At 34.4% G+C, this 144,179-nt stretch overlaps 7 protein-coding genes and 2 long non-coding RNA genes across 23 annotated transcripts; 3 read left to right on the top strand and 6 right to left on the bottom strand.

Annotated features, from left to right (window-relative positions):
- Nucleotides 1-8,752: 8,752 nt before the first annotated feature.
- LOC134261207 (uncharacterized) lies at nucleotides 8,753-12,340 on the bottom strand. Its single transcript, XR_009990765.1, has 3 exons — nucleotides 11,905-12,340; nucleotides 9,182-9,247; nucleotides 8,753-8,951 (listed from the first exon to the last, which is right to left on the bottom strand). It is a non-coding gene; the product is annotated as an uncharacterized LOC134261207 (long non-coding RNA).
- A 7,493-nt stretch (nucleotides 12,341-19,833) lies between these two features.
- Nucleotides 19,834-20,727, bottom strand: LOC134261210 (cerebellin-2-like). The gene is made up of 3 exons (XM_062743657.1): nucleotides 20,720-20,727; nucleotides 20,463-20,620; nucleotides 19,834-20,225 (listed from the first exon to the last, which is right to left on the bottom strand). The coding sequence occupies exons 1-3, from the start codon at nucleotides 20,725-20,727 to the stop codon at nucleotides 19,834-19,836; spliced, it is 558 nt and encodes a 185-aa protein (XP_062599641.1).
- Nucleotides 20,728-33,232: 12,505 nt separating this feature from the next.
- On the top strand, nucleotides 33,233-33,946 carry LOC134261205 (cerebellin-2-like). The gene is made up of 2 exons (XM_062743654.1): nucleotides 33,233-33,336; nucleotides 33,555-33,946. The coding sequence occupies exons 1-2, from the start codon at nucleotides 33,234-33,236 to the stop codon at nucleotides 33,944-33,946; spliced, it is 495 nt and encodes a 164-aa protein (XP_062599638.1). The 5' UTR covers nucleotide 33,233.
- Nucleotides 33,947-38,262: 4,316 nt separating this feature from the next.
- Nucleotides 38,263-39,897, bottom strand: LOC134261208 (E3 ubiquitin-protein ligase TRIM71-like). The gene has a single exon (XM_062743656.1). The coding sequence runs from the start codon at nucleotides 39,895-39,897 to the stop codon at nucleotides 38,263-38,265; it is 1,635 nt and encodes a 544-aa protein (XP_062599640.1).
- Nucleotides 39,898-41,331: 1,434 nt separating this feature from the next.
- Nucleotides 41,332-42,330, bottom strand: LOC134261204 (uncharacterized). Its single transcript, XR_009990764.1, has 2 exons — nucleotides 41,810-42,330; nucleotides 41,332-41,655 (listed from the first exon to the last, which is right to left on the bottom strand). It is a non-coding gene; the product is annotated as an uncharacterized LOC134261204 (long non-coding RNA).
- A 4,837-nt stretch (nucleotides 42,331-47,167) lies between these two features.
- On the bottom strand, nucleotides 47,168-52,008 carry LOC134261203 (sorbitol dehydrogenase-like). Its single transcript, XM_062743653.1, has 9 exons — nucleotides 51,918-52,008; nucleotides 51,722-51,780; nucleotides 49,675-49,708; nucleotides 49,198-49,362; nucleotides 48,857-49,016; nucleotides 48,558-48,742; nucleotides 48,219-48,397; nucleotides 47,848-47,969; nucleotides 47,168-47,433 (listed from the first exon to the last, which is right to left on the bottom strand). The coding sequence occupies exons 2-9, from the start codon at nucleotides 51,773-51,775 to the stop codon at nucleotides 47,283-47,285; spliced, it is 1,050 nt and encodes a 349-aa protein (XP_062599637.1). The 5' UTR covers nucleotides 51,776-51,780; nucleotides 51,918-52,008; the 3' UTR covers nucleotides 47,168-47,282.
- Nucleotides 52,009-53,328: 1,320 nt separating this feature from the next.
- LOC134261213 (SWI/SNF-related matrix-associated actin-dependent regulator of chromatin subfamily A containing DEAD/H box 1B-like) lies at nucleotides 53,329-67,308 on the top strand. The gene is made up of 22 exons (XM_062743673.1): nucleotides 53,329-53,382; nucleotides 53,737-54,042; nucleotides 55,062-55,224; nucleotides 56,682-56,860; nucleotides 57,134-57,345; nucleotides 57,576-57,669; nucleotides 57,943-58,013; nucleotides 58,117-58,269; nucleotides 59,259-59,485; nucleotides 59,633-59,723; nucleotides 59,942-60,041; nucleotides 60,248-60,386; nucleotides 61,051-61,186; nucleotides 61,929-62,066; nucleotides 62,183-62,284; nucleotides 62,795-63,040; nucleotides 63,352-63,453; nucleotides 63,718-63,813; nucleotides 64,257-64,375; nucleotides 64,519-64,701; nucleotides 65,161-65,267; nucleotides 65,484-67,308. The coding sequence occupies exons 2-22, from the start codon at nucleotides 53,745-53,747 to the stop codon at nucleotides 65,549-65,551; spliced, it is 3,024 nt and encodes a 1,007-aa protein (XP_062599657.1). The 5' UTR covers nucleotides 53,329-53,382; nucleotides 53,737-53,744; the 3' UTR covers nucleotides 65,552-67,308.
- A 5,301-nt stretch (nucleotides 67,309-72,609) lies between these two features.
- On the top strand, nucleotides 72,610-75,747 carry LOC134261202 (snaclec echicetin subunit beta-like). Of its 2 annotated transcripts, none has more exons than XM_062743652.1 (5): nucleotides 72,610-72,723; nucleotides 73,323-73,420; nucleotides 73,893-73,977; nucleotides 74,331-74,562; nucleotides 75,622-75,747. In XM_062743652.1, exons 1-5 carry the CDS (start codon nucleotides 72,684-72,686, stop codon nucleotides 75,644-75,646), a joined length of 480 nt encoding a protein of 159 aa, XP_062599636.1. In that variant the 5' UTR covers nucleotides 72,610-72,683; the 3' UTR covers nucleotides 75,647-75,747. The 2 variants fall into 2 exon arrangements, with proteins under 2 accessions (XP_062599636.1, XP_062599635.1); XM_062743651.1 differs by lacking the exon at nucleotides 75,622-75,747 and adding an exon at nucleotides 74,703-74,834.
- Nucleotides 75,748-81,753: 6,006 nt separating this feature from the next.
- On the bottom strand, nucleotides 81,754-123,584 carry LOC134261211 (CUGBP Elav-like family member 2). Of its 14 annotated transcripts, none has more exons than XM_062743667.1 (20): nucleotides 123,494-123,584; nucleotides 120,927-121,028; nucleotides 112,080-112,252; nucleotides 108,800-108,882; nucleotides 104,798-104,846; nucleotides 103,498-103,626; nucleotides 103,129-103,208; nucleotides 102,632-102,769; nucleotides 99,940-99,997; nucleotides 99,025-99,111; nucleotides 96,925-97,026; nucleotides 93,819-93,887; nucleotides 93,074-93,160; nucleotides 92,320-92,346; nucleotides 90,863-91,045; nucleotides 88,839-88,931; nucleotides 88,185-88,271; nucleotides 86,128-86,271; nucleotides 85,557-85,698; nucleotides 81,754-82,861 (listed from the first exon to the last, which is right to left on the bottom strand). In XM_062743667.1, the coding sequence occupies exons 2-19, from the start codon at nucleotides 120,968-120,970 to the stop codon at nucleotides 85,571-85,573; spliced, it is 1,761 nt and encodes a 586-aa protein (XP_062599651.1). In that variant the 5' UTR covers nucleotides 120,971-121,028; nucleotides 123,494-123,584; the 3' UTR covers nucleotides 81,754-82,861; nucleotides 85,557-85,570. The 14 variants fall into 14 exon arrangements, with proteins under 14 accessions (XP_062599651.1, XP_062599652.1, XP_062599643.1 ...); XM_062743668.1 differs by lacking the exon at nucleotides 123,494-123,584 and adding an exon at nucleotides 121,359-121,378; XM_062743659.1 differs by lacking the exons at nucleotides 120,927-121,028; nucleotides 123,494-123,584 and adding an exon at nucleotides 115,826-116,277 and having other exon boundaries at nucleotides 93,074-93,157.
- Between the last annotated feature and the right edge of the window lie 20,595 nt (nucleotides 123,585-144,179).

Here is a 144,179-nt window from a genome sequence, read left to right as displayed (position 1 = left end):
TATATGGAACCATGTTGGAACGTTAATTGTGACATACGCGTGTCTTGCAATATTCTTGCACCAAAGTTGCACCTTTTGCGAATTGTTCTTGAACCAAAATCAAACGGTGTTTTGCATGATTCTTGTACGGTTAGCACAAAACAATTTAAGGCTTAGATAGAAGTCGCAGGTTTCCACGAAAAGGCATGCATAAAACAAAATATGCTCTAAAATCAAACGTTTTTAGGATAAATAATACAAACTTTTTTTCAGAAATCAGTAAAATTTTTCATAGATTAAGATAATTTAAATTGGTAACGTGAATAATGTTTACCAAGTATAGAGGGAGAATTTTATCATAACATTTTGTGCTAATATCTTAGCACCAAGGAAAACCTACGATTTTTTTTAATATTTCTTTAATATTATATTTTTTAATTCATGTCATTCCGAATCAAAATGCATAAAACAAAATGAGCTCTAAAATCAAAAATTTTTAGGATAAATAATACAAACAAAATTTTTTTCAGAAATCAGTAAAATTTTTCATAGATTAAGATAATTTAAATTGATAACGTGAATAATGTTTACCAAGTATAGTGGGAGAATTTTATCATAACATTTTGTGCTAATATCTTAGCACCAAGGAAAACCTACGATTTTTTTAAATATTTCTTTAATATTATATATTTTAATTCATGTCATTCCGAATCAAAATCAAACAAAAAATATATATCAATCCATGCATCATTTTTTGTGTGTTAAGTACTCTTAATAGGGTAGTGCCAAGTTTCAGAGCCTGAATAAAGGGTGTTTTTTTCAGTCTTCTTACCAAAGATCTTATCTTACCAAAGATAAAATATGTTTTTAGTAAGTTTCATTAGATCATTTTATGAAAAATTTCATTGTTGGTATACTATGGATATGATTTACTCTGTTATATATTAATCTGTGTCCTTAATGTATATACAAATATTAGAGTGAATTTATTGAATAAAATTTCAGGTCAGTTGAAAGATATTGGTTTTGTTGGATTTACAGTCTCTTTAAGAGCTGAGAACCTTCCACAGAGTGGCAGTATCATCCAAGTCTCGAGAATTATTACAAACTATTCCACTTCCTTCTCCGCTAGAGGGGAATTTGAGTGTAATAAAGAAGGTATTTACGCATTTTTCCTTCATTTAGTAACAAATTCTAAATCAAATGGCGCATGGATCAACAAAAATGACATTCCAATGACGTTAACCTGGCAGGAAGGACCCCAAGTATCAACAGTGATCTCTGGTACTACATCATTAGTCATTGATTTACGAGTCGGGGATAGGATAAGTATCAAGTCCTACAAAAACAGACTTTCTGTTAATGAAAATTCAGTTTGGTCTGGCTATCTCCTTTCTGAAAAAAAAGATGAGTACATAGCAATGCAATCTACAATGATGGACACCAATAATTCAAAATTCATTATCGCGAAAGAAATTATTACAAATATAGGAAACGCAAGTTACTCATTAGAAACGGGGGAATTTGATTGTCCAAAAACTGGATTTTACAAAATTGACATAAATACTGTAATAAAAACCGCGGATAACGGGGTAAAGGTATATCGAAATGGAGTGTATTACCCTAGTCTACATTCATGGCATTCTCAGAATGACCACAGTTCTTCTTCAGCTGGTGCGATTTTAAATCTCACACTTGGAGACAAAATAAAACTCAAGGTTTTTTCAAGTAATGAAATTAACATGAGCAGTTATTCAAATTTTGCTATCTATTTGATTAATCCTATGTTTAATGTAGATACTGGTTTCTCTTGTAGAATAAAAACTGTAGAAACATACATAACCTGTTCCGACCCGACTAAGGCTATAAACTCGTCGGGTTATTTTACGTGCGAAAAAGAAGGATATTATTACATAGCCGTCAATTTAATACTTGTATCCACAAATAACGGCATTCAAATTTATAAAAATAAAGAACCCTTGACATTTGCATGGATTGGTGCTAAATGGGGCAGATATTACACAACTTCAACGTCAGTAGTCATTCGCTTAGAAGTTGGTGACTACATTACTTTCAGACAAATGCGTGGAAGTCTGAGTATTGATCATGCATCTTTTATTTAAGAAATAAGGTATCATTTTTTGAGTTTTATTGAGATGTAAAACGGGTTGGTCACGTGATCAAATCCCATAAAGCCCGAAGGGCTTTATGGAAGATTTGATCATGTGTCAACCCGTTTTACATCTCAATAAAACTCAAAAAATGATACCTTATTACTTATATTTACATTTGTAACTTATTCATACTATAAATTTGTCTGATTGTTACTTTTAACGTGCGAAATGCGTTATTTTTCAAACCCAACGGCATGTATGTAATCCACTAAACGCGCGTCGACCCTTTATGACGTCACAAAAAAATTACGTCGAACGTTTATCCAAACGCACATCTATGACCTCTTGACCCCGTACCTGTATTTACACAGTTATAAAAACACTTGCTTTCAGTAGTGTTATGTAAAGGAAAACATTTGCAAATGTAAATATTGTACTTTATAAAACCTACCCATGACAATCAGGTTAATTTAACAAACATGCATTATTCTGTTTTTCTCTTAAAAGTAAATCTTGAAAAATAATACTTTATCTAAAAAATGAAAAAAAAGACATCACTTTTCGTCATCTTCATCTTTTACATGATACATGATATTTGTATTGGTGCTTAATGTGCTCACTGTAAATACAAACAGTCGTTTATAACCTGGAAAAAAAGATTGCAGTAAATCTAAGGTACTGTTAGTTAAAAATATAGCCTGGCATCAGAAATTCAATTGAATGCACATGTACAGGTGTTGATTTATGTAATCCTGACATTTTTCAAGTATATGTATATAGAGGATATCTATATTGTGTGATTTGATATTAGCTTTATCCATCGAGTTGAAATGGTGTATATTCGCGAGGCTTGCATCGCGAATATACACCATTTCAACGTGTTGGATAAAGCCAATATCAAATCACACAATTACGGATATTCTTTTTCATAGATGTTCTATTTATCTCATACGACCCATGTGAAAGTACATGAATGATTTCTTATTCAAATTGATGAAGTATAACTTGATGAGGTAGTACTGTTGATGTTGACATGCCTCGAAAGAAAGTAGATCGTGTTCAAAATTTAGAACTTTTGTTATCTGCGCCTTTTTAAGGCATTATGTGACAATTGCTAGAGCTTTACATCAAACGAACTTCTTACTGAAAGCTGTAAGGACCAAGGGATCGTAAATATCAACTCTTTTTACGGTAGCGGTACAAAACGTGCTAGACAAGGTTACTAATAGTTATACGTAGGACTAGATTCATTGTCCATGAAGTTACACAGGTCTACATTACTAGGTAGTATGGTGTCCGGATAGGACCAATTGTAAAAGCTCAATAGAGCGTTCAGAACAACACGCCATCACGCTAACACACAAGATGCTGTCACGCTAATACGCTGTCACGCTAACACGATTTCAAACAACACGCCGACGCGCTAACACACAACGCACTGTCATGCTAACACGAGTACGCACAACACACTGTCACGCTAACGCGATTTTAAGCAGCATGCCGTCGCGCTAACATACAACACGCCGTCGCGAGTTGTGAGTTAGCGCGTCAGCGTGTTGTGCAAACTCGTGTTAGCATTACAACGTGTGGTGTGTTAGCGCGACGGCGTGTTGTGCGAGCTTTCGTTCGCGGGACTGCGTGTTGTGCGTTAGCGCGACGGCGTGTTTTCTTCTGAACGCTATGTTGAGCTTTTGCAAATGGCCCTATCCGGACACCATAATGTAGGCATACATGTAAGTAGTATAATATAAGAAAGCATTGTTGAGGATGTTAAAGGAATCTTATAACAACAACTTAAGTGCTAGGATTTTCTCTCTCCGAATACAATTTATAGAAGGGGAGGGGGGAGTAACACCCGTCCTTAATGTTTCTTCGTCTTCAATACAGGTACCTTGATAAAATAAGACACTTTTTTTAAATATACGAGTCTTTTTCTTGCTTTTAACGACATTATTGTTTTTTATTATTCATTTAATAAGAGCAAGAAATTTCACAAATGAAGGTTTCAATAAAATAAAAATTTGAAGAGAGGGATCGTGTCAAAACCGGAAGTGCTGTTAAGAAAGCATCTATCCGTGGATAAAGCATAAGGTTATCTCATGGGTAGTATCCCCCACACGTATGAGATAAATATATATTAATATACATTAATTTCATCCATGATTGAATGAAAAAGAGCATATATACATTTAGAGATGCTGATTCATTTATCTGATCTTGTTTATGATAATTACTAAATTACTTAGAATCTGTTTATTAGCAGATTTATATTCTGTTTGATATGTTTATTTCCATTCAATTTCGGAAAATTTCTCGTGTATTGTATATTGATTTTTTTTTATACTAAGACTCAACAACATTGAACTTACCCTTACCATAATATATGCGTTAATGAATTGATATTGTTTGTGAAAGAGAATCAAGCATAATTATAACCATTAATTCAATTGGGCTGTATTACTTGCATGTACTGAGATTCATGTCTTTGAAATTCATGTGATTCATTTTACAGGACAGAAATTATGAAAAATAAAATTATGTTACTGTTTTACTTTTCGTAAAGTTCAATTTATCAAAATTGTATAAATTAACTAACCCAAAAATTTTATTAAATCAAAACTTTAAGGATATTTTATTGAGAAATGATTAGCAGAGATCTACAGAGGAATTAAATAAGAAGCGGGGAAAAGGGGCATATGTACGGAAGCCCGTTGAGGCCATTTGAAAGAAAGATTTTTATTGCATTTAATCGCAATAATCATTGCGTTTAAACGCATAAGATTGCGATTAATCGCAATAATTATTGCGTTTAAACTTAAAGTACTTTGCGTTTTATCGCAAAAGATTGCGTTTAAACGCAATCTTTTGCGATTTAACGCAATAATTTTGCGATAATCGCAATACTTTTTGCGTTTAAACGCAATAATATTGCTATTAAACACAACATTTTTTTGCATTTAAACGCAATATTTTATTGCGTTTAAACGCATACAATAAGTATAAAAAACGTCAGTCAGTATTTCTCAATGATAAATTGTTGTTGCTGTATCGACCATAGATCTTACGAAATGATGACTTTAAACGAGACTGCTGATATTCTTCTTACGAAATACAATACGATACGTATTCCTAAAATTCAAAGGAGGAGGGGGAGGAGGAGGTGATGGTGAAAATAAGAGTTATGAAGATAGAGATGATGGTGAAAATGATAGTGAGGAAGATAGAGATGATGGTGGAAATGAAAGTAATGAAGATAGAGATGATGGTGGAAATGATAGTGAGGAAGATAGAGATGATGGTGGAAATGATAGTGAGGAAGATAGAGATGATGGTGGAAATGAAAGTGAGGAAGATAGAGATGATGGTGGAAATGATAGTGAGGAAGATAGAGATGATGGTGGAAATGAAAGTGAGGAAGATAGAGATGATGGTGGCAATGAAAGTGAGGAAGATAGAGATGATGGTGGAAATGATAGTGAGGAAGATAGAGATGATGGTGGAAATGATAGTGAGGAAGATAGAGATGATGGTGGAAATGAAAGTGAGGAAGATAGAGATGATGGTGGAAATGATAGTGAGGAAGATAGAGATGATGGTGGAAATGAAAGTGAGGAAGATAGAGATGATGGTGGAAATGAAAGTGAGGAAGATAGAGATGATGGTGGAAATGAAAGTGAGGAAGATAGAGATGATGGTGGAAATGATAGTGAGGAAGATAGAGATGATGGTGGAAATGATAATGAGGAAGATAGAGATGATGGTGGAAATGAAAGTGAGGAAGATAGAGATGATGGTGGAAATGATAGTGAGGAAGATAGAGATGATGGTGGAAATGATAGTGAGGAAGATAGAGATGATGGTGGAAATGAAAGTAATGAAGATAGAGATGATGGTGGAAATGAAAGTGAGGAAGATAGAGATGATGGTGGAAATGATAGTGAGGAAGATAGAGATGATGGTGGAAATGAAAGTGAGGAAGATAGAGATGATGGTGAAAATGAAAATGATGGAGATAGAGATGATAGTGGAAATGAAAGTGATGAAGATAGAGATGATGGTGGAAATGAGAGTAATGAAGATAGAGATGATGGTGGAAATGAAAGTAATGAAGATAAAAAAATGATGGTGGAAATGAAAGTGATTCAAATAATTGTTAGTTTTTAAAGTGAAAATGAAAGTAACTCGAAATATTTACTGGTAAGATTATATTGAACCGATTTTACAAGAATGTGCTACAGGATTAGGGTTAGTCAATATGAAGTTCTTGTACAGTTGGCACACAAAATCATGGATTTTCATTGTTGTTTAATTACGTCATCTCTCACAAATTGAAAACTTCTTAATATCAATTCTCTATAAAAATCAAAATTTTAAATAGGGTCGTGGACATGACATATCTCCGATTTAGCTGAAATTCACACCATTTACTACAATTGGTATGTCTTTAATAAATATGATGTTAAAGTCTAACTTTTCAATTTGGTTGCCATGGTAACAGGGATGTTATATTTAGAACCCTCTGATTAAGCAAATTTTGCTCCGTTTTAAATTAAATTTGTGCACATTCAATTAATTAGTAAAAATTCACATGAAAATTATATTATGTGAGCTCATATTACTTAAATCTGAGAAATTAATTTCATTCAAAGATATTTGAATGAAGATTAAGCGAATTTTCATTGCAGCATTAAGGTTGTTAGCAAATTGGCAATTTGCCAAATTTGTCTTTTTTAGTCATATTCAATGAAATTTTTCACCATTTTGACAACTGATATATTTGTAACCATGTATCATTAAATAAACTATATATTCTAAGGTTTTATGAGAATAAAAAAAATTAATGGGTAAATCAAAAACTTTCTAGTAATTATTGCATGAAAATTGGCAATTTGCCAAAATTGACTTTTTTAGTCATATTCAATGAAATTTTTCACCATTTTGAAAAATGATATATTTGTAACCATGTATCATTAAATAAACTATATATTCTAAGGTTTTATGAGAATAAAAAAAAATTATGGGTAAATCAAAAACTTTCTAGAAATTATTGCATGAAAATTGGCAATTTGCCAAAATTGACTTTTTTAGTCATATTCAATGAAATTTTTCACCATTTTGACAACTGATATATTTGTAACCATGTATCATTTAATAAACTATATATTCTAAGGTTTTGTGAGAATAAAAAAAATTAATAAATTAATGGGTAAATGTACAGCTTTCTAGAAATTATTGCATGAATGACCCCCCCCCCCCTCCATTAATCACAAATAACAGAGAAGATCATCTAACAACATGTTTTACCAAACTGAACAAATTGTTATGTAGTATGAATATATGTCAAGTATTTAAATTTCTTTTCAATAATTAAATAGAACTTCTGAAATTAACTCAGTGACAGGTAAATTAAAATGTTGCCATGGAAACAAATCAGCCTTCTAGTTAATTTAATGTAAATATGAAATAAAACAAGTGAGTTTCAAAAAATTCTTACAAATCTTTTAATGTCCAATCCTTTTGATTTATTCACTAAAATATGTTCAAAACAATTGTTTTATGGTTAATTTTTTAAAATGTATAATTTAAGTAAAAAGGCAAACTCATATTTAATAAATGATATGAAAGTATTTTATGAAAATATGAAAGTAGGTCAGACAATATTATGTCAAAACAAGTTGGCAAGACCATCTTGATTATAATGTTTGTTTGCCCTCTCCCAGCTCAGGGTAAAATTATTAAGTCACCTCGTTAGGTAGGTTGTAAAATCTTTTTCCCAGAAAATTTCATAATATTTGTTGACGAGATAAGATGGATAAAAAAAAAACCATCCTGTCTTGCAATGTAAAAAAAGTTTTGAATTTTAATTAGTCTGTTGGGGGAAGGCAGCCAAATTTGTTTAAATGACCTTATATGCTAAATATTGTGGAATTAATTTTTATTACCACATTGCTTATCAGCATATTCAGATGATCAGTTACATGTATACTATGTTCTTTTAATGGGTATAAATATTTTTAACCATTTGACCTTGACCTTAGACATTGACTGACTTAAAAAAACTTTAACCTTAACCACAACTTTTGAAGTTGGACTAGATTTTCATATTTCACAGGTGTTTTACTTGTGGCAAGACCTTTCTTGGGATACCTCGTGGGAGTCTTCATATAAGCTGCAATGTATGGAGGAATCAGTGTTTCACAATTAATCTTGTTCTCAGTTTTGTTAAAATGTATTCATATATATTCTAAACATACATAACATACTGTGTGAAGCCTGCCAATATAAAACTCTAAATTTGTGAGCCCATGTGGGGGTATATAATAAATCAGTATACCACCTCTCCTGCAGAGAGGGGATATAAAAAGGGAAGAAACTGCTTTGCATAAAACTGCTTTTATAGAAAAAAATAAACAAGACATAAATTGGAATGTATGCTTCACTTAAACAGTGACATTTTTTGAAAATACAAGAAATCAATTTAGAATACACATATTCTCTAAGGAAAACAGATGCCCTGCTTAAAAAAATTTTTGCTAAAATGTGTTCCTTCATATTCTCTCATTTGATGTAAGCTTGGTTTCCTTGAATTCACATTTCTTTATGTCCTTTTGTGTAAGTTTGAAAAGTAGCTCAGCCTTGCAGTATTGATTTGCTGTGGATTTTAGTAATGATCATTAGAAAACCCTCTCTATGTCCATCTTGCACCAGTGACAACTTTTACTGGATCCTCTTTTCTTTCTGTTATTTTTCCTACTTTGTAATATTCATGTAAAATTTACTTCCAGTCCACTGTGAAATTTTTTTTTTTTTGGGGGGGGGGGGGGGGGGTTGTATGTCCTCTGCTCTGGTCATCTCTATCTGTTCACATGAAAATAAAAAAAAATAACATTAATTTTTGGTCACTGTGGATAAAAATTCATTTAAAAATTGTTTCAAAAACTTAAAACTGGAATCTTAAAATTTTGCTATATATATAAAACATATACATTTTCAACCTATAAACATTATTATCTCCCTTTATGCATTGTTGTGGCAATCATGTCTTAAGTCACCATGAATCCATGCAACTTAATACACACTACATGTACCTGTGTGGTCTCCTTGCTAGAGGATCTGTAATCCTGAGAATCTTCATTAGGAAAATCTTGCAAGGGCTGCAATGATCAATTTAAAATTATTTTTTAATTTGAAAGTTTGGGTTAAAATCCTGAACATCATATATATATTACATGTACCTTATATTTACATGTTATCCTGAAAAATTTTCTGAATCAAGAGGAATGATTGATAAAGGAGTGGATGTAATGTTGTCATCAAGCATTTTTTTTTCAATTTACATATAAAGCTTTTCTGCAGTTTGGACAAATTGCCAGAGATATAGAGACTAAGAGTAGAAATGAATTTGACAACAATTAATTTCTAAAGTGGAAAATAAAATGTATTTATATAATCATAAATTAATTGTAATAAAAACATACATGTTTTATGGATACTAACGTAATGTGGTACAATTTATTTTGTTCTTTAATGCGACTATTTTTAATTTGTACAATATGTCCTTGACATGTTAAGTACACAGCATCAGACTGATCTCATCTGTACAGATCAATATTTTCAAACTAAAACTATTCATATTTAAAATGTGTGCAAGATTGATATGCCTGCAATATATAGCTGAAAAACAGTGATCAGTAAAATAAAATTATGAGACAGAAAGCTGCATCTTGGAAAGTACAAATGGAGTTGCCATATTCTCCCTTACCAAACTGATATGTTTGCTGCAGGCCTGCAGCAAGTCTGCTGCAAGCTTGCAGCAAACAAAATTGTTCGCAGGAAGAAAATTTTCTTCTTCGCAGATGATTGCCGCTAGCTGCGATCTTGCGGCAAACATTGCAGCAATTGCTGCAAGCTTGCAGCAAATTCGCAGGAACCCAACATGTTTGCAGGAACATTGCAAGAAACATACACGCCAATTTAATGTTCGCAGCAAGTTCGCAGGAAACATTTCATTATTCAAACGTTTGCAGGAAGTTCGCAAGAACAGTAAACAAGTCAAATCAGCCAATGAAACGCAGATTGTACTGGGTCAACATAAAACTGGCCATTTTGAAATGTTGGAATTGAAGTTGTACACGTTTCTGTATTTTGTTACGAATATACATCGTTTTGAATGATTAAAAGTGCCAAACTCTGGATGTAGGTGTTCATTCTATCCATGATATCTAATTGGTAAGAAATGATTTTGATTTATTTTGATATTTGTAAGAATATTTCGTAAAAGCACGTTTGAGTAATTGGTGTAAATGCTAGGTCAAACCTAAATCTGTTTCTTATGAATTTCTGTCCTCTTTTTGATATCATATGTATATACTTCTTAAAAGTATTAATGGACCCAAATCAGTTAAATGTTTTCATATTAATTAGTAAATGTGTAATCACTGAAATATTCATTAAAAATTATATGTAAAGTTCTTAAAGTTCTGTTCATATAAAAAGCTATCATGCACTTTAATTTTAAAAAGGTATGAAAACTTTGTCTAGGAACATAAGGAGAGCCTATCATAACTTCATAAAACTGCATTATTTCAGAAACATGTGGTGGATTTTCTCTAAACTTAACAGATTTAGGTCAGGACAAAGGCTTTCTGTGAACTTGCTGCTTGTACAAAGGAATGTGCCAAAACCATAAGGAAATTGTTTGCTGCAAGTTAGCAGCAATGTTTGCTGCAAGCTTGCAGCAATGTTTGCGGCAAGCTTGCAGCAATGTTTGCGGCAGGCTTGCAGCAATGTTTGCCGCAAGCTTGCAGCAAGGTTTCCTTATTTGGAAAATCCAATGTTTGCTGCAGACTTGCAGCAAACCTCATTTGCATGGTAAAATGTTTGCAGCAAGCTTGCTGCAGACTTGCCGCTAACTTGCTGCAAACACCAAGGCTTTGTATAGACTGTCATGCTTTCTTTGGCTACATTGCCGCAAGCTTGCAGCAATGTCTGCAGCAAGCTTGCAGCAATGTTTGCTGCAGACTTGCAGCAAATATTTGCAGGAAGGCAATATTTTCGGTAAGGGCTAACACCCCTGGATAGATTTCTTTTCCTACTTTACAATACATCACCTTGCAGAGCAAATAAATTCATTGTATCAAGGTCCCAAAAATGATTTCACAATAGTATGACAAAGTATATGTACTTAGATCTAGAACACTATTAGCATTTGTAAATCTGTGTGTCTGCATGTACTTTCATAATTTTACTTACACTTTTTTAATCAATTCTTTAAAATATTCTACAGTCCTGATATTGCTTAAAATTTCAAAAAATCTAACACACTATTCAGTTATCATTGTCAGAAGTCAAAGGTTTAATATTTCCGAGGTATGATTTCTACAAATCCTGTTTGTAAAAATAGATTGGACACAAGCATATTATAATTTGGAAAAATAAATTCATACAAACAATTTTCTTCAAATATACTGAATTTTATAGAAAATAAAATACCAGTACCCAAAACGGGCACATATATTGCACAGTAGTATTTGATTCAATGTCATGTACATGTAATATGTGCAACTGTGCATCCAAGTTTTCATGGTTTTGTTTGTTTTTATTGTCTTATATATCATTATACAGTCAGATACCTAATCCGAGATTCCTCTGACTCTAACCCCTGCTTTTATATTGTAACTTGTGCGCACAAGTCACAATATAAAAGCAGGGGTTAGAGTCAGAGGAATCTCGGATTATCAGTTACCATGCAGGTGCACACATGTAGGTACATGTGATACCTGAATAGAATTATGAATAAAAAAATACTTACACATTGTAATCGGGATCGGTCGGGGACTTCCACACCACTACATGTATCTCTCGATCTCTATTTCAAAGACATCTTGAAGGGAACAGCTAAAATCCTCTCGGCCTTCGCCCCCATACCACCCTGATTTCCTCATATTTTCTTTTCTACGAGTAGCTATACGTGAAATACTCATCATGTCCATCATGTCCAGATCAACTCTTTGGCTTTTCTTAAAGATTATCCCAACTTTGTCAACTGTTTTTCATCAAATTCTGAGTCTCTTGAGGTAGAATTTTCATGAACAAGATGTTTCAAAACAAGAAGAAAAACTGCAGATTTCATTGTCTGCCATCTTGTTTACAATTTACACATTTTGTATTCTTCAATGCCGAAGAGCTCCAACAAGGGAAATAACTCGGATAGAGAAAAAGCACATTTAGACCAACTTTATAGTGTAATAAAACGTTTATTTTTCATTTACCCATAAATGTTTTAAATGATATTTGCAAAATAACATTTCTTGAATCTAAATCTCCCTACTAGGAATTTTCACATCACTTGTCAAAGTCTTTAAATATTAAGTCTAACAAGGGAGGTAACGAGGACTAATTATTCATTTTTTGGGCATCAGAAAATTAGAAATTGTAAAATTTTTGTGACCTTGGCTATTTTTTACATAGTTTTGATTGTCATGAAGGATATAAAAAAATATGAACATAAACAGCTTTGTCTAGTAAATATTTTTTTTTATATTATTGATAAATAGCAAAATCCACTATAATTTACACCTTCTAGTCCCGTTTCCATGGCAACCGGATAAACTACCATGCTTTCTTTCATATAGTCAATCTTTTCATTCATTGAAGTTTCAGTAAGAAAAAAATTAGCTGAATCGAAGACATCGCATGGCCACGTCATTTTGATATTTACGTAGAATTGGTATTAATAATTTGCATAGCACATACAAGTAACTCGTTTGAAATGACGAAATTTGAAAACCTGCGTTAAAACCTTTATGTTTGTCTTGTTGACCATTGAAAAAATGCACAAGAAGCACCGGAAGGGTTGTAATAATGAAGGCAATTATTACTATCGACTTATTTTTGGGAAATATTGATATGACAAAGACGAAACCGGTCATGAAGGAATTTCAAGAAAAAAGTACACGAATATTATTACTAATAGTTACTTAATGTTTTTGTGACAGGGTACGGTATGATACCTGGTTAGTAAATTTCATACCTCAACGTATTATCTTTGGTTTATAAATTCCATTGCAAATTGGTGCACATGTTTTTGACGTCGCAATTAGCATTTAAAATACATGTGAGAAAAATAATTTGTATGATTTTTCTGCATGGAATATCTTTTTTTTTCAGGAAAATCACAGGGCAAGATTTGTATGGGAACCATAACTTGTTATACCCACACTTTCTAAAGAAAGTTCGGGTATATTATTGTTACTCATGTCCGTCCGTCCGTCTGACCGTCCGTCCGTCCGTCTGTCACACTTTTCTTCCCCGAACTCCTCCTAAATTTTACACAGTAGCCTAATTATCTTTTGGTAGATGGTTGGTATTTGTAGATGTGCAGTAAGGTTTCGAAATTTTGATTTTGCTTCGGGGGTCAAATGGGGGTCGAAAAATGATGTTTTTTATGCAAAAAGCCCCGTCTTTCCTGAACTCCTCCTACATTTTACTCAGTGGCCTAATCATCTTTGGGAGCTGGTTGGTGGTGTCATGTAGATGTGCAGTAAGGTTTCGGATTTTTTATTTTGCCCGGGGGGGTCCAATGGGGGTCGAAAATGACGTTTTTTTATGCAAACTGCTCCGTCTTCCCTGAACTCCTCCTACATTTAACATAGTAGCCTAATCATCTTTTGGGAGTTGGTTGGTGGTGTCATGTACACTGTAGATGTGCAGTAAGGTTTCGGAATTTAGATTTTGCCCCGGGGGGCCAAATGAGGGTCGTAAAATGATGTTTTTATGCAAAATGCCCCGTCTTCCCTGAACTCCTCCTACATTTTACTCAGTAGCCTAATCATCTTTTGGGAGATGGTTGGTGGTGTTATGTAGATGTGCAGTAAGGTTTCGGAATTTTGATTTGCCCCGGGGGTCAAATGGGGGTCGAAAAATGATGTTTTTTATGCAAAAATCCCCGTCTTCCCTGAACTCCTCCTATATTTTACTTAGCAGTCTAATCATCTTTTAGGAGAGTTAAATATTTTGAAAATTAGGTAAAACATCAACGTCAAGGGGTAAAAACATCATCGCATGCTGGGAAACATCTTGAATTCTTAATAGTAATTAATGTACATGTAAAGCAAATGCTACATTTTTGAAAAGTAGGTTAAGCTTCAAGGTCAAGGTCACAGAGTCAAAAGTCATGATTTATTTGGAAAGGTCTTATCACAGGTAATAATATACATGCATGTATCATATGAATGCCCTAACTTTTCTCTTTCAAAATGATGAATTAAAAACATATAATTTTTTGCAAGTAGGTCAAACTCCAAGGTCACGGGTAAAAAAAATCATGCCATTGTCACAGGTAAATACAAATACATATGTTTAATATGAATGCCTTGTCTCTTCTTATTCAATAGATATGACTGTGATGACCAAGGTTAAATTTATTGAGACAGATGGACAGACTGACATACAAATGTACATATTTCTATGTGAATTAGTTAAAATTGGCCTAGTGGTTCTAGAGAAGAAGTTAAAAATGTAAAATCTTTCCAGACAAACAGATGGACGGCAGACGTTATGTGATAAGGAAACAAGAAAAGCTCAAATGAGTATTTTGAAAGGGTTACCATGGTTACAGTATTTGAAAAAAATCTTTTTTTCATGCAATTTTTTGAGAAGCTGAAAATGTGTGACATATATCCATTGTTAAAAAATTGAACATTTCAGAAAACAGTATGATTGAAAATAGTTAATCAAGGTGTTTTGAGTAGCAAAATAAAACTAGTAAACTTTTATAGCTAATTCAACCACAGAACTTAGTCAATTTTAAGATGCACAACCTGTTCAACTCTTATATTAATTATTTTAAAAATATATCATCATTTCTGATTAATGAGAGAACAAGAGATATGACCAACATGTTCATGTCTTATATTTTCTTAGTAATTTGTTTGTTTATTGTGAAAACATCTCTCTCGGCAATGTTTCCCTCATATGGAGACACCACCACTTAAATATAATAAAGACAAGATGTGTTTGTGAAACACTGATGCCCCCGTATGGCAGCCTATGGTGAGGGTCGAAGTTTCTAAAATGTATGTCAAACTCAAAGGTCAAAGTCAAAGGGTTAAAATTGTTGGTATCAAAAAAAATGTCTTGTCACAAGGAACACACATGTGAAATAAGAAATCCCTAGTACTTCCTGTTCAAAAGTTATTTGCTAAGGTCAATTTTTTTTTTAAAGTGGGTCAAAATCTATGGTCAAGGTCAGACATATTTATACCTGTTGAAAGTTCACAATGATACACAATGTTAAGCATGAAATCTCCAGCACCTACTGATCAAAATTTAGGCCAAGTTTAAAGTTTGATATTTTTCTTGTAAAAATGGAAAAAATCCAAGGACAAGGTCAAGAGATCAAGAGGTCAAAATTGGTGGTACCCAAGTAAAAGGTCTTGTCACAAGGAATTAACCTATGAAATGTGGAAGCAATGTGTAGAGCCCATGCAACTTAAAACTTATGGGCAAGGTTAAAGTTTCTGCGGACAAACAGACAGACATAATATAAACACTAGAAACAAAATATGTATGTAGCCAAATGGAAAAAAATCTACTATTTTGGAGCCACAAGATCGATTGTAATTTCAGGGTTAGGGAGATTGGATCCCCATTTGGAATTTGTTTTGTTATTTGAAAAAGAATGTATACTGAAGCAAATAAAAAATGACTTTGGACATCCTCCCCCTTAGAAAACATTGACCCAACGACCCCACTATCATTGTTTTTATTTTGTTGATTTGTTTTCAGTTTGTTTTGTTTTTTGTTTTGTTTTTTTTTTTTTGCTTATCAGGATATTTTGGGCTGGATATTTTTTTACTGAGGTGTGAACCCCCTCCCACCTCACGAAAAAAATCTGGATCTACACCAGTAACTGAATGTCACATCGACAACGGGAGATAACTTCACAATGTGAAATTCGCCTACTGTGGCATGCGATGATCTTTGACCCTATTTGAACTTTAACCTAATCATTTGCATTTCGGTTTATTTTACTCCAATCTATACTTTAACTTGTACTTACCGACTGTCATAGGTCCTGTCAACTTCATGAAATATAATCCAATTAAAACACAAAATGAATTATTTCAATACACACCAAACTGTACCATGTGATATCCCATTCGGCAAACCCTGGCTGATTCAATCGCCTTATCAGATGAAGTGGGAATCGGCCTAGGTGTGTCGAGTGGTTCTTAATCTAAAAATATGATAATGGGTGACACAACCCAATGTGATGTAGAAATTTTCCAAAAGGTGTCTACATTTAAACATGTATAACAAAGTACAAGAACAATTTTAAATTAATTCAATAAAAAATGATGTTTTAACTTTTCCATCTAGCCTATTTAAAAAAAACGCACGTGCCGTGTGTTTGTGGTGTCGGGGGGGGGGGGGGTATTAGTAAATTTAATCAAAGTACTGAAAGTACTGGGAAGCGCTAAGCATGGTTCAACTAAATCCGCCTCCTGATCGCCTTGACTGTTACGTTAAATAACATCGAATGTCAGTTGTGTTACTACAACAAAGTCTTAAAAAATGCAAAAAAAAAAATAATAATAAAATAAAAAAAAATAACAAAGAGAATCTAATTTACTATCTCTGTGCAATTTTATTAAAGAAAGTGATTTACTTTTTAAACCTTTCTTTGTTGTCGCACCATAGGACAGTAACACTGTTACCCATCCGAAGAACAAGATTACCTGTGTTGAATTATGGATCCAGGTTTCTGCGATAAAATTGAATTTATATCAATGTTACAGTTCGAATTTTTTTTCTTCTGACTTATCTCATTTCAGATAATGTATATAGCTCTGCATTAGCTGGAAAGTTGTCAATTAACGATTTGTAATATGACTTATTTTGTTTAAACTGTTTTTAGTGTATTTTAATTTTTTCTCCACTTCATAAACATTTATAAAGTTATAATTCATATAAATAAGGTTTTACAAAATAAAAATTTCTAGCACAGGAGCTTGTAATATATACACACAAGCATTACAAGTTTCAGGGTATATAAACAACGAATAAAAATTGAACTTTTAAATTTTATTTTGAATATGCTACACTTGAATAACATGATAACAATATTTTTTTTCAATATTTCACATTTATTGTGATACCAATCCAACCTCGTGCAGCACGTTGCTATCATCATTGTATAACAAAAATCCCCGAAGCCTTTACTTCATTTTTTCAGATTACTTTGCTACATGTATATATCAATTTTGGGTATAAAGATATTGCATTTTTCTTTTTGTCATTTTGATGAAAAACCATTATTATCCTTCACACAGGTACTTGTGGACAAGACCACCCCTCCTCGATATTCACCCCCAGGGCTTGTTGGACATTTTTTTTTCACAAATTATATTTATTACACTTATTCATCATGTGTACAATATGAAAAGAGTTCTGTCCACAAGTCCATGTGACCCTTCATCTCTGACTCTCACACACGTGAATTATAGTTTATTTTACCGAAATTTGAAAAAAAAAAGTTTGGCCATTCTGTTTCTAGTGTTACATTTGAAGCCGATTTGTAAATATTTCTTTTTAAAATAAAATGTTAAATCAAATACTCTTCTACTTAGAAAAAAAAATATCAAATAAAAATTCGTTCGCATTTTTCTTGAACTCATTTTGGCGAAAATACATGTACTTTAAAATGCTTCAATTTCTTACTATCATGTAAAACAGACTGAAAAGAATGAAATAGCCACAACACCCAAGCGTTCAGTGAAAAGGATTTTTTGCATCAAAATATTTTGTTACAGATAAAAACTACAAAACAAGTATAGACTCTATATAAATGCGTTCAAGTTTGTGCTATTAATTTGATGCTGTGAATCATTATCATTGATAGCCCTCTGCGTAATGCAAACTTGTGTGATAATAAAAATCCTCGTTTGTATTTACATTCAATTTGTTTGAAATAAAGGCGTATGCAGAGGAGGGCGTGAAAAATTATGTGATGAAACTACAAAATGTAGATACAAACTAGATATCTAGCTATAGTTAAACAATTTTTTATGGAATTATACTTCTAAAAGATTTAATTCCACTTTGATTTCTTAATACTCATTGAAATCTTAATGAGATTTTTAAATACACGTGCGCATATATCTTTTTTCGGTACTTGTATCAATAAATGAACATGTATCAAATGGACATTTAGTTTTTCGAATTACCACTGCAGAAATAAGATTTGTGACATAATTAGTGTTTGCCAGTACTTATTTCAAAATACGCACCATATTGTTCAAAGATAAAAACGCCCAAGGATATCCACTTAACCATTAAAAATATATATATAATAATCACCTTTAGAAAGAATCATATTACACCACGGAGATAATTTAGGTCAACAATAGTAGCCCTTGCAAAGGCATTGCAGAACCCATTTGTTTACATAATTATGTTATTATTATTATTATTTATAGAGGGATCTTAGTGCTAAATGGATATTAAGTACAGATACGAAATTTGAACAAGAATAGCAGCCATGTAAAGAATATACATAATAAATATTCATGCTAAGTTTAAAATCCTACAATTCTACATAGATAACACTTTGCATCACGCGATATGCTGTATATACCGGTATACTAACTGAACGAACGTTTTTATCTAATCGTGAAATCTCACACATTCAATTTCTGCATGCTTTTTTCCATATATATCATAAATGAAATGATTGTATAATAGAATTCATTTTAACATCTCACGGGTAGACGATCTGTCCTTTCAAAACAACTAGGTATGTAGCATAATTATATTAACTAGTCGAGTAAGTTGACTAGCAACTATGGTATTGAATGCAGCCCTGATATATGCGGTCGGTAGAGGGCGTTGATAAAAAGATCGTGAAAATATCTGAGACACCCTATAAAGCACTTGCGCATGCGCGCTTAGCGCTTAAAAAGTTCCTATTATGAGCAAAATATTTATCAAAATCAAATTCTGTTTTTTCAGACTGGTAATGATTTAAGTATATAAAATACATATAAGAGGTTCTGAGTCATAAGTCATATATGGTCACAGGGTCTGAGAATTTCATACTCATTTTGACGAATACATGTTCAGCGTAAATTATAGAATAATTTTGACTTTTCCCTTGGAAAGCCCAAGCTGTAGGAGTGTTTATCTAGAGGCAAACACCTTAGTGCGGGTGTTACTGTCTCATGACAGCATCTAGTTCTTTCATTTTACAGACACGTGCCATATATCACCCGGGGAAAATGGCAGTGAGTTGATAAAATAAAAGCACTTTTTACAATCAAACTTCGATTTATATCATCTATTTAATTTTAATATTTTAAAAGTTTTTTACCTCACTTTTAGATATGTAATTATTGACAGAATGCCATCTGCAATGTTTAGAGATAATTTAGGAATTTTTGAGGATGGCTGAGAAAAGTAAATAATTGTCATCTGATGTTAAAAAAATAATTTTAGAAAATGAGAGATATAGATTTCTGATGCACTCAACATTTTCCAATTTAACAGTTTCAAATGGTTACGATGTTAAAAGGAGGGGAACGCAGAAAACAAAGCAGACGATTATGGATTCATTATTCTAGAGATAAAAGATCTTTAGTGGATTTTAATAATTTAAAACTCTTCTTAATGATTTGATCAACTGATTTAATCAGGACATTTCTCAAACTTCGATGTCTTTAATTGATTCCATGCTTTAGAGTTATAAGTAAATGCCAGAGAAGCTACACCAATGTCCACCATAAGCATATTTGCCATCGTTTGATCTGATCCATACTTTATCTCGTTTCTTCATTTTTATGTTGGCATTATTTGATGTCATAACATAGCCAGTGAGGCCTCTGCCATCCGCTTGGTTATAAGCAATGAGTTTACCGCCGTGTACAAGCTCACTGACAAAGTAAGTACTGCCCGCAGACATTATAGTCCAGCTAAAAGTATAGACACCATCCTCAGGGGCGGTAAACACGCCAGTCTTCTTATCATAACCATTTCCTTCATTCAAGGTTACCTTGTCAAATATCACTGTCTGTTGACTTCCCATGTTTTCCAACGTTTTGGTTAGTGACGCTTGAAAAGCAATTGATCTTTTCCCTGCAATTAAAATAAGAAATTTTCAATGTTAAATCCTATCATTCTCAAGTCGTATTTTATAACTCTTAGAGCCAGTCTATTTATTTATTTTTTCCTCAAATAGAACTTTGATAACAAAATAAGGAAAATGTCTACTTTGAAATTACTTTGGAATACTGTTCTTTAATCTGCATATGTATCACTGAAATTATTAAATAGTAATAAACCGACTTGAAAGTTTAAGATAAAGTTCTGTACCTTTAATGCCATCTTTACAGCTTAGGTTTTGATATCCAAGTCCAGTACAGATGGTCCGGTAGTTGTTGTATTTGGTAACGATCTGCTGTGGTGTCTCCTTAATGGAACCAAACACGGCAGTGACCAAGATCAGCAGCAGTACAAATCCATTGTGGAAACTAAGTTATATTATACATGATACATTATATCATATTATATTATATCATATTATAGAGCTTAAAAGAATCAAAAATATATATAGAAAAAAGCAAATATACCTTTTCATTTTCTCCGTTTTGTGTATGTCACAAATTGAAAAAAATATGAAAAATGAAGTATAATCGGGGGTATTAAAATATATGAAGCATGTAAATACCTATAGGTAATCACGACACAAGTATCAAATTTCAAAGAACAATCATGCAATACTGTAATTTAGGTGGTGAAAAAAATGACAAATTTTTACGCTTTGACACAAATCTAGAGGAATAAACATGCTTTATGTGCGCTTTATGTGCGCACAATTTCTAAAACGAGGTAAATTATTAACAAACATCTCGATGAAACAAGAACAACAATAGTCTCGTTAATAGTGATCATTTCGTAAGTTCTATGGTCGATACAATAATCTTGTCCGCAAATACAATATATAAATAAGTAAAATGCTGACTGACTTTTTTGTTGCTTATTCTTAGACCATTATATTTATACCGAAACGAATATTTCCGTTATTTACATGATCACGACCAGCAGCAAACGACGGGTGTGACCGGTTGGCAGGGAATGTTCACTCCTCCATGGCACCTGATCCCACCTCTGATGTCTAGAGGTTCATGTTTGCTCCACTCCTGATTTTTATTGTTTAAATGACTTTTGAGCTTGAAAACTGTTCGTTGTATCCATATATTTCATAAATGAAAAGAAGAAAATACTTGCTTCGCCTTCAACTCGACATTTAAATATCTCGACATATTGTCTATAACATTAGTTACTTCCATTCATATATGACGCCGCTAAATAACCCAAAGCGGTTGAAAAAAGATACTACATAGGCTTACACATCGTTTTCGTATTTGGAAATTTTCTAGAGAAAAATTCAATGGTTACCTTACATCATTTATTCAGTTTTAAGTCATTTCACAAGTTTGACAACCACCCTGTCAGAAAGTACAAACTATTTAAATTCAAATGCTGACTTTTACTCAAATGTTTAGGAAAAGTTATTCTTGAAGAGCATGCACTAAGTACGAACTGTTTCTAGTTTCTAAAACGAAGAAAGCCATTGAAAAGCAAGCTGATGTAACAAAAATTTCATTGAAAGTCACCATTTCGAAAGTTCTACAGGTCCGTATTTTCTCAGAATGCTCCCGAATAGTTTGGTTTACATTGACTTTACACCTTGAATACTGTTCGTAATCTCCATATTGTTTTTTGTTCGTTACAATGACCTTATGAATAAGAACCAAGACCAATCAGTCATTAAGTTGAGTGCTGACCCACGCTTTCAAGCAAAGCAAACATTATTTACACATTGAATTCTCTACAGATTTCTTTACTGGGGATGGACGTCGACTTCAAAAATTCAACCATTACTCGGCACTAAGGGCCATTGAGCAGTGCCAACACCTGACGTGATATGGGGTCTGGGTTTTAAGGTCTCATCCGAAGACCCACAACGAATTTCGAATACCTGCAGAATATTTCTCCTTCCTGTTTATGTTCTTTTTAACCCTACAATTATAATCCTACTGGACACGTTATTGCTGGTCACGTGAGTATAGTAAATAATGAAGACATTAACATTTATTCTAAAAGGGTCTAAATATAGGGAATCTTGATCTTTTAAATGGCGTCATAATTTCATAAAATTAATGGATTCTGTGTAAAATTACGCCAGGCAATGGGCAAAACATGAAAAAAAGAAGACATCGGTACGTTGTCAAAATAGATTAAATGTATCATATGTATGTTAAAATCTCACATTAAGCGATTGTGGGCAAAATGAAAACAAACTATTCTTCTGAGTTCAGTGATTCAGAAGTGAAAAAAAGAAGTATATTTATACGATCAGTGTGTACCACGTTGACATCAAAAAGATGCTTGAGTTTCTGATTGATAATATCTATGTTGTTATTGGAGATCATGTCTTTCAACAATATATTGGTATTCCCATGCATACCAATTACGCCCCGTTATAAGCAGACCTATTTTTGTATTCATATGTACAAAGTGAAAAGAAGAAAACACTTGCTGTGGCCTTCAACTCGACATTTAGATATATTGACGACGTATGTTCAATTAACAATGATAATTTCCATTCTTATGTCGATACGATATATCCTGGTGAACTTGAGGAGAATAAGAAACCATAGAGTTTGACACATCTGTTTCATACTTGGATATCACCTGCATACGGAGTTTATACATCTCAGCTGATTCGATATGCAAGAGCATGTTCTACGCATGAACAATTTCTAAAGCGAGGTAAGTTATTGACAAACAAGATGATGAAACAAGAATATAACAAATCTCGTTAAAAGTAGTCATTTCGTAAGTTCTTTGGTCGATAAAATGACCTTGTTAGCAAATACAGTTTATCATAAATGCTGACAAGAAGGATATGGAGATAACGAACAGTATTCAATCTCAAAGTCCATAAAACAATACAAAACAAAAGCAGAGCAAACACGGACCTCCGAAACATCAGAGGTGGGATCAGGTACATGGAGGAGTGAGCATGTCATGCTGACCGGTCACACCCGCTGTGTGCTCGTTGTCATGATCGTGAAATAACGGAAAAATCCGTCTTCAATCCAGTGTATAAATAATGGACTAACAATTGGTATGAACAACGTCAATCAGGATTTGACTCAATGATAAATTGTATTTGCTGACAAGGTCATTGTATCGACCATAGAACTTACGAAATGATGAATTCAGAGTACTTCTGTGTGCAATCAGAATCTGTTTTAACAAAATAATTTTGCAAATGACTAATGACGAGGTAAGTAAATTTACGAGTTCCATTTTTATTGGAAAAGCAGCTGTCAATGATATCAAAAAGCCTGAATTTTAATATATCGTGGGGAATGTTGTAATGTATAACGCTGAAAAGTTTTTAAGCTGTTGATTTTGGTAAAAATCTTGTGATTTCAAATTGTCTAAAAGTTCTATTGATTTTTTTTAGTATCCATATCTGATTCACACCACTTCTTGAATATATGGTAGCACAGTACTCTTGAAGTTTTTCCTTCACTACTGTCAGTATCTTAGTTAGGAGTAACGAAAGTGGCTTGGTTGAACATTTACTGGAACCCGCAATGTATCTTTGTTTATAAGGATTCTTATGAAGTTTCGGAATCCAATATATATAAGGTATAAGGTCATATTACAAACGTTTTTCATACAAATTGTTAATCCAGAATTTATACAATTTTTTGACGACGGATTTTCCCATTATTTCCCGATCATGACAAAGAGCACTTGGCGGGTGTTACCGATCGGCAGAGGAAGCTCTCTTCCACATGGTACCTTATCTCACCTCTGATGTTTTGAAGGCCCATGTTTGCTCTGCTCCTATTTTGTTTTGTTTATGAACTTTTGATATTGAATACTGTTGGTTATTTTTACATGTTTCATTATATTGGTCTAACAATTTCACAGTTGACGGGCCTGCCATAAGCATTGTTTGACTGCATCGCCACTCTGCTACCCCACAAGTTATTCTTCATCGTTCAATATCGGCAAAATGGAAATAACCGAAGTTTAGAGGTGCAAGAGTTGCCGCTACTAGTATTTGAAAGACAGAGACACAAGAAGAGTATACATTGTTATTTTTTGTTCAAATTTGGTATGCACTTTTTAAATGTTCCTTATTATTTTGTGTAGTATATATACTGGCTTTATCACTCTGAGGGTACCAAGTAGGCATTTGACAGCAAGATTTAACTATAACTAGTCTTAGTTCTTTGCAATGTCAAAATTGTAGGGTGCGGCCACAATTAGACAATTAGAGATCATGTTACACAGAAAGATACAGAAAAAAGTTAAAATATGAGGAAAAACAACAAGGACCTGATTTTCCCTAGTAGGACAAATATGCAAACATAGGTTGAGACACAATATGGAGAAGAAATTTAATATATAAAAAGAGAAGTAGATTCCATTAAACTATATTCAAATACAAAACTTGCTTAAATTGTGCTGATACGTTTTCAATAATAAAATAGGATGGGACTAATTTCTGGCGAAAATGAATTTAAATGAAATTTCCACAAAGAGAATAGTTTACAACTTCTCGGACATATGTGTTACTTTTATTTTGTGATCAGAAGGGTTAATCTCCTCAAACACTTGTCAAATAGGACAAAAAACACCAATTATGAAATAATGTTGGAAAAATCCCCATAGTATCCATAAAACACTGTAGCATTTCTGATCAAAGAGATTCTGCATGGAGTCCATCTGTTCACTGTTACAAAGGAATATATAGGAAGTATTATTTTAAAAAAATATCTTCTCGAGAGAATAAACGCTGATACAGATCCATCAATTTTCCCAATATTGGAGATAAGATCATTTGCTTCAAACTGCATCCTCTTGCTTCCCTTTCCTTTGGTCCCTTTGTTATTTTCAGAAACTCATTGACTTACTTAAACTTAAGCCATTTGTTGGCCACGTCCGATTTTAATTCATAAGTGAAACCATTTCGTGTGTACTTACAATATCTTTCAAGTTTATAATTGTGTATATAAATTAAAGCAATTGATGTTTTTAAACATACGAGGGTTGTCCGTAAAGTTCGTGGACAAGCTAAAAATGAAATAAAACTTGTGTTATTGATATTCATTATTAGCCTATTTCTAATCCTTTACTAAATGTGAATTGAAAAATGCAAAATTTAATTCAATTTCAAATGTATAATTTCAATTATGGCTTCATAATTAGACTTGGAATGGAGACTCGGAGCACCGCAAAATTTTAATTGAAAAATTAATTATCACTTTATAAATTTTATTTGTATTATATAAAATTCCGCAAAAATCTGGAAGAATTTTATATCATGAAGTTGACAGAAGTTAACTCGTCAAACCTGCAAAATTTGAACGTTCAAAGTTTCAAAATGGCTAAGCAATCAAAGTTAGACCATATTAAGACAGGATCGGAGTTTTTCAAAAAAAGGACATTTTCGCAATAGGTGGAGCAGTGAGCAGTGATAAAATGTTGCATAGACATCCGGAAAACACCTATCGAGACCGATATATTCTGTACACAGTCGGGAAACATATTCAAAGAAGCTGTTTATTAGTATTTAAGTGGCATATAGTGTTTTCGGACGGAAGGAACAGTTTACAGGATGACATGCTTGAAGGAAAACCATCATTCCGAGATTTCGGTGCTGTATAAAATAAATTTCGAAACGTGACTTTGCTGTATTCCCGTAAAAAATCGTCTTTACACGGACAGAGGTTGGATGATTGCAGAATATGAAGCAGGCATTGTTAAATGTTATTTTGCGCATGAAACCTGAACACTTTGTGCACATTTTTATGACCGTTTAAAGCGACAAGAGAAATGCATAGAGTAACACGGTGACTATGTTGAGAAAAGTTACATGTGCTCGTATTAAGCTTTTGACGTTGGGTAACGTCATATATTTTCTTTTTAATGCTCCGGGTATGAGTGTATGTCTTTCTTGTATCTAATAAAAATATAAATATTTGTGCTTTGTTTTTGTCAAAAAACTTCCATATTTATGAAATGAAACATGAATTTAATGAAAATAATAGTTGTATATATTTTATCAATGTTTGTCAGTAATCATTAATGTTGTCCACGAACTTTACGGACAACCCTCGTACAGCTGTTATCGTACTCCAGAATACCTGGAATTTGTTTTTAGTTTGTGATGTCCATTATTTTTCATGTGAAACTATTAATTAAGGTCTTCCAACGGAAGACCTTATTGTTTTCGTTCGGTTTCTTTTTCCCTATTATTAAGGTTCTCTGTTTCCAACGGAAGACCTTATTGTTTTCGTTTGGTTTCTTTTTCCCTATTATTCTTTTTTTTCTTACCGATTTTGTGCACGCGAGTTCTCGAAAACGGCTCGGTCAATTTTCACGAAACTTTCAGATCTGATAGATATTGGTCTGAACCTTATTGGAAATTCTTTATACTTACGATTTCTCTTCCGGTCGTGAGATATGGACGATTTACTTACTGATTTTCAGAGGGTCAGGTTGTCCGGGCAGTCACTAAAAAACGAATGAAGATATTGACTTGAGATTTTTCCAGCGCAAAAGGCGTTGAAGCCCACCTGAGCTGAAAAACAAGCTCGGAAATATCTCGCAAAATTTAACACGTTTTCTCTGATATCTTTATACCTGTCAATAATTTGTTAAAAGATATATAATAAAAGTAGTGCAGAATTCTATTTTCTTTCATTTGGTATGAAGAAAAGGGATGTGGCCCCTCAAATACAGGGCAAAGAGGGGCCAAAAGACTTTCATCTATAACTCTTTATTCATCAATTTTTTGTTATAAATAACTGAAGCAAAAATGTTTATCATAACAATCTGCATCAATGCATTGTAAAATTGTGATCATATGGTACGTAATTAGGGGCCATAAGGGACAAAAATGCTTAATCTTGGATTCTTTATATCTTCAAAAGGGGAAATATTTTGATAAGCGTTATCGAATAAAAGATGATTAGAGTCGTCTTTTAAACATTATACAACCATTCTATATATATGCAAAAATATCCCATTAAGGATATAAAGGGGTTGCCCATAATTTTTTTCTATCCTACATAGCTCGAAAACGAAAAGAAATATCTGGATAATTGTTGAACAAAAAAAAAATCATTAAATTAAACAAATTATCATTGGATAGGAAAAAAGGGTCTGACTCCTCAAATAAGGGGCCCTTAGGGGCGAAAAGACTTTCATCCATCACTACATGTATTTTTATAGGAAGTAAAACAATTTAATCAAATTTATCAAAGGAGAGAATTCTTGATATCATTAAGATCTAACAACGATCAAAGTCAAAACCATATCTTATTAAAAAAAATCGGACGGAAGACCTACTCGTTGCTCGCAACGAGATCTCATCTAGTTATTATTTTTTTTTCTTACCAATTTTTGTGCAAGCGAGTTCTCGGAAACTTTCTGATCTGATAGATATTGGTCTGAACCTTATTGGAAATTTTTTATATGTACGAATGAAGATGTTGAGTTGAGATTTTCAGTGAAGGTAGAGGAAGGATTGCTGAATTGCTTTTTTGAGTCTATATCTTTCCAGCGCAAAAGGCGTTGAAGCTCGCATGAGCTCGTTATTAAGGTCTTCCGTCTCCAACGGAAGACCTTATTGTTTTCGTTCGCTTTCTTTTTCCCTATTATTATTATTTTTTTTCTTACCGATTTTGTGCACGCGATTTCTCGAAAACGGCTCGGTCGATTTTCACCAAACTTTCAGATCTGATAGATATTCATCTGAACCTTGTCGGAAATTTTCGTCGTTGATGACGTCTCTTCCGGTCGTGAGATATGGCCGATTTTCTGATTTTTAGAGGGTCGGCTTGTCCTGAGATCTCCTCCTAAACGACTTAAGATATCGACTTGAGATTTTCAGTGAAGATAGAGGAAGGATAGTAGATGTGACATTTTGCATATACAAAAGCTTTCCAGGTAAAAAGGCATCGACGCTCGCCTGGGCTCGAAAAATAGGCTCATAGGCATCTCGCAAAAATTGAAACGTTTTCTTTTATATCTTTTTACTTGTTAATATTTTGTTAGGACATATATAGTAAAAGATGTGCAAGATAGTAAGACCTTTAATTTGATATCAAGAAAATTGGGTTAGCCCTTCAAATTAGGGGCATAGAGGGGCCAAAAGTCTCTCGTCTTTAACTCTTTAATGATCAATATTTTGTGATACATTACAAAGGCAAAGATATTCAACTTAACGATCTGCAACAATATGTACTAAAGATTTGATCATGTTACGTAATAAAGGGTCACAGGGGGCTAGAATGCTAAATCTTGGACGCTATATATCTCGAAAAGCGTGAATATTTTGATAAGCAATATTGAACAAAAGATGGTCAAAATAATGTTCCCAACAATATGCATACATTTAATTTTTTCATTTTTCCGTCGTCACTTTCGTTGTAAACCGGAAGTACACGTAGTTTAAATACATATATAGCGATTTTTTTTCATTTTCTAATGAATGTTATTGTTCATTATAGAGGTTTAAAGAATGCGTAGCATCTGAATATTTCCAACGGAAGTACGGTTCATTCAAACCGGAAGTTGTCTAAAAATGAGTATTTTCCATCGAAACTTTCAGGGGTGACCTACTGCATACTTGATATAGAGTTGAAAGTAGATTTGAGCACATACGGTCGCACCGGAAGTGAATAAGTAGAACTTGAAGTTGATTGGAATTGATAGATCCTACATTTTTTTGTGTTTCTAGACATATTTTGAAGAATTCTAGTGCTTTTTTTGACATTTTTTTATTCTATCAATGAAAATTATCCCTACACAGGTCTTATTCCATCAGATATCGGACGGAAGACCCACTCGTTGCTTGCAACGAGATCGTATCTAGTTATTATTATTTTTCTTATTTTTTTGACTTTCTAATTTTGTGCACGCGATTTCTCAAAGACTACTGGATGGATTTTCATGAAATTTGCAGGAATAATGTGTTGTTGTCTGAAATTATTTTATCCGAGAGATTTTTTGGAAATTTTTATCTGGTGCCAAGTTACGGATAATTTTCTGATTTTAAAGTGACATTTTGTTCGCGGATAATCTCAAGAACGGTAAAAGATATCACTGTGAAACTTTAATTTCAGAGATTATAGTTCTTGATAAGTACTATTCAAGATGCGATCATTTGTACGTCGTCTCTACTTCCTGTCGTAACAGCATGTGAATTTAAAAAGTCGAATTTTTTAACTTTTTTGTTTTTCAATATTTTCAATTTTTTTTAGTATGGTTGATAGAAACATTTCTTATTAGCCTGAATTAAATTTGTTTGTAAATTGATAAATTCAAACTCGAGGTATTAACATTCAAAAATCTAAAGTGGGATCAAAATGGCGGCGGTCTCTGTCAATTCCGACATTTCGCAATAGGGGTTTACAGAGGCAGCCGAGCGTTTGCTTGAACGAAAGTTACATAAGGAGCAATGAAATGTGTAGGGATACTTGGATTGTCACGTCGTAGGTTCGTTGCAATTCTGTGTCAAACTACATTTATAATCCAAGGTCTCTTTACAAGTCTTCTTAAATTGGTTTCGGTTGTTTCTCTAAGTAGAAAGAGAAAAGAATTAATGTGCAAATTAAATACAATATTTACTATCTTTTGTTTTGCATCACCGTAACACATAGCTTAAATCATATTTATAATTAATAGTTTTTACTTGTTGTTCAAGAAACAATATATATAGTAAGTACAAAACGTGACCACTGTTTTCCTATGCACACTTGTATCATATTAAATAAATAGAAAGGACAACTGTTACAATAAGAAAGCATTTTTTTAAAGATAACTATTTTTCAAAGACCGTTTAATTGACCTATTTAATTATTTTTTTCTCAAGATATTGAACATAATGGAATCTTATTCCTTGACCCTCGTAGGGCGATCGATGTTTTTTCTGGTGAAACATACCACTTTTTTCAAGAAAGTATAGGTAATCGGAATGGCCCACTCTCGTGATTAAGAGGAAAATTAAAAATTAACCATTCATAACTGTTTCACAGCTTTAGTGTTATTTGCCTATATACGATATGTTACATTTATCTGTAAAATTTACTTTCCACACCTCAAAATTTAGGTGATAAGAACTCTCTTTAGTTTTTTGATTGAAGCTATCTCACCTATTTACAGGACATTCCAAGGGAAAGGCGCCTAGATTTACTCGTGGCGTTTGGCACGAAATTATTAATAGTGACTCTCCTTTCATAATTCCAAGACAGATTAACTGTTGCAGAATCGTATGTACATACAAATGAAGTAAGAGTAGTCGTTCAAATAGCGTAATCGATAAGCGTATTGGATTTTCACGCTAGTGACCCGTTTCAATTACCAGTGTGTCCAAAATATGTTTAATCCATTTTCAGCTCGATTTTATGGGTTATTTTTTGGAATCGGACGGAAGACATTTCGTTGCTCGCAACGAGATCGTTTCTAGTTCAAATAATTTTTCTTGATAAACATGTAAATATACGTCTAGATTCTGACATTATCACTGTCTTCATATTTAATTCATCTTCAATATGAATTTTATCTATTGTCACTTTGTCTTTTCCTTGCTTCCAATGAACAAAATGGTTTTTTTAATCCTCAGTCTGTATGGACGACAAAGACCATTCCCATTGATATGTGAGAAGAATTGTTCATCACAGTCAATCACGTGGACGCAGTCGTTATAGCAATCATCTACCAGAATCCGGGACATTTGGGTCTGGAGTTATTCTAAATGGAGTAAATGAAGAGTATTTATTCAAGGCTAGTTTACAAATATATGTAATCCGAAGCCCGTCATTATTATTGTCAACAACAACTCTTAATGATCCTCTGTCAGGAACACAGATATCAGAATTTCTGTTTTCAGCCACATACAAACTATTTTGAATTCCGGAATTAAACAGTGGTTTGCTTTCTTTGTCATTCAGTATTTCCTGTGACACACTGGAACCAAATTAGCCATGATAATCATTTTCACTTCTTAGGCAGATCATCAGGTCTTCGTCGGAAGTGGTACATATTTAGAGACAACGAAGGGTATTCAAGCTCAAAATCCATCCGAACAATACAAATTAGGAGCAGAGCAAACACAGACCTCTCAAACGTTAGAAGTAGGATCAGATGCCATGGAGTAGTAGGTATTCCCTGCATATGGCTCACAACCTCCATGTGTTTTGTGTCATGATCGGGAAATAACAGAAAATTCCGTCATTAATAAAGATTGTAAATAATGGTCATTAACTTTGAATTTCCACTTCGTTAGAGAAATCAGATTCACCGATTTCCCGTTTCTGACCATAAATCCAAATCGTCTCACCCAAAAAGCTATTATACACCAAATCTCTTTTTGCTCTGTTAGGCATATTCCATAATCATATTCGAAAGGAATGTCCATATTCTCCAAAATGGTAATGTTCTGATGTATCCGCTTGATAGTTCTACACTGCACCACACTTCATTATTTACACAGGTCACGAGTTCAGAATTCAACAAACCGCGGTTAAAATCCCTGACAGTCTATAAGAGAACTTGATTTATGGATCCCCATTTCCTTTTCAATGTGTGACGCTATTAAGGGATCTCCAAATTACGCTGTTACGTTTACTTCACTTATGGCCTTTGGAGTGAATGGAGAAAAAAATTAAGGACCGGTTTTCACGTCCTGCAGTGGGATTAAAATCTGCGACATAAGATGAACTCCTTACTCCGCCACTCTAGTTACTACACCACGCGAATGACCATTTTAATTTGCCAACTAATTTCTATAATGCGTGATTTTTCTTTGAAATTTTATACTTATGTCGTGATTAATTATAGAATTTTACATTCTATATATATATTAAATATCATTGATTATACGTCATTTTTCATACATTTAAATTTGTGTCAAACATAAAATTATTTTACGTAACGGAGAAAATGAAAAGGTATATTTACTTTATTCTATATTCTTAATTCCATTATGCTTCCTAATATATATATATATTATATAACTTTGTGAAATCCGATAATCTGATTGGTCAATACGAAGTAATTATATTTTAATAATGACCGCTGAAAGCGAATAATGACTCGCACGAGCTGCCTCGTTTTCACTTTCGCTTTAGTCAAACATGGGAGTTCGCAAGTTTGCAAGTTGTAGGCGAGGAAAATTTAAAAGATATAGTGAAGAACTCTGAAGGTGAGAATACAAAACAATTATCAAGGATATCTTTTAACATGTTTCGGGAATACTTATCACCTATACCATTTCATTGTTGAATTCGATTTTTCCACTCGGCGAGCAGATTTTTGACGCTGTTTACGCGATTACGGACTCGGAGACTAAAGTAAATAAAGAAAAGTATGCCATGTACGATTGTATAGATAAGTTAGCGTAGAAGACATCTATAGAGGTTAATATTTTGTCAGTGCCTTTCTTTTGCAAGTGTAAATGAGTGCGATTCTAAATCTGGGGAGGGGGTACTCTGTGTTATTCGGAGATAGATCTAGATACCTTGTGTTATTATTATGCTTAGCTATAGGTTAAAATTTATTACCGAAACAAGTTCCTGTGAGTAACATTCAATAAATTCTGAAACGTTTATATTCAACTTATTTATGGTAAACACCATCTCTGTAAACATTAGGAAGATATACATAGTACTAATACATTTGGGAAATTATCATTTATATAATATAATAAATATGGACTCAATGCACGGTCAATATGCATTTATAATGACCCGGGATGGCAGATATTGACCTCAGATACATGGAGTATATCGACCTCGGTCGATATACTCCATGTATCTTCGGTCAATATCTGTCATCCTGGGTCATTATAAATGCATATTGACCTACATTGAGTCCATATTTGTATAATATATATATATATATATATATATATATATATATATATATATATATATATATATATATATATATATATATATATATATATATATATATATATGATTTTGATTTAGTTTCCACAGTGTAATAGCACTGTCGCTGATTTTGTTCACTACCGTATTTGGTTCTATGAAAGAGACACCACATCAAATCGTTACCAAGTACAATAATTACCGGACCATCTGCACAGGACTAGGATTTCAGAACCTGAGCTGTAAGGCCAACAACAAAGGTACATATTTTTATTTCAAAGAATGTAATTAGTTTCTTTATGAAAAAACCATTTATAATATAGACACTTTTCTATTTTGTTTCACTTTTATATTTGGGATGCGTTTCGGGTTTTTTTAGGGGTGGGGCATTCACCTATTTTTGAAAGAAGTATGTTTGATATATCAAGCATATTTAAATGTATCATTAAATAGAATAGCTGATTAACTTTTTTTAAAGGAACAATTGCATTTCATTCGTCACTTAGCAGTGACTTGGAGAACATGGCAAATCAACAGACAGTGATATTTGACAAAGTAACCTTGAATGAAGGAAAATGCTATAATGAGAAGACAGGTATTTTTACCGCCCCTGAGGAAGGTGTGTATACCTTCAGCTGGACAACCATGACAAAAGGCAATAAATACGTTGTAAGTGAGATGGTACTTGATGGTAAGCCTATCGCTTACAATTACACAGACGGAAGAGGAGGCATGGCATATACTATGTCATCAAATACTGCCAACATCAAACTGAGGAAAGGCAACAAAGTTTGGATCAGATCACACCAAAACTGGGGTCAGTTTGCTCATGGTGGAAATTGGAGTACTTTTTCAGGAAATAAGCTATAGACATAATGTGCATATACGAAGGTTGTTCGAAAAGTCCGTGGACGATGTCAATCTTCTTATATTACTCACTAGAAATTTAAAATAAGTAAGATATATTTTGTTGATGTGTGAGGTTTAATTCCATTCGATTTAACATAAATCAATTTACTTCAATTTAAAATCAAAATGAGCACACTTAACGGTAATATAACTTTAAAACATAGCGTCAAGATTTCATAAAAAAAAAAAGACGATCCCTATACATTTTACACAGTTATCCAATACCCAAATACCATTAAATCCTTTTTTCTAATACTTAACATTTATTCTTTAAGAGCTGCTCTCGTTGTATAATTTCCTTTGTTTAGGTTTTTAGTTCTTGTATTACTGAATTCTGCTTTCACAGGATGAGCAACTCTACAGCATCTATTTCTTTCCTTTACGTTCCAACTTTTAAAAATTTTAAGGGTTATACCGTTTTTTCAAAAATTTTCCTCATTCGACAGTCTCTGTCACTCAAACACTGACTGTACTATTTGTACACACATGCACATCTCGCCTGTGACATATTTTCTTAATTCCTCCAACATTTGTAGAGTTTACTCTGGATTTTTCCTGAGTGAAACACAAAATTGCATCTTTATCTGCTGCTCCGTGACGTTCTAAAACGTCATCGTTTTTGTCTTTTTCAATGAGGACTACCTATATTCTCCGGTTGATTTCTTTTCAACAAAGTAAAATATTAAGCAATAATAATGAATACAAATATTTGTTACAATTCGAAATTTGAATTAAATTTTCTAGGTTGTTTTATTCTCGTTATTGTCTCCATTTTACGGAGAATAAGAGTATAGACATTATTTTTTTTATTCTCTGTAACCTACTTAATTTTGTCCTGCTCCGCGATCCGATTTTCGAATTTTAAAATCTGCATAAGTTTTTAATAAATCGTGAATTTTCAAAAAAAAATTTAAAAAATCAATTTGATTTATTGTAAAAATAGTTCTACCTAATTTGGATAACATATGACGTCAAATAAAAAAACTATATGACAGAAGTCAAAAACTTGTCGAACAACCCTCGTGCAATGAAATAAAATAAACTGATAAAATTATGATTAGTTCTTTCATATTTTGTTCATTACCATTTAAGGTATCAAAAGAGAAAATGAAAAGGTAAAGAAAATTTAAAGACTATGTGTCCTTGTACTTCTTACCTTTTCTCTTTCAATGTATGAATAATTAGTCAGTTTGTTTTAAAGATAGCATATCCATCTATTCATGAACTGGTGAAATGAGATTATGCATCAGCAAAACCTTTTATAGATATGATAATGTCACCTGAAATCTACCACTAAGTTATAAATGTACAAAATTAAACCAGAGACAGTTCCATCTAACTGTTCAATGTATTTCGTAAATTCCACCATTCATACGAGTGTTGATCCAAAAGAAAAGTCACAACTTTGATAAAATTGCTACTAGTCATTATAAATCAATGAAATTGTACATGGTTAAAGCTATATTTATAAAAAACCAGCCCTGAAAAAATCAAATCAAAATTATGTTTACTTTTCAAAATATTGAATTATATACAAAGTGCAATTATAGTAGTCGCCGCACCTAAATCACGTCATATAATGGATGCGCACCGTCATACACTTTTGAACCCCCCCCTCCCCACGTTTTATTAAAATATTTGAGATACATGAGCACATTCATATATATTTTTCTTTTTAAAAGAATTAGTGGCACCCTTTGTACACTCACTCTATGCATAATTTAGTTTTCTGTCAAAATTATTTGTACAGTACCATAAGACAAACTTAATTTTTCTCATTTCACTTTAACCGTCTCTCTTTTTGGACAACTTCAGACACCATTGAACGTTTCCATCCGGCCTCCCATCTTTCGGTCTTTCTGTCCTCTGCTGATAACTCAATGACCCATGACACACTTAAAATCACTAAAACCATCTATAAACAAGTCTCTTTTTTACATTCTCCTTGCTATGTGTCTGATTAATTATTGTAAATGTCTCTAAGGACATTTTTCCATTTTTTAAGCAAAAAAACGCATTACAGATCTTTTAGCAGTTTTTCTCCATTTCGACATTTCTTTTGTTCAATACAGCTCATTAAAACAACAATGTTTATGATCAAAAAGTAATGACGTCATTTTATTTTCAAGTTAGGCTAGGAAATGTCGTAAAAAATTGTCTTTTAAAATATTGGGCAATTAGACGCTTTTTTAGATGCTTTTTAATGTGTTTGTCTTTTTTTCATACTAATAATTTACACTTAAAAACTTGACGTTATGTTGTGACGCGGCGAAACCCCTAACGTTTAATATTTTAAAAGTCTATAAAATTCATTCAAGTTAACATCATTAAATGAAACTTTCAATTTCAATTAGATTTATTTTTATGCATCTTTTGGTATATTATATTCGATAATATGACGTCAAATATTAAAGATATTGACACAGTGACATTTCTTTTGGATTAACCCTCGTAATATTTGTTCTCTGTCAGCATGTTGTTATTGTCGCTGTTGCCAACTTCTCACATTTTTGTCTTCAAGACCACTGGACCAATTTCAACCATGATTGTCACAAACCATCCTTGGATGAAGAGAATTCAGGATTGTTTAGGAGAAGAAAGATATCAATAAGAATTGATGAAAATTTTATGTCATCCTTTAAAAAAACTTCTTAAGGACAGATGATACAAATTTTTTCTTTGGAAGAGACTTAATATCATGTCACAAGTTTAGAAAAGTGGATAATTCTTAGAACATTTTCTCCTAAGAATTGGAAAATGAAATAGACTCTAGGAAAATATTAGTAATATTTCAATGAAAAAACAAATATAGACAAATCATATTCAGTAAAGGTTTACAGGTGAAAACAAATTTCAGAATATGTTACCTTGGTGCTAAAAGTGACGTATAAACTTTAGAAAAATATACCAAGCCAGGTGATTTTTAAGAGGGGGAACAAAATGACAAAAAATAAGTAATATCACATAGGCTGATTTTCACAATTTAGCATTTACTAATAAAATTCACTTGGCTTGGTATATTTTTGTTCAGTTTATATTACACTTTTAGCACCAAGATAACATATTCTGAAATTTGTTTTCACCTGTAAACCTTTACTGAATGTGATTTGTCTATATTTGTTTTTACATAGAAATATTACTAATATTTTCCAAGTGTTTTTCAAATTCCAGTTCTTAGGAGAACAAACTATAAGAATCATCCACTTTTCTAAACTTGTGACTTGGTATTTAATCTTTTTCAAAGAAAAAATTTGTTTGTATCATCTGTCCTTAAAACATTCGCCAGAAAACGTGAAACTTATGGTAAAGCTTCATTACAAAGTGTGAATTCAAGCCATGATACATATAGAAGCATTTTCAGCATTTTCAGATAGTGTGAATTCAGATTTGTTTAAATGATGACCCCAGATGGTACAGAGGTCAACATTAATATTTGTCCGATTGTTCGTGTCCAGTTCATGTGATCAGACAGGTTAATCTCCTCAAACCTTTGTCAGATTGGACCAGAGAAACACCAATTATGAAAAAATGTGGGGAATTATTGCTAATACCGTATACATTAAACTCTGCAGTTGAAGCTCACCTGAGCTGAAGATTCAAGTGAGAATTTCTGATCAGAAAGTTTTCGAGAGTCCGTCTGTTAACTGTATCAAAGGAATATAGAGAAAGTATCTTTAAACATTTCTTCTCAAGTAAATAAACGCCATTAATATTGGTCAAAGTAATAAAGATGAATTTTTAAGTTATGTAGATTCAAGTTTGTGCAAATTTATGACCCCTAAATTTAATTAAACATATGGAGATCTTATATGCACTTTTTGTCATCAAATACTTTTGATAAAGTGTATCCTAAACAGATTTATTTTTATTCCAAATAAAAGTTAAGATCCATTAATTTTTCCAATATTGGAATTTGTCATTTGCTTTAAACTGCATCCTCTTATTTCCCTATCTTTTCGCCCCACTATCATTTTCAAGAACCCATTGCATTACTTACACTAAAGCTATTTGTCGACAACGTCCGTTTTTAATTCACAAGTTTATGAAAACATTTCCGGTGTACTTACAGTACCTTTTAAGTTTTTAAATGTGTATAAAAATTATAAAACAATTGATTTCTTTAAACATTCCTGAATAGCTGGCATGTGTTTTTAGTTTGTGATGGCAATTATTTTTCATGTGAAACTATTAATTCAATTATTTTTTTGTTGATAAACATGAATATATATGTACATCTAGATTCTGACTTTATCATTGTCTTAATGTTTAATTTATTTTTAATATGAATATTTAATTATTGTCACTCTATCTTTTTGGCTTCCAATAAACAAAATGTTGTCTGTAGAAATGCTCAGACCGTAAGGAAGAGAAAGTCCATTTCCAGTGATATATGATAAAAACTGTCCATCACAATCCATCACGTGGACGCAGTCGTTATAGCAATCAGCTACCAGAATTCTACACGTTGTGTCTGTGGTTATTCCAAATGGAGTAAATGATGAGTATGTCTTCGAGTTTAGGTTACCAGTATATGTAAACCGAAATTCCCCTTCCTTATTTACAACAATTACTGACGATGATCCTCTATCAGAAACACATATATCAGAATTTCTGTTTTCAGCCACGTACAAGCTATTTTGAATTCCGGAACTAAACAGTGGTTTGTTTTCTTTGTCATTCTGTATTTCTTGCGACACATTTGAGCCAGAATAACGAACAACTTTGCCCTGGTAATCAATTTCACTTCTCATGCAGACCAACAAGTCTCCATCGGACGTTGTACATATACCACAAGATTTCCACTTCGTGAGAGAAATCAGCTTCCTAGATTTCCCGCTTCTGACTATTTTTATTGCTTTATCCGTATTATTATCAAACACCAAGTCTCCTTGCTCTGTGAGGCATATTCCATAGATATATCCCGAAGAAATATCTACATTTTCCAAAACTGTACTGTTTCTATTTATTCGCCTGATAGTTCGATACCGTGCTACCCAAACTTCTTCATTGCTAACACAGGCCACGAGTTCTGCATTCTCTAAACCGCTGTTTAGAATTCCGAGCAGTCTTGGAGTTTGTACGAGAGAACTTAATTTCTCGATCCCCAACGGGACTTCCTTTACAATTTGTGACTTTTGGTCAAGATACCCAAAGTCCTCTGTGATGAGTTCATCATAGATAGGCTTTGAAGTGAATGTAGGTAAAATAATATCTGTTAACTTTAACTGAGTAAGTTCCTCTAGAGTTGAATCGAAGTCAATAAATTCCTTTGCCGAATTTCTGTGCAAAATACTCCTACATCTGTTAACTTCATCATGGCAGACTTTTAAAAGATTCTTGATTGCTGTCGAATTATTGTCAATCTCCGATACATGGCTCTGCATAATGGTATGAAGGTCTTTCAACTTCTTCTGTGCGATATCGTGTATTATCCTGTGCCACCTCTCTTCCTGTTTCTGAATTGCGATTTCTAAAGGTTTGTATTGTTTTGAAACTTGCTGTTTCTGTTCTACCATATTTTCAGATAAGCTTTCGAGTTGCTTTATTATAGTTTCTTCTAGCGCTTTGACGTCGTGTTGGATGTCTTGACGCCGTAAGCTGCTTTCTTGTATTAGATCAGTCACCTGGTGGTTAACGTGTCTTTCAACTTGGCATATTCCACAAATCAGCACTTCACATTTTTTACAATACAACGAACATTTAGACGACATATGAAATTTACAATCTGGAATAACGGGTGTGGAGTATCTTTCGCTATATGGCACTATTGTGTGACCTTGGGACGTATCTGACGTCACGTGATTCCCGCCACATCCTCCACAGAGTTTGACGTCACAGCTTTTACAATACACCTCTACCTCCAGAGGACACTTGTCACATCTGATCACATCTAGGCCACCCAAAGACGCCATATTAGTGAATCTGTCAAAACAATTACAAAATATTTCTATTACTTAAAAGCACTAAAAACTTTATTTCATCGCTTTGATTAATTGATAGATCATTATTGTTTATCGGCGAGTCGGCAATAGTTCAGCCGTATACTATCTTTGTCACTAAGGAACAAGTGTTTGAAAAAGAATCTCCTGATTTTTATCTTATTATAAAAAGCATATTTTTATTTCGAACTCTGAATCAAAGCACGTACGAGGTACGGAGACGTTAAGTGCCTTTTTTCTGTTGCTTTTTAATATATTCCAAAACAAAAAAATTCTTTTCATGCCTGACACTATCTTTCAATTTGGTGGCATACAATAGTTTTCCTTCTGATCACGTTTTGCGTATTATCTAAAAAAATATTTAAACGCCATATAGGCTAACATTTGTCATCCTTTATCATTTTTATATATTTACATTTGCTGTGTTTTTCTATTAAGCCAACTGTGAAATTGATTTAAATACAATTTTTGTGTACATACTTAGTATATACATGGAGAATATGCGTTAACGTGACGTCACAATGAGTCTGCGGTGACGTTAGTAAAAATGAAATGATATGGGGCAGCGAGAAATTCAAATAATGAGTATATTTTAGTTGCTTCCAAACATGTAAAATGTAAATATAAGGAATGTTTTTAAGTTTAGTGTGAATTAATGGTGTGTGAATCACACAGACTCGCACGTAGGCATATTTCATGAAATATGCCTGCATGATGACAAGTCTATGTGATTCACACACCAATAACTCACATAAAACTTAAAAACATTCCTTAATTGAACATTATCCCAGATAGCAAGACATAGTTGGGCCAACGTTGGCCCAATTTTTTTTCCAACGTTGGCCCACGGTTGGTAACCTTACGTTGGCCCACGGTAATTTTGCTCATCGGCCCAACGTTGGTCCAACATGTTGGCATATTGTTGGGCCAACGTAGGCATAATTGTATGACAACTAACAGCCAACCTTAAAAACTGGTTGGTTAGATGGCCCAACGTTGGGCCTTTGTTGAAATGTCAGATGGCATATTGTTGGGCCAACGTAGCTATAAGTGTATGCCAACTAACAGCCAACCTTTACAACTGTTAGGTTAGGTTGGCCCAATGTTGGCCCTATGTTGAAATGTCAGATGGCATATTGTTGGGCCAACGTAGTTTTTAGTGTATGCCAACTAACAGCCAACCTTAACAACTGGTTGGTTAGGTTGGCCCAATGTTGACCCTTTTTTACAATGTCAGATGGCAAATTGTTGGGCCAACGTAGTTATTACGTAGAAAACTTTGCAATTGGTTAAGTGATTCTTTACTTAAACCTATTTTATGACTGTTTAAAATAATTAATTAATACACAATTCAATCTGCATTCATAATGCATACATGGACATGTTCAATGAAAACATTACTAAGGATTCACTGTGATAATATTTTATATAAATCAATTCAATCATAATTTACAAAATAAATTTTAGAATAGACAATAGAGGTAAATTATGAAAATTTATCAATTCAAAGTTCTTAATCAGGGCTCACTTCCTTTATTACTGTCCTTTTGTTGTATTCCCGCTCTTTTTCCGTCCCTTCGACGCCTCCCGTTTTTTTCATCTTGATCTTTGTCATACGGACTCGTACTTTATACAATTCTTTACGTATGGTCTTCGATTCCATTGCTATTTACCGCCACCACATTTGTTTTCCTTGCAGTCTCTGACTGAATTTCTTTGTTACAATCGTGTCTGTAATAGACAGTTAAGAATTAGATAGATAGAAACAACTTCAAAGATGTTATTTAACCTTTACTTACAGTGCTTGTGTGCAAAAACATGAAAAGAATGAATTCCGAATCAATTTTAACAGTTAACCTGAATAAATAAGAATACATATACTTACATCGCTTCTAAATGCAGCTATATAGCAAGTGTATAATCCACAAATTTAAATTTCACTTCTTCTTGCTTGCCCTCCATTATCACCACCTGTGAGCAATTGAATCTGACAGCTAACTCCACAGTTTGGTCACGTGTTAGCGAACGCCTAACTTTTGTTTCGATTTAATTATAAAGCTGTGTCATTTTGATTTATGTATATGTGGGCTTCATTCACATCCTATTCCTGAGAACTTATTCAGACTTCTCTAAATTCTCATGAATACAACGCTCATGAAAAAATTAATAATTTCAAAGGTTTTATTTCTAATAAATAATCATGCATGTGCACAGTTCAAAACTAAAATAAAACACTCTTTGGTGCTGTGATCACTTAAGTTAAAATTTAAAATGTTGAATATATCAGATCTAAACAAAAACAGTCATCCAATTAAAAGCATGGACATAGAATGTCAGCTCAGCAGCTAAAATTGACACCATCTTTAGTTGGCAGTATAATAATTGACCCAGCGTTGGCCCAATATAAACATCCCATCTTTGAAACACCTTGGTAAACAAAAGAACACTCGTGCTAACATCGGGACAACATACTACTACCAAATTGATAAGACACTTTCTTTTAGGGTGTATAACAAACATTGGGCCAACGTTGGGCCAACATACTACTGCCAATTTGATAAGACACTTTATAAAGTATGTATTACAAACATTTGGCCAACGTTGGGCCAACATACTACTATATCAAATTGATAAGACGCATTCCTTTTATGAGTGTATAACAAACATCGGGCCAACGTTGGGCCAACATACTACTACCAACTTTAAAAGACACTTTCTTTAAGGGTGTATTACAAACATTGGGCCAACGTTGGTCCAACATACTACTACCAATTTTAAAAGACACTTTCTTTAAGGGTGTATTACAAACATCGGGCCAACGTTGGGCCAACATACTACTACCAACTTTAAAAGACACTTTCTTTAAGGGTGTATTACAAACATCGGGCCAACGTTGGGCCAACATACTACTACCAACTTTAAAAGACACTTTCTTTAAGGGTGTATTACAAACATCGGGCCAACGTTGGGCCAACATCAACACCCCTCCTTCCTTGGGAAGTAAAGTGAATGGAAGTTGCTAACGTTGGACCAACGTTGGGCCAACATAGGAATTCTGTCATGGTCGAGAAGGTTGGCATGGTGACATTGGTCCAACGTTGGCCCAACGTTGTTTCCCCAACGCCAACCTTACAACCTTTTGCCAATGTTGGCCCAACATAGTCTTGCTATCTGGGATTATGGTTCTAAAATTATGATTATAATGTCGATATGTATTCCTGCATGAAGATATCATGAACTGTGGCAATAGCTAACAGAGATAACGCCTAAAAATCCACTTCAAAAATACAGATGGTAAGCGGCCCAAAACCATACCTCTGAAAACCCTTGCACACCTAGGAGACATTGTGAAAAAGTGAGCATCATATTGATAAAACAATCTTTATTGAATAACTAGCTTTAAAAGGCATTGAATATCATCATTTCACATTCTTTGACCTGAGTACTATTACAGTTCGTTACCGTCATATTTTCTTCAGTCGATTTCATTAACATAACTTATACCTATACATTCACAATATGAAGAGAAAAAGATAATGGACATTATCAGTATCATAAATTAAAATATATATGAGATAATAACAAATGGTATTCAATCTCAAAGGTCCAGTCCAACAATACAAATCAGAAGCATATAGCAAAATGACCCTCTAATTAAAACAACAGAGGAGGGATCAGGTGCCATAGAGGAGTGAACATCCCCTGCCGCCTGATGAAAATTGACGTGCGCACCTCGTCATGATCGGGTTAATAACGGGAAAATCCGTCGACAATTCAGTGTGTAAATAACAAATAGCATGAAAAACTCAGCAGTAGACTAATGATAGATTGGATTTGCAGGAAAAATTAAAGTATCGACCATCGAACTTAAGAAATGCATGAAGTCTTTAAAATAAAGAAATTCTAAAAATACACTTATTCAGTTACCTGTAATGTTGTAAATTTTGAATTTATCCGGCGGCAGTAAATACAAAATTTACAAAATGACAGCGATTTTGTTTTTAATGCCACCGGGTAAATTCAAAATTTACAGCATGACCTACCCTAAATGTGTAATCAACGCCATGCTAGCTACACATTACATGTATTATGAAGTGGTTGCTTCTTCCTCTACACACTTTATGTATATATAAATAGAACAAGGCACGAGAAGAAAATTATGAATAATATATGCAAAGAAAAATAAAATGAAATAAAGAATTCCTATTTTAATATTACTTTTGGGATCAGAAATCGGATCTGCATGTGATAAATACACTTTTAGAAAAAGAGATAAGTGAATCAACATTCGCCGTATATACTGACCATCGTTTCAAATCGCTGTATTACTTTTTATCATAAAGCAGCTAATTCCTTCATTCACTCACACACCCATTTTAGGCCATCCAACTTCTAATGTTTTAGATGTGTGTCCGTGTTTGCTCGACTCATATAAGTAATGTTTCTATAGACATATGCGCTTAGTTATTTTTATAAATCATAATTATTATATTATAATATATGGAATAAGTTCACTGCAATGCAGAATTTCCGCTCGAAATATAAAGAACATCGACTCTGGTGGTAAAACTCCCCTTAAAACCCTGTCCTAGTCTGTGGTATAGATACTAAAATATTCTACTGAACCATCGAATATCAACAAAAAATTCCTAAAAAAATATTCTAGATTCAAATGTATTTAGGTTATACCGCTCGACCAAAGTTATTGTAATTTGACAATGTTTCTAAATGAATACATGGTTGATGTAATTTTTCCTTACCTTGTTAGTTATATTAGGATATCCATAATATTTCATAAAAATGCTGACATGACTTAATTTCTTGTTCATCTATGACCCAGTTTTCTTTATAATGTCACGTGAGCATGTATACAATATAATGAACATTGTCAATTTTTGAAACTGTAAACAGTGAGGTGCTCAGACAGGGTATATAAATACAATCTTCTTTGCAAAATAGTAATCATCATTGATATCAAGAATTTTAAATCCTTCAAAGGAACAGAGTTTTGACTTTAAACTTAGCCAATTTCAAATGTTTAAGTGATATCTTATAGATTTCAAATGTCATCCGATGAACAATGCAAATTATAGTCTATAAAATTGTGGAACACATTTCTTTATAGGTAATGAAAACCAAAAATGTTTACGTTTATGCATTTTTTTTTACTTCTTGGTTCGTTGTTCGTTTTATTTTTAAGTTGTTTGTAACCTTTTATTACTTTAGTATGTGTTTTGTTTCATTTATTAATTTTGTTCTCTCTGTTATTTCCTTTTTTTCCTTTTTTTCTTTCTTTTTCTTTTTTTTTTTTTTTTTTTTGTTTTTGTTTTCTTTTTTCCTTTTTATTTTGTACATCAATTGATATATATCTAATTATTAAAATTCTACAAATTTTCTTTACTCCTCACTATATTATCAACAGGAGTGAAGGAGAAACTTCAAGAGTACTGTGAAACAAAATATTCAAGAAGTAGTGTTAATCAGATGTGGATACAAAAATTCCAAGGAACTTTTCTAACATATGCAATCACAAAATTTTACTAAATTTAAAAACATAAAAACATAAACATAAACATAAAAACCAAACTTTTCAGCTTTTTTACAACTATTCTATTGGAATCCGTAGGAACCAATTACTCCCCGCTCTTAGCAGACCCATCTCTGTATATATAGAGTTTTACAAAAAGACATTAATGTCTTTTTAAGAAAAACAAATTAAAGGTTTATGTTAAAGGTGATGACTTTAACTTTTTCAATCGTCAACATTTTTTAATCATGCTGCAATATAACTTCGTCAACTGTATACGGAGTTATATCTCTCAGTTGATTCGATACGGAAGAGCATGTTCTACGTATAAAAAATTTCTAAAACGAGATACCTTATAAACAAACAAGTTGATGTTGCAAAAATATCAGCAGTCTGGATTAAAGTCATCATTTCATAAGTTTTCTGGTCGATACAATGACTTTGTCAGCAGATGCAATTTATCACTTAGTCAAATGCTGACTGACTTTTTTTATACTGATTGTTAGGTCATTATTTACACACTGAGTTGTCGACTGCATTTTCTTCTTTTTTCGACAAGGAGCACACTGTGGTAGTGACCGAGATGCTCACCCCTCCACCTGATTCCACCTATGATGTTTTGGAGGTCCCTGTTTGCTCTGCTCCGATTTTGCAATGTTTAATGGACTTTTGAGCTAAAATACTGTTCGTTATCTACATATATTTTATACATTTTAAGACATAAGACTGCAATAAACCTTTTCCGGAATCTCATAAGTGATAATACTAGTATGAAATCATTTGCTAATAAAAGAAAAAATCTGTCTCATATGGAGCAATTTTCACATTAGGATACAAAAAAGGGAATATTTTATTTCGTGTAATGATCCGAATTCAAATTTAGCATAAAAAAAGATAAGAAACGTCTAGGTCACAATATGACCCAATGTTGGGTTCCGTACAACTCAATGGTTTTACTGTTTATGCACATGGGCATGTTCTGAATAATATCAATATTTTAACCAACGTAGGATTCTGACAGATAAAGTTCGTGTAAAAGGATTTAAATAAACAAATAAAACATATGGAGATAACGAACAGAATTCAAGATCAAAACACTACAAAATAGGAGCAAACCTCCAACACATCAGAGGTGGGATCACGTCCATGGAGGAGTGAGCATTTTTGTCGACCGGTCACACCCGCCGTGTGCTACTTGTCATGATCGGGAAATAACGGAAAAATTCGTCGTCAATTCAGTGTATGAATAATGGACTAACAACTGGTACGAAAAACGTCAGTCAGCATTTGACTCAATAATAAATTGCATTTGCTAGTCATTGTATCGACCATAGAACTTACGATATGATGACTTTAAGCGAGACTGTCGATATTCTTGTTTCATCAACTTTCTTGTCAATAATTTACCTTGTTTTAGAAATTGTTCGAACGTAGAGCATGCTCTTGCTTATCGAATCAGAGATCCGTGTTTACTGGTTTCACAGACTTGTATTGTTTTCAGACGTTAATGAGATCGGCCAGTGTTCGTTTCTTCAGCTTTTTCATTAATCAGTATTCTTTCATCATTTTTAGAACTGTTTTCATTCATATATGTATTATTATTGTTTAACTTGAGTTTATACATGCATTAACTAAGATCGTTTGACAAAATGTTTATTAAAAATGTATCTAAGAAAAGTCACTATTATATAGTAAGCAAAAACTATCAAATGTGCTGAGACTCTGTTGGCGATATCGTTTAAGCTCATCTGCTATGTAAAATACACTGTATTTATGAAAACAAATTATAAGTTTTCATCTGGTCCCCAAATTGTTTGCGTAACACATGACGTCACTGCCCACAGCTAATCATGACCTTGACCCCTTGCCCACTTTTTGCCATCTCAAACGCCTCTAGAGTCTGTTCCAGTTTGTATCGGTGGGTAATCAGTGGCTTAACGTCAATCTTACCGCAGGACAACATCTCAATCAGAGTGGGCCAACTACAAAACAAACAAAAACTAAATCTTATTGCAAGCAAACTTACCCTTACATATTTGAGCTTCCTTAAATTGTACATTTATACCTCATATAACTGTTAACTCATTCAGTGTTTGCTGACAACAAAATACCGGTAAATTGCTACTGAAGATGAATTTTATTTTATGGAAACAAAGAGCAAGATGGTTTCTTTATTCTTCTTAAAAGAGGTGCTACTGGAAGTCCTAACGGTGGGGCACAGGGGCATCTTATCCACTCTGTTCTCTACTTCACAGAGAACAGAGTGGATAAGATGCCCCTAGCTATGGGTGGGGTTAAAATATTTAATAAGGGAAGACACGCATGGTTGCCGGCGAGAATACATGAGCCTCTGACTTACATGTTTGCGTACCGAGTTAAACCCATCCATGACTTACGTGTTCACGTAGCGGAATGAACCTTTGATCTCGATCTCCTTGGCAACGGTGGCGACAACCGGAAATGAAACGGAAGTCGGTCCGTGTCCTATTATAATGACTTGCCCTCCAGGCTTTGTAGCCTGGAAAAAATAAATAAATTGAATTATTCTTTAAAAAAGAAATGTCCTTTAATGTCTGTGCCGCAATATATTTTTGACAATTTCTAAGATGCTATTTCTTGCCATTTGTAAACTTCTAAAGTACCAAAAAAAAACTGTACATAAATGAATTCTAACAAAATGCTTCCCCTTGAAAGATTTAGTTGGATATCTCTTTGGAATTGTAGAATTTAGCAAATGTAAATGCGAAAGACTGTCTTGCAAACTTACGTGAACTGCAAGATTAACAGCAAATTGCGCTCCGCTACACTCAATGGTTCTGTCTGGCATCGCCCCTATCAGATCCGCCACTTTCACGGCTACATCCTCCTCTTTATCCTCCCGCGTTATCAGGAGGGTGTGGGTGGCGCCACATTTCTTGGCGAACTCCAGGCGGGACGAATCGATGTCTACAGGAAAAAAATATTCAAACTACTTAATTTCATTTCATGAATGTTCGAAACCAAAATGTATAGTAAACTCTTTTTTTTTTTTTTTTTAGAATAAAATGTTATTAAATCACTAAATTAACAAAAATCAATTGCACATTTGTAAATCTGATATCGCTACCTGTCATGCAGATGGCGGAGGCGCCTAGCGCTTTTGCGCACAGCATGGCACACAGACCAATAGGACCGGCACCCGTCACTAGGACTTTATGCCCCAGAGTAATACCGGCTCTCCAGCAACCGTGTAGACCAACGGAAAGTGGTTCCACGCATGCGCCTTCCTCGAAGCTGACATTATCCGCAAGTCTAACAAAAGAATCCCCAGATTATTCTGATTTTACTGTTAGGTTAAAAGGGAGAACCTGCATGAATAAGGCACAGTCTGATGATTCATATGACATCAATATTTAAAGTGCTTACTTAAACGTGAAATCTGCGGCGTGCACAAAGTACCTAGCCAGAGCCCCGTCGTCAGGGGGCGTGGCCAGGAAGTAAACTTTAGGACACATGTTGTATCGGCCAGACTTACAAAACTCACAAACACGACACGTGATGTGTGGGTCCACAGCAACGCGGTCACCTGAAGAGAAAACAATAAACCACATTGCACTTAAGGGTATTAAAATGCATTTTAAAGACTATTTTGTGTGCATCACATATTGTGTTTGGATAATTTCTCATAAAAGACACTATTTCATCTTTTGAGAGCAATGCTAGAAAAATGCGATTAGAAATCATCTCGAGTGTTCGAATGAGTTTACCTGTTTTCAGGTGCGTAACTCCCTCCCCCACCTTACTGATGACCCCGCTGATTTCGTGACCCAGCAGTAACGGTCCAGTGACCACAAAGTGACCAATGGCGCCATCTTTCCAGTACTTAACGTCAGAACCACATATCCCCACTCGTTGGACGGCGATTTGTACCTCTACAAAAACAGAAAATAAAAGTAACAAAACGATTAAATGCACAACACTAATGTGACTGACTGACTGTCTTACTTTCCAACGCATCATAAAATCTGCTTTGGTTAAGACCACAGTTTTCTTTTATAGTATCTCCCTCGAACATTGTATCTTTAACTTGCAAACGAAGACAAAATGTTACGCTCGGACATTCTGGGAGCTAAATTGTAGCTGCAATTACACTCCTTATGTTTTTAGACAAGCTTTTCTCCTTTGCATAATAGCATCAGTATAGAAATTTTATATAGAATTTTATGTAAAAATGCTTCTCTTACCACCAGGTCCTGGTTCTTTAATTGGAGAATCCACCTACAAAACAAACCAATGTACAGTGACACTACTAAAGAACAAACCTATGTACAGTGACACTACTAAAGAACAAATCAATGTACAGTGACACTACTATAGAACAAACCAATGTACAGTGACACTACTAAAGAACAAACCAATGTACAGTGACACTACTATAGAACAAACCAATGTACAGTAACACTACTAAAGAACAAACCAATGTACAAAACACTACTAAAGAACAAACCAATGTACAGTGACACTACTATAGAACAAACCAATGTACAGTAACACTACTAAAGAACAAACCAATGTACAAAACACTACTATAGAACAAACCAATGTACAGTAACACTACTAAAGAACAAACCCATGTACAGTGACACTACTATAGAACAAACCAATGTACAGTAACACTACTAAAGAACAAACCAATGTATAGTGACACTACTATAGAACAAACCCATGTACAGTGACACTACAATAAAATCCACCTACAAAACCAAACCAATGTACAGTGACACTACTATAGAATCCACCTACAAAACAAGCCAATGTACAGTAACACTACTATAGAACAAACCCATGTACAGTGACACTACTAAAGTACAAACCAATGTACAGTAACACTACTATAGAACAAACCCATGTACAGTGACACTACAATAAAATCCACCTACAAAACCAAACCAATGTACAGTGACACTACAATAAAATCCACCTACAAAACCAAACCAATGTAAGTGACACTACAACAGAATCCATCTACAAAACCAAACCCATGTAACCAAACCAATGTACAGTGACACTACAACAGAATCCATCTACAAAACCAAACCCATGTACAGTGACACTACATTAAAATCCACCTACAAAACCAAACCAATGTACAGTTACACTACAACAGAACAATGAGCAAAAGATTTTTTATCCTAGCAGTTTGGATTGTTGATTGTTCCGACAAATGTCGAGATGGCATAGGACTCATCTGCATAAAGGATGAATGTCATCATTTGTCATGCATTTATTGTAATATACTAGTATTCTTATCACGTGTGCATATGGAGTTTGTCAAACACGTTTGTTTCGATACGCAAAAGCATGCTCTACGAAAGAAACAAGGCAAGATATTTACAATCAAGTTGATGAAACAAGGTATCAACATGCTCGTTCAAAGTCAACATCTTGCTACATCAATTGTTGATGCAATAACTTTGTCAGCAAAAACAATTTGTTGAATTTTTATTGACTGACGTTTTAGAATTTCCTACACGTGATGTTAGGCCATTACTCTTACACTGAATTGCATAAGTTAATTCTAGTATACAGATTTTTTCGTTTGATCAACAAGACAAGAAACTGATGGTCAGGTGGGCGTGACCTGTCGACAGGTAAGCTCACTCATCCATGGCATCTGATCCCATCTCTGATGTTATAGAGGTCCATGTTTGCTCTGCTTCCAGTTTGTACTGTTTTAGAGGACATTTTGGCGTGTTTACTGTTCGATCGTTATCTCGATCATATCTCAACGTTCTGATTGCATCTTTGACATCTTTGATAGAAAGTTCTCTGACTATCATACTAATTAAGCAATTTACCATGTCTTAAATAATACTAGCGATGAAAAATGTATTATCAGAATTAGACACAGCTGATATCTGGGTGTTGATCATTTTTATATCTTTCCAATTCATGCATGGTTTTGGAGATTTATTTATTTATTTAAAGCACGACAAGCTTCCTTATCATGTAGGCCTATCATTGGGTCAGCTCGGTCCCTAGTTATGTATGAAGTTTGTTGACTGTAGCCACAGCGAAAATCTAGGACACTTCGTTGATAAAATTAGCTTAGTGGTTTTACATGTATAAGAAAAAAAGTTATGTACCCTTCAAATACCATGAATTTAGCATTGTTGCGAGCTGTATGAACATTTGGACAGTGGAAAGGATTATTAATCAAAAAAAAATTGAACAGTTATAAATTAACAAGCTTGATGCAGTGTATAATGTTCGTGGATTTTATATACCTACCAATCGTAAATCCCCTTTCTTATATAACACGGCGGACAAATTGCTTTCACTCATGCTCACTACAAAAAGTAAGGGGGAATAGTGAAAAATGCATTTCAGTTAAAAAACATTATTACGGTACCAATATGATGATTTGCATTATCAATTCATTTGGGTGAAGACAAGGAATAAAATCAGACCCAGTTTTTGTACTCACGCTTCTTTGAGTAGAACACAAGCAGAATGAAGCGCCTGACCTAAATATTGTAAGATAAATAAACTGCAGGAATGCCTGAAATAATCGGTTCAGATGAAACAAAGTGGGCGGATCCAATGTTTTAAACGATCTTAGTCGTACGGAATAGGTGGATCCAAACTGAAGTCGTCAGGTGATTTTTTTTTATTTTGGGTGGGGTGTGTTAGGGGGCTGCCCGTCAAGTAAACTGCATGATCAAAGAAAATATTAGAAAAAAAGACAAATGAAATAAGGGTATGCGACAAGTAACACCCATCCCCGAGGCCATCCCTGCAGAATGTCTAGATCTAAATGTCAAAAATAAAGAAATTTGAATACACTAAAAATTTAATTATAGTTAATTATATTAGCTTTAAGGAAAAAAATAAATCTCTTGAATAAATTGCTTAAAGTTAGCATGATATAAATGAGAAACTTGCAAGACCGGTGAGGTGGGTGGGTGTCTTTATTATTAAAGTAGCCCTATTTTGAAAGAACAGAAGCGCATTGAATTAACTATTATATAGTATCATATATAAATTTTAAATTCATAAAATTCATACATTTCATTGATACAAAACCAAAAAGGGCATTTTTGGGCGGCATACATTGCTATTTGACCGATTTCTTGAAACAAGGAAAATTTAAAATAAATAAATGGCGAGAGTGAAATAACGAAAACAAAAACGGGAAAGGGCGGTGGAGCGTAGTGGATCAGAAATTAACCCTTGACTTGGGAAGATGGGGAAAGGGGTACATGCTTTGTTCCTGCGGGATGGGGGTGGCGGGGGGGGGGGTAAGTCAGGTATTAACTATTAGGCATATATACAGATAAATAAAAAATTCTCTTGAAGCCTGAAGGTCAAAGGTTAGGAAACGTCATATTTTTTATGTTTACGATGGCCTTGACGTAATTTTTAAGGTCGAATCCAAGAGTTCCGTACAGATCGATATACGAGTTCATATTTTTCTAAGAGTTCTAGCTAGGTTTTAACAAAAAAAAAAAAAAAAAAAAAAAAAAAAACATAAAACAACCATACAGAGCTACTGATACAATATTTATCAATTACACTTTTATTTGCTCTCAAGTTGCTGAAAATCCCTGTCAAAACTGAATGGAATTTCAGGAGTGTTCTTGAAAACTTTAACAATATGTTTGATGTTTACATGAATCATTGAATGTGGTCAATCACATCTCTCAATTCCAACTTTGGTCCATAATCTTTATTGTTCTTTATAATGGCCATCAAACGCCACAGTATATTTTATCTCCTGAAAGAAATGCTCTTCTAGCTTCTATATCATTAAACGAATCAATTACGTAAGCATTAACATTACTTCTGTAAAAGCTCTTTTGCGTTGAAGGAGAGAATGTGCTTCCCGCAAGTTTTTTGTTGAATAAGTGAAAAGATCCAGTGCAAGTTGATGAAAGAGAAGCAGTTGTAAGGTAAATATGTATATAAGATATGATTTAGGCCGATGTAAGCAATTTTTCTTTGAGTAGTACCCAATATAGAAGCACGTACTCAGAGTACTAGCGAGATACCTTACTGTCCTACATAGTTCGGGCACTTACTCACCTACCTGTGTACGGGTATCATTTGAATGGGGGAAAATAAAGGAAAAGAAACTTGAACTGATTTAGATGTATGGTGAATATATATCAGATTATACTTAACATACTGATAATATGATAAAAACAAAAAGTTCGAGACGGTAGAGGAAGACTTGCGATTCTGAAGACTGACAATTTTTCATTGTTAGGAATTTTGCTGTATTCGTTTTAATCGTCGTTTTGTAGATGCAATTATGGCGACAAAGAGTCCAAGTTTAAACTCTCTCATGAGTTACCGTTTTGTCAAGAAGCAGGTTCCTAAACTTACGAGTGGCAGCGAGAGTTTATTCAGCTCGGAAACTAACGGCAGTGATTCTCCGCAAGGAGACAAAGAAATGAACAAACAGACAGACAGTCAAACTAGCAGCTGCTCCTCTGCCACAATTCTCTATTCTGACCAGGAAGGAGGGAGTCAAAACAGTGAAACTACCATTCCATACAATCCAAGCCAGAACTTAGGGAGTCAGGATCCCTTCCTACAAAACACAGATGGTACAATAAACTTACTTACTTACATTTAACCTAATTTTCCTCTTCACAAAGACACTGTATATAATAGAAGGGGGCATTAAATATTCAGCAATGTTCTCAAAAACTTGTATTCAGTGTATGACATTTGGCGACATTAACTAGAAGACTGTAAATTAGCTGGCAAGACTACATAGAAAATTTAAGCTGCCAAAAGCAACTGTAACAAGATAATGAAAATAAATGAACTTTTTACTTACAGTGATTAATCTGTCACTTTATAGCATCACCTAAAACATTTGCCTTTTTTGGCCTGCTTAAATCACAGTGATTATCGGAAAAAAAAATTTGCATTCAATTTAATTAATTCATTATAATTTAATTTTGTTTGTATTCTAGCCTCTCTTTGGTTGTTTTCCAAAAAGGAACGCAAAACATTTTGTATAATCTGGTTTGGTATGGGGACACACCCCCTTGTCGACCAGCTTAATCATCATATCCCTGCAATCCCCTCATTTCCAGTCCCCGGAATCTGTGGAAAATTCCAGATTTAATAAATGTACCTTCAACTTTAAACAATTACTCGTTCTTACCTCATGTAAACAAACATCATGGCTGCTAGATCTATATATCAGTTATTACCTCCCCTGGCTTCAAATCACTTCCGTTACTACGGTTCTATTATTGCGCGGTAAATTTGAACTTATTAAAAGCAACACAATTTTACATCAAAAGTTGTTTAATTATTTTAAAATTAAATTATAAGGAATGACTTTGATTCTTGGCCATATTATCGAGTATAATCTTGTTTGGGTCAGTTTACGCTTTTTTATAATCCGCTTCGCGGATTATAAAGTGTAAACTGACCCAAACCAGATTATACTCGATAATATGGCCAAGAATTAGAGTCATTCCTTAAATAATTGAAATTGCTTTAATGTTAGTCTTTTGAGGTATTACTAGAACTAGAATTTTTTTTTCTTCAAAAATCCTTGGAATATAATATGCAAACAGATACTGATGATCTTTTGTGTTGATTTCAGAGGGGCTGACATGTAGTCCAGAGTCCCCAATATTTCGTGGAAAGGTCAAAGGGTCAAACAGGAATTATATAAAAGATGAAGACACAGAACCTGGGTCCTCCCCTTGGCTTTCTAAAGAGCAGGGTATAGTTAATGGAACAGCCTCTACCTCATCCAAACAAAGGTAATATTATACTAACCTAAAGAGTAGAATATAGATAATGGAGCAGCCTTTACCTCATCCAAACAAAGGTAATATTATACTAACCTAAAGAGCAGGGTATAGTTAATGGTGCAGTCTCTACCGCATCTAAACAAAGGTAACATTATAGGCTTTGATACCAGATTCGATCATCATATAAAGGTTAATCTACATATGTCATAGTTTCAGATGGTAGGTGGAATCTCAAGCTGTGTAAAGGAGATCCAAAAGTATCATTCTGAAAGCTCTGCTAGTCCTTAAAATATCCCAATACAGTGGATTCCATTTAATCAGATAGTGGTTAAACGAATATTTCGGCTAATCTGATACAATATCAGAGCACAAAACCATTTCTTATATATTTATTAATAATTTCATCTGATATTCTGATAGGAAAATATGGGATTTTCGTTTTATCTGATACAAAAATTTCGCCTATCATAGTGATTTTCATAATAATTGTCTCGTTCACACCTCTACCTTCTGTATGTAAATCCTTTGTTTACACAAGTTTGACACTTCCAGACACGATAATGAGGGGATTAGTCACGGCTGAGCGGGCGAGCACCTTACCTGTGTTAACAGTGGGCACACTAGATCGATATGTTTTGATAACAATGGTGATGACCGGCTTGGGTGTTAATTTAGATCATTGATAATTGGCTTGTGTGCAGTTTTGTTTGGTGTGAAGTTTTAATTATTGAACTGTTCAGTTTGAATATGACACTTCGCTTGGACATTAAATTAAAATAATCAGAATTAGACTGTCTATTAAATGGTAGCGCTTGGTCATTTAGTTGAATATGTGTTCACTTTTAAGTGCAATTTTAAGAATTAAAACACATGCACTCCGTATAAATATACGTCTGAAAATTAAATCCATCAATGAAAGTGACATAACATACAAGTAAAGATGAAACAATAAACTTTTTTTTATTTATTAATCAGCAATCCGGAAAAAAATGGTTTACGTAATATAGTCATGTATTCAATCAACTTCCGTTTTTCCAAAATGGATGCCATCAACGAATGGGATGAATGTAAACAGGTGCCTGGTGCTAACAAGATTTATAGAGATGGAAATAAGTTTTATACTTCAATTAAAAACAAATTATTCATACAAAATCACATTGGACTTGTTATTATAAATTAATTGAAATAATTCATTTCCTGACTTGGTACATTCATCGAACGAAAACGAAAGTACAGGTACGTAATACAACCTTGTTGAAATTGTTACTTGTGTACTGTAGATCTGCTGTTTGTACGGAAATATTGCAATCGGCTATTCCAATATTCGGCTATACGGATAAAATTATTCTGACAACCTGACTATCTGTTTAAACGGAACCCACTGTAGTTTGATGTCTTTTGATATATCATACATTTTTTTCTTTCTTGGTAAAGGTTTGTTTTGTACAATCTATACTTATTTATAGAAGGAAGTCTAAGCAGGAGGTCAGACAGGGGTTTGGGGACGACCTGACCCCGGACCAGACAGAGGCTGTCAATCACCTGAAGGCGATGTTCCCCGACAGAAGTATGGAGGTCCTACAGCAAGCTCTGGAGGCCCAGGCCTGGAATGTTGAGGATGCCGTCGATCACATGATTGATTCAGGTAAGTCACATGGGGTCTATTAATGGAAAAAAGTGGCAATTGTTGTATAATGTTGATGAAATCTTTTCAGTTGGTGGATGAATAAGAATGATGGAAAGAAAATAAAATCTGACTTTCCAAATGCCTTGTAGGAATGCTGAGATGAATTATTTTTGCAGACATTTTCATTCAGTTGTTTTTTATATACTAGTCTGTTAGTAAGACAACTTTTCAAGTGTAAATCAGTTGCTTTAAACTATTGGCAAAATTAACAAAGCTGCTGCCTACTTGTAGCCAAGGTCCTGAAAAAGAAAGGGGCCAAAAAGCGAATTATACGTCTGGTGAGTAGTGACTCAGATGAGGAAGGAGGGTCACCAATCCATCAGCCCTCCAAAAGGGCACGACCTCTAGACTCCATTGACCTTGACCCGACCCAGATCTCAGAAGAGGAAAAGAATGAAAGGGTTGTCTTTCTTCAGGAGGCATTTCCTGGGAAAAAACGAAGGGTGAGGTCTTTTCTGAAAAACAGTTGAATGAAATAATTATTCTGTATAATTTTATGACTGAAGCATTTTTATATAGGGAAAACTGTGTTTGGTGTAAATGATTATGTAATTTACCCAGCTAGAGAGTACATGTATATGATACTTTATAGATTCAAGAGAAAAACCAAAGGCAAAGCAAAAGAATTAAACTCCATTGTATGAAATTATGTAAATGTGTGATATTTGTCCAGGATCTACAGAGAGCGCTGGAGAATAACAACTGGCAGACAGACGATGCTCTTCTGGAGCTCAGTAACTTCATGGATAACGGAAAAGAGAGACAAGGTATGTCGCTTTATAGACAACGGCAAAAAGATACAAGGTATGTTCCTAGGTGTGCTGTATGCTACCTCTCCAACCAAAACTGATGTATAGTTTCACAACAAGAGTTGCCAAAATGGTTAATAAATTTAATGAAAATTAAGGAAGTTAAAAAAATGGGTTTTCAGAATCTCTCATTGTAGAAAAATTCAGAATATCTGTTATGTGCAACATTTAATAAGTAAAAAAAAGTGACCTCTCCTTCCAATCTTACACACTTATTTTTTTTCCTGACAGCTGCCTTGGAAGATGAGGAGGAAGATTTTAGGAGTGATGATGAAGAAGCAGACAGCGATGATAGCATTGAGGTGTGTTTAGAAGTGAAGATTTAATGATAGCACTGAAGTATTTTATCTCTGACCCTGAGAAATTTAACCTTTGACCTTAATATGTTTTATCTTCACTCGTTAGATGGACACAGAGACGGCTCGTACAGAGAGAGAGAAGATCTTGGCCTTCTTTGATGAAGCGACAATTGAGGAATTATCTGCGACACCAGGGTGTTCCAAGAAACGAGCAGAGGTCATCATATCACTGAGGCCATTTAAAAACTGGAATAAACTCGTAAGCTTTTATATTGCCCTGTCAGCTGTTTTATGGAAAAATTATGGATTAGGGTTATAATATAGCTGCAGCCTTAAACAATTTTAGGTCTTATTAAAAAGGTTAGATATACATCTTTGATTCCTAGCATTTAATTTCTCTGAAGCAATGCTTTTGATCATCACCCAATGTATACATAGCGTACCTGATCAGTGATTTTTCTACACTCAGTTTAGGTCCAAATATCGGCCCTTTCCCGTCTCAAAAATTACCGATTTTTTCCCAATTTTCAAGTGCTTTTTTCCCAAAATCAAAAACGTATTGTTTTGGTTATATTGAATTTTTTATGTATGACTTATCTAAAATGGAACGCTATTGATTTTGGTCATTCGGACACTAAAAAGAATGGCAAAAACCAGCAGTTTATTTGTGTGTTTGCAAGACTTGGAAAAACACATCGATCTCAAACTTGTGTGTCAATCATCGTAAGAAATTTAATATGCATGTGAATCGGTTAGACATAGGTTTATTTGTAAATTGCAAGTACTAGTAATTCTACAACAAGCTTCCTTGATTTCACGAAAATTAAACTTTCTTCATTCTGCAGATACTAGCGTTGCGGAGAAGCACAGCAATAACATGCTTGTAAATCGTGTCGAGATTATTCCATCTCCAATGCGAGCAATAACCAGAAATTGGGAATGATTTTTTTCTCAGTTATGTCTACCATTATGGCAAAAAATGGAATATAGGACAATCAAAGAACAAAAATGAACGAAAATTAAAAATGTAGAACTGTGTCCATTTTGTTGAAAAATTTTGTAGCAAATAAATTTGATAAATGATATTACATTTACTTATATATTTTATTTTACTAGTCAACATGAAGGTTAATTACAATCTTATTGTTTTTCCCAATTTGACACAAATGTCGACAATTTTTCCCAATTGAAAAGGCCCAGGCCCCTTTTAAAAATTCTAGAAAAATCACTGCTGATGATTTATTTCAGACAACAGAATTCTATAACAACAAAGCCTTGTCCTATGACATTATTAGCGGATGTAAGGACATCCTTCGTGTGCGACAAGTTATCGTCAAACTGATGCAGAAGTGCGAGGGGATCTCAAAAAAGATGGAGGCAGTGGTGTCATGTCTGACCAAGAAAACAGAGTTTGATGAGAGCAGTGATGACGAGTCCATACAAATAACAAAACAGCCCCAGAATCTGTCACACGGGTAACTACAAGGCTACTTAACAGTTCCAGTGCTATCTTTCTTTTTGAAGCTGTAATTTTGATATTAACGCTGTTTTCTATTTGTGTGTAGCTGTCAGCTGAAGCTTTTGTAATTTTGATTTTAACGTTGTTGTGTATTTCTGTGTAGTTGTCAACTGAAACCGTTCCAGATGGTTGGACTGAACTGGCTCCGTATCATGCACTCCCAGCACCTCAACGGAATCCTGGCTGATGAAATGGTAACACGAATGTTTACATGTATTGACAGATGACAAAGTTAATTGTATTTAAATAGTCCATATCCGAAGCCAATAACTTTTCATGCAGGTGTATTGTTTGAACAAAAATAAAGCCAGAAATCTCTTGTTAGGGAATGAATTTATAGAAGTTTGTTGTGAATTGATGTTGACCTATGTAGTGAAGTATACATAACTTTTCTTGCTTTGTTTATCATCAGGGACTTGGTAAAACAATACAGACCATTGCCTTTATCGCTCATCTATTGGAGGAAGGAGAGACAGGGCCACATGTTGTTATTGTTCCCTCCTCAACAATAGGTAACATTCCAAACAGGGGGTAATATCTCAGACAGGTAAAATCTCGCACAGATTTTATATTAGAGAGATATACACTCACAAATCTAAAATCGAATAAAGTTTATATGATTGAACTATACATGTAATACATTTTACTTTACATTGTTTTGTTCAGAGAATTGAATAAAACAAGTACACATGTTATGGTTATATATTTTGTTCTACAGAGAACTGGATGCGGGAGTTTAACACGTGGTGCCCCGAGGTGAACCTCCTCGTATATTACGGTTCTATGGAGGATCGCCGGCAGAGTCGCATGTCACTTCTGTATGACAAACACATCAAGTACAACGTCGTGCTCACAACGTAAGTATACAACAGTCAGAGTCGCATGTCACTTCTGTACGATAAACACACCAAGTACAACGTCGTACTCACAACGTAAGTATACAATAGACAGAGTTGCATGTCACTTCTGTATGATATCAACACCAAGCACAACGTTGTGCTCACAACGTAAGTATACAAAAGACAGAGTCGCATGTCACATCAGTATGACAAACACACCAAGTACAACGTCAAGCTGACAACGTAAGTATACAACAGGCAGAGTCGCATGTCACTTCTGTATGATAAACACACCAAGTACAACATGGTGCTGACAACGTAAGTATACAACAACAACTCGGTACAATGTTATGCTAAAAAATGATTCCAACTATCAGTACAACATCCTTTTTACAATGTAGGTATACAGCCATACTGTCAATCTGAATCCATTGTGATCTTAAAAAACAAGTTCAGAGTAAGCCTTAAGTGTATTGAATAGTCTTGCCAAGGAAATTGATTTTACTTGTTCATTGCATATTGCGATAAATTAATTTGAATTTTAAAAAAGAGAAGTACTTAGAAGAGATGTACATGGGATTAATGTTAACAATGTTACCATTGACTTAATGAGTCTCATTTCAAGAAATGTTTTACTTTTAATTTGTGAAATAAAATCCAGGTGGTATTTTCTGTTCTCCAGATACAACATGGCTACAGGAAGTGTAGAAGACCGGGCGTTGTTTAAGAAAGTGGATTTCCATTACGCCATCTTTGACGAGGGTCACATGTTAAAAAACATGTCTTCTCTACGCTACCAGAACTTAATGAAAATAGCAGTAAGTTTTAAGTACAAGATTTACTTTAAACATATTACATTTGGCTGTGTATTCTTTTAAGTGCTTATGGCGGAAAGACACTTCCACAAATTCAAGTACAACGCTAAATGTTTTGTACTTATATTGGGAAATACATTTGTAAGAGCGATAAGAAGTGAGCTAAATTAAATCTATGCTAACTTGTTCAAAGCTCAGTTTCCGCCAAATATCGTACACGCTAAATATAATACATTTAAAGTATATCACAACACATTAACTGTTTTACTTGAATGATCGAAAATAGCTGAATGCGTAAAAATATTTACAGGCATTAAAATAAGTAATGCTTTAGTAGCCAGCGTCTGTACACAAAGGCAAAATACTGTAAATTCCTAATTAAACGCGAGGAATTAATTTCCGCATAATTTCGTGAGAAGCATCACTCGCGAAAAAATATTGCTCCCTTTTATTTTTATAGTGCTGAAATCTATGTAAAATCTATTGATCAACCATCCATTCATGAATTATAATTCTCGCGATTTGACGTTTAAGAGCCAGTTCGCGATAAAAAGTACTCGCGAAAAATAAGGAATCTACAGTAAGAACCCATATAGTCTTATGTAAACAAATACCTTTTGTTTGAATTTATGTTCCTCGGAATATATACATATAAAAGCTAAAATGCAAAAAATTGCTAAACATGTAATTTAAAATGGTGAGCACTATGAAATTCCTTTCATCACAATGATTTCTTTAATTCCAGGCCGAGCGCCGACTGTTACTGACTGGGACACCGCTACAGAACAACCTGCTGGAGCTAATGTCCCTGTTGTGTTTTGTGATGCCAGAAATCTTCAGTGGAAAAACAGACCAACTCAAACAGATGTTCTCTATGATCAATGTGAGAAACAAGTGCTTTGTATTAACCTTGGGTTGGGGACTAAAAATTGATTCTTTATTTTAAGATGATTCTAAGTATGTTATCATCACTAATATATGTGTGTTGTATTATTACAGAGAGGAGTGGATGATAAAGCCAAGAGTAAATATGAAAGGGAGAGAATCCAGCATGCCAAGAGAATCATGAGACCGTTTGTTTTACGGAGGCTGAAATCCGAGGTTAAACTTTTGTTGTATAGAAATCTCTACAGTAAGGATAGCTAATTGCATGAAAACTTATGACCCACATTTCTGATTTTAACCACCGAAATGGATTGAAATAAATCAGTGTAAAAGTAAATGTATGTGATGCATTTATGTTAGATGACAATTTTTGAATCCATGCTACTTCAAACTTCTTTGCAGCAAAATATGTTTACAGCAAAACATGCATAAAGGAACTGCTTGTTTATAAGGCAGTCATACAGTATTTTGTAACAAAGTTAATGACTTTATGAGTGGGAAAAGGTGAATATAAAATGTAACAAAATTTTTTTGTATATTTGGATACATCTGTGGCAATTCCCTACAGTTATGTCTTTGCTTTACTTCACTAAATGTATGTGTATGTGTAAAATATTTATTGATTGAAAGCAAATCAAAGCAGAAGTAAAATTATTCTTTGTAGAATAAGTTCTCCACTGAAAGTGAGTTTTGACATTTAAACAAAGAAATAACCTGTTTCTGTAGGTCCAGCGGCAGCTGCCAGAGAAGAAGGACCGTGTCCAGTATTGTGACCTAATTCCCCAGCAGAGAGTGCTGTATCAACAGCTAATCACCAAATTCAAACAGGTGATGAAGGATGACCAGGTCAAGGAGTCGCGGGACGGAGCCTCCATGTTGATGCAGCTGAGGAAAGCGTCCAATCACCCGCTGTTGTTACGGAACCATTACACCGAGGACATACTGATGAAGATGGCAAAACAACTTACAAAGGTACGGGATACTACTATTTATTTAGTCTGTAAGATTTCAGGGACCAGCTACCAAGGTAAGTAGCGTATAAAGGTGACTGTTACTATTAATGTAAAATTCGCCAAAATTAAGGTTATTTCTATTTATAGAACAACACACAGAAATGAGAAATTGGTATCCAATATGCGATTTCTTCCTTATTATAAGACAGCTTGCCAGAGGAAAGATCTGTAAAAACTTTAGCAGCCTTTATGTGAAGCACATCTATAAATATATTTATTAGGAAATTTTTTCTTGCATGTACAATAAGAATATAATGTATTTTGATACAGGAGCCTTCCCACAGAGAGAGGGGGGCGCTGGCTGAGCTGATCCACGAAGACATGATGGTGTTGAACGATTACGACATCATGAAGCTGTGTGACCAGTACAAGGTAGGGAGGGAGGGGAACTAGGAAAAGATAGACAAAGGAGGGAACCAGCCAATGTTAGACAAGGGAGGGATTTAGCAATAGTTTAACAAGGGCAGGGAACCAACAAATGTATGAATCAATAGAAAAAAGGGAGTAAAAGAAAGGGGGAAAATACATAATTATGGAGAATTAATGTGTTTAATAATGGCGAGTTTTGTAGCATTGTATTTAAGATTGCATTTAACGATTCAGTGAATGAATTTCATAATTTTTCTGAACTTTCAGAAATATATAGGAAGTTACAAACTAGATTCTCAAGTCATCATGGAGTCGGGGAAATTCAAGGAACTGGAGAAACTTCTGGAAACTTATGAATCTCAGGTAATAGACAGGTGTTTTGAGGTAACGAAGGTATTCTAAAGAAACATACAGGTGTTCTTTGATAATGTATAGGCATTCTTTGATAACATATAGGTGTTCTTAGGTGCCATGCAGGTGTTCTCAGGTAAAATACAAACTTAGGTAACATACTAAAATACATGTACATGTATAGCTGTTCTCAGGTCATAGTAGATCAATGTATCAATGGTGGAAACATATTGATGTTTATTATTAGATCTCGTGTTGGAAGTAAATAATTTTATTAATGACAAACTCTGCACAGAATTTCATAGTACTTCAGAATATGCACCTGCAAGTAATTGTATTAAGTATTGATTTTGACATGACACACAATCTTACCTGAGTACATAGGGTTCAAAGTATTATAGATTGTATGTTGAAAATTCACTTTGAAATAAACATGAAGATTGATTTTGTTGTAGGGAGACCGGGTTTTACTCTTCAGTCAGTTTACAATGATGATGGATATTATGGAGGATTTTTTGAAGGCCAAGAATTACTCGTACCTACGTCTAGACGGCTCTACACCCGTACCAGAAAGGTCAGTGTTATAAATCAGGACAAGTGATGGTAGATCTGTCTGTTCTCTGTTTTATAATTATAGCCGTCACCTGACTCATCAGTGACTTTTAAAGTGATATTTTGCTATCATCATCATGTAATATCCAGTCTCTTTACTTTCAGACAAGAGTTGATAGACAAGTTTACCAAGGATGAGAGCATATTTATCTTCATGTTGTCTACAAGAGCTGGAGGTCTTGGGATCAATCTAACAGCAGCTAACGTAGTCATCATCCACGACATCGACTTCAACCCGTACAATGATAAACAGGCAGAGGACAGGTGTCACAGAGTGGGACAGACCAGGTCAGTAAATCGTCTGATCATTTAATTGTATTTTATTTATGGTAACAGGGAGGTGTCAATAAATCGTCTGATCAGTAAATTGTATTTTATTTATGGTAACATTGAGGTCATCTCAGTAAAATTCTGTTTTATTAATAATTACAGGGAGGTGTCAATAATTTGTCTGATCAGTAAATTCTATTTGTTACAGGGAGGTGTCAGTAATTTTTCTGATCAGTAAAATCTATTTTATTTATGATTACAGGGAGGTGTCAATAATTTGTCTGATCAGTAAATTCTATTTTATTTATGATTACAGGGAGGTGTCAATAATTCGTCTGATCAGTAAATTCTGTTTTATTAATAATTACAGGGAGGTGTCAATAATTCATCTGATCAGTAAATTCTATTTTATTTCTGATTACAGGGAGGTTTCAATAATTTGTCTGATCAGTAAATTCTATTTATTTATGAATATAGGGAGGTGTCAATAATTCGTCTGATCAGTAAAGACACGGTAGAGGAGGGTATGTTGAGATGTGCTCGAGACAAACTCAAACTGGAGAAAGATATAACTACGGATGAAAGTAAGAAACAAAATAATCAGAACATATTCCTCTATTTACTTCTACTGTTATGCTCAGGGTAAATGTAAAGATGATTATGCTTTTTGTAATAAATACATAAACGATACTGTAACCTTGTGGTAAGCTTAGAGTTTTTGTAATAATTGTAAAATGAAAAGTAAAATCGTGAAATACACTGCATTGAGAACAGTTTATGAGATAAGGTTTCTCTTACAGGCACAGATAAAGAAAATCCTTCTGATGTGGCATCCCTCCTCAAGGGGGCGCTGGCAGGCAGTTCTTGACCCCAGCTGAACTCTAGTCCACCAATCACAACTCAGATTATAAAGTTCATGACCTCAGAACAAATTCTCATACAAAAAAATCAAAGTCAAAAAAACATTTTACATATCTTTGAGCCATAAAATGTGAAGGTTGGATGAGGAGCATTAGATTTGTGTATGGTAGTGCTATTGGATGTTGATTCAAAGTTTGATTCCTTGAAATGAAAGCAGTGCTAACCTGTATATTGTAATTATTCTTGAATTAGTAGACATGTGAACAAAACAAGGAATTTTGAGAATATAATCTTACACAGGAATGGCATCCTATTTCTCTTAGAAGATTGTGATGACCCCATTTTGTGTTTAAGTCCCGGGAGAAAAAAGGAAGAGTGCAGGGAACCCTGGGATAATTTTTGAGACAGCAAGGAATGCTGGGAAGACTGTTCTTTGTCTCGTTTGATTAACTGTTTGGTCATATGATGGTGCATGTACAGTGTTGTGTATGTAAACTTGTAACTGTAAAAAGTGAATCAAGGTGTTGTCACATTGAACTTGTATGAATCTGAAAGTGTGTAGATAATTTTAGATCTTTCAGAAGAAAACAAGACTTATGCAGCCACATCTAATAAATGAATCTAGGATCAGATGATGCCAAATGTTCAGTAGAGGTTGCAAAGCCCTCATTAGAAAACTGTTTTAGTTGAGGTACAGTAAAAAAGAGTGCTTGTTGATATATATAATTTACACAATATGCAGCATAAATGATTTCTTATAAATATATAAACACAAACTTTTTGTTGTCTGAAACCCCCAAGTCCATGTAATTGATTAATTATGTTAAGACCAGATGTGATCAAATCTTTGAATGAAACTCTGTGATATGTGTTTTATCAGTTGGTAAGATTGGTTTGATACTTGTCAGAGAAAAAAACTTGAAATGATCTTATCTAAGTTACTGTTAACATTCCTAAAATTCTTATTTCTATTTACCGTATAAGTAGAATTTTTAGCGAGGATTTAATTTTGGCATTATTAGCGAGGGTGCCGAGATCGCTAAAATTGAATATCGCTAAAAATTAATTGCGTTTTATTTGTAATAGCTTCTTAAATATGCATTTTAAAATCGCTAGAATAACATCTCGCTCGCTAAAAATAAATTACCAGTTTTTAGGACGAATCGCTAAATGCGTCTCGCTAAAATATACTTATACGGTATTTTAACAATTTATGATACTTTTGCCAATATATAGGTTCTTCTTTTGTGTTAACTTTTGTGATATTAAGGATAAACAAACAAACCTTTTTTAAGAAATCAGCAATATTTTTCATATATTTCAATCGGTATCCTTAATAATGTTTACCAGTTATAGTGGGGAAATTCATAAGATTTTGTTAAAAGGTTAGAAAAGTTGTGCAAAATTTTGTATAAAATTATCTAGAAACTAGTGCAACAAAGTCTTGTATCTAAGCACCGAAGGACACTGGAGTCTAGACTTCAATTTATGTTCTAGGGATATATTATTTTCAGTCCAAAATACCATGGTTTATATGAATCCATGCATTAAATTTTTGTTTGTGTTAAATAATCTTGAAAAAAAAACGGTGAACCATCCAGTAAATTGGCTGTTAATCCGGATTTATCATGTTTTCAATCCATCCCAGACCCTAAATAGTTGTGTAAGTAAAGAAAAGTGTGAGTTTTTCTTTTGCTCACAACATTTTTATCATTATATGTATTGTAAACCAGTGACATTTTGCCAACATTAGAATGGACAATAAATTTTCAAGAAGTGTTAAAAGTGTAGATTGATTTATGTTCATTGTGTGAGGGTACGCGTTGGCAAGATAAAGAACCCCCAGTGCTCAATGCATCTGCGTGGCGAGTAACGCGCCAGTATATGGTGATAAGGAAGCCGCCCAAGTGAAAAAAATCCTCAAACAAATCACTCTAAGAAATCACTTATGAATCAGTGATTTGAAGATGATTTGTAAGTGATGCAAATTCCCATGCAAATGAGCTAACAAATCACTCCTAACAAATTGTAAGCAAATCACCCTGAAATCACAATGAAATCACTTTGAATAAATCGTGTAGAAATCACTTCTGTTGAACAAATCGCAACCAAATCACTCCAAATAAATTGCAAACAAATCATTTCAAATAAATTGCAAACAAGTCACTTCAGTTTAACAAATCACTCTCAAATCACTCCAGGTGGTTACACACTTGCGTGTAGGATGCTCATGTAACCATCCCTCAAATATTTGAAACACACACGAATGCATACCGGTATTTGTTGTATATGAACAAAAAACTTTTGGCAAGTGTATTTTAAAATATAAACTTTTACTAGGATGTGTCCTCATTAAGATGGCATCATGTATTTTAGATATATACACATGTCCTTGGCTCCAAATTCAGAATATGATATAGGCATTAATTGTTGACTTTTAGAAGTTGGTAAATATTTTCTTATCTGAAATAAATATTTGTCTAGACACTTTGAAAAAGCCAGTACTTTGCTGAAGCTTATAGCTTTACATAGCTTTTGTTTTAAAACATTAATTGCCATCGACTTTGTTGTTGGTAGAAGAACAATAAATTGCATGTGAACATAGGGAATATTAACTGAATCTCAAGAGAAAAAGATAGAGCATAATACAGTTATACATACCTTAAAACTATATTCTGCATGATTATTGAAAAAACATCAGTTTCAACAAAAGAAGAGAGGTATGAATCTAGAAGAGCACAATGTAGCTCCTTTCATTTCAATTCAAATCTGATTAATGAAAATTGGCGGTAGAGTTTCTAATACTGACCAATCAGCAAGCCAGGCGGAAGTTATGAAGTAAATCATTCTCAAATCACTCTGAAGAAGGGCCATGAGATCAACAAATCATTTACAAATCACTTTGAAGAAAGACTAAGTTAACAAATCATCTTCAAATCACTTTGAAGAAAGACTAAGTTCCAGAAATCATGTTCAAATCACCTTGAAGAATGGCTAAGTTCAACAAATCATGAAGAAATCACTGTAACAATTTCCTAAGTTTAACAAATCACTCAGAAATTGTCTGAAATGGGAAAGAAATCACAAGCAAATCACCCTTTTATAACAAATTGTAAACAAATCATGGTCATCATTTTAGTAGAAAGTGATTTAAGCATGATTTGTTAGATGAATTGCTTACAAATCACTGAAACAAATCACTTTAAACTGATTTTAAAGCAATTTGTAGGCAATTTGTGAGTGATTTGTTTGAAAAAATTTTCACTTGGGCGCGGCCGGTTGATGCCAAATATGGCGACCGCCTTATTAGCTCACCTGAGCCGAAGGCTCAAGTGAGCTTTTCTGATCAAAATTTGTCCGTTGTCTGTCGTTGTCGTTGTCATCGTTGTCGTCGTCGTAAACTTTTCACATTTTCATCTTCTTCTCAAGAACCACTGGGCCAATTTCAACCAAACTTGGCACAAAGCATCTTTGGGTGAAGGGGATTCAAGTTTGTTCAAATGAAGGGCCACGCCCTTTTCCAAGGGGAGATAATCATGATTTTGTTAAAAATTAATGGCATTTTTAAAAAATCTTCTTCTCCAGAACCGCTGGGCCAGGAAAAATGAAACTCATGTGAAAGCATCCTCAGGTAGTGTAGATTCAAGTTTGTTCAAATCATGACCCCCGGGGCAAGGGTGGGGCCAAAATGGCCGACCCAAGTTTTACATAGGAATATATAGGAAAAATCTTTAAAAATCTTCTTCTCCATAACCACTGGGCCAGGAAAGATGAAACTCATGTGGAATCATCCTCAGGTAGTGTAGATTCAAGTTTGTTCAAATCATGACCCCCGGGGCAAGGGTGGGGCCAAAATGGCCGACCCAAGTTTTACATAGGAATATATAGGAAAAATCTTTAAAAATCTTCTTCTCCAGAACCACTGGGCCAGGAAAGATGAAACTCATGTGGAATCATCCTCAGGTAGTGAAGATTCAAGTTTGTTCAAATCATGACCCCCGGTGCAAGGGTGGGGCCTAAATGGCCGACGCTAGTGTTACATAGGAATTTATTAGAAAAATCTTTAAAAATCTTCTTCTCCAGAACCACTGGGCCAGGAAAGATGAAACTCATGTGGAATCATCCTCAGGTAGTGTAGATTCAAGTTTGTTCAAATAATGACCCCCGGGGCAAGGGTGGGGCCAAAATGGCCTACCCAAGTTTTACATAGAATACTAGTATATAGGAAAAATCTTTAAAAATCATCTACAGAACCACTGGACCAGGAAAGATGAAACTCATGTGGAATCATCCTCAGGTAGTGTAGATTCAAGTTTGTTCAAATCATGACCCCCTGGGCTAGGGTGGGGCCAAAATGGCCGACCCAAGTTTTACATAGGGATATATAGGGAAACCTTTTAAAATCTTCTTTTCAAGTACTTCAAAGCTATGATTAGTGATATTTATATGGAATCATCCTCAGGTAGTGTAGATTCTAGTTTGTTCAAATGATGAACGCCTGGAGGGGGGGGGGGGAGTAAATTCAAGCCTGATGTGCTCAGGTGAGCGCTGTGGCCCCTGGGCCTCTTGTCTTTTTATCTAGCGGCCGCCCGAAAATTATTTTGCGACCGGCAGTTAATTATAAAGCGGCCACCACACCCCTACTAATGTGTTCGGAACCTTTTATTTTTCGGTGTTCTGCAAATTATAAGACCCGATGAGTTCAGAGTAGCTCTGGCAGTGACCCTGGCGAGAGTTAGCGAGACTTCAGCGAGATAGGGTAAATTATTCACGGAAATGGCTAGGAAGTGACTAGCACGTGGAGACATGGTAAACAGAAAAGTTATGTTGCGTTTCAGTTTTTACCACCCTAGAATCAGCTGATAATGTCTGTAGAAATGTACTTCAATCAATCGATCTCTCTTACATTCATTCAAACTTAAATAAGTATTCTCTATAATACAATTTTCTGCAGTCATGAATTAAAATTTCTTTTTGGAACAATATTTTTGCATGGGAACCGGGACTATATTTTTTGGCGTCAGTTAGCAAATGAGGCACCAGCATGATTTTAACTGACCAATCAATGAATGAGTATTGCATTATGAGTTACTACGAATACTACAGGAATTTTACGCTTGAAAAAAAAGGAAAATCTTATCTTATTGTAAAGAAAAAGCATTTTTAAAAATATTATTTTCATGCTCATAATGACAAACAATTCATTTGTTCAATAAACGGTGGAAGTCTAGGTTTCTGAAAGTCATACTGCAAAAGCGATTTGCGTCTGTAATAATTCCTTTGTTGTACTATCGGTGAATACAATTGCCAGGTGGATTCCCTGGCCAAACACGTGATCACGAACGTAAACAAAGTTTTGTCCATTTAAATGCATAAGAGATGCTGCTCGTTTTCCTTACCTTTGAAGCGCTGGTGTTCTGAACAAGACACAAACTACATTTTATTAAACATTTTTTCCAGTAAACAATGAATTAAAAACGCCCGTAACATCTTTAATAGTTTCTTATCTTTGTATTTTGTTCTTAAGAACATTTTTTTATTATTATTTTGTATTCCATTGACATGTTCATAGATTGAGGTGAACCACGTGTTCGAAGTAAAATGTAAACATGTATTTGGCGTAAACGTTGCTATTCATTCCAACGATTGGTCACTTGCTCGTGGTAAGATCCTCTGTGCGCATTTATAACAATAGCCATATAAGGCAAACAAAGATTTGTCAGTGTAGAAGATAAAACACGTTTTTACCAGCGAATCGGTCACTAGTGAGCTCTTATTTTCGCCGAAAAGTATAAGATATATTGTTATTTTAACACCCCCTCCTTTAGCCACCCCCTTTCTGTTGAAAATCATGAGAGTCTTTCAGAAAGGTCTGAAAACATTTATTACAGGACATGTTTTCAAAAGAAACAGGCTATAGCAATGTCCTGTTTACTGCCAATTTTATTTATAAAACCGGTTCTTCCCTATAACCTTTGAATAGATCAACCTAAACCACGTGTCTTGAATTTAAATCACAATAACATTAGTAGGGGTGACCAGATAACATTATTTTCTACCAGCTTCTGTATGGTGACGTCTATGGGGCGCCGTTTTGGTATTTAGTGGCAAAAAGTGATATCACCTATTCGAACAGGTGATATCACTAATTGAATAGGTGATATCACCTATTCGAATAGGTGATATCACTTTTTGCCAGTAAATACCAAAACGGCGCCCCATAGACGTCTCTGTATGAATGAAAAATATATGATACAATCAATCAATTAACCAATCAAAAGTGTAGAATCTTTTAATTACACAGAGATTAGATGCAGAATGTAGAAAATGTTAAGTAAACAGTAAGTCAAGTGATTAGAATCGGCTCAGTACACTGGAGTGGGGAAGAAGAATCTACCAAAGAGACAATAACTTCTGCATATGGTGTTTTTATCTTCCATCTTTTTTTGTACTCAAGACCCTGCTCCGTGTATGAACAATTTATTAGCGGACGTAGGCTACTGACTATTAAGTTAATGTTACAGGGGTTTCAGCAACCTCCTGTAAAGCCAGCATTTCGTTAATTCTATGGTTGTTAAAATGACCTTGTTAGAAAATTTTACATTATATAGGGTCGTATTTTGGTTTACTTTTTTCGTGCCAAACATCAGCATGATCAGGGCTATAAATGTTTTTGTACTGAATTTGACAACGGAATGTTCCGTTCATCTGTTCAGTACACAGGACTCAAGCTTACAGCGGGTGTGAAAGGTAAATAGGGGCTGCTTCCACTCCTAAACTCCTGATCCACCCTTGAGCATGTCCAGGGGTCAATGTTTTATGCCCTTTCCCGATTTTCATTGCTTTATTGTTTTTGTTTGTTTGTTTTTTGTTTTTGTTTTTCGGTTAATTTTTCATAAAAATGTCCATTATTGGATTCTTTTGTCTAAGGACCTTCATACTTAAGACCTTGAAATTACATGTAAAATATGTTGATATTTCTGAAGATCCATAATAACAATTTTACACTCATGCCTTCTTCACGATCCCTTACATAAATATAGGTTATCAGTAACGTCTATAACCTTGTTTTCTTCCCTGTACAGTTCTATAGTGGTATATAAACTTCAGTCTTCGTTCGACTTTCAATAAGTTATCATATGTCGACAATGCTCCGTGTGGCCTTGGTTTGTCTTTTAGGTGAGTTGTAAACAGTGTTCTTGATTTATCGGGAATATTATACACATGATTCAAGACATTATGTTGCGTATGGTACACAGAGAGCAACTAGACCTTCTGATCTTGCATGGGATTTATGCAACAACTTTTTTTGTTTAAAAAGAAATCGAATTGAATACAGGGCGAGAACAAGAGAGAACCGATGTGTTGTAATCCTTGCTTTCACACCCAAACTTGCATTTTCGCCCTCGCTTGTTCGTCGCCTGCACTTTTCCACTGCCTCACGCTTGTCTCATTCTATACTGACCGTTAAACCAAGTAAACCTATATAGTTATTGTCGTGTGTGTTTTTGCTTTAATTTGATCGTTTTATTTTTTAAATTAAAGAATTTCAATATTAAATAAATAATTCGTTACGTTGACATGATTTGATTCGAGGTAATTTTCCCCGTGTTTTAAATGACTCAATTTTGCAGGTGTTCGAATGCTTCTTAATAAACAATTAAGCCTTCGACTATTGGGTTGATATTCCCTGCTGTTGTTTTCGCAGACCTCTTGATAGCGACGTGCATATTACATGTATTACTTGTGTATGTAGATTATTTTTATTTTCTGAACAGCGTCAGCAGTGTACGGCGCCTGCCCTGCAGACTGGACCAGCATAGACAGCCATTGTTATATGATCAGCCACGCCAAACTCTCCTGGCCGGAAGCAGCAGTAGGTCCTTAATATCATCATCATACAATATGACTAACTCTAAAGTATGTTGGTATGTTTCTGTCTAAAGCAGACAAATGCAATTTATGCTGCTATGATTTTGACCGTTATGCAAATTGATAATCACTAGTTTCCAACTCCCATTGAAGCCCGGGAAAACACAATAAACTAAAAATACATGTATATACATAAGTTGATGTTTTAGCGTTGCTGTATTTAGAACCAATTTTTAACTCATAAAATATATAATTCATACATGACATTTCCCCTATCAAGAATTTAGAATTTTGAAAAACATGGGAATACGCTTGTATTGTTGAGGCACCCCGATTTATACTTTCCTTCTCTTAGCGCTCATATCCCCCAATAGATTTAAATAAATGTTCATAACCGAAAGGCCACATACTTTATTCCTGACATAAAAGCTATTTACGTTTGATAACCTATAAAGTATCGACTCTTCCTTTTGTAGGAAATGTGTGAGGCACTGAAAGGAACTCTGGCGACGTTCGAAAACAGAGCAGATATCAGTTCCATTGCTTTCCAACTTCATGGAGGTAAATCAAAGTACTGAATGTACTCAACCATAAAGAGTTCTAGTGTATGGAGTACTTATGTACTCTTATATCTTTTAACCTCTGTGAATGAAATAATTTTGTTAATCTTATGTCTCTATCCTAGATTTCTTGTACGGATGCAGAACTTAATACGTAGCAAGGAATTGAATACAAATCGTTTCCTTTTTAATCTGGCCATACATTTTGTTATCCATCAGCACTCAAAATGAAGACAATGTTCTTCCAATAACTTGCACATATATTATTACTTTTTGATAATTTGTAATTTAGTTTTACGAAACCTCATTCTTATATCCGTAAAAACATAAATCATTTTTTTCACTGTGACACAGACATACGTGATGAGAAGATCTGGGTCGACGGAACTGACGCAGCGCGCGAAGGACACTGGATCTGGGCCTCCAACGGACATGACGTCATTTCCTCCTTCTCCGGCCGCGTCTCCAATAACGATAAAGATAAGAACTGCCTCAGCATGGATTCTGACCACCACTTCCAGTGGTACGCAGAAAGCTGCCATTCCGAGAATTATTACATCTGCGAGATGCTAAATGTTGTAACCAGGTAAAAATAGCTACTGCATTTCTTTTTTCCCCTTCTTCAAAAATCTGTTCTGAGATTTAATTGTTTGTCCGGGGGCCAAAACTGAGATAAATCATGTTATAATCGAGAGATTAAGTTTAATGGAAATATTTTTGTTTCAGTGGTTCCCCCAGCATTGTAGGATAGCCATAATGCACCCAATAGCCATTGTCAGAGAGGTGTATAAATAAGAATGTATAATAATGGATGTATAATATATCAGCAATAAAAATATGTATATGGAAATTTCAGTTGTATTCATCATAAGAACAGACATGTGATTACATACATGTATTTATTTCTTTGTTCGTTTATTGATTACCTTATGGTGAGCTCCATTCAAAATATATAAATTTTGGATTATACCAACTTTAACTATAATATTTGTTAGAGAACAGCTTTTTAATCGTCAAATTCTTATTGTCATGGAGTTATATTTCAATACTTCTAACATTTTGTGTTTAAGTCACCCAACTGATTCGGTGCACAACTTGAGAACATGTTTTGAGTATCAGTTTTAAACCCAAGGCAGCCTACTAATAAATAAGTTGATGTAAAAAAAAGTTTTCAAAATCTCGTTTTCTTTATTGATGAATCATACACTGTGACTGTTGTCAGAGAGGAACCATTGGCAAGGTCATTGTTTTTACATTTTATATTTTTTGACTACGGATTACCCCTTATATCTGATCATACATGTATTTAGGGCTTCATTATGGCATGCAGATGTGACCTGTCGACTGGGACGCTTACTTCTTGAAGCCTCCTGATCCTACCTCTGAACTTTCCAGAGGTCCGTGCTTTTCGCCCCATGAACGATTTGAATTCTTACTGGATATATGGGATGGGTTGTTGTTCATAAGTCTTACAAATCTGCTGAAAGATTATTTTTTGTCAAAAGAGGTGGGAAAGATTTCATCATTTATCTTTTCATATGATCTCATTATAAGCTCATAAGAATACCTTACAAATTGTGCCAATGTACGTTAAACACTTCTTGGAATTTCTACGTTCTGTTTATGGTAATATTTTTTGTTTCAGTGGTTCCTCCGTCGTCGTAGGATAGTGTGAACAATTTAATACAATCACTGAGGTGGTGTACAAAGTAATGGTATACTGTGTATATAAATCAATAAATATGCGTTTGTTACGTCACGTGTCATTGTCTTCTGCTTCATTTCAAAGCCTTGTGATGACCCTTATTAGATATACATGTACCTAGTGGGCTACGTATCTTCCTATATACGGTATTAAGTCTTATCTATGCCGAGCTCCGTTCAAGTTTTCACTTTGAATACTCTTATACAATTAAGGACACATCCAGGAAAAGAATGACTGCACTCTCTGGATCCCGATGTTTTGCGCAAAATAAAATTCCAAAATTCATTAAATTTATGTTTTATAGGTATTAAACAATGTCCAGGGGTGTTTTGAAAGAATTCTGGTATTGACAATGTAATTAGTAAGTACATGTATAGGCTTATGTCGCCTCTGTATTATGGTCTGCAAGGCGAGACAGCTACCCCATCCCTAAACATTAGAATCATTTAATAATTGTGCACCACAAAATCATCATGATCCCTCTCTCTTCTCCATTTAAATTCGTCGTGCGAAACAAGAGGCCCATGGGCCTTAGTCACCTGAACAACATTCCAATTGAATTTGATTAATACTTTGGCATTCACAATTTTGAAGGTGGTGTACAAAATAACTTAGCAGTTGTACACATAGGCAGGGTGCAAAAAATACATTTCAATAATCAATAATATTCAGCTATAATCAGTTTGTTAACGTTAGGCACCACACATTGCACAATTTTTGAAAATGCATCCTTGCTTTTCAAAAATATTTGATTAAAGAGGCTGGGGGTGGCAGCCATTTTCAGAATTTCCGTGATATACAAAAATGATGAAATTTTAAAACTAAAATGTATGAATTTTTTCTTTGCCAAAGGATATACAGATTAAGATACTACTAAAAAATAAATTAAATCTGGTGGTTATCTTTAATACCAAGGAGCTGATTTCAAACCATTCTTTTTTATGTCCCCTTTGAAATTCACTTTGGCTCTTGCTCATCATAACTATATAGGTAGTTCATTTGCTTAATACCCAGGAGCAGAGAAGAAAATTTTCAAAGATTTAATGTATTTTCACTATATAATCAATAGAGCCCCGCCCTAACACCAGAACCCCTGACCCTGGGGCCAAAAAATTCACAATTTTGGTAAAGACACTCTTGCTCATCATAACTTTGCACTTAGTTGGTTTATTTAATACCTAGGAGCAGAGAATTTTTAAAGAATTCATGTATTTTCACTATATAATCATCTTTAAAATTTTTTGGTAAAGGCACTCTTGCTCATCATAACTATGCACTTAGTTAGTTTATTTAACACCTAGGAGCAGAGAAGAAGATTTTCAAAGAATTCATGTATTTTCACTACATAATCAATAGAGCCCCACCCTAACACCAGAACCCCTGACCCTGGGGCCATAAATTCACAATTTTGGTAAAGGCACTCTTGTTCATCATAACTTTGCACTTAGTTAGTTTATTTAATACCTAGGAGCAGAGAAGAAGATTTTCAGAGAATTCATGTATTTTCTCTACATAATCAATAGAGCCCCACCCTAACACCAGATCCCCTGACCCTGGGGCCATAAAATTCACAATTTTGGTAAAGGCACTCTTGCTTATCATAACTATGCACTTAGTTGGTTTATTTAATACCTAGGAGCAGAGAAGAAGATTTTCAACATGTATTTTCACTATATAATCATAACTCCAGAACTCCTGACCCTGGGGCCATAAAATTCATAATTTTGGTAAAGGCACTCTTGCTCATCATAACTTTGCACTAAGTTAGTTATTTAATGCCCAGGAGCAAAGAAGAAGATTTTCAAAGAAATAATGCTTTTTCAATATATACTTTTTAGCCCCGCCCTAGCACTAGAACCCCTGACCCCAAGGCCATGAATTTCACAATTTTGGTAGAGGACTCAATGCTGATTACAATCATGCAAACAGTTTGACTGCTTGATGTCCAGGAGTAAAGAAGAAGATTTTTAAAGATTGCATTGATTTGAGTGGTTTTGGCCCCACCCCTAAAGCCCCAGGGGGGCGGGGACCATAAAATTCATAATTTTTGTTCCCCTTCACCCATAGATGCTGTATACCAAATTTGGTTGAAATTGGTTCAGTGGTTTCAGAGAAGAAGCTGAAAATGTTCAAATGTTAACACACGACGGACGACTCACGACGACGGACGAAAACAGATAGCAATAGGTCACCTGAGTTTACTCAGGTGATTTTGTGCTAATGTTTACATTCCACAACCATGCGGTCTAAATGTCTCCGCCTATTTGTGGATACCTTAGATTCGAAAGTGGTCCCGTTCAAATTTCCGGAATTTAAAGCTTTTATTACATGTTCTTTTCAGTGACATTTTCTGTAATTATAGAAATATGTATGATAAATATTCTAGAAATAAATATCAAAAGCAGATGCTTCCACATTAATCATAGATTAATTTAGCAATATATTGTAATGTTAAGCAACCATTTAACTATCAAATGACCAGTCTTTTTTGTTTTCTTCATCATTCACAGCTATATATTTACATCCACTGAATATTTTCTTCTATATTTCTTAAGAAAACCCATTGCATTCATCCCTGCATAAACTACATTAGGCATATCACCTGTACAGATTTCTTGATCAGTGGCCGTTCCATCAATGAAACGTACAAAGACGTTCGCATCGTTAACACAATAATTAATATTTTTAATCCTATTTAAAATGATAATTTAAAGATATAAATAAAAACAATAAAATGTCTTTCTTTGTTTGTTGTTAAAGGGATTTACATAACCCGCGTAAGCGGGTTATATTTTCATTCCAGTAACAACAAACAAAGAAAGCATTTTATTGTTTAAGAAAATTGAAAAAGAAAGATGAAAGGGGGAAGTCCGGACCCCTCCGTCACCCTCTGGATCCGCCCATGTTATATATTTTGAATTGAGTAGCTGACTTTTCTGTACGATATCGATTAATTGAAACTTCCAAGCATTTGGGGAAAAGAGAATTTGACCTCTTCATGGTAATTGTCATTTTTTCTATTTAACTCATACACCAACTCTTTGTATTTAATAGAAGAAATAGCACTGGCATTCTAAAAATACCTCTTGTACTCAACGTAAAATTAAAAGCTGGAGCTCCTTTATGAAGGTATTCATGCTGTATTTAGAAACGTGTTCCAACAAACCAAATTTTCCTCTTCTTAATTTCTATGAGGCAAAAGTTATTCAAACAATACTAAATGAGAAGAAAAAAGTTTGCTGTGGCCTTCAATTCGACATTCAGTCACAGTATTTTAACGCAATTTTATCAAATAAGTAATTTCCATTCATATATGACTTAATATATCCCTAGTGAACTTCAGATTTTCCATCACCATCTTTTCTTTTTTAGTAACATTCTACATGTTCCATTATCACCTCCATATAATTATATCATTAATGTCTTTAGCTTATGCAACGCTCAGGAGAATGCTGTGAGAGCAAGATCAATTATTAAAGAGAGGTAAGCTATTGACAGATAAGTTGAGGTTAAAGGGATTTCCAAGGGATATTTTCAAAAGGATTTTAAAGGGATATTCTTACTATCTGATCATTAAATAAGACTTGAATCTGATACTAGTATGACCAGTCAACAGGGGATTCACCTCCTTCTAGATTATTCCAGAACTCACAGGACTCTGTGATTTATGTTCTCTTTATAGTTTAGTATTTTAATTTTCGAGATCAATCACTACTGTTATATTTTTCCTTATCATTATAAGTAATCATCCAATATATGGAACATATAAGTAAATTTTATACCAGATTTACACATTCTTTTTCAGCATCTTTCCCCTTGTTAAAAAAAAGTTTGAAATCCATTACCAAAACCTCCCAGACATCACAAGGTTCAGCCTTACAATCTTGTATAATAATATACCATATTTTACACAGCTTTACCTAGATTTGGGGGGTGGAGCTTAAGAAAAATTGAGGTTTGACACACAGAAAAAAAACTTTTATACAAATCTAAGCATCATTCCTTTCATACTACATGAAGTTTGTGTCAAAGACAACAACAAAGAATAATCATTATTTAACTGTTTATTGGCATATCATAATGTACACAGCCAAATCACAACACTAACACAAGATCATGTGACAGTCATATGACTGATGTTTTGGTCACATGACAGACAATGAGTACAATTTTCTTGCAGTGAAACTGAAAAAAATTATCTTGTAACTATGTTTAATAGAATTAATACTTACATTTTTTTCTATGAATTGGTAACAAACTGATTCGATTTTTTTTTGTCTTCTATCCATGAATTAATATTTTTAGTTTTAAATTGTCTCTATGAGATGCTAAATTTTGACAGTTTTTCTAATACTGATTTTTTACCATGTTCTGACTAGGAGAACAGAGTCCAATATATCCAATGATATTGTTTTCTCTGACTCAAAGTGAATGATTTTGGTAACTTTATGGCCACACTAGTCAAATGAGATCCTATATTTTTTTTTCTAAGCCAGCACGTAAATGTCATGGGGTGGCTAACTAACCCTAATGAATATTCTTTGGCAATCTAATTTGGTTTTTAAAATGTGAGCAATATAAGTAGAACAAGTTACCTCTTTAAATAATATCTTAACAAGGCATGTTAAAATCTTCTGATATGTATAACATCCTTCGTAATTTGAAAACACCATAAAAACAAAAAAAACAGACATTATAAAAATTAAACCCACAATGAACAAATTTTGAGCAATAAAAATAAATCAATATTCACCGTGTTTCAAACAAAAAAATGTATATCTTAATACCATATTATTTTAGATGTATATCTTAATACAACATTCTTTAATGTCCTTGGGTGATTTTTGATGAATAATATCTTAAAATGTTTTCTTTACTCTCTGTGATTTTTTTTTTGATTTTCAGTTTTGTTATTTAGTGAAAGTTTAATATCTTTGACTAGTTTAATGTGAACAGTATACAAAGGAGTTGTAACACTTAACATGAATTCCTGAGTTTTAGCGAGGCTTAGCAGCCATCAGGAGAGGTCATACAGAGAACACACAGCAGTGACCCCTGACCTCCAGTCCTTGACCCTGCTCCAGGGTCGTCATGCATAACATATTCTGACTGGTTCCCAGGTAAACTGGTTTCCTGATGGCTTTATTTACCTCGTTGAAATGATAAAAGATGATTTCCATATTACCATGGTTACATCTAGAGTGTATTTCTTTAACAAGATAAACCAAAAATATATAACTCTATATATATACTTTACACCTTAGACATATCTGTTCCACATTTGCAGTAAGGCACATACTAAACATGAATTATTGCTGAGTACTGACAGCATACAGTAAGCAACGGACTCTAAATACGCGACTTTGTTTATGTCTTTTTTGTAAGAAAATAAAAATAAATCTAGACATGAATTTTGTTTGTAACAGCACTGCCTGTAAGTTAGGTTAACATCAAACAAAGAATTTCACTCAGTTAAAGTGTGAGTTCTGAGTATAGACAACGAAACAATACAACCCAAACAAAACTTAGGGGGACCAACCAGTGCCCCCTTATGTTGCTAGGGGGACCAACAGGTGCCCCCAATGCTGCTAGTGCTCAATACAGTAAAAACATCTCACTGTGAACCATTAAAAACAAACAAGATAATATATAGTAAAAATAACAAGATCCTAAACACATCTTTTGATTTTTGAAACCTTCACAAACAAAACCATAACAATAACATTGTTTGAAAACAAAACTGAAAACACTGCAAAACACTGACCACAAAAGAAAAAAAAATATATAGCTGTCTTTCTGTATTAAAAAAAACCTCACCATAAAAATCTGTTTCTTGTACACGTAATATAAGCTACATATAAAATACCCAACCACAGGGACTCTAGTCTAACTGTACAACTGACTAAGCCCTGAGAGAGGGGGTCTTTAAACGCTCCTTAAGGAGCTAATACCCTAGTGCAAATAGGTCACAAGACCAGAGAAATACAGGGTTACTAACCTTAGTACACAAAGGTTATGTAATCCTAGCTCATATAGGTCACTCCCAGAAAAATACCCGTCCTAACACACATCAAGGTTTTATTGTAATGTTATTCAGAATATCATGTAAAGTATCTAAAGCTTAATCACATTAAAAACATTAAATGTGCCGAGGATATTTTCTAGGAATGACCTTTAAACATAAAAGTATACTACACCATCATGTTGATCTCAACTCAGACTCAATGGAATCAGAAATTCTATTAAAAAATGTACTTATTGAGCTGTTAAAACTCTTCTAACAAGAAGGAAATTATTGAGAGAGACTGGCAACAAAAAAGTAATACATAATTGTTTTCTGCTTACTCGGTACTTCAAACCAACCATACTGACAAATTTCTTCAATGTTTTTGAGAAGATAAATTTCAGCATTTAACCCACCACCCAAAAAAGGAAAATAATCTAGGAATAGCCAAATCTCCATATAAAATCAGAAATATTCAATGTTTGGAGACTACAATGTTTTGTTTTTATATTTAATTTTGCCAAATAATGTAAGAACAGCAAGGTGCATAATAATTGCCTAAAATTTTCCCCCTTATGATTTTTGATATCCTTAAACTGAACACTCTGTTTGGGAGGGGTGAGGGGTGGGGGGTGGGTTGGTTTGCAGTACAGGTCGCATGGAGTATCATGATTGACTAGCGGGGGGCATACATCAGCTGATAATTGAGGCATATCTTGTCCTAGCATTTACAATGCGCGGCAATAAACACTAACAACTGACCTAAATATAGCACTAACAAGCTGGCACCACATTCCCAGCCCAACTATGTACAATTGTCATGGAAACAAAATAAAATTCATCAGCTTTCCTTATTTTGATTACATACAAAAAATAAATGTATCTTTGGTATACAATCCTGATTAAAATGAAGCACATTACTATTTGAGTCAACAAAAACAAAATCAGAAAAAAAAAAAAATAAAAAAAAATTATAGCTTCCTGTTTTTGAACAGGCCACACCAGGCAATATACAAAATAATGAAAACTCCCTGTGGCAATATACAAAATAATGACAAGTCCCTGTGGTTGAGGCCAAGGGAAGTAACTCCTGCCGACACAAAGCTCCGGGCACACAACGAGCGACAAAAAGGAAACATGTAGAAACGCCACGTGGAGACAGTCAGACGTCAAAATCTACGTAGAAGAAAGCAAAGGAATTAAACGAGGTCACCACCAGAGAGTGTGACATACAAACACACAGACAAAGTATCAGGGATTCCCCTCCCCCACCATTACTCCATAAGCAAAAAGGCAATATATTTTTTAAAATTTAAAATGAAATCTATCAATTTTAAAATAGTTATAAATTTCTTAAGCAAGTGTTTTCTCAAAACGTTGGTAAGAATATTCCTGTAGGTGTAATTTAAATGACGGGATAAAATGCCTTCTTGACCCAGAGAAAATATCTTGATGATAGATAGACAAAGAAAAGAAGAGAGACAATAAGACATAGACATCTCCCCAACAGAATGTACTAAATGAACTATGCTTGTAGTCAAAAAGGAAAGTACACTTTATTACTCATAAAAATATCCTTTAATACATTAGTTTGACTTAGAATTGACAAGTTTTAAAGTAGTCAAAATTATCACACAATTCAAAATTAAACAGTGTGTTGTTAAATCACGAGAAATTCAAACCAAATCTGATCTTTTAGAATTTTAAACATACTTAATCTTTTTAAATTTGAAGATGGGCACATCCAAGTTGGGGAGTGTTAAATGTTGCTAATATGTAAAATATTTGTCTCAAAAACAAGTGGATTCTTTTAATACCTAGAAGGTGTAAGACACAATGTCAATTCTACAAATTGGAGGCTATACCAGAAGAAAACTGGTCAAAGAAAATGAAACTAAAAGGTATGTATTGTTACTGTCATATAATATTGAGAGTTTTATAAATGTCCTCTACAAAAATCATTCAAACTGAATAAAATGAATTTATTTTTTTGAGTCTTTGGACAACAAATAGATCATGCTTTCTACACACAGCTTTAAACACCTGCCACTACTAAAACACCAAGTACATGTGTACTGTACAAACAGATATTTACCAAGTCCTTACAGTGTGTTGCATCTTAAGGAGGCTGGGGTGGTCAATAAATTAACCATCAGATATAACTTCATGTTTTAGATAGCTTTTTGTATCTTAAAAGCTGTCAACAATCATTTGGCAAAAAAAATTATACATTATAGTTTAAATTTTTTTTTGTATATCTTTATATGGAGCTCTTCTTCTAAAGGAGATCAATATAGTCTAAAAATGGCCAAAACCACCCAGCCCTCTTAAACATTTAACACTGTAAAAAATACAAAAGAATCTTAAGGTGCTGGGCACCTGAAAATATTGTGCCACTCATTCCAGGACTCCATGCACACAACAAAACAACATTGATTGGCCAGTAACTTAATTTTGTATCATGTATTTTTTTTTTTTTAATTTCAGTTTAAGTGACAGAAGAGTTAGTTGGGTGTCCCACTCTCTGGTGATGTAGAGAAATAACAATCAGACAATGAATGAACACAGCCTCTACAGATCAAACCTGGACTTTCTAAGTTTTCTGTATAATATAGGAAATACAGCCTCTTTCATTTTATATTCATGCCTTACCAGAATCTTGTTCAAAATATATTCTTCAAGATTGCATGATTATTCAATCTTAAGACGTTGGGTACAATTACATGTAAGTGCATCACTTTATATTGCCTGGAAATTTTGCCATAAAATATGCTACTTGAAAGTCCAAATCTGGTATTAGAAGCTCTTTAATGAGATGATACACTCTACCAATCCATGAAAACAGAAATCAATTAAAATTCAGTGGCAAAGACATGTCTCTTTGATCATCTTGAATCAATAGCTTTTCATATGTTGTATAATGATGGAATCAGTTCATTTATTTCAAGACTTACACCTTAATTGCCATACACATGAAAGATAAAAAATATTTCAAAAGTCTGGAATATATTAAGGAATCAATTTCAGGCATCAACATTATAAAAAAATTATCATTGATTCAGAGGTTTGCTTGATTACAAGGATATGAAATGATGAGTTTATACAAATGTTTAAGAACAATCAGACATACAGAAGAAAATAAGGACAGTGGAATAAAGCAAGGGAAGAATTACATTTACAGGACAAAAGCCAACTGCTTGTTATTATACAAATTATGTTTTCTTCTCATAAAATAACTAACTCTCAGTACATTCAGTACTTTGATTTTTGTCAATACCCTGATAACAACAAACAGTTGGTGTTTGGAGAAATGACAGTCTCACAGACAAAACAACAGACAGGGTGGTCAACTACTGGACACCTGGGAGGATATCCCCTGGTCAGGCAGGAGGGGTGGGGAACTGCAGAGTCACAACAGAAAGTTAACCACAACACTGAAAAGTCAGAGGTGGTCATTTGTGTAAAATCTCCACTAGGTCAGGTGGCTGTTCTTCATTCCCTCACTGTGCCACCTACTAGTCCACCAGTATTTAGCATATACACTTCAGTTGATGTCGAGATGTAAGTGGAGGTGAATCAACCAATGGCTGCTCTTCTTTGTGATCATGTGACTACCCACAGATCATGTGATTACCCACTGATACAAAAAGGCTGATCTTACCTGATCTCCAAGTTCTTATGTGAAATGTGCTTTCATTAAATACCTACCACAGTCTCAGTAGACTTTGTCTGAGTGTCTGTCTGTACTATGTCTGTACTATGTGTACGTACCACAGTCTCAGTAGACTTTGTCTGAGTGTCTGTCTGTTATGTGTACCTACCACAGTCTCAGTAGACTTTGTCTGAGTGTCTGTCTGTTATGTGTACGTACCACAGTGTGCCTCTCTAGTAAGGTTTGCTGTCACTCTTCGGTCGCTTTAGCTGAACTTTAAGTCGTTTCATTCCGATCTGAAAGCCGTTCATCGCTTGTATGGCTGCCTGGGCCGACAAAGCATTGTCATAGCTCACAAATCCTATAAATAGACATGATGTAATAGTTTACAAGAATGGCACACATCTCAATAAAAGCCATTATGTAATCCCTAAGAACACTTAGTTCAAACTGTAGAAATGATTTATTTAACCCTTTTGTGCACATATACTTTGCCAATATTTTTTAAAGTAAATGACAAGTAGAAAAAGAGCTGTTCATTTTGGGACAGATCATTCCTCCCTACCTCCCCAAACTATGACTCATCATTATAGCATGCACCTCATTACTCCTTTGTTGCATCCCTCTTTCAGTTTCAGATTTCGTTACCCTCTCCCCAGATAATAACTTAGAGCAAAGAGTAAAATGAAATCTTTTGAAATACAAAAGGATGAATAGACAACTTTGTTGCTGGATGTATAATGATGAAGAAGCATTGAGGGAAACAATGTGTGTCAGAGTACATACTCACCAAAACATTTACTGAGGTTCGTCTGTTTATCTATGAAGACTTTGGCCGATATTACGGTTCCAAAAGGCAAGAATGTCTGCATTAAGTCCTGATCACTGAACTCTTGGGGGAGGTGGTAAATAAACAAGTTAGCACCATCTGGACCTGGAGAAAAACGAGGTGGTAAATAAATGTTAGCACCACCTGGACCAGTAAAAAACAAGGTGGTAAACAAACAAGTTAGCACCATCTGAGCCTGGAGAAAAAACAAGGTGGTAAATAAACAGGTTAGCACCATCTGAACCTGGAGAAAAACAAGGTGGTACATAAATGTTAGCACCACCTGGACCAGTAAAAAAACAAGGTGGTAAATAAATGTTAGCACCACCTGGACCAGTAAAAAAAGGTGGTAAACAAACAAGTTAGCACCACCTGGACCAGTAAAAAACAAGGTGGTAAATAAACAAGTTAGCACCATCTGGACCTGGAGAAAAAACAAGGTGGTAAACAAACAAGTTAGCACCATCTGGACCTGGAGAAAAAACAAGGTGGTAAATAAATATTAGCACCATCTGAACCAGTAAAAAACAAGGTGGTAAATAAAAGTTAGCACCACCTGGACCAGTAAAAAACAAGGTGGTAAACAAACAAGTTAGCACCATCTGGACCTGGAGAAAAAACAAAGTGGTAAATAAATGTTAGCACCATCTGGACCTAGTGAAAAAACAAGGTGGGTCCCTGTTAAGACTTTATGTTTATGAGTGACTCTATCTGTATGTCCATTACAGCTGGGACGATACAACTTTTTCTATTTCGATATGTATCATGATATTTGAGCCACAACACGATATGTATCATGATATGTTTAATTGCTTATAAAATCTTTTTTGCATTGAAATAAAAAAATTATTTCTTTGCAAATTCAAATAATTTATTCCAAATAGATGTTTATATGTTGTAAAACAAAAATATTTTACTCAAGTGTGTTAATTATTATTGATTTCATAATCTATATTTATATTTAGCGTATTTATTTTATATATTAAACCCCAGATGATAAAAAAAAAAAAAACAGAAGACAGATTTTTTGGCGATATTTCAATATTTCTTCATATGTATCGATATGCCTATTGTCCTCACAGATATCTCGATATTTCGATATATCATCCCAGCCCTAATGTCCATGTGTCTATTATGAATTTATGTGTGAATTTGAGTGACTTTGTTCACTGTCTCCCTGTCTGTATATATCTGTGTATCTCTACTATATTTTTTTGTGTGCTTTCAGTGACTTGGCTGTGTGTCTGCAAGCCTCTGTTCTGGTTTTATGCATGTTTTTCAGTGACTATGTTCATATGTCTGTCTGTATGTCTCTGTCTCTGATATGATTGTGTGTCTATGTCTGTTTCTCTTTATCTGTGTGTTTCTCTTACCCTCTGTCTATTTCCCTGCTGGTGAATTGGCCTGGGCCTGTTGTATTGTGTGTGTGTTTGTGAGTGACTCTGTTTTTATGTCTGTGTGTTTCTCTGTTATGACATTGTCTGTCTGGCTATATGTGTGTGTGTACATGTGTCTCTGTAATGACTTTGTCTATGTGTGTGTCTTACCCTCTATTTCTCTGCTGGTGAGTTGGCCTGGGCCTGTTGTATTGTGTGTGTGTTTGTGACTCTTTGTGTCTGTGTATCTCTATTATGACTTTGTCTGTGTGTTTCTCTGTTACAACTTTGTCTGTGTGTTTGTCTCACCTTCTGTCTGTTTCCCCACTGGTGAGTTGGCCTCGGACTTTTGTATTGTGTGTGTGTTTGTGAGTGACTCTGTTTTTATGTCTGTGTTTCTCTATTATTGTCTTTATGTCTATGTGTTTCTCTATTATAACTATGTCTGTATGTTTGTCTGTTATGACTTTGTCTGTGTGTTTTTCTGTTATAATTTTGTCTGGGTGTTTGTCTTACCCTCGGTCTGTTACTCTGCTTGGTGAGTTGGCCTGGGCCTTTTGTATTGTGTGTGTGTTTGTGAGTGACTCTGTCTTTATGTCTGTGTTTTTCTCTATTATGACTTTGTCTGTGTGTCTGTCTTACCCTCGGTCTGTTTCCCCGCTGGCGAGTTGGCCTGAGCCTGTTGTATTTGTTGAGCTGCTTGAGTGTTGAATGCATTTGGGAATGAAGCTGAAAAATATGAGGGTTATAAACATACATAACCCATATTACTTCATTTGATTAAAAAATTCATAAATATCAGATTCCTTCCAAAAAATAAATATTAGGACATGAAAACACTATAAAATCCCAAATCACCCACAAACACTGAACAAGAAGCATGTGACAGTTTTCTGTCCGGGTCCTCAATCCCTGAGGAGCCCCATGTAACTAATAACAACCAAAGGTCATACAGAGGTCATGAGTGCATATAATACAGTGTCAATCAACAAGTGGCTAGTTTTAAACAACAAAATGTAAACCAATAATAATTCTGCTGAATTCTTTAACTAATTCTTTATTACTTTGGTTTGATGCTAAAATCTGATTGCTTCTTAGAATCCCTACCAGGATTTTTCAGTTAATCCCTCTACAAAAATTGAGATCTATTTTATAATATCCTTTTCAATAAATCAATTTTTGTTTTTTTCCCAAGAATTCATGAATGCAGATCAACATTGAACACAAACTTTGTCAGCAGAATTGTTCTGGTTCCAAGAAAACACAAGAAGTAAAATAGGTACAACAAGTGAATACAAAAGCATTGACGTCCTAATGGGGCCCAGTAACATCTCCCTCCTAATAAAGGGCAATAACACCTCCCTTCAGCCCTGGGATAACAACATCTCCCTGTGTGAGAAATAAAGTCCTATGAATGAAAATAATTGCAAAAAATATTCATAACCTAAGGGGAATGAAAAAAATCAAGATAATTTTATAAATAAATTGCTTTATTATGTTTTAAGAAGTATCTGATTTGATGGTACTAAGGAATTTTAGTGAATTTAAGTTAAACAATTCCTTAACAATAAAAATCATGCATGCAATTACCACGATTACCCCACCTTTTGATGAAACACCTGGGAAATGAAACAAATATCTATCATGACATTTCAGTTATTTTCCTCAAAATAGGGGGAAAAATAACCTACTTACAAAAATAATTGTTCTCTATTCAAAACACTATTCATAAATTTTATCTGAGAAATCAGAATATAATAGTGAAGGGAAATGGTGAATTGTTTTAAAATTAATCAGGGTAGAAGTTATTTCTGTACTGTGATCAATGTTAGAAGTTTTTGTAACTCAGTCTGTATTCATTTTGAGGATGGGAGGAAATCTTGTATGAATTAAGTAAGTAGTTCTTCCCACTGCCTAGCTTCTGAGCCAGTTAAAAGTGAACATACACTTTGGATCATAAAGCAGGCAAAATTATTCAAATTAAAAATGATAACAGATCTCCAAGGATAATATATAAGATGAAAAGATACATGAAAAATACACACAAGCAGACAAGATAAAGTCCAAAAGCTATCAAATATATATATATAGGATATTCCACGTTTTGCAATTAAATATGGAATTTATTTAAACGTTGACAAGATTTTTTTTAGAAATTCTATGTGATGCATAAAAAATCCTGTTTAATGATCGAAATAAATTCCATGTCCAACTACACAACATTGAATTTTCTGTTTATTACATTTTCTTGGATTTTCTCTGCTCTCATCCCTTATAGTGTTCTAGTTAAACAATTGTGAGTTGACAATTGTACTTTGTAAACACAGATTTTAACAAGAACTTGGAGAAACTTTGGCTGTTAAAGTCAGTGTATCGGAATATTTTATTTTCTTTATCAAAATAGAATATAATCTCTTAAAAGCTGTCAAGAGAAATGTTTCCGAAGGAGAGTGTTGCGTTATTTTGCATCGATCTTGAAAATAAAGCTCACAACAATGAAAATGGCATATCTTTGAAAATATATGACTTAATCAATGGATAAAATACAGCATTTCAAAGTTGAAAATGTAATAAGTACATAATCTGATATACTGAAACACAACTATCACATTGGATAATACGGCTATAAATAACACTATCACATTGGCTATAAATAACTCTATCACATCAGCTATAAATAACACTACATGGTCTCTCTCCAAACATCACTGTCAACTGGAATGTTCATGCCTTAATCCTAAGACATTCATTGAACTTTATTTTTACTTGAAAGAAAAAGTCTAGCTTATTTAGATCCCACATTCTTTCTCCGAACTAAATCATAGACAAAATTTCTTTTAAAAAAAATTCTTAAATTTTTTTTTCTTAAAAGTATTTTGTCATCTAAATTTAGAACATTCGATTTGACAGTGTCTAAGCAGCAACCAACATCACATTAGTGGGTCTGTAAAAACAAGAGAAAATATTCAGGATCCAGTACACCAACACAGGGAGCAGAGTTATCTCTCTTCTTCTGAATCTTCAGAGCCAGGAGGAACAAAAAGTGTACCAGTACTCTGTTTATTTATTTGAAGAATATTAACATCATTATCGACCAATTTGGAAGTCATGGCAGACAAATGCTTAAATTTTAAAGCAAAATTCTTCATGAAATATATTAAAGAGTTGTCTGCCATGATTTAGTTTAGGGTCAGGGAGGATAACTCTGCCTCCATCAGAAGACTGTCATCGAAGCACGAGGAACACAACACAGCGGCCACACTCCTGAAATAAAAAGATCCACCAACCTTTTCCTGCGGGAGAGAGTAAACTGGACAAACCTGCGTATTGCTGGATCCCCGTATAGGCCTGGCTTAGAGCATCCATCCCCGCTGGGGCCGAAGAACCCCCCAGTCCATTAGACGTGACCCCCGGGGACACCGAGGCAAAGTTATTGTTACCGAGAGTCTGTAGACTGGCCAGGCCGCTCAGTGAGTTAGTGGGAGAGGTGCCCGTGACTGACCCTACAACGAACAGCACACAGTGAGCACAAAAAACCGTGTCAGCACCAAATTAACAGCACAGTCGCAGCAAAATATAAACAAGCATCAACACAGCTACACGGTAGAAAGTACAGTTATAAGCAGGCTGTCTTGATGAAAAAAAATATGTTTGCAAAGATAACAATTCTTATTAAAATATTTGGATGCATTACAAAAATTCTCTGTCTACAGATACCTTATAATACAACAGCACAGCGCAGCAACTACCAATGTTGCACAAATGCAAAATATTTCACTTCAACAAAACAGTATCTAATTGTCTGCACATTAACAGCACCAGTAACCCTCTTACTAACAACTACTGTGTTACTTAACTAGCTACCTAGCTAATAGTCAACCTAGCTAATAGCAAACCTAACTTTTTAAATAGTCAACCTAGCTAACAGCAAACCTAACTTTTTAAATAGTCAACCTAGCTAATGGTCAACCTCGCTAATAGCCAACCTAGCTAATAGTCAACCTAGCTTAAATTCAACCTAGCTAATAGCCAACCTAGCTAATAGTCAATCTAGCTAATAGTCAACCTAGCTAAAATTCAACCTAGCTAATAGTCAACCTAGCTTATAGTCAAGTTACTTAGTTTATACTTCAATTCATACCAAATACAACTGTCTGACAACAGTTGTCAAATGACATGATCTCTGTCAAAAATATATACACAGAGACTGCTGTACTTATAGGGGTAGAGTAACAAGGTACTATACATTTGATTCAGAATATGCATCATACAAAACCAATGTTGTCAATGCCCGATGTGTACACAGCAAACTTAATGTGTAACAGTGCTACCATCAACTCACCCTGACCAATTGTAAACAATACTTACAGGTCTATCATGTACTTATTTATTGCTATTAATGAGTTTATGCTTTCATTTAACATTTATAAATATTACTCAATGCTGGCCTTATTCCTGTTACTTTATTCTTTCATTCAAAACTTTAAAGATCTCAGAGAACCAATTCAACAAATGCCAAAAGAAAAAAAAATCAAACAGATCTATTTTGTCTTCCTCCTGAATTTCTACATATAAACTAGTAGGAACATTTAACTTAAACAATGATGATGTATAAAAGACGAACTCGGCAAAAAAATCAATTTCAAATGCTTTTCAACTCTCAAATCATTCCATAAATCTTGAACCCAAGAGAAAAGTTCCCTACACCAAAGAGACTTAACTGATGCATGCTGGAAAAATGTCACACAGAATGGTGCATGCTGGGACAGATGCTCACCTGGGGGTCCTCCCTTTGGAGCAAAAGCTGCATGCAATCAAAAATAGAGATGATGTAATCACGGGGAGAACATGTGACACAAGTGGTGGATACATCACGAAACAAGTGATTGAGATCACGCTACTGGGCCATAAAACTTAGAGCTCACTTTTGATCTTAGTCTCACTTTTTCACTCTATATTCCTTTTGTAAAAGAATGTGGGGATCAAAAGTGAGCTCAACTAAGTTTTATAGCTCAGAAGCCTGGACTGGACCAAGTGACTGAGACTCTGACCAACTGATTGTAGAATGCTTCAGATCAAGAGTCCCAAACTTCAGGCTTTTATTTACAGACAACAATCTAAGAGATGCGCATTCATCAGTTCAGTGCAAATTCATACTGGTCGATGATAATGAGTAAAAAACATAAAAGAATATGTTCCCAGCATGAGTTTCTTAAAACCCATTATCCCAATTTTTCTGGCATGTGTCAAATCTACATGATTTATGGTATTTTATCTAATTTTTAAAAAAACAATTATAAGCATCATTATTTTGTTCTAATGAACACTGTTTGCATTTACAAAATGAAATTCTTAAGTACATAAAAAGAACAAAACATTTTAATTAGTATGTGGTTTGAACATCATCCCTCAATTAAGTGAGTTCTTGGATAATTTTCTTGTTAAAAGGCAATTAGTGAAAGATATTGCTGGTCTGCGAGCCCACTGTGTGACTACTTTTACCCTGATCAGATAATCATCACTACTTTTACCTGAAGCTGAGGTGGAGTTCGTCACTCCCGCTATTTGATTTAACGCTGCTATGCTCTGCATTCCCAAAGCACCAATACCACCTGCTGCTAAAAAACAAAAGTTAATCATGTTATGTATCTCAAGCTCAGTTTTTTCTGGCTAGTTCATTTGATCAACATGATCAAGGATGAATGGAATTTTCTTAGTTGCACATGCAAGTGCAGGTAACCGCCAAAACATAATACACAAAATTTTGAGTGTTGTTGAATTAACTAGTACCTATCTCTGTGATATAACCCAGCCATTACTCTTATCTTTAACTCTGCAATGCTCCCCATTTGACAATATTTCGAGGCAATTCAATATAAATAAAAGAGAAAATTAATATCCAATAGATTTATTCAGAAATTTCAAGCTGGTTTGACATTAAACTTTGCTCATCACTTGTATGAAAGTTTTCACTTCATATAATTGTGTTTTGGTTCAAGATGTACCGGAATACCTGTAGCTGGGGGTGAGAAGTAAGCCCCTATAGGTTCTGTGGGGGTGGGGGTGTATGTTTTAGTATACACTTACCTGGGTTAACCATGGTGGAGATGAGAGCGGCCAGACCCTGTTAACTAGTTCTCTGTGTGTGTGTTGGGGGGGGGATATGTTGATTTACACTTACCTGGGTTAACCATGATGGAGGTGAGAGCGGCCAGACCCTGTTAATTAGTTCTCTGTGTGTGTGTGTGGGGGGGGGGGATGTTGATTTACACTAACCTGGGTTTCCCGTGGCGGAGGTGAGAGCGGCCAGACCCTGCAAGTTCTGGAGGGGTAATGTTGGTTCACCTGTAACAAAGACCACACAGGTAAGTCATTTCCAGGTCAAACGAAGGGGGAGGGGTGGTCAGTCATAAGAGGATTCTCTTATTCCGAGTCTTAGTGCTTTTATAATCTTCAATATTTTGAGTTTTTGTTTCAAGAAAAAATTTAATTTTTCACTGTCTTTTAAATTTCATGAAAAAAAGAAAAAGAACTAGAACTGTCCAAACGGGACAAAATACCCCCCGCTGGGTTTTTCAGAAGTAAGTTTTTCCATAATAAAAATATGTATCAAACACGATATGAAATGTTTATTCCAGTGACCTTGAACTTCCCCAGATAATCTTGGGTCAAGGTCATGACACACCCTTGGGTCATGGGCAATCTTTCAGTGAAATGAGAACCTACCAAGTTTATCCATAAGAAAGATATGGACCGGACACGAATTATGATATTTTTCTTCCAGTGACCTTGAACTACCCCAAATGACCTTGGGTCAAGGTCATGACACACCCTTGGGTCATAGGCAATCTTTCAGTGAAATGAGAACCTACCAAGTTTATCCATAAGAAAGATATGGACGTGACACGAATTATGATATTTTTCTTCCAGTGACCTTGAACTACCCCAAATGACCTTGGGTCAAGGTCATGACGCACCCTTGGGTCATGGGCAATCTTTGTGTGAAATGAGAATCTACCAAGTTTATCCATAAGAAAGATATGGACGTGACACGAATTATGATATTTTTCTTCCAGTGACCATGAACTTCCCCAAATGACCTTGGGTCAAGGTCATTACACACCCTTGGGTCATGGGCAATCTTTGTGTGAAATGAGAATCTACCAAGTTTATCCATAAGAAAGATATGGACCGGACACGAATTATGATATTTTTCTTCCAGTGACCATGAACTTCCCCAAATGACCTTGGGTCAAGGTCATGACACACCCTTGGGTCATGGGCAATCTTTGTGTGAAATAAAAACCTACCAAGTTTATCCATAAGAAAGATATGGACCGGACAGGAATTATGAAAATTTTCTTCCAGTGACCTTGAACTTTCCAAATTGACCTTGGGTCAAGGTCATGACACATCCTTGGGTCATGGGCAATCTTTGTGTGAAATGAGAACCTACCAAGTTTATCTATGTGTGTGTATCAAACATGATTTTTGAAAATTTTCTTCCAGTGACCTTGAACTTTCTCAAATGACCTTGGGTCATGGTCATGACACACCCTTGGGTCATGGGCAATCTTTGTGTGAAATGAGAACCTACCAAGTTTATCAATAAGAAAGATATGGACCGGACACGTTATGAAATTTGTGTGTGTGTTGTGACCTTGAACTTCCCCAAATGACCTTGGGTCAAGGTCATGACACACCCTTAGGTCATGAGCAATCTTAGTGTGGAGTAGTAGATTCTAATGTCCCTCTGTAAGAAAGATATGGACCGGACACGATTGCACAGACAGACGGACAGCTAGACAGACGGACGGACGGACAGACGGACAGACTTTTACAGACGGACAGACGGACAGAACAAGGTGATTTTTACACCTTTTAAACTTTCGTTTGCGGGGGGTATAAAAATTTCAGGTAAAAGAAAATGCTATCCTGAGTAAACAGCCAGAATAAGCAATTGTGTTGTCAACACTTTATATAAACAAAAAGCCTTAATATAGTCAAAGTTAAACAGGAGGTATATACATATTTTTTATAGTAAAATCTGTTTATCATGCAGGTAAAAAGAAATGTAAATTAGGTCCCTCCATCTAATCAAAAGAGCTGTATAATAATACTGTTATCAAAGTTTGCCTGCACTCAGACAGGAAATGCCATCTTGACTCACTTCCTGTCACTGAGTGCTACATTACACACAAAGAGAAGACGACTTATTAACATCAGAGTTAGAATGTTAATAACAACATATAAAGAAAATATAACATAATATTATATAGAACAGTGTTCCCACTGATAGCATTCTTAATTTTATCAAACTTCAAACTGATTACATGCAAAAATAAAATAATCATATATAAATATCATAAACATGCATACATAAATGCAGAGTCAAATAAATAAAGAATAATAAATTATGCAACAATGGAGATATAATTGCAGGAAACTACTTCTTCATTTAGAAATGCTTTGTGTTCATTATAAATAGAGAGAGGAGAAAAAAATTACATGCAAGAGAGGGTGTTCAGGAGAAAACATGTGCAACTTTGTTTTCCCTTTATATATATATCTTCTGAATACTTTATGCAGATACAAATCAAATGAAAGAATCCAGGCCTAGCCAAAATTTGTGAAACCAAAATGCACAGAACACAAGTGCCTTTATTAAAACCCCAATTGTTCTATTAAGCCCCCACTTTAAAAAATCAAAATTGGTAAAGAACTAGAAAAGTGTATCTATTAACTAACATCAAACAGAATGGTGAAAGAGGTTCATTGGTATTCTTATGAATACCAAAACTAAATAGTGCTCACAAAACAAGGGTCACAGCTAGAGAATAAAAGTACAGTACATTCACATGCAAAATTTAAACTGCCAGAAAAACAATACAAGAAGAATAGTGAACTGTGCTGTAAAACAGAGGCCCAGTGTTCAAACTGCACTTATCACAATAAATGTAGCTGTCTACACTCTAATATGTATAGGACAACTGTTTTGGCAAAAAAATATAATGCAAAGAAAACAAAATATATGCATGCAAAAAAAAAAAAATATAACAAAAAGCCAGGAAAAAGTACAGCTAGCATTAACAAGGAGAGAAGAAATACGGGCCTTACTGTATCAGAAAAATAACAGACTACAGTCAACCCTGTATATCACAGTCAATTCAAGGCTTCAAAAGGCAAAAGTACCATAAAATTACATTTAGCCCTGAAACTTTTCAATGTTTACAATGTAAGTTAAAAGATTTCCCATTTTTTAGCCTTAGGTATATGTTACAATTTTATATTTTAACCACATGTCAAAAGAGACTGTGAGCAGAATTGACCCGAGTTTTTTTTACAGTAAGGCCAACTTAGCATTGTCTGCTGTACAGAGTACCTGATCCACCGGAATTACTAGCACTGGTTGGCGTATGACAGGGAGATGACATATTCCCCCCGTTGTTGTTGGTTTGGAGCGCGGCGAGGGCCGCTAGAAGCCCTGTCGATTGAATTAAACCATCACTAACATTTCTATCCATACATACATCTGTCAAATTCCATATGGAGGCAATATTGCATAAAAATTATTTTAAAATTTCAATATCAAAATAGAACTTTACAGGAGTTTAAAAAAAACAATAAATACTGTAAAAAAAACATTAACACACCATTTCACAAAAAGAAGAAAAAAAAGCAAAAGATATTGGTTCACAACCACCATCTACCAGATATAAAACAACATTAAAATTTCACTCCAATCCTGTTAATGTATAGGTATGTATGCTGAAGCCAAGAAAGGAAGGTCATATACATGTACAGCCACATATGATGTACACAAACATATGTTTCTATTTAATAAAACAAGACTGGCACAATGGGTCACTCCCCTATACCATGTAAACACAGCAAATCTGAGATTAATAATATGAATATATTACTGTGTAATTCTTCACAATATATACTGGCCAATATCAAAAGGGCAAAATAAATGCAAGCAGGGCAATATCAATTTGGAAAGGGGGCAAAACACATTACAAACAGGGCAAAACTAATTAAGAAAGGACAAAACAAAATTCCAAAAAAGCAAATGCACTGCCTGGAATTCTAGAAGTAAAATACATGAAAACTTTTCAATGTTAATCCAAAGCAAAACCTGATTACAAGAGATATGATTAAATTCAAAGTAGCAATATTTATTCCACAAGAGTAAAATTCCAACTATGCTAGTAAAAAAATAAAGGAAAAGAGAAGATGTAATGGTCTGATTTTTCATTTTTCATATTTTGAGTATATGAAAGGAAATATATTAACAGAACAGAGTAATATCTGATAAACAGGGCAGGACAATTTCAGTTCAATAGGGCAGTGCAGTATTAGATTAACAGGGCAGGCCAGGGCAATATCAGATTAAAAGGGCAAGACAGTATTGGATCAATAGGGCAGGCCAGTATCAGACACACAGGGCTGGGCAGCATCATATGACAAGGCAGGGCAATATCAGATTAACAGGGGAGGACAGAACAATATCAGATTAACAGGGGGAGGAGAGGGCAATATCAGATTAACAGGGGAGGAAAGGGCAATATTAGATTAACAGGGCAGGGCAGTATTTGAATAATGGCATAAACAGTAAAATACCTGGAAGGCAAAGCTTCTTTTTTAAGTTTAAATCTTCCAAAGGAAATCATTATAAACAAATGAAGATGAATAGACAAGAATTCATTTATTAATTCTTTGAATATTTGTGGAAAAACCTAAACTTAAGGGTTCATCTTTCATCAGATCAGGACTATTTTTTTTGTGTCCAATGCAGTGACCAAAACAGAAAGCTTAGGAGATGAATAGGGTATCATTTCCCAGTTTAATTGCTTTGAACCCCCCTCCCTTTATATGAATATTTTATAAATTTTAACGGAGGTCATTTCATTTTTTTAAATGCACTTATTGAGATTATTGAGACAAACTTGGCTTACGTAAATTCCTATGAAGAAATTTGACATATTGTAACAAAGGCACACTTAAAAGATGGTTCCCATTGTTAAATCATAGCAAAACTAATGTCCCAATTAAAAGAAGAAAACTGTCCACCAAAATGTTGAGACTCTACCATCAGATACAGAGGAAAAAAATCAATATATAAAAAATCAAAGAATTAAGGATGTCCAAATCAAATAGCCATTTCATATTTAGATACCAAGAAAAAAAAATTTTCTGGTGAACTAATACTTTTCAAGTAAAGATTTCATTACATCATTAACCATTTCTTAAGTCTTCATAATTATTTTGCTCTAAAAAATTAAAGCGAAATGTACTTTTAAATAAAGACTTTAAAAAACTCCATCATGTTTTCTGCAAAATGAAATATTTATATTATCTTTTTATTTCAAGAACTTGTGTAAATTTAATTCCTTTATGTGACCTTGATTTGGACATTCCCGCCCACTACACTAGACACCAGAGAGAGGCTACAAGCAACAGTTACCATGGTAACATATACCTGTATTATTTCCGGATGCTGCCGCATTTGCTGCTGCCAACAGTAACTGCTGAACAGCGAGAGGGTTAGTACCGCTGGTGGCCGACGCTGAAAATCACGCCACATACGTGTTACACCTTAATCAGATGTCATGTCAGATTATCATGACAATTAAATATCTTAAACAGTGTTTTCCCGAAATGGCTACAGGCCAAATTGAGATAGAAGGCCTAATAACATATTACAGGTCATATTGACTGCTTCATTCTATAAGAATACTGCTCAGAAATCAGAAATTCAAAATATTACTACTGTCGAAGGCCATAAACCCTTCAAAGCCTGTTACCCTTGACCTCTTAGCATTTTATTTTGAAATAAAGGGAAAACACTGCATAAAAAATACATAGCTTAAGTTCATACAAAAATTAGAATCAAACATTTCATAAACATTCTGTATTCATCTCTCCTTTCAAAACCTTTTCTTTCATAACATCTAATGTTCTATGCACAAGTAAGTTTATTTCTTCCCATTATGGCAGTATACATCATGCACAAAGCTTCCTAGAATTTGGAATGTTAATAATTAATACTGTAATTCAGGTCTCGTTGCGGCATGCCTAAGTCTCAAATTTGGAAGCTCTACTTCAAGACATCAATGCTTTAGTTGGTCTATATGTATTATTTGGTTTGAAATGTTACATATCACATAATGCAATCATGTTCATAAAGAAACAAAAAACAAGACAAGCTACAAAAATAATTGTTTAAAAGCTACATCTTTTTCAAATAGCCCAAAATATCTGACTCCTTGGATATTTAACAAGTTGATAACTACTTGGGGTGATTTTTATTAATAAGTCATTTGGCCATGACCCAGTGTGCACTGTAATAAAAAGATGTGACACTGCCTGTTTCTACCACCAGGGGGCACCTTACCTAGATTTCCTGTGTTGAGGAGTCCCAGATTTCCAGCCATTGCTGCCTGTTGTAACAACTACAAATACAAAAAAATGTAACATTAATTTCTATTGGTTAATAAAACACACATAACAAGAATTATACGTGTCAGATAAATTTACATTTTCTCACTTAAAACAAGGATAATATAATAAAATCTTTCATTGGGTAACAAATCTAAAAACAGTGTTGAATAATAAATGCTCAAATCTCTAGACAAAATTTTCATCAGATTCAAGCTATAGTATATAGTAATAATGATTTTTTTCAGCATATTAGCTGACTATATTTTTAAAGTCTTGATTGTATCATTTAGCATGTTTAGAACATGTACACAAATATATCATATGACTGACCTATACTGTAATTACATGGACTTTGTCTGTGAATTAGACAAAAACAAACCTAATGATACTTTTTGATTAAGCTGATCATAAACTCTGCAGGATTGCAAGATTTCAGTGAACTAAATCTCAGATAAAATATTTTCTACTTAAGCCACTGAATTTCAATCTCTGAGAGGCACAATTTCACACAGGCTGAAGCATTAAACAACAGGAGACGGGTTTAGAAGTTTTTTAGCCAGCCCGGTAGAAGGCAGATGTCTTCTTTTTATTAAGGCTGCACTGCAGGACCACATTCTAATACAGATTACATGGATACCAGGGCTTCTAGAAAATTGTAGAAAAAAAAATATAAGAAACCGCAGCTGTATCATGTTTTCGATGTCTAGAGAGATTCTCTAGAAACAATTAAATTTTATACAAGATTAGCTTTGAAATGGAAAGAAAGGCCCATCAAAGAGATCATTCCCTCACAGTAAAGGGTTAACATTACGCCTACCCCTCCAAAGTCACACACAAACATGGTGACATTTTTTTCTTCATGCATAGAAGCAGTCTGCTGATAGCCTACACCTACATGTGGTAAACAACAATCTGTGTCTCCTACAGCCTGTCTCCAACATTAATATTCTGATCTGTACGCTACTTCAAATTCCTCTTTATCACTCAATCACAAATGTGTGATTTTACAAGTGATCACACTATTTGAAACAGACATTAAATAAAATTATTATGGAAAATTGCAGATGAAACAGCAGATTATACTACTGTAGTAGAAATGGAGGGAGATCAACATCACAAGAAGTCGATAATTCACTAATCATAAACAATCAGTCAATAAGATACACCTGAATGCATCACCTATTTATATATAGGTCATATTGGACAAAATCAGAGCTACCTGTCTGTAAAACCACTTCCTTCATCTTCTAATATACCTGTAACCTGCAATCTAAAAACTAGCATTCCTAAACAAGTTCTATTATCAGCCTTTCTTTGAGAGGCAACAATTATCTAAAGTCGAAGGTCAGACAAAAAACCCTTACAGAGGAAGTTCCCCATTATAATACGTCTGTAATCCCCCATCATAATACGTCTGTAATCTAACAATCTCAAATAATGTACAGTCAATTTACTACAAGAATGTTACATAAAACATTGTCTACACCACACTCATAAAAACACCAAAACAACAGGGTCTGTGCCTGGAAATGGCTACCAAATAATATGGTCAGATTTATTGTTAAACTCACAAATTTTTACTGTTTTCCAAAAAAGCAGCAAATTTTATAAAATCAAAAACTCAAAAAAACAAAACCAATCTGCACTGCTGACCTTATCTTAATTGCATCTAATGGACAGCTGTCTATCTCATAAAACATTGCACTTAACTATGTTGTACTTATATTCCATATCAATGATCATTGTTCGTAACTACCATCCGAGACATAAATGATAAGAACTATCCTTTCTGTCTGATAGAGTGGAAGGGGCAGGGAGGAAAATATTTGCCCTTCCCTATGCATCATTTATACAACACATTGAAAAGATAAAGCATGCTACCTTCTATGTATACTTACCAAGCTATGGAGGGGGAGGGGGGGAGAAAACCCATTTCCCCCATGACTACTGGTTTTATACTGGGAGAAGGCACCTGTTTTTCATGCTGGGGAGGGAGATGAAGGAAACACCTCTTCCTACGCATACTTCCTGGGATATGTTATAGGTAAGGAATCAATACTTCCCCTTTTTTTTCAAAAAAGGGAGCCCCTCCCTCTATAGATTACTTATTTGAGGGACAAGATGTTCCTTCTTATAAACTTCTTTTGATATCTTGGAGAAGGGGGAGATTATTACTAACCCCCCCCCATCCCACCATCACCAAAGAGAAAGTACTGTGATATACCGTATAAGTGGAAATTTTAACGAGATAGAAATTTAGCGATTTCTACCTAAAAACTGGTGTTTTATTTTAGAGAGAATTAATTTTTGCGATTTTAAAGTGCTAACTAAGGAAGCTATTACAAATAATACACATTTAATTTTTAGCGATATTCAATTTTAGCGATGTCAGCACCCTCGCTAATAATTCCAAAATTAAATCCTCGCTAAAAATTCTACTTATACTGTATTGGAGGGAGAAGATACTCTTTTCTATGTTTACTTTTGAGTTATACCAAAAGGGGGAGGGTGGTGCCCATCCTCTTTCTGATATATTGAGTGGGGAAGTGTCCCTACTGTATGTGATGTATTGGAGAAGGGGGAGGTGCCCCTCCTTTCTGTGATGTATTAGGGGAGGGGGTGAGACCTTCCTTCTCTATACTTACTGTGATATATTGGGGGGAGAAGCCAGCCACACCCCCTGCTGATATGTTCCAGAGATTTTGATTTATTTGTTGAATTTTTTTCGCTTCCTTTTCTTTCTGTGTATCTGCAAACTTCACAACAATAGGTGATGAACAACCCTGAAAGAAAGATTTTTCTCATATCAGTTTAAATGAGTCTTTGGTAAATCGAAGTATAATGGAGGATATATTTAAGACCAAGTTTGAAGCAAATAAATTTAATTGTGATGTCATTCAATAACTGCTATATTGAAATCAATTTTAATTCAAGCAGTGCCTGAGTTTCAATATCCACTAAAACATTTTTAACGAAACCTAAGCTGGAAGATACTAAAATTCAATTAATGAACTTGAGAGAAAATTCTTGAGCATACGATATTAAGACAAACCAAAACCCCAATATTCCATCTCAGTGTTTTGTTTCTACAACTGTATGAGTGTAATACAGGGAGAGCTTCTCTCTGCAGTTCTTTTCTTACCTCCATGGTCTGTGAGTGATGCATGTTCTTTATGGCATTCAGAGCGGACTGTCTATTGGCATACGTCACAAAAGCACATCCTGAAATATTATGGATCAATAAACATAAATGAACAAAGAGTGTTGGAGATTTTACTTCAGTTCATATTTCAAAATTTTATTCAGAAGCAGTTTGTTTTCAATCTATATTTGTCAGTAATATGTGAAAAGTTTTCTCTAGAACATTAAGTCACCCCCCCCCCCCCCCCCCCCCCCCCCCGCCAAAGAAAAACCTGCTGATGGTACATTTTCTCTTTAACTCTATCATGTATCTGATACACTTAGCAAACACTAAGAGAGCCCTGTTTGACTGTTACTATAAATAGATGACCTCGACTTTGTCCGTTCTGATCCCTCAGTATTGTACAGTCCTCTATTGAACCAAAGGGAGCAAACATCATTTTGACATCACTCTCTGAGCACTTCTTGGAAATCATCCCAACAAATAACTTCCTTTCCTCTACAAAACAAAAGAAGTAGTCTGAAATGTTATTTATCTGTACCAATGCTCTTGCCTTAATGAAAGCAAATGGAAGGCACATATTTGCTCTACAGAAAAACGGTCTGAAAATGACCTTGACAAATAATTCATTTGAAATGAAGAATAACTGATCATCTATGAAATGTCAAATCACGTAACACATGAATATATCAGAACTAGGGATTATCCGAAATATCAGTGCATATACTAGTAAGAATTACAGAATAGAATGCTATAGCTAACTTCTTGACAGTCTCACTGTGTTTGAGTCATCAAGGTTGGACTGTAGCAGATACATATGCCTCATTTATACATGTGTAAACCAAAAACTAGTAAATTACAATCAAATGAGTAATTGTGTAAGTTATTTATAACTGTGGTGCCTTAAATACAGTCACCTTATTCTAACGAAGTCTTCTCATGAATGGCATTATAAAATTTTCCATAAAAAATCAAATTACACACATCTTCATCAGTCTATATAGTCTACCACAAGAAACATGCTGCTGTTAGAAGTCTCTTGGTGCTCTCTTTAATTGGGAAAAGGCTTTGAAATTTGCATGTTGGTTCCTAATACAGACTTGCCCATCTGCCTATATCTGATTTTTCCCTCTGTGAATTCTATTTTTTCCAAGTCTGAAGGGAAAACATGAAGGTTTTCCCGCATGTTTATTATTTATTTATCATTTGCTTAGTAATCAACAAAAATAGACAGCTGTGTGTAATTGATCCTCTACTTAAAGTTTTACTTAAAAGGTAGAAATAAATTTCTTTCCATGATGGATAAACAGTGATCTATCATCAATTATTAAGGCCACTGTCTTATACTGTGATTTACTAATCCTGTGTGGCTAAATGTACAGTAGATTACACCACCGTTTTTATTGACTTTGACAATTACAGGTCCCTGTGTGGTTTTAAGGGGCATCCCTATGTGGTAAGAAAAACAGTGAATTTGACAATGGAAACTGTCCATTAATATTGTTGTTTTACATCAGACAGGTATAGATAAGAACTCTGTCAGCAATAGACCACATGGAGTGATTCAACATTCAAAAAAATTCATGGTATAGAAATGAAAACAATACGGTTACATAACGAATTATTTTTTACACAACAGACATTGTACAGGTTCGTAATCAACACGTACCATTCCTCTTCTCGCTGTCTGCGGGTTTCATCTGAATGGGATGGTGCATCTAGAACAAAAAACAAAAAAAAAATCTTTATGCACTTGAAATATTGATAAAATAAAAACATTGCAAAGATACTGCAAAAAATAGGAGTGAAAATCGATGATGGGTTTTGAAGATAGAGCTTTAATTTAAAAGTTGTCTTAAACAAGACTTGTTTTCAAAATAAAGTGTTCATGGGAATAGTTATTTCTTTGCCTCTCAACTTGGCCTCTTAACTACGACCTTGACTTAAAGCTTTTGCCTTACATATGACCTTGACCTAAAATAGACCTAGAATAGAGGGATTCTTTGACTAAATGATACTTATATTTGGGTCCATTTGTTTCAATACCTTGTAATTTTGTCCCTTTGTCTCAGCCCTACAAACTTGCGTTCTGTTTTGTTGAGCCTAGACTCTCAGTAACTGAGACTGCACCGAGTCATTGACACTCGTATGAACTAAGGAACCTGTTACCTGGGACTGACATAACGAGGCGATAATTAGCTTCAATAAAACACGAGTGATTTGTTAAGGATGAAGCCCCCATTGTGATCTACTGCGGTCCGTCAGGCACAGCAGCAATCAGTCTACTGTATTATTGATTCCCATTCACAGCAATTAATGTCCAGAGAATGGGGAGGATAATCACCCATTACACTACAGACCTGTATGATACTACAGGTAAACAACATGGATTCTCCCTTGTTTGGTGTCATTTCCAGGGGAGGTTCTGATATATATTAATAGATTCCTTGGTGGTTCCCTTTCCACTGGGTATATTCTCATACATGATGGCGGGGATATTTTCATTTTGGGTTTTTTCATGAGAAATCAGAGAATTTAATTTACAATCACAGTGGGGGGGGGGGGGGGGTAATTTTCCATTATTAGGATGTGATGGTTCTAAACCTGAGAGAGTTTTAGTATTCCACTGGGAATATTCCAAGTAGATTCTTCTACTAGTGAAATTCCAGGAGATTTCCTCTCCACTCTGTACCTGTCCTTCTGTCTGGGATCAGGGGACTCCCGCTATACTTGTTACTTTGTTAGAGGACTTCATTGTGCTACGATCACATTCAAAGAAGATTCTCTCTATTAGAATTATGAGCTCCTCCTCATGTATGAAAGAACATAACCAGGAACACACAGTTTTCTAGAGTGAAATTTCTAATCACATTAACCCTCTACCACTTTGTATTGCAATTTTATTTAGTTACAACCCCCTAATAGTCCAGATATCTGATGGAATAAAATAAAGAATTCTTTCCACTTCATGCAGTGCAAAGCTAATGTCTGTCTTGCACCAATTACAGAGATGAGTACACATACCTATAAGATTCCCTCAGTCTGAATACCTGTGTAATTCAGAGTGACGGCTACAGAATGCTATACACTCATGTCAATACGGATTCCCCAGTAATATAAAGAGACTAAGGCATCCCCATCATGTCACAATGAGGCCATCAGCCAATCTGAAACTACCGCCTGTGTATTACCTATTTACCAAACCCCAAACAACTTGCAGACGAATTGCATTCTTCCTGCTCCATAATACGTATGGTTTACCATAAGTTTAGCTATGACTTCCACTTCAAGAATGGATTCTCATATTGATGACATTCGTACAGAAATTTTTGCGTAACTGCAGTTGTTTTGTCATGTTTGTAGGATCTACTATCTTTATTTATAACTTTTCACCAAAGAAATAAATCTTGTCGGCTTGCCAATTACATTAAACTATTCTCTAAAGGATTTTTATTTCAGCCAATCATTTTGGAATATCCAAATTGCACAAAATGATTTCCACCAATCAGATTGGATGATTCAGTCTGAGGTGAATGACCGAGCTCTTCTTTATTGATGAACATGCTACTGTACATTAATGACCTTTTATCCTAGACATGCTGAAGTCTCTTACATGCTACATGTATACAACATAAATTAATATCTTAACTATTTAAAGTTTTAAGAACATAGTATACTATAAAATGGACTTGGGATGTGCTACGTGTCAGATATATTCGATCACCACCCTGCTTTGCAGTTCCCCGCTAAACAAGCCTATAATTTGCCTGTGTCAGTGTGTGACAGGTCTGACAGATTAACTCTGATCTACCATTGATTTCTTCTTTAGATCATATTTGTCCAATTTGGCTTGGAACAAGAATCTCGACTTTAAAACATCTGAGAGAGAAGAATGGAAGGTCCAAATTAATCAAGTCGTCTTCTGAATATTCTTATAATCATAGAATATTGACAGAGAACTACCACTACAGAGAAATAATGCTTCTATAGTAGTAAAGAAAACAAAAACTGGGATTCAGTTTCATTGATCAACTCAAGTAAAGCTGGAGATGAGTTGAGCAAAACATGGATCAGTTGAGCTGTGCTATGTAACACAAGGGAACAGGATAAGTTGGGTGACACATGGAGACCAGTTAAGTTGGGTGACACATAGGGACCAGTTAAGTTGGGTGACACATAGGGACCAGTTAAGTTGGGTGACACATAGGGACCAGTTAAGTTGGGTGACACATAGGGACCAGTTAAGTTGGGTGACACATAGGGACCAGTTAAGTTGGGTGACACATAGGGACCACTTAAGTTGGGTGACACATAGGGACCAGTTAAGTTGGCCAAGCATGTAGGGACCAGTATAAGTAATGAGAACCTCACTACAATGAGTCTGACATCCCAGTACTTAGTATAATCTTCATCTTACTTAACATCAGAAATCAGCTAAAACCTCAGTCTAGGTATCTCAGTAATAAACAAATGCTTTACATACTCTATTGACGTCAACCATTACACCTAGCACATGCAGTTATAAGCATTTCAGAATCATTTTATACAGCTTAAAAGTATATATAGCTACCCACAAATTTGCAACCTGACTCCTATCAATGCCTATTGACAATTAACATGATAAATATTGGGTACAATTTATGTGAGAGATAAAGTTATGTGTAGGCTTATAAGGACGCTAATTTGAGTGAATATGGTTTAGCGTATTTTTTTTCCTTTTCAGTAATGTTTGCTCCTTGTTTCTGTACTTATTTTTTACATGATTATAACTGATCGATGACTAAGTGTTAATATTGTGGGAGTAGGAATGACACTTGATAAATAGCATTGTAAGAGATGACCATGTAATCTTTCATTAACAGCCAATGTATCACCAGAAGTCACAGAGAGATTGTCAACAGGCTTTCTCATCGAGATCAATATCCCTGTTTTTCCTGGAGAAATCGTGAGGGCGAGATAAACGTCTTCATCGAATTAATCCTTAACTTCTCAACAACAATCCGAAGGCTGATAAACGCAATAAATGTTATTGCTTCAAAAACAGGACACTTTCACTTTATTTTTCTGGTAATTCCTGACGACAAAATCATAATTCTGTTTGACATCTCTATAACTCTGGCTTCCTAAGACCGACATCTCTAAATCCCCTAACGGTAAAACCTCTCATTGAGTGTTCCGTTCTCAATACCTCACTTTAACACTTCTAAACAAAAGATGACAAGTCTTCTAAAGGAAAGAGTTTACGATTAACACTGTGGTGACAACCTCTCATCTTCAGTATCCCCCATCATTAACTCTATACTCCATGTTCACAGCAACCAAAACTTACAAATCTCTGTAACTACTATAATCATCATTGTTCCTGGGGGTCAATGTTCGTAGATAACAAAAATTTCAATGGTTCGCGGGGATGTAACTTTGTGGGTAACTTTCATATTTTATTAAGATAAATAAATCAACCCTGCTAAATGTTTGTGTATTAATTTCAGTGTTCATGGGGACGTTAATTCATTGGTGAGGACCACCAACGAAATCCACAAACATTGATCACCCACGAAAAATAATGCTTCCTCAGTACGTGTATTTCTATTTAATATTGTGTATATATAAACTATAACTAATTTTGATATTGGGTAAAGCCTTGACTAGTTCTGTATTAACTGGTACTCACCCCACTCATTGTTTTGATATTGTGTAATGCATTCTGAGCATCTAGTGCTGCTTTCCTTGTGTAAAATGTGACAAAACAGCAACCTATAAAATACAAAAGAAAACTTAAAAGATTCTCTACAAGCTCAATTTTAACATGAATCTTTATAGCTGGAAATCTTTCCTTCTATTCAAGATTTGACACAGGATGCAAATGAAACCTCATAAATCATCAGTTCCAACTTTTATTAACAATAGTTGTGAAAACCTAAGATATAAATAAACAGGTCTAGAAATTGATTCATCTACCCTAGTTTTTTGTCTTCAGGTCTTAATAAATCCAGTAATCATCTTAAAGTCATGCAGCTATTTTCTCATATGGTAAAGTATTAGTTATAGTACATTTCATATACTGCTACCTACATCTTTTTGTTTTATTTATATATACCTATTAAGTTTACCTGACCATACCAATTCAAAATATTCATGCTAAAATTGTTTGCATGCTTAGTATTTTCTAGTTTTGTTCGTAAGCCTTATTTGTTTGCAGACGTCGATTCTCACATATAAAAAGCGTTTTATGCAGTGGTATAGTGTTATACAAACTTAGACAGTAAGAATTTATGTACATCCTATTTTTCTGTATATGTTGAATTAACTTTAAATTTGACATAATTTGTGAAATCACAGCTGCATGAGCCCCCAAACAGCAGTAAAGGTTTTGACCATTTCAGTCATGTTTGTTCCGATAAATTAATCTCATTATTTCAGTGATCAAATCCAGCAGTTTAAATTTAGAAAAAAAAAAAAATGAATTGTTCACCTTTATATTAATGCCCTATCTATAAGCTAATTTCCGACTAGGTGAAGAATATCTTTATATTTCTAGACATAAGAACAATGCCTGATAATGGCTACTTCTGTATCTTAAATCTATTGTCTGATATTTATGTTATTTATGTACATGTTAGGTATTTGCTTTGATTTTCTGATTACTAGTATAGAATTCTGATCTATTGAACATTAAAGTTCATTGTACATCTCTATTAAGACTGTGTCTATAGCTATTTATATGGCTGATCACTTTGATAACCTTTGGGTTTTGATTCGTAGAGAATTACAATACTTTGATCAGATTTCTGTCAGCCATGACATAACGGGGTATTTCTATCTCACACTCTAAAGTCAATAGGAAGGCAATCGGCCATGCTTTGTCGCTAAGAACAGATTAAACAAGAACAATATGTTAATCTTTTGAATGAATGACTTAAGACAAATAGGACTCGCGTTATTTAAATGTCGGCTTCACAGTTCTTCTGTGGCCCTGACAAAATCTGTCAGATCGAACATTACAGTTTAAGTCCACAACTTCCTTAGCAACCTGATGCTGAGTCCGGTTGCCACGGTGAGGCGTCAAATATTCAGCATCAGAGAGATCTGCCCCAGGTTTTCTCTCGACACAGAAAGTGAAGCTTTAATCTCAATGCACACGTTTTATTTGGTATCACTCGACTTAAAGTGAATGGTTCTACAATGGTAGAGCTCCATTAGCTGACAGGATAATTATTGTCAATTGTTTTTAGATCAGGCTTCAGTGTTAAAACACATCATGCCTGAAGCTATAACACCTTAACCTCCAACTTACAGAATGATAAACTAAAAAAGTCTAATTTCTCTGCAATAATTAGCATGATTTTATCAAGTGCATCCAATGTCACTTCTAAATGTGCCTTGGTTATAATAATGGTGATTATAAAATCACTGATACAAGGTAAAAGGCCAATTAATGGCAGAATCAGGGTTTTAGTATGTAAGTGTTCTGAAAATCCATGATCAACAGTATAGACAATAAATTTATAGGCACATTTACAAGGGAAAAATTATTTTATCACAGCATGTGTACAAAATGTGTTTCTTTATGCTACAAGTGTTCCCCATTAACATCTGTTTAAAGTTTTTTTTTTTTTTTTTTTAACAATGTTGTACACATGAGAATGGTAGACAGATTTACTTGAATGCGAACATGAAAAGATTGACTTTAATGTCCCCATCAAAAGTCCCCTCAACAGAAACTGACAATAACACAACACAACTTCTGATGTACAACAAGTGATTGAGAAACCAAATAAAAGGAGAAAAATTCCCCATGTACAGAAAAGAAGTGGCATGTATTTAACAAAAACTGTTGGGAGATCACATTCATCTCATTTAATTTCTACAAATCATATTCTACGAATCATATATAGATGGTTCCCCTCAATTCTTTATTACTTTCTGTTTACGAACCAATTTTTTTTTTATTACGATGGTATAACTGTTTATAGTTTACACAGTGCTAATCAATTAGAACTATATAGAGTAGCTTTATTTAATTGTGATAAAATTCAAAGAACTCCATGATTAACTACTCCGGTCTCTTTTTTCCCCTGATATCTCTCTTAGCCGGGAGCTACAAGCCATGGATACCCTGTACCTGACTAGGCAGGCCTCTGGTCGTTAGTTCTATATTCTACCACAGTCTCCATATTGCTTAGAAGTTAACACTATATCAAAGACTGAGATCTCTTTGTCAATTCCTGCGAGAATCGAACCAGTCAACATTAATCCCGTATTCAGTCCTAATCAGGAGTCTCGGTCTGCCATGCGTTTGTGCTAAATGGTGATTTGCATGCAGTAATCCTGCAGAATTTGCACACAGTAGATAACCTCATTTTATTCGCCCCATCAGAGCCGCGCTCAGATCGGTCTTTATATTGACAGTCTTATGAAGTCATACAATCAAATTAATGAAATAACTCCCCTATTCTATCAGCCTCTCTATCTAATGGAATTTCTCTGCCTTTGTTCTGTACCACAAAAAACACAAAATGCGGATGATATACAGTTTGAACTAATGAGTACATTCAAGGTTTAGCAACAAGTTACTCTTGGTTGTTTGGGGATCAAACTCCCTAGCTCTACTAATTGTAGATTGCCGATAAAATGCACTCCATTTGATTACAATTTCTGTTTTTCTTTTTTATATAAATGAAGCTTCTGCTTTAGGCATATTTACCCATTAATTAATTAGTGATACATGTATACAGTATGTAACTACAATTGAAGAAATAAGTTACTTTCAGTTTGCTTATTTTTTACTGAAAACTATTTGAAAAAATATTACGAAGAGTATTCTAATTAATATACTTTCAGAGCTCGATCACGAGAGTTTTCTCTTTAGGTTATTACATAGTTATCTACCTTTTTTTTGTTTCAATGCAGAGTTATCTACCTTTCCTTTGTTTCAGTACAGAGTTACCTACCTTTACTTTGTCCTGTGGCTTTGTCGCGTAGAACATTTAGCTGATACACTGCACCAAACTCTTCAAACATTTTGCGGAGATCATTTTCATCCATCGACCTTGGAATCTGACCTACAAACATTTTGATGGCGTCTGGGTCGGGCTCAGATTTCTGGACCTGCCCATTCATTGTTCTGAAAATATTTCAAAAATTTACATATTAATTTAGATATCAGTATCCAATTCTTCAAAGTATTCAAATTGATTAAACTTTATTCATTCTTTCAATTTTTCTCATTCAAACAGAATAGAAGTTGTTAAGAATATTTCAGAGTACATTTCTCACTCCATGAAGGTACAAAACAAATTCTGCATTAATGTAAGAATCCTTCATTGATGCTAACAAGGTTATAAACAAAAATTTATTAAACCATTTCTTGACAAGAAGTTCTAGCTGAAGACCTACAAATGATCTTCCAAAAAAATTAAATAGGCAAAAAATCTCATAATGTAGGTCACTATGACCTACTTTTACTATATCCTACAATCCTCAGAATTACAAGGACTCTTCATGATAAGTCGAGTAATTATAAGCAAAGCAAAGAGTATATGATATATTTTTCAAGTCATATTGGGAATAACTTCACTTTTTTTTTATGATAACAACCTCTTTTATATCCATTTTTTTTCTAACCTTTTTTTCCAATAAAAATACCTACTATTAGAGGTTTGGGATTTCAAATCATTCCTTTAAGTACATGCATTCATTTTTTAATCAAATACAGTTTTTTTTATAAATAGCAAACACTACAGTGTACTGTAAATTTTAACTGTAACTTTTAATATTTGGGTTATTCTCAGTGTAAAATGAATTCTCTTCCAATAGAAAAAGAGTTTCCCAATCCTTAAACACATTTTACAGAAAAGAAATTACGTCAATTAAGGAAAATCAATGAAATTGAAAAATATTTGAATTTGCGGAAATGAAATTATCTGAATACTCGAACATCTTACAACCTCTGATGTAAAGTCCCTGTAGATTAATGATTTAAGTCCTCACGATTAATTTACATCAGTTTCCAAAAATAAGAGATGCAGAATTTCTCACTGTTTGTAATATATAGGCATATTTATTCTTATTAATTTGATTTAGACTTATCATTCTTATTAATATATACAAATGTTTATTTAAATAAAGACATTTAAACATAAGGCCATTCCTTTTTTCTACATCTTTCTTTATTATTAATAATTAATATACAAAGATTTATTTACAATGGATTTATTTATGAGCATCTGTTTATAATGGATATTTGAGATATCACTCATATTATAAAGAAAATACTTCTCTGCTAGTTATTCAGGTCTAAAGTGGATTTTCCTTGGTATCAAAATTTATAGTAATATATGTATGCCCAACTTTAATCCAACTTAAAAAAAAAACAGGGCATGAAAGTTGCTCAGGGAAAATGAAATTCATAATATAATTTTGGTAGACTGTTAACTGCTCATTATAATTAAGCAATAAGTTTTGCCTTCTAATTTTTCATGAATTTCCATGACAGTGTATATATAGCCTTATTTGTTTCTCAAGTTCTACGAAAGCAGGAACCATGAAATTCACAATACTTTGCCCCACCCCACCCCTTTTATAATTCCTATACATCAAATTTAGCGGAAATTGTTTTTAAGATGTGAAAATGTTTAAAGTGATTGAAGTTTATACATTCATACATTGCAATACACTGAAAATATATATACATATATATATATAGTGAATGGATATTCAAGTAACCCCATAAGTGTTACCTTATTACATGTATTTGAAATGTTTATTAATAAATCAAAATTTGCATTCATTCATGGTTAAAATATTTTCCATAATTTTTATGCACCCTAAACAATATGCATCTCCCATCTTCACACATCAGAAACTTGAGTTTCCTCTGACAAAAATTCCATCAAAATCTATCACCATCTTTTTTTTAATAAAACACAATAAAACAGACCTTATCAATTCATTCAAGAGCCGTGTCGCTATCTTACGGGGACTTCATCCACTATCTCACGGTTTAAATAAAGATGTTGTAGATAGCATAAAATAAAGAACTTATCGCTAGATTGTTTTAAAAACTTGAGGGTATCATTAAATAATTGATAGAGCTTGGAGTTTTACGCTGCATTTATAGTCTCGTCCTCCACTACTGAAGAGATTAGTCAGATCTTATGACGGTAAGGTGTTTGGAAATGAAATAAATCGCATCACAACATCTCCTAACTGAACAAACACAGCGTGTACTTACTTTAAACACACGAGAATTTGATACTATAATCAGAGGCAATGCCTCCCGCGCTCCACGGGCGATTCGTTCCCGCTCCATGTGCTGCCCCCTTTATGTTCTTTATGCTGGTTGGAGGTTAAAGAAACTCGGAGCTCCACAATTTAGCTGTTTCCATTATGACGGCTCTTGAATTCAGCCAAAACTAAAATGCCTTCTAATTCTGTGTTCATTTTATGTAAAGCCCACCAGATCTTTTAAACCAGCAGTTTATTTAATGATTAAAGATCATTTTCAAAGATTGTGCCCCATGTGAACCAAGTTAATGAATCAGGAACAGGTTCCTAGTCGTTTTAGCTCGGTGTTCTACATGTGTTCTGTACAGGAAAGGAAAATATTAAAAACAGTTTTATGCAGCCTGAATATTTCTGAATGACACTGATGGCAATGAAATCTAAAGGTTAACAACCAAGTCCGCCAGCCTGTGACTTAATTTGATCCCTCAGGGCTTGGAATGATTTCATACTGTAAATTCTAATTCCATATAATTACTAATTTTTAGTCCAACATTAACATATCAAAATGTACTTTTTCAACAAAAGACAACAACAAAACATTTAAAACTCTAAGCTTTTCTATGATAAATGGAATCTTTGGTACATAATTTCAACTTCTGAATGTAAAATTTTATAATACCTCCAATCAAGGAATCAAAAAATCATAACCTTATAAACATTAAAGTCCGATTTCCAAGAAAGGCGAGTCTATAAATTAGCAATGGACAAACAAGACTGAATTAGTTTGACCTCGTGTTTGACAATCATTGAACTAATAAAGACAATGGTCGCGGAATTAAATACGGTGCCCTCTGTGCAAGTCTATAGATTAAAGTCAATCTGAAGCTGAGCTGATACAGAATGTAAACAAGGCTTTTTTTTTCTGTGACCAGAAAACGGCCTTAGGTTATGACCATAGTATTGACTTAATCAATAAATTCCCTAATATATCGCTCTGTCCTACTACAATGCACAGCTCCCTATTAATTATGCCACCTAATTAGATTGAATTTATGTAAATGCCCTCTTTGATATTCCCCACATATCACCAGTTCCTGAGGTCTTTCCCTTTTTTAAGCTTTGAATATTAAGCATTGAATTGCCTCAGGGAACAGGAGAGAATAATATACATATCAATGTCTACATTTCCTTAGCATAATTTAACACATAACTGTCACCACTTGATGAAAATGTTTAATTGATATCTTGGGTCCTCATACCTTCACGATATCACAGAAAAGCCGCTATTTATACCGGAATTCCTCCGCCTGAGAGACTTGCATAAAATTCACCTGATATACATCACTATGACAACTAACTGCTAGGGTTACCTGTCCAATGACCCCCCGAGTATTCCCTCCCGACATTAATTCACTCTGACATAACTTCCTCCTTATACCACGTCACACACCCCCTTAGATCCTCCTCTCACCTTACGCCGACTTCCCCGTCACTATAACTGGACAACCGCGATTTCTTCACACATCCTCCTTCCTGTTCGGAGTCCGACATCGCTTGGTACAATCCCAGAATTCCACTGTCCCTCTCACCAGCCCCGATTCTTACAACCGACCGCACAAGCATGTGTTCACAAAATGCACTCCGGTGTAATTCACAACATAATTCCAAAAAAATTTTTTCCTCCCTTTTGTGATGGGATATTTTTTTTTCTAGTTACAGCACAGCTTAATAGAAACCTCTTGTGTGTTGCAATGTTAAGCAACAAAAATTGGCATATTCAATTATTGAAATTCATAGCAGGAACAGGAGTCATGAGATGAAGAGGTACACCACTACTTGAGAGTTTTATTGCATGGTGGGAATTTTCTCCGTGAAGGAACTGTAGCGTTGGCGGTCTACTGTCGGCCCTGACCTCACTATCAGTGTGTCCAGAGTGTCCTATCACTGGGAGTGTCGTCACCCCGCACCCTATCTATAGACCTACAACCACCGCTAAACCAGCAATGATTTATCTAATCAAAGTGAACTTGTTTTTATTCCACGGGATAATTATAGCTTTGTGTACCATTCCTGCAACAATTGATTATTTATCGGCCTTAACAGTCACTTCCAAATAAAAGCTTAGTAACCTATCAATAATTCTTTATCATCTCAAATCAAATGCAGGTAATTCTTGGTGAAATCTCCACCGATCAAATTATACAGACAGACTCTTAATACCTCTAATGAAATAAAGCTGTCCAATAAAAAAAGGCTATTTAGCCTAACACACTAAATTGTTTTTTAATTTGTTGTAATATACTGGCAATTTACAATGAATAATAATAAAACTGGCATAAAGTGAAAATTAACAAAATAATTCTTTAGAGCTAGATTTATTCATATATTTGTATGCTATAAAATGGTATTAATGGAATATGATTATATCTGTTCATCAATATGAATTCAGAAAACTTTTGGTCAATAGGTCCCCCTTCCTTTTAAAATGGACACCAATAGTCCCCAAGAAACCGGGGCCTGGAAATTTTTGATCTCCACATATATTGATATAATTCCCCGGTTTTTGTGGAGTTTCCCCTCAACACCCTACTTTAAGCGGGAATTCCATACCCCCTTCTTCTTTCTTAACGTCCCTTGCTATTTCAGTTCTTGGGGACAACCACAGACACAGGGTACCCCTCTCATTTCCCCAACAATTCCTCTAATGTAGACACAAGTCTTCTCCTTACCACTGCTAAGATAATTACACTGTTTGTATGTGGTAACATTTTCACTTAGAGTAAAAACATAAACTAGAAGAGGTTCCTTAATTAATGCGATCGCTAATGAATGCTGAAACACAGACATCCAAATCGAGTGAAGAGCGGGAGATTGGTTCGTTCGGGGGAAACATGAAGACGGTCTCTCTCCTCTTTGTTTTTTTGAGGAGTTAATCCTATCAAACAGAGATATGCCTTTTTCATGGGGAATTAAGAGCCACCTCTCTCTTAGCTTCTGGCATCCGACACAGAAAATAAAGAGGCTAAAAGACTTCCTAAATTCCACTTGATGAACTCTCCAAATACAGCTCGTAAACCCCACAAAAATAGCGTATAATTGAAATGCGTTTTAAAACTCTCCCATGTTCAATTTCTTTATGCCAGAAATGAACTTTTTCAAACATGCTCTTCCTTCAAATTGATCAAGAAGTGACCATTTGATTCCTAAAGGGGGGAGGGCATATTTTTGAAATTAAATAAAGATTGGAAAGAAATAATCTGTCTTCCACTGAAAAGAATAATTTTTGAAAATTTAGGAAATTTTCTTTGAGGCCATGAAAACAAATTTTTTCTCCCCCTTTTCAATCAAATCTTTCCATATCTATTGATTTCAGATTAGATTTTATATTTGTTGAGTTCTTTTATTACATGTTTTGCTTATATAAGGTTTAATTGACTTAGGACTTTGAAATACCATGTCATCTTCTTATACATAACCCCAGAGAATGACCCCAGACATGGAAATAATCGGCAGGTTTTTATTGTCACTTTGGCCTCCGTTTGCTTTAACTTGACTGAAATACAGCAAATCAAAGTGGTCAGTTCTTATGAAATAATAGATCAAATTCCAGACACAACATATCTCTTTTTATTGGTAGTCAAAACAACCACGCAGTCCTTAGTACCACGTCAAACCAAATCCTTATTTACGGCCCTCGAAAGACAATACGACACAGAGGGAATAAATGATGACATCCAAAGGTGTTAAATATTCCATATCTACCAAGTATCATGAACTTCAGACAATGCCACATATATATGCCAAGCACCGCAATCTACAAACAATTCTATATATACCTAGCACCGCAAACTTCGGATAATCCCTGCACATACTTGGCATTGTTTTAGACCAGTGGTCAGATTTGATGAACTGATCGGACTTTCTGATTGCTCTAATTCTCCTGTGATAAAAGTCTTTTATGGCCAGGCAATTTGTGTATAGATTAGTCTATATCTGACCATAGAAACCTAATTAACAACAAAATATGTGTCTTTTCTGACCAAAAACAATCAAGTACTGCCAAAATGAACAGAAACTTTATAAACATTTATGCAGCAAGACTTTTATAGAATTAACGAATATGGGCTTGGTAACTTAATATGGTGTGGATGGACTTATCATTGGACCAATTTTTAACTTTTCAGTCTGATTTCCCAAATAAAAGAAAACTCTTAGCAAGACAGCTATCTTTCATTGGGAACAGTATCATAATTATAGGGATTATTATACTGAATTGGTAGAACTATTCCTTTAATCAACATAAACCTCTGAGATTCAGGAATGACAAAAACCCTAACCCCCTCATCATCGTTTTATGACTAACGAGATCTGGAGTTTTCAATCACTTCCTTGTCATCAATTCCGTCCTCTGCCTCGTTAATGGCCTGATCAATATGGTTCTAAAAGACAAGGTACTTTTACTTAGAAGACATCAAAACCTGGGGCCACAATGACATATCCCACACATATTATAAGGCTGGAGATGAGACTGCATGCATCAAAACCTGGGGCAGCAATGACATATCCCACAGAAACTATAGGCCTCGACATGGGACGATGCAGCAAGATCGTGGTACATTATACTGCATTTAATGGATCCTCCCTCACAAATCATAAACCTAGAAACGAGACCTTGCAGTAAGACCGATTCCTGACACTGCTTCTGGTAGGGACCTCTAATTTGTACATTTTCTGGCTAAACCTCCTCTAAAATTCCATGGTATTCAAGACACTGTATGCCACCAGCAGTGAAGAAATAATTTTTGGCATACCATTGATAACAGCGATGTAATCAAGCTAAGATTATGAGACTTTTCTATTGTCAACTTTCCTAATTTCTGAAGGAATATATAAACCCTTATCATCTGTATATGAGGTTTATATCTCCAAATTGATTTGATACAAAAGGCATGCTCTGCATATGAACAATTTCTAAAATGAGGCAAGTTATTAACAAACAAGTTGATGAAATGAGGATATCAACAGTCTCATAGAAAGCTAGACTATCATCATTTCACAAGTTCTATGGTTCTATGATAAAATGACTTGTCAGCAAATAATACAATCTATCGTTAAGTCAAATGCTGCCTTCGGTTTTTCATACTATTTGTTAGGCTATTGTTTACACACTGAATTGTCTATATTTCATTCCATTTGCCCAGTCATGACAAAGAGCAAAGGGTGGACCAGTCAGCAGGGTATGCCTGCTCCTCTATAGCACCTGATCCCACCTCTATGTATTTCATACATCCACATTTGCTCTGATCACTATTTCTACTGTTTCAATGAAGTTTCAAGATTGATTGCTGTTACCCATTTTTGTCTCATTTCAGAAACATATCTATATAGGCTTCCTTCAAGCATCATACCTTTGGAGGTTCCTTTTCAGAAACTTATCTTTCAGATTCTGTTCTAAGTTACATTTATTTCTAAGCCTCCTTTAAGTGACATTGTGTTTTAGGACTCCTTTTTTTCTCCACCCTTTTAAAGGTTACTTTTCATTTTGTCCCTAAAGAGGCATATTTTTTTTTTTTGGAGTCTTTTTTTCCCCACTAGATAGGTAATGTCTTTATTCTAATCTTGTCTCTTGTTTTTTACCCTGTATAGGACAAAATTTGCAGCTTTCAACCGGCAAGTGGTAGCATCCCCATATGATTGAAAAATTCTCAAGAGGGATGTTAAACAAGAAACAATTAATCATTCATTGTAAGCTTGTCTCTTGTTTTACCCTGTCCCATATCTTTACTTTATTCACTGCTGACTGTGATGGTACTGAGTTTACCAGTTGTCTGACATCACAGTTAGACGCGCAGTATCAAATCAAAGTGACACAAAGTACTATAGTTGTGGTGAACTGTGTGATTGATTTAACGTGACATGCACATCTGTACACAAGCTCTGATTAAATACAATACAGGTTTTCACTGATGATTCTGTCATGAAGAGAGCTATAATTAGACAGCTATTTTAGTGCACAAAATATGTGCATACTAATAGTGGAATGTTCAGTTCCATGCATAATGATGTAACAGGTTGCACATTAAATTTATGTGCTGCTTGATTGCTGTCCAATTTGCGAGGTTGATAAAACTCCCAATTATTTCGTTACTTTGAATATTAAACAGATAATTATTCTTATAAAACTTCAAACAGTATTCATTATCTCAATCTTATTTTTCACAATACTCATTGCCAGATTCTTTCAAAACCCATAGGGGTTGGTCCAGGGAGCACAGAAAAGTTGACAGTACGCTGTGGTCTATTGGATCACTGAGATGGCCACAAGGTCACAGGTTTGAATGCTTAACGTGAAACTGCATTCTCACTGGACTACTTAAGTTGGGGGTTAAGGTTATACTTGACCCCTCGATGGACTGATACCCAATCACTGAACTGGTGCCCTGCTACATGAGTTCTGGGACACATGCCCTGGAACGGTGCCCACGTTAAAGTTGTGTCTACCCGTCTCTGGTGTATTTAGGACAAGAGACAAGTAAATCATCTAAATGCTAAAACCGAGGCTAATTTCTTACCTAGTGCAGGTCTCCATATTTGAAAACATGTCATCTTTCATCATGCCCCTTCTTTAAAAAAACACAAAAGCCTTGGACAAAGGTGTTGTCAATATGATGAACCTGTACAATGATAAAAAGGACAAAATTCAAATAAAAAATTATCAAATATATCAATTTTAATATTACATATTATGTGGAGAGGAAAGAACTCTCAATGAAAACATCAACATGAACCATGACACATTTCTCCAAAACATATTCAACTCCAAGATATGATCAGAAGTTTATGTTATTTAACATGTTTAAAGGGTGTAGCCTTGCCCTTAAATCCTTTGAGTTAATTCCAATAGTCATATGATGCTAAATCATTGAAAATATCTATTCACTAATATGTACATATTATGTACATTTGTACAAAGAGGCAGATATCTCTAAATTCTCTTGCACTACCTTGCAGGAGTATAAAACTTTTTCATGCGACTACAAACATCAAAGATTATACTTCTGTATATTTCGGTCGTCTTATCAGCACATTTGAGGATACATTTTTGTTTTATAAGATTTGCTATTGTTTCTATTGTTTGTCAGTCGGGTACAGAAGAATCCCTACGCTATAGAAGCACGTTAAGTGACCTGCGATAGCCCCTGAATTAAAGTGTTTTATCTGCGCGGAGTGTACACAAACAATTGGTTATCTCTCCCTCTATTGATACACCAACACAGCCTATCGGAGGTGCCTATCTTTACCCCCACCCCCAAAGTATTCTCTGACTTATCGTCAGGTCTTTTGTTTTAAAATCAGTTCTTTAAGACTCCCGTAAGCCTTATTAATCTTGCATTATGTTTAAATGTTTTAAATCCATGACCCAGATTACAATCGCAGGATATACTAAATTAACTAAGGTCATTTAAATCTTGCCACTATTATTATTGGGTTTCTAACAACTTGACAAGAATTAAAACACATACTTAATCTAAGCTACCAGAAATCAGGTTACCCTATGGATTAATGGGTCAAATCAAAACGAACAGATTAACTTCTAAAGGCTTGTTTTAGATCAAATTAGCCATGCCAAAGCAAAGAAAAAAATGATTATTCCACTTTATAGAATCCTAGTTTCCAGTGTCCTACTTTTTTAATACACTAAACATGAAGCTTTCCTCGCATGTCAATGTCATAACTGCAACAAAAACATGCTCCCAGCCCCAAATACATATTTCACAGCAGCACATGGCTTATATCATTTAATAAACAGAATTGAAGACTCATATAGATTATAATTTATTACTGTATTATTCTCTTTCCAGTATCTATGATTTGTTGGAAATAAAATCTTAATCCTTGCTCTGATTTCGTTAACCTCCCTGATCGGTAAAATATTTGCATGAATGAAATAATTTGTTTTCTTCACATTGAAAAAAGAACCTAGTAAATAAATAAAATCTATAGTGCTACAAAATATTTTTAAAAATCTGCATGAAAAACATTAATATGGACAAATCTGAAATAAATTTACACCAAATCATAAATTTAAAAGTATAATTAATCACTGTCTAAATCATAAAAAGCAATTTACTGTCATAAATTATAATTCACTTCAGTTTTATCAAAATTATGACACGGTTTGACAACTTATAAGCTTATTATTCATACATTATGCAAAAATGAAAGTATTTTTCCATTTTTTATTCCCACAAAGAATATATCATGACTTGGAATAAATTTGCATAGCGGTCATGCCTCAACATTTCTTTTCACACATATTGGCAGTAAAAACTGAGTGCTTGTGCTGGACATAATCAGGTCAAATTGGCAGCAATAATGTCCAGGGCACATATTTATTTATAGTTTTCATATACCGGACACCTATCACTCATTAAATCACAATAAAAACTGTGTCGTGTTTTGCTGCGATGTTGTGCTCTGAAAATGACCTACACAATCCACATTAGTTACTGGGCTTCACAGGATTCCAGAATTTATCCTCTCTTCTTGTATGAGTGTATGTACTAGTTGTCACCACTTTTTTTTCAATCTGTGACCCAGTATTACACAAGCATCAGAGATGAACCATACCTTTACGTGTTTAATGGGTTTTTGCTGACAAAATAATGACCCATCATTGATAATTTCTAATGCCTCGACAAGAAAATTCTGTCAGAGTAGTCATATTCTAGTATTGGTTATTGATAATGAATTACCGATTGCGTATCACGCCGAGAACAGCTACTGTTTATTACCAATACACGTGTTTTCGCACCTGTGGACTGGAAGTCATTCCCAAGGTGTAAATGTGTGATTCGTTAAGATCTACACGAAATAAAGTCAAAATGTCCCCCAGATAGTTCACTATGCGTCAGAAACTTATACCTTAATCTAGTATTCCTAAAACATTCTGATACGTGGTTGTACACAAAGAATGCTACCAGCACATGGTGGGAAAAATACGGGAACGGCAAGGCGCGCGCGCTCACCTGTTGCTTCTGTTTGCCGCTGATCTGGAGGTCACACACCTTCCGATTTTACAGATATGGGTCTCAGAAAAATAATCTAACATTTTAAAATAAGTGACATTGTAACTCACCTAAATCCCACGTGAAAACACACACGAGACACGGACAGCACACAAACACAGAACGCAATGGCGGACGGCAATACCCACAATGCTGTGCAATAAACACGGTGCCAAACAGCACGTGGTCGCAGAAAACAACACGGGGAGTTAGTTACGCTTCACTGAGCATTCACACCTAGCACATGTTTAAATTTCAAGCTGGCATTTATAAAACAAAGAGGCCGTTTCAATGACTTAAAAGTAGTTTATTTAAAAAAAAATAAAAACAAAAAGCCATAAAAAAAAACCTATTTTGCTAAATAATATTTTATTTTAAAGATAATGAATTTAATTTTTCGTCGACCCATTAATTCAATTTTATATAATCTAAAATTTAAAATTGCAGTTGTTGAAAACATCGAACTTCTGATGGAATTAATATTTACAATAAAGTGGAGTTTTTTTAAAATCATATTTTCATTACTGAATTCTAATATACAGGTGTTTAATTTATTGCATGATCATAGATTGAACCGAAGCGGGCGAAGCTTTTAAGATTTAGTAGGGGGAAAAGTCTACACATGCTTACGTATAATGACTTTTTATCCTTAGATGTTTGAATAATTTAATCATTACCTCTAAAATATCATTATTTATTTATTTATTCTTAATTAATTTATAAGTAAAAAAAATTACTATGTAATTCATTTATTTCATTTATTTAGATGACTTGTTAATGAAAATTCATACATAATAATCATCCAATTGTACTTTCCACATCTAAGTTAATTTTAAAAAATGTCCACAATTTCTATGGGAGCGGTCAAAATGCTGAAAATTTCTCCATTCAAAATCATTTTCTGTAAAGCATTTTTTTTAATTTAAGGATTGTTCCTTGTATTGAGTCAAAGTCGTTAATTTATGCAGAAACTGAAATCAGTTGTACAAGGTTTGTATGATAAGATTCAAAAGAAAGAAGGATTCATTAAACTTTTAAAGTAACCAACAACTATGAATTGATATTATTTAGGTAAGTCGACTTATAAATTAACTTTTTGTCTATACTTGATTAATAAATGAATTAGTCTGTTATCATGCTGTAAATTTTGAATTTACAAGGGGAGGGTAAATGCATCATTCACAACATGATAAATTCAAAATTTACAACACGATACTGCTATAACAACGCCAGTACTCCAGCGTTTGAGTCATGTTTTGAGCGACATACACGTAATTGTTACGCCATTGCTCGCTAGTTCAGCATTTAACTTAGATGTGGAAAGTACAACTAAAGGATAATAAGTTCTGTGACTTTTCATCAAGTCATCTAAATGATTTATTATTTATCTAAATGATTTATTCATAATTTTTGATCGGGAAAATACCGCGAAAATTTAGTGCTTCGCGTAAACGCTGCAACACAGTAAAATTTCAAACGATGGAGAACCCTGACATGTGTATATACGAGATTATGAAATGGAGATGTTGGCAATGAAATATATGGAGATAACAAACAGTCTTCAGCGTCAAAAGTCCATAAAACAATACAAAATTGGAGCATCCCTTGCCGACCGGTTACACCCACCCTTGTCATGATCGGGAAATAATGAAAAACAGACCTTTTTTTTTTTTTTTTAATTCCTGTGAAGCAGAATTTATCCAAAATGTATTAATCTTGTGCTTGAAAAGAAGAAAACACTTTAACTCAACATTTAAATATATCGACGACGTATAATATAATAAATTAACAATGGTTATTTCCATTCTAATGTAGATACGATATTATATCCCAGTGAACCTGAGATAAAAGATACTACACAGTCTGACACATCTGTTTCATGTTTGGATATTTTACTTTAAAAGACGTTAATGGTAATCTAACAACCAAGCTCTATGATAAACGTAGTACATTTAACTTTTCAATCGTCAACTTCCTTTACTTATGCAACGATATACCTTCATCACCTGCATATGGAGTTTATTTATCTCAGTTGATTCGATACACAAGAGCATGCTCTACATATGTACAATAATATTTCTTAAACGAGGTAAATTATTGACAAAGAAGTTGATGGAACAAGAAATCAGCATTTGACTCAATGATAAATTGTATTTGCTGACAAGGTCATTGTATCGACCATAAAACTTACAAAATGATGACTTTTAACGAGATTGCTGATATTCTTATTTCATCGACTTGTTTGACAATAATTTACCTCCTTTTAGAAATTGCTCATAAGTAGAGCATGCTCTGGTAATTGACGTACTTGACAGCCCTGTTAACTCCTTGTGGAGAACAGGGCCGCAACCACATTGCGCCATCGGACTCTGTTTTGGGCTATGTTTTTTAATTGGGTCCAGGTAAATCCAGCTTCTTTTGCTTCCATTTCTGCAGACCTTCTTCAGGTTTGCCTTAGTCTCCAAACTCTTCTCTTTCCTTGTGGATTCCAATCAAGAGCTTGTTTAGTGATCTTGTTTGAGAGTTTGCCGAAAGTGTGGCCTATCAAGCCCCATTTTCTCTTCTTGATGTCAATATCTATAGGATTTTGGTTGGTTATCTCACATAGGCTGTAGTTTGACATGGTGTCAGGCCATCTGATGTTAAAGATATGGCGGTGACATTTGTTGATAAAAGACTGTAATTTGCTGTTTTTGTTTTAGCTACTTTTGTACTTTCCAGGTCTCGGAACCATATAAGAGAAATGCTTTAACAATTATGTTAAAAATCATGATTTTGCTAGTGATGGTGAGTGCTTTAGAAATCCAGATATGTTTGATGGTGTGGAAAGCATGTCTTACCGTATTAATTCGGCTTTTGACGTCGTCATCTGCTTCACAATCCTTGTTGACAATACTCCAAGGATAGGTGAATCTGTCAGTTTCTTTGATGTTCTTCCCATTTAACTGAATTGATGTCTCTTGTTTGTAGTTAATTTTCATCACCTCGGTTTTCTTGGTATATATTTTAAGGCCACTTTTTTCGACTTATGATGCCAATCTTGATAGTGTAGTAGAAATTTCCTTGATCAAATTAATTATATGCAAATTAGTTATCAATCAGATGCTTCCTAGTGTGTTAGCTGTGTAACATTAAACGTTTTAATTTAGTGACCAAGACAAAGACGATGACTCAGCGTCTTTGTGTGACTATAAATACTGTCGAGCGCTGATGCTCGTAGTTAGTCTACCAGTGGCAGCTGATCAGCGTGGATCGTGTTAAAAAGGTAAGGAATTTATTGTGCCTTATTTGCGGGTCTCAATATACTGCAGACATACCATTTATGGTGCATTAGGTTCCAAACCTATTATAATAAATATTTAATAGAGAGTGTTTGGAGACACTGCTTTGAGACATAAGGTCTGGGAGCTTTGGAAGCTCTAATAGTTGGTTTCAGACCTTGAAAGTTAAAGCACTGGGATAGCTTAGGAACATTTAAGAATCATTTGAGAATCATTGTTGTACATATTTTACAAATCTAATTCCACGAATTTCTTATTTAGTTTATTTTTACCAATCAATTATTAACGTAGGTAACGTAAGGAAAATTATATATATTTCTTTCTCCATGACTGGAGAACCCACAGTACATATTACAAAATTTGGTGGCAGCGGTGGGATGATCTAAACAAAAGAGAAGCAAATTTTTGTTATTATTTTGAGCTTACCTTTTAAGAACGGGTGTGTACTTCATATGCGGATCTCAAATTGCTGCAGACAAACCATTGGAAGTACATATCCCATACTTTATTAATTTGTGATTAAATATTGAGAGATAGTTTTAAACTGTAAATTTCAAACGTGGTTTGAAGTCTTAAGGTAGAAAACGTTTAGGTCAAAGTCATGGAGGATACGCTAGATAAAGAGATAAGCTATTTGGAAGAGCAAGTAAAAGCGCTCTCTAATGAAAGTATTCGACTTCAACAAAAGGAACATCAAAAGATATCTACTCCAATAACTGTAAGAGATTCTGGAATTGGTGCTTCGGGACAAAAGGAATCAAAACAGGAAGAAGATTATGGAGGTGCCAAACCCAAAGTAAATTTTAATGTTGGTATAGAAAATGCTTTCAGATCCGCTTCTGCCTCAGATGAAAGAAAAGACGATAGTTCACGGAATTCTGGCATATATCCTGAAACACCGTTCAGGGATGCAAGTAATATTACATTGCGGAGAAGCCAGGACGAACGATTGCAGAGGCATAGTTGTGAAGAAGGGCCAGGATACAGGGCTAATAAACTAAGCAGCTTAAAACCTGCTACATATGACGGAACAACGTCATGGTTGGACTACTCCCATTTTAATGCCTGTGCATCATTAAACAAGTGGTCGGAGGAAGAGAAGGGAATGTATTTGGCAGTATCCCTTCGCGGACAAGCCCAAGGTGTGCTTGGAAATCTTCCAGATAGGTTACAAATGAACTTCCAAGAATTGTCAAGATCTCTGGAGGAGCGTTTTTCTCCTGTAAATTAAACGGAACTCTACAGAGCCCAACTAAAACAGAGGCATCAAAAAGGAACAGAAACTATACCCCAGCTTGGACAAGACATCAGACGCCTAACACGTCTCGCATATCCGACGGCCTCAGGGGACTTGTGTGAAACACTAGCCAAAGAGTATTTCATAGATGCTCTAACAAGCTTTGACATGCGTCTTAGAATAAAACAATCAAGACCAGGAAGTCTGAACAATGCTATAAGGCACGCGGTGGAACTAGATGCTTTCATAGGTTGCTCGCGCAAAAAGCATAGTGATGCTTTTGCTCGAGAGATAGGCAGTGAAAAACCACCAGTTAAAACCAACTCGGATACTCTGGAAGAAGTGATGAAATCTATGAAAGATATGCTTTTGAGTCTTCAAAAAGATGTTGACAAAATAAAGCATGGGCAGCAAAAGTTCCCTCAAGGAATCCTCTGTTCCTCACAAAGTTCAATAAGAAATCAAGTGATACAACTACTAAAAAGTGCTTTAATTGTGGAAAACCTGGGCACTTCAAGAGAAACTGTAGGCTGCAGAATACAGAGAAAAGGAAAGATAATTTTGAAGAGTTTGGTTCTGGACCACCTGGAGGACTGAAAAAGGGTTACACTAAAGAAGGCATTAGCTTAGAAAACAGGAGGCCTTTGTAATGGAGTACAGAGAAAAGTTAACGAACCAGGCATGTACGTCTGGGGACTCTCTCTGTTCCTTACAACATCCAACAGTCTCTTCTATCACAACAGGTATTTGAAGTCATAAACCGTGATAACAAGATAGAGTTGGCTGAAACGGACTTAAATATCTTGTCAGCTACAGGTACTCCTTTGAGTATTTTGGGGAAGACACTTATAAAGTACAAATTTGGGAAGAAAATCATATACCAAGCATCTTTAATTGCAGACATTAATGTTGATGCGATTTTAGGTCTTGACTGTTTGCAGAATAACAAAGGTGTAATCAATCTACAAGATAAGACACTTATGTTGGGAGATGAAACTCATTGTTTGAAATTTGAAGGGAGAATAGGTTGTTTCAGAATCATTACATCAGAAACGTTGTCACTTCCTTCAAAGAGTGAAATAGTCACCACTGGGAAGGTCATTGTTTAAGAAAACCAAGAATTTGGTACAGAATTTGGTGTTGTAGAAATCTCCTGCTCATATTTAAATTCTGATAGAGGTTTGGTAGGAAGGACCTTAGTGAAAGGAAATAAATGTGTTCCAATACGTTTGCTTAACCCAACTGAAAGAAATATCACAATACATGTTGGCATTGCAGTTGGACAACTGGCACCAGTAGAAGAGATACTTGAGGGTAAATTAAATGAAACAGAATCTAGTGAGACTTTGCCTGAACACATGACATCATTGTTTAAGAAAACAATAGCAAATCACTAAAAGGCTTCAAAGATGGTGAAACAGCTTTTGTGTAAATACGACACATCTGTGTGTTGAACTGCTATGACTAAACACAGCATTGATACAGGAAGTCATAAACCCATCAAAGAAGTTCCTAGGAGGCTCCTAGAACACATGAATGCAGAAGTGGATAAACATGTCCAAGAAATGTTAGAAAATAAAGTTATTGAACCGTCTAAGAGCCCTTGGGCTTCACACACTTGTAAAGAAGAAAGACGGATCTTTTTGCATTGATTATAGGCGCCTCAATGCCATTACAGAGAAAGACGCATCCTATACCCCGCATAGACGAAACACTAGATCAGCTAGCGGGATGCAAATGGTTCTACACTCGATCTTCATTCAGGATACTGGCAAATAGAGATGGACGCAAAAGATAAAGCCATATATTTTATCACTCGAAATGGCTTGTACCATTTCTATGTAATGCCATTCAATGTAAACCTTCGAGAGGTTGATGGAGACTGTCTTAGCAGGTCTACAATGGGACATTTGCCTCATTTACCTCAATGACATTATTGTCTACGCCAAAACCTTTGAAGGCATGTTCCAGAACTTATCCAAAGTGTTTGATAAATTAGCAGCAGCAGGGTTAAAGCTAAAAGCAAAGAAATGTACACTGTTTGCTAACAGTGTTGACTATTTGGGGCATGTGGTTTCAGAACAGGGAATTTCGAAACCAAAGAAAACGGATGCTATAAATTGGCCTCATTAAAATATCACGGAGCTGCGATCCTTTTTGGGTTTCTGTAGCTACAATAGAAAGTTTGTACCCAACTTCGCCTTTAGCCAAACCACTTCATGCATTGACCCAGGAGAGTAAAAAGTACATTTGGTCGGAAGAGTGTCAAGAGTCATTCGATATTTTACGAGATAAGTTAGTGAAAGCACCTGTGCTTGCGCACCCAGACTTTTCGAAACCTTTCATTCTTGACACCGACGCAAGTGACACAGCAATTGGTGCTGTTTTGTCTCAAGTAAAGGATGGGGATGAGAAAGTAATCTATTATGCAAGTCGCTGTCTAACCAAAGCTGAACGCAAATAATGCGTTACACGAAAGGAGCTACTTTCAATTGTTAAGTTTGTTAAACATTTTAGACACTACTTGTATGGTAAGCCTTTTGTGGTACGCACCGACCACAGTTCTTTGAGATGGCTCTTAAATAAGAAAGATAAGGACAGATAGCTAGGTGGACAAAATTATCTACCTATGAAATACAGATTCAACATAGAGCAGGCAATTTCCACAGAAATGCGGATGCTCTGAGCAGAATCCCTTGCAAACAATGTGGAAATGAATCGTGTGCCAGCAAATCTAATCACCCCAAAGCAAGAATTCGTCAATACATGAGGATAAGACATCAAAGGGCATGTTGTAAGAAATGCAAGATCAAGACAAAGACATATGCCTTGTGAAATCATGGCTTGAAACAAATACCAGGCCAGCTTTTGAAGATGCAAAGGATATTTTCTCAGATCTATTTGGAGTCAATAGCACAGACTAACATTGGTAAATGAAATTGTTTGTAGAGGATGGACTGTGTTGGAGACAGATGAAGTCAAACTGCAACAAGTAATACCTCTCTTTGAGAGAAGGAATATTTTAAAGCATTGTCATGACGCAAAGACAGCTGGGCATCTCGATTTGAAAAAACATTAGCAAAGTAATACTCTTTTTACTTTTCTACAACAAGATGTTAGGCAGTATGTCACTGGATGTGATATATGTACAAGGCGCAAAAACCCGAGCTGAAGAAAAGGTTGCACCCATGCAGCTAGTGCCATCTGGGATGCCAATGGATATAGCGACAGACATCCTTTGCCTCTAACCGAGAATGGAAACAGATATATTCTCGTAGTCTCTGACTATTTTACAAAATGGACAGAGGCATTCCCCATTATGGAATTTAAAACGGTCACAAAAATTTTTAGAAGAGGTTATTTTTTTTAAACCCAGAATAATCATTCCGATTTAGGGCGACAGTTCAGAGTGAGCTGTTTGGTGAAGTGTGTAAGCTTCTACACATTGAAAAACATTTATGGTTCATCCCCAGTCAATGGGATGGTAGAGCTTTTGAGAACTTTAACATCAATGTAAAGTGCGTTTGTACAAGAGAACCAAAGGGACTGGGATGCACAAATCCCATATGTTATGATGGCCTACAGATCGGCAGAACATAAATCTACAGGACTAACACCTAATATGTTGATGTTAGGTCGAGAAACATCTTTACCTCTGGATTTAATCTATGAAATGCCAGAACCACTGAAACAGGAAAGTCCAAACCACTGGGCTTGGGTCCTACGGGAAAGGCTAGAAAGAGCACATAGTTTTGTCCGTCAAAATATTGAAACCGCTATGAATGGTAAAAAAGGCCTTGACATGAAAATGGCATGGGAAAGATTTAATCCTCTGACAAGGTGTTTGTATATTTTCCACATGAAAATTGGTTGTTCGCCCAAGTAATTTTGGCGCGGGCCATTCGAGGTTCAACAATGGTCAGAAATCTTTATGCTTGCATGTGGTAGAAACGGTGAAAAGCAAATCATTCATTGTGATAGTATGCGCAAAAAGAAGGAACAAGTTTTAAACTTTGAAAATTTAGATATTGACAACGACGCATCTATAGACAAAGACGAGTCAGACGAAATTGACTATGAGGCCCAATTAATGTAGATTCTGTAGAAGAATTGGTTGATGAAAATGACCATAAACGCATTCGTAGAAAACCCAAATGGTTAAATGATCATGAAACTTAGAATTATTAAGTGAAGAAGTAGCAGAGATAAGTACATTTGCTTTGTTTTTAGAATAGAGATGTAACTATTTTATTTCTTTATTATTTCAGCCAATAAACATTTTACAAATTTTGGAAAACAAATTTTGTGTGATGGCAAGTAGATGGTAGTCGCTGGAGGGAACATTTGCTAGCTTGCAATGGAGGGAGATATCCCTGCAAAATGTGTGGAAAACTTTTCGAGAAAAAGGTTATATTTGATTCGTCATAATAGGAAGTTCCATGAACAAACTTTTTAAAACAAATGAGAATATCAAAGTAAGTGTTTAAAAGAAAGACGAAAGACAATGAGATTTAACAAGAAATTTTGATGTAATTCATGAAAACCTAAGTGTCAGCGAAAAGTTCCCAGCCTGATGATTCGAGTTGATGATGGTGATAAAGGTTGGTGAACTGAAAATAATGCATGTATTGGAGATCATGATGAAACCAAACAAGATTCACAAGATGTCAAAGGCGTGAATGAAGAAGCAAGTGTTGATATCAAAATCAAATCTCCAGAGAAAGGACGGGTAGTTCGAAAAGCCACGGCTCCAGCACCCGTGTTTGCACCCAAGAGAAGGACCACTGTTTCTCTCCCTGAGAAACTGACACCACTTGGGAGATTTTCATTCGGATCTACAAGTACATGCACGAGAGCTACTCAAACCAATTGTGATTGTAAAGAAAGATACGTTAAGAAAAGAAAAGTTCACAAGGTGGTGTCAACGTACACCAAGGACTAAAAGAACATTGTGGAAACTTTCGAAGAAGAGGAATTGTTTTATCTAGAGTGAAGAATAGTGTTTTATGACTTCTGTTGCGTGACAAGTACATTAAGTAAAATGTTTATTGACAGGACTCATTCAATTGTTATTTTTTGCGGGAATGTCAAGAGATATTGCATTACCTTTAAACTCATTATAAGTAATTACTGGTATCTGAAGTACATTTGTATGTGTATTGAAAAATAAAAGAAGAAAAAAATGTTTTATTTCATTGATATGCGGGACGCATATGTATAGCGTGGGTAATGTAGTAGAAATTTCCTATAAATTAATTATATGCAAATTAGTTATCAATCAGATGCTATGTGTTAGCTGTGTAACATTAAACGTTTTAGTGACCAAGACAAAGACGATGACTCAGCGTCTTTGTGTGACTATAAATACTGTCCGCTGATGCTCACACAGTGGCAGCTGATCAGCGTGGATCGTGTTAAAAAGGTAAGGAATTTATTGTGCCTTATTTGCGGGTCTCAATATACTGCAGACATATTTATTGCATTAGGTTCCACCTATTATAATAAATATTTAATAGAGAGTGTTTGGAGACACTGCTTTGAGAAATTCTGTAGCTTTGGAAGCTAAATAAAGCACTGGGAAGCAATCATAAAATCATTTGAGAATCATTGTTGTACATATTTTACAAATCTAATTCCACATTTCATTTGTTTATTTTTACCAATCAATTATTAACGTAGATAACGTAAGGAAAATTATATATATTTCTTTCTCCATGACTGGAGAACCCACAGTACATATTACAATAGTTTCTCTTGAGCATCTTGTAGCTTGTGCGAGAGCAGGTCAATGTCATTGCAAAATCCATTTTTTATGAAGCAACTATTCCATTTTTTATTTTGTTGTTTCCTGCATTATCCAGTCAATGACCATAAAAAATATGGTAGGTGAGAAGATGCAGCCCTGCCTTACTCCTTTTTCCACATTGAAAGGATCTGTGAGCTTCCTATTATGGATGATATAAAATGTGGCATTATCATACAGATTCTGATGCCATTTTTGAACTTTGTGGACTTTGTGGAAATCCATAATGCCTCATTAATGTCCAGATGGTTGACCTTATTGACAAAGGCCTTCTGAAAGTCCACGGAGATTAAGTAAAGAGGGGACTGCCATTCAATGGACTGTTCAATGAAAATGCGTAGTGTGGTAATATGATCTGTGCATGATCTGTCCTGGCGGAACCCTGCTCTGATCTTTGGTTCTTGTCCTATGCTCCTTTCATTCTTTCCAACTTTATTCTTGTAAGGATCTTACTGGCAATGGACAATGGCATGATTCCTCTCCAATTTTCACACTGCGACTGGTCCCTTTTCTTAGGTAGCTTAACCAGGTATCCTGTTTTCCATGCATCTGATACTTTTCCATTTTCCCATATCTTTTGCAGAAGTGGTTGTAACTTCTCTCCAGACTTTGATGGAGTACCTTTGAAAAAGGGATACCATATGAACCAGCTCCTTTCCATTTTTCAGTGTATAGCCTTTGTGATTTCTATTCTAGATGGTGGTCCTGCATTGATGTGAAGTTCTTCTTTCATTGGTGGTATATTTGCAAGACTGGTTGGTGGTGGTCGATTTAGAACTTTTTTAAAGTGCTCCACCCATCTAGCTAAAAACAAGCTCTTCAGTAGCGATTTAGGAGACGTTAAAACCATAAGCAGATGATAAAGGAATATTAATACATTATGATGGAGAAACTGACGTCACCTCGTTTGTCATACAATTAAGTTTTTAATTGGCCTTTATGGTCCATAGTCAGTAAAACATCCAAATATGAAACTGATGTGGAAGACTATGTGGCGTTTTTACTTCACTGTGATATATCGAATAGACATACGAATAACGATTGTTAATTGATAAAACCTCGTCAATTTATCTGAATGTCGAATTAAAGGCAATAGGTATAGTGTTTTCCTCTTCTGAATGTGTAAACTTTTTTTGGATAAATTCCATTCATAGGAATATATAAGCAGGTCAGCTAACAAAATACCACAATTAGTGACCATAGGATACAATAGATTGTTGAAATATTTGGTCTTCGAAGACTACAAAATGTTGTCAATTAGAAACTTAAGAAACCAAAGGGCATTTAATATCTATTTTAGAGTATTTTTGTGTACAATCAGAATGGTTTTTAAAGTAATCTCGCAAATAACCAATCATAAGACGTGAAAATTTCCGTTTTTATCTAAAAAGCAGTTATTAATGATATCAAAAAGTCTAGATTTTCATGTATGTTGAGGAATACAAATAAAGAGTAGAAAAGTCGTTTGGATGTTATCGACTTTGATGATTTGAAAGAATCTGAAAGTTACTCTTTTGAGTTTTACATGATTCACATCTGATTTACACCGTTTCTAAAATGAGCTGTAAGAGATCAGAATACGTCAGAACCATCTTTTAAACGAAAGTCAATACTTTGTAAAGAGTAATGTTAGGGACTTGATAGAACATAAAAGAGTGATCTGATTTCAATTTTTAGCAATATTATTTTTTTTAAAATAATCTATTTACGCAAGGAATGCTCTGAGCAAAACAAAAATATTTATGGTTCATCGTCAACTCAACCTTTTGAACACTACATTAGAAAGGACAACTCTTATTGAGACGCTGATTGTCACCTATATACTTACTTATAAAGATTTAACTTTCACTCGGATCATTATTTCACTGATCCTAACTGTCGATTGGGGGAAAACCCGGAATAATCCAAAGACGCTTTAGTGTGTAAATCATGGCCTTACAAATATCACGAAAAACGTCCATCTGCATTTGACTTAATGAATTATTGTACCGGTAATTGCTGACAAGGTCATTGTTTCAACCAGAAATCTTAAACTTGCAAAATGATGACTTTAAACAAAACTTCTGGCCATGGGATCATGAAAGATCTTAAACTTAAGTAAAAAACTTTACCTAAGGCGGTGCTTAAATTTTGTAAACATCAAATAATTCAAAATGAACATGTTATTGAATATTGCACCACCAAAGTGCTATTATCTACAATGTAGATATTCTGTTGACAGTTAATAAACATTTTAAAATTTTGAAAATTTGACATAAGTCTAAGTCTGTTTCATGAACCTGGAGCCTGATATTTGTGTTTTATTAACTTGTTTGTCAATAAAGAATTCCAGCAACTTTTTTGAAATATCAACTTATTTGTTTAAAGAGTAACAATGAGATTTAACAGAGAAATTTTGAAGTTGACCAATCACAAGGTCGGAAAATTTGCGAGTTTTTATTTTTAATAAAAAAGCAATGTTGTCTATGATGTCAAAAAGCTAGTTTTTAACTTTATCTCTAGGAATGGATTTAAAAAAGCATTAAAAGTAAAAAAAAAACATGATGCTTTTGTACTAATAACCTTTGAAATTCGTATATTGTTTACTGAAAAAATTTAGCTAGATATATTATTGACTTTCATAAATTATTTATATACGTTTTTGTTACTATTTTGCATGACAATTACTATGAACTAAAGTGTAGTTAGTTGTTAGAACTTGTTTCTTGTCCTTTTTATTATCAATAAAATATGTTCAAAACAATTCTGTTCCTCTCTGTATAGCTCTATATATCTAAAACAATATGTATTTCAATCACAGTACTTGTAAATTTTCCCCCACACAGCAGTTAACAATTTTGGTACGGAATGATAGAGGCTCGCTTGAATATTTTTCTGGACCGTGTAGTATAAATTTTTATGAAGGTTTTGAATCCCATAAAATTCTGTAAATCAATAAATATCTAACAATCATAAATTATACAACAGCTAGGGCAATTATTTTCCACAGCATTTGATGTCTAGAAAGAGATGTACCATATATCACTTTTTTCTCATGCCTAACATATGAGAAATACGTGCTATATAACAGATCTTTGAAGGAGGGATACTCATTTTAGGCAACTAAATTTTGATTGTGTTTCCAGTTCTCCGTATATGTACGGTAAAGCAGGGCTAAATAATCTTATAAATGCAGAAAAAAGTAATTACTTCAATTTTAGTTAACCACAAATAAACAATTCTCATCGTAACCTAAGGCCAAGGGATGGCAAAAATTCTCTTAGTTATAATAATTTGCTTGACATGAAATTTATATTTACAGGATAGAAAGAGAACTATACATAACTAAGACCAGGAATAACTGCTTCAAGAGCGACAACTACAACACAAACTATTTTTAAATCTGATCTGAAGAGGTTGGAGTTGATAGCTATCATTAAAAAATCTCATAGGAAAACAACGGTATATTTCATACTGTTCGTTATCTCCATATATTTTATTAGATATTCTGGGAAGAAACTTATTATACATGAAGTGCAAATAAAATTTTTTATTAACTTTTAGTTATTTAAGCAGTTAATTTAAGAACTGACAACTGCTTGTAATTATTTTTTCCATTTTAGCATAAAGTAGTACCATCTGAGACAACATTATTACAATGTAATAAAGTAGTGCCCTCTGACAGCAATATTACAAAACTGTTCATAATCATTATCATATAAACATACATGTAACGGAAAACTATATTTTGTAGAGCACAAAAGTATAATTTTCACAGCACTTTATACAACCATTCTCCATAAATAAGAGACCAGGAATCCGATTTACAAAAATACGACAAAGACCCAAAACTTTGGTTGATTGTAAATTTTTTCCAAAATAATGATTGAGTTTAAAATTGCTTTCGTAAAAATATCCTTTTGCATCACTCTAAGAAAAATTAAAATTAAAAACCATTTTCAATTAACGCAAATGAAGAAAGTAATACGTAGAATAAATGTTGGTGTTAGTCGTAAATTCTTTTGTTAAACGGGCCCCTGTCCTTTAGAAACTATAGACAGTTTGCTGTTTATCCTTCTATATACAATAGCTTTTTCAGTTGCAATACACAATGGAAATAGCCCAGATAGCAGGATGTTTTTGGACCTTTGTTGGGCCAACAATGCTCCTTATGTTGGGCCACCGTATGCATTCAATATTGGTAATTTGCTCCATCAGACCAACTTGTTGGCTTAATGTTTGCATTTATGGCATTAATCAACCACTGTTGGGCCAGTGTATTCTTCAATCATTGGGCAAACGTCATTTTTGTATTCAGTTGGGCCATTGTATATATATCAGTTAATGTTGGGTAAAAATACATTGCCCATAGGCCCTTAATCAGACCAACTTGTTGGCTCATTGTTGGACATGATATTTCTCTGAGCCATTGTTGCACCACTTTTTCTTTCAATATTAGGTTTTTTTGGGCTAAATAAATTTTGTTGGTTAACAAACAGACACAAAAAAGGGTAAAACTACAGGTATGACACAGTTTATAATAGAAAAAGTTCTGTATCTTATTGGCTCTCCATCAGGACAACTCATTTGCTCTTGACTGGTTGGCCCTTTGTCCTCAAAATTGAAACAACACACTATATATAATAAGGTTAGACTAGTTTTGTAGTACAGTATAATGTTAAAGCCCTTTAATACTATACATAATTTAACTGCTTTTTGTATGTTTTTCTACTTTAGTTTAACATAATGAATATATATTTTATATAAAATTTGTATGTTTTCCTTATTTTAGGAGTTATTTCAAGTTTTGATTTCAAGTTACGGTTTATCGTTTAATTCCGATTTAATTTAACTTGAACGTGTTGAAATGTTTTATTGTTAATGTGAAAAATATTTACATAATGCAATTAATTTCATTTTTGATAATATTTAGTTGAAATTAGTAATATTAAAACAAAATAGTAATTGACATCGGTTGTGGTGTTAATAATCTTTAAGTTTAATGCAATTAAATTATAAATGTTATTGAATGTCAAAAATGCGCTAAAAACAAATATTTGAAACAAATATTGCAATATAAGTTAACAATAATGTTTAATTTAGATGCATACACATATATATAAGCAATCAAATTGCATTAAATTAAACAATTTTTCTAGCGTACTCTGTTCAGTAGTACCCATGGATGCAGATATGCAAGGTATCAATCTCATTACGCTCGTGTCAGATTAAAAATGGCGCGGATATTACAAGTAGCCCGGATGATGTCTACCCATGATGCTCAGCCAGATAAATGGTATATTGGGCCAACTTAGGGCCGATGTCAATCCCTCAACATCGGCTCCATTATACACAACCAACTATCCATATTCCATGTTGGACCTCCGTTGGCCCAATAAAGTTAACCCAACAGCGATAATACAACCATAATGTAAGATTTGGCCAACGATGCTCTGCTATCTGGGAGGGAAATGTCCATTTTACACCCTGTCTACACATTAAAGATGGGCCAGATATGAAAAGAAAATATTGACACTTTGTTAGAATGTATTAAATAATCAGATCTGTGTTACAATCACGTATAAAAAGATTGAGGGGCATTATGAAAACTATCTCTATTCTTCTATATTCTGTAATCTAGAAGTGAAAAGAGAATGTGATAGATTACATAATTAGTACCAACTGTTCCCTGCTGACAAAGCAGGTAACAACATTGTCTTCTTTTGTAAGGCTCATTTTATAGATTGCATTTTAAAAGAACTTCGATTTATTCCTATAATAAATGGTAATCCAACTTACACTCATAGTTGTCTTTCTAAAGGAAGAAATTTTTCAAAATCATGTCAGTTGTGAATATTTTTAATATCTCAAACAACTAAAATGATTTTGAATAATCATATCGATCTATATTGGATTCCAAAACTTTATAAAAATTCTTACAAAGATACATAGCGGGTTCCAGTAAATGTACAACCAAGCCTCTTTCTTTCCTCCTCACTAAGATATAACAGAAGTGAAGCTGGAACTTCAAGAGTACTGTGGAACAATACATTTGCAAAGTAGTGTAAATCAAATGTGGAAACTTTAAAATTCCAAGGAACTTGAACAATTTACAAACACAAGATTTTACCAAATCCAACACCTTAAAAACTTAGGTCTTTTTAAACTTTATACACAACCATTCCCCACTATAAATTGAAGTCCAGGCTTTTTGACATCAAGGACAGCTGCTTTTTCAATAAAAAGGGAACTCTTAAATTTATTTCCTTGTCATGGGGCATTTGTAAAATTATTTTGTTAAAAAACATTTTGATTGTACAAATAACTTTGAAGTTGACATCAAAGAGGTGCTTGAGTTTCTGATTGACAATATCTATGTGGTTTTCGGAGACCAGGTCTTCCAACAATCTATTGGAATTTCCAAGCGAACCAAGTGCGCCCCGTAGATAGCAGACCTATTTTTGTATTCACATGAAGCAGAATTCGTCCAAAATTTTATCTGTGAAAAGAAAACACTTGCTGTGGCCTTCAACTCGACATATAGATATATCGAAAACACATTGTGAATTAACAATTGTTATTTCCATTCTTATAACGATACGTTATATTCCAGTGAGCATGAGATAATAGATACCACAAAGTCTGACACATCTGTTTCATATTTCATATTTTTCCCATTATTTCCCGGTCATGACAAGGAGCACACGGCGGGTGTGACCGGTAAGCAGGGGATGGTCATTCCTGCATGGCACCTGATCCCACCTCTGATGTCTTTGGAGGTATATGTTTGCTCTGCTCCTATTTTGTAATTTTTTATAAACTTTTGATCTTGAACACTAATCGTTATCTCCATATATTTCATTGCATTCCCGGTTTATACCGAGAGTACATTCTCTCTTGTAAAATAGCTCGCAAAGGAAGAACACAACACTCTTCTAAACTCAATATTTAAATATTTCATTGAAATTATCATTTTACACATTATATCAAAATATCGAGCTGGAGCAGACCTTTTACTCAAAATATCGACGTAATATATACCATTTTTTTCAGAAATCATGGACATTTCAAATCTGCGTTATTTTCCTGAGGTCATTTCAAACACATGACCTCATTGCTTACGAAAATGTTTAATGCTATGAATTTGCTGATATCCCCCTGTTTTAGAACATTTTACATTTATTGTCTGAGTTTGAGGGCAACATGCGTTTTGTCGGACCCAACAACCAAACTGTCTACCTGAGGCCCTCGGGCCAAAGACAAACAATTTGGTTTGAGGGTCGACAAAACGCATTTTGCCCTAGAACTCAGTCAATAAATGTTTTGCTATACCTTTCATTTTAATTTTGATATACATGTATTTTGTACTATATTCCGTGACGTGACCTCAGGTCCGTCACTTTTAAACACCAAAGAATGAAAATGAAAGCTTCGCCCATTCTGTGACGTAAGCGGTCCAACATCTCATCGACCGCTCCAACACCTCACTCAGCGGTCCAACATCAATTTTTTATGCCCGCTCAGGAAAACATTAGAATTGTTAGACTTTTTTCGTATAGATTTGTATAAGAACAAATGTTTTAAAGTTTTAACAAAATGATATATTTTTCCGTCAAAGTTTAATTTTGGGGGCAAATATTGGTCATTTCCGAATATAGTCCTTTATATGGTTTAATTGACCTTTGAACTTCAAGGTACATGGACACAATTTCAGCTGAAAATTTTCAAATTAATTTTCATTTTTTTTTTATCTTTGCAAATACTTAATTAACTTATTTTTTAATGATCATCAAAAGTTTGAATTTCGGTAATCGAGAAAAAAGACTTGTCCATTAATAAGTAACCATTAGACAATTTCCAGTGATGTTGTTTTGCTATAAATATGATATTTTCTAGAAGTAAACAGAAACATGGCGCGATCCTTGTTTACATTGTGAAGAATTTTAAGTTCTGTTTCTTATTTGTAAAAAAAACAAATGATATTGAAATTTTTGCTGATCATTTGAATTGGCTTAATTAGGAATTGTAAACATCAAAATTGGTTGTTTAAAAAGCAGATGAAACTGTGGCCATGTCCCTTTAACGACTTTTCATTAGCTCCATATACCGTATTTCATGCAGAGATAGGGTATTTGAATTAATACGTAAATGTAATTTATTGCAATTTAGTATATTTTTTTCAAAGTAATTGTAAGTATTTGTAATTGATTTTGCTTTCAATTAACAAGCCCTCACAACTTTAAACGTGCATATTTTGTAAAGGATATTATTACTTATATCGCAGATGAAAACATACAGTAGATGTGAAACTCTACATTTAGAAAAGATTAACAGACTGAGTAGAATAATCCTCAAAGGCGAAATGTGAATCATCGGAGTATAAAAACTTTGTCTATTAATTAAAAATAAAGATCAAACCGAATTTATAAAGGATAGATTAAAAGGGTAAAAAATACTAATATTGAACGCTTTATAAATAATGAAAGAAGTGAAAAAGATGAAGAGCTCCTAGCGAGTCATCGTCACGGTTTGTAACATCGTAATTACACAGGTAAATACTAAGGTGTTAATCTATATATTTTTACCTATTTTATTTTCCATAAGAAATGAATGTCCGAGAGATGTCTTGTTCCTCTAATCATATATTAATATACAACCTTTATGAACAGCTACACAGAGGCCTGTGCAAACCGGTAAATCAAAAGAAAGGAAAATCTGAGGCAAGAAAAACATAGAAAATATATATGTCTCTGGAAATTACATTGTCTTTAGATAACTTAAATAAATTAATGTCCGCCAAATATAAGCCCCTACAGTCCATACACATTCGCCTATACCTGAAATCAAATTAAAAAACAGATCTTTGTTACTGTCCAACATTCTGATAGTCTGATATTTCTAATCTGATTGGCTCTACCTATACTAAATATTTCTTGATTTTCTTTTTTGAAAAAGACGTTAATGGTCATCTAACAACCAAACTATATGATAAACATGATGTTTTTAATTTTTCTATCGTCAACTTCACTTACTTATGCAGCAATATACCTTTATCACCTGCATACGTAGTGTATATATCTCAATTGATTCGATACGAAAGAGCTTGCTCTACGTATGAACAATTTCTAAAACGAGGTAAATTATTGACAAGCAAGTTGATGAAACAAGAATATCAACCGTCTCGTTTAAAGTCATAATTTCGTAAGTTCTATGGTCGATACAATGACCTTGTCAGCAAATACAATTTATCATTGAGTCAAATGCTGACTGACGTTTTTCATACCAACTGTTAGTCCATTATTTATACACTGAATTGACGACGGATTTTCCCGTTATTTCCTGATCATGACAAGGAGCACACGGCGGGTGTGACCGGTCAGCAAGGGATGCTTATTCCTCCATGGCACCTGATCCCACCTCTGATGTTTCGGAGGTCTGTGTTTGCTCTGCTCCTATTTTGTATTATTTTATGGACTTTGAGATTGAATACAGTTCGTTATCTCCATATCCTTCTTCATTAACTAATAAATTAACGTTAATTTGTTTTCTTTAATTTTTATTTAAAATAAATTTTCAACTGTAATTATACGAAATCCATGCAGGTACCCAACGTGTCAATTATTTTGATAGAAGTACTTACCACGTGACCTGATCATAATACATCCATTTTGGTCAACTCGGTGATGTATGTTGTGTATTTATCAATCCCGTCAAATCTTTTGTCTTGGCCACATCACTTCCTGTCAATTTTGAATATATTGTAGGCGAGTTTCTTATCGCTGCAATTGCGTTGAACTTGACATTTGAGTTAGCAATTGTTTTATATTTATACATATTGTAACAGAACAGTTGACTTGGGTATCAAAATAATCTTACCTTCGCCATACTCTTCAACAGTTAGTCTTATTGTTTTCATATTTCACAGTTATATGTCCTGAGACGAGATCTTTATTTAGGCAACATATTTTTTTTATCTCTAGACTTTGACCTTGAAGTTTGATTCGAATTTGAGAAATTTAAACCTTTGCCACCAGCTGCAATAACTGGGCATCAGTGTTTCAAAAACACATATTGTTCAATATCCATACTGAAAAAAAAAACATTTACAACAATTCCTTAAATCATTTTATTAAACATAATAAATCATTTTGACTCGATCTGAAGGGACATGGCTGAAGTTATTCAGACAATAACCCACAGATTGAGATTTTTCTTAACCAGAGTGTGTTACGGCCTTTACATGTATGAACGGTTATTTGGATGAGTTTGGATGAAAAACTATAAATTCGTTACCGTCTTTTTCTCTAACATTGCTGGTATCATGCAGAGTGTGACATGGCCTTCACTCAAGTTCAAGGTCACTACATATAAGATGTTTTGACTTTATGAAGTAACTGTAAGTACATGTGTGAATTTGAGAAGTCAGTTATACACAGATGTGGTTTGCTCCTAACCTG

This window comes from Saccostrea cucullata, unplaced genomic scaffold, assembly GCF_032062105.1.
Source record: "Saccostrea cucullata isolate Sc308-1 unplaced genomic scaffold, CSIRO_AGI_Scuc_v1 ctg2034, whole genome shotgun sequence".
Classification (NCBI taxonomy): domain Eukaryota; kingdom Metazoa; phylum Mollusca; class Bivalvia; order Ostreida; family Ostreidae; genus Saccostrea; species Saccostrea cuccullata.
This window is presented reverse-complemented; position numbering and strand designations above follow the sequence as displayed.

Excerpts from the sequence above, each read along its gene's own strand:
- LOC134261210 (XM_062743657.1), bottom strand. Across the intron at positions 20,226-20,462 it reads CTGTAAAGATGGCATTAAAG|GGAAAAGATCAATTGCTTTT; the intron begins GTACAGAACTTT and ends TTTTAATTGCAG.
- LOC134261205 (XM_062743654.1), top strand. The coding sequence starts at position 33,234 with ATGAAAGAGACACCACATCAAATCGTTACCAAGTACAATAATTACCGG. Across the intron at positions 33,337-33,554 it reads CTGTAAGGCCAACAACAAAG|GAACAATTGCATTTCATTCG; the intron begins GTACATATTTTT and ends CTTTTTTTAAAG.
- LOC134261208 (XM_062743656.1), bottom strand. The coding sequence starts at position 39,897 with ATGGCGTCTTTGGGTGGCCTAGATGTGATCAGATGTGACAAGTGTCCT.
- LOC134261203 (XM_062743653.1), bottom strand. The coding sequence starts at position 51,775 with ATGAGTGAAAGCAATTTGTCCGCCGTGTTATATAAGAAAGGGGATTTA. Across the intron at positions 48,743-48,856 it reads GCCGCAGATTTCACGTTTAA|ACTTGCGGATAATGTCAGCT; the intron begins GTAAGCACTTTA and ends TTCTTTTGTTAG. Across the intron at positions 47,434-47,847 it reads TCATTCCGCTACGTGAACAC|TTGGCCCACTCTGATTGAGA; the intron begins GTAAGTCATGGA and ends TTTGTTTTGTAG.
- LOC134261213 (XM_062743673.1), top strand. The coding sequence starts at position 53,745 with ATGGCGACAAAGAGTCCAAGTTTAAACTCTCTCATGAGTTACCGTTTT. Across the intron at positions 56,861-57,133 it reads CGATCACATGATTGATTCAG|CCAAGGTCCTGAAAAAGAAA; the intron begins GTAAGTCACATG and ends GCCTACTTGTAG. Across the intron at positions 62,067-62,182 it reads AGATGTTCTCTATGATCAAT|AGAGGAGTGGATGATAAAGC; the intron begins GTGAGAAACAAG and ends GTATTATTACAG.
- LOC134261202 (XM_062743652.1), top strand. The coding sequence starts at position 72,684 with ATGTCGACAATGCTCCGTGTGGCCTTGGTTTGTCTTTTAG. Across the intron at positions 73,421-73,892 it reads TCTCCTGGCCGGAAGCAGCA|GAAATGTGTGAGGCACTGAA; the intron begins GTAGGTCCTTAA and ends TTCCTTTTGTAG. Across the intron at positions 73,978-74,330 it reads TGCTTTCCAACTTCATGGAG|ACATACGTGATGAGAAGATC; the intron begins GTAAATCAAAGT and ends ACTGTGACACAG.
- LOC134261211 (XM_062743658.1), bottom strand. The coding sequence starts at position 115,977 with ATGCTTGTGCGGTCGGTTGTAAGAATCGGGGCTGGTGAGAGGGACAGT. Across the intron at positions 103,627-104,797 it reads AGACAGCGAGAAGAGGAATG|AGGAAAGGAAGTTATTTGTT; the intron begins GTACGTGTTGAT and ends TTTGTTTTGTAG. Across the intron at positions 85,699-86,127 it reads GAACCTCAGTAAATGTTTTG|GATTTGTGAGCTATGACAAT; the intron begins GTGAGTATGTAC and ends GTCTATTTATAG.